Below are 113,902 nucleotides of genomic sequence, written 5' to 3'. Positions count from 1 at the left end.
AATGAGAAAGAGGAGAAGGGGAAGAGATGAGAATGAGAAAGAGAAAAAAAAGAAGAGATGGGAATGAGAAAGAGGAGAAGGGGAAGAGATGAGAATGAGAAAGAGGAGAAGGGGAAGAGATGAGAATGAGAAAGAGGAGAAGGGGAAGAGATGAGAATGAGAAAGAGGAGAAGGGGAAGAGATGAGAATGAGATAGAGAAGAAAAAGAAGAGATGGGAATGAGAAAGAGGAGAAGGGGATGAGATGAGAATGAGAAAGAGAAGAAAAAGAAGAGATGAGAATGAGAAAGAGGAGAAGGGGAAGAGATGAGAATGAGAAAGAGGAGAAGGGGAAGAGATGATAATGAGAAAGAGAAGACAAAGAAGAGATGGGAATGAGAAAAAGGAGAAGGGGAAGAGATGAGAATGAGAAAGAGAAGAAAAAGAAGAGATGGAAATGAGAAAGAGGAGAAGGGGAAGAGATGAGAATGAGAAAGAGAAGAAAAAGAAGAGATGAGAATGAGAAAGAGGAGAAGGGGAAGATATGAGAATGAGAAAGATTGATTGACACGAATCTGTGATCAGGGGCGTCTCCAAAGGGGGGGGGGTGAGGGGGTGCAACCCCCCCCCCCACCTGTCAGGATATTGTCGGTAAAATTGCGCTGCCGTCGGGAAAAAAATGGGGAGGGAAAAAAAGAGAGGAAAGAAAAGAAAAAAGACAAGAAAAAGAAAAGAAAGAAAGGAAAAGAATGGAAAAGAAAGGAAAGAAAAGAAAAGAAAGGAAAAGAAAGGAAAGAAAAGAAAAGAAAGAAAGAGAAAAAAGAAGAAAAAGAAGGAGGAAAGGAAAGAAAGGAAAAGAAAGAAAAGGAAAAAAAGAAGAGAAAATGGAAACACAAGAAACGGGGGTTGATAGAGAGGAGAGAGAGGGGTAAGAGCCTAAGAAAGGAGGAGTGGGAGTAAAAGAAAGGGGGGGGGGGGGGGGGGGTTGTTGGGTGGAGTCGTCTCATCAAGGACGCAAGAAAGACACGGGTAAATATGTTGCTGTGTCGGGTCAGCTGTGTCGGTATTCTTGCTCGACCCTCGTGTACTATATCAATGAAGAAGTTTGAAGTCGGTGAGATGTATATCGTCGGTCGGCCGACAAGTTTTTTTCCCTACGAACTGTGACTTTTTATCCGCTGTGACGACTTCGAGAGTGACTACAACTACAATACTTGTATTTTCTCGAAGTTTCACTTTCCTATAATATTAGCTAAAGAAATCAGAGTTTCAAAATTCGGGGAAACTAAATTCAAACAAGGATTAAGAGTCAACAGACGATTCGTTGGACCGTTTTCGACTCTACATAAGCCCTAATTGTCTGAATTCAGTTCCCCCCTTGAGCACGGTTCAACGAATCGTCTACTTTCTCTAATAATTGAATGAAACGCCAAAACGTCAGCGCTTCGCGCGGGAGGGGGAGAACTGAATTCAGATAAGGATTAACATCGAGAGCGGTACAGCAAATCGTCTACTTTTTATAATAATTTAATGAAACGTCAAAGCTTTCGCGCTTTGCGCGGGAGGGGGTGGGGGGAAGTTCATTCAGACAAGGATTAACAGTCGAGATCGGTACAATAAATTGTCTTCTTTTCCTAATAATTTAAGGAAACGTCTAAGCCTAACACCGACACCCCTAATGAGCGCGCTTTGCGCGCTCTTTAACTGATTCGCTTGCTCACTACCGCCCCTCCCTAAATTAAGATCCTAGCTCGCGCCTGCATTAACATAGCTATGATGTTGACTAAGTTGACGAAATAATTCGTATATTTATGTCGTCGAGGAAAATGATCATTTGCGCATACGCAAGTACTATAGATAGTCCACTCTCTTAATTTCTAGGATTTATTTTTAAGTCCAAAGAATTTATTTTTTAAATCCAAGGGCGACTGTAATCAGTGACAAAACACTTGGATTTAAAATAAGTCTAAGCTAACACTTAAAATTTTAGATCCCTGAAAAGGTTTAAAATTTAAGTCAATTGGATTTGTATTTCAAGTCTTTTAATATTTACTTTAAACCTTTCGTGGATTCATTTCAAAAATAAGTCTAGAAATTAAGAGAGTTACATAAGAAAAACAATTTAGCCTTCGGCCCCGGGTTTGCAGGGTTAAATTTGTAGATATTGGGACATTTAATTTTGTCGGTAATTGGTGGCTAGTTTTGTCGGTAATCGTTGGCCTCTACACCCCCCCCCCCCCCCCCACTGAAAAAGGTCTAACGACGCCCCTGTCTGTGATTAGAATCCCACTGCAATATTGTTGAATCATTTTTTTTGGAAAAAAGTAGTAAGGAATTAGAAACCAGTGGACGGTTCTTTTTCTGTCTTATGGGACATTTGGATATCCTTTGTTGTCTACTGACATTACATAACTAATTAATGTTTTATCATTGATTTTGATTGGTCTAGATGGCACTCTTGTTCATGCAACCAAGATATGTATAAATCTAGGGGTCACTCTTGATGATACCTTCAAGTTTGAATAGTTCGCAAGAAAATGTCGTTCAGCATCATTCGGGATGTACAGAATAGGTAAAATTCTATTTAAAAAATGTACAGGACTACCACTGAACCCATGCTTTTGTTATGTGCCATTTTGATTTATGCAATAGTTCGCTTTTTGGTCTTTTTTCCTTCTCGTCAAATTCTAAGATTACAAGTTATTCAAACACAGCAGCCCGACTCGTAACACGAACAAAGAAACACGAATCAATTTATCCAGACTTAAGAAATTTACATTGGCTACCTATCCAGTCCCGTATTAAGTTTCAAGAACTTTTATTATCAAACTCATCCATGCTGTCATCAGTTGGCTCCATCATATCTCATTGAAATGTTAATACATTATAAACCAGAAAGAATGCCGCGTTTCAGTAAAATAATGTGTAGTTTATGTCCAACAAACCGTGCCAAAGTATTATGGGGTAAGGTCATTTTCATATGCGGCCACTGCTTTATGGAACTTGTTGAAATGCCTAAAGGTAATAGAAACGTATGAAAAGTTCAGAAGTTATTTGAAAATATATGTATTCAGCATTTTGTAAGTCAGATCTTACAATTATGAACACAGTGCACCATTTTCACTCCTTCTGTATTCTGTTCTGTTCTAAAGTACATAGAGATATGCAATTATGCGTAATTTTGTCTTATTGCGTTTAATAACTAGAAGTTGTGGGCGACGCGACATGAAAATTCGGTTTAAACAACAGCCCCGGTAGGAATTATATACTAGGATAAAACCGTATATTTAAGAACACGAATAATGATACCCTATAGGAGAACCCAATCATTTCTAATCCCGCAGTATGGTTGTGTTGTGAAAATTTTCTGCTAAATTAGGACATGAACTATTTTCCGCCACTGTTTTTTTAAATTGTTTTTTAGGTTCAACAAGTCTTGCAAATTCGTGGATTGATCATAGTATTTTACCTGGTTGATATAAAAGCGAATATTATGCTTGTCGATAAGCAAACAATGGGACCTAAGGCTTTTACCTTCTATATCTTGCTGTTTTACTGTTATACATAATGTTATATAATGCAGGGAGGTAATAAGGCCCCCTTACAAGTCTTTGTTCACTGCTGGTCACCCAGGGAACTTTTTGAGTCATGTTAGAGTCACTCTCTCAGAATAGTGGTTGCTTTCCCTGGTCATACAGGTGAGCAGTGGGCAAACATTTGTGAGGGGGGGGGGTCGAAGCTGGCGAGAACGTTGACAGCAAGGCGTGTTTCGAGATTGTATCAAAATCTCAAGCTCTCGTTTCCTATAGTCACTTGGCGCAATTGGGTCCATATTTCGTTCCCTTTTTGAAACAGAACACAACCACATCTTTTGGAGTCACCCATTTCCCGCATCTATGAAATGACCATGACCACGTTACGTAATTATTTAGGTCATGAATTTGATATAAATTATGCATGTTCAGCATAGCGACGTTCAGATAATATCTAAAAGCATTATCAACGGCACATCATACATGGAAGCCGTGATGCTAGTATACTCTAAGACACACTTTCATAAGACCCCCCCCCCCAAACTATGTGGAATTCATATCTGAAAGTATGGCGTTCACGTATATCCGCCTTCCTGAAAAGGGCTAAGATGAAAAAACAGATTTGAGCGGTATGAATCTTTTTGGGGATATTCTTTACTTTGTTTTTCCTCCGAATTGTATAGGCACTGACACACAAAAAAAAATCCCCCATAAAAATATGTTGGGTCATCAATAATTTGATGTGGTTTTTTACCGGGTTTTTCATCATTCTATGCATTTGTTTGGTTAGCAGCTAATAGTGTTATGGTGTATGTAGTAACAAAAAAGAAAAGAAAAAAAGATTTCTTGGAACAAGCCAATACTTAACTCCAACTCTTCACATCCCTCCTCCTCTCCCCCATCATTTTCTCTTTCCTTTCTCTTTATCTCCCTCTCTCTCTCGGAAAACATGTAGGTAATGAATATTGATGTTGACAACAATTCAGACATTTACGTTTACGTTAACTTAATGAGACCCTATTCATACTTCATTTCGTAATGCAAACGATTTTTTGGGGAATATATTTAATTTACGTTTCTCTAGTATTCCAAACAATGCCAATGTGCCAATTAAACTCTTTAGCCATAAAATCGAAGCAAGCATGTTGAAGTGATAATGCGAGTAGTATATCCGTCAAAAACAATGAAATTTGACACCCTCTGTCACTTTAAATTATGAGTTAGGAACACGACATAACTGCGCTGATCAATTTCTACAAAAGAATCAGAAAAACAGACATCTTCATGAAGGTTGTTTCTCTGAATGGCACAAGTAATGAGCCAGACTCCGAAGTATGCGGAATGACGATAATTGACAGAGACGCTCGGGAGTGCTTACGTGTGTATACTTCAATAACTATAGGCTTTTCGAGTCCCCCTTTTTTTAAAAAACAAACACCTACTAGTTTTTATTCATTGCAAATCAATTATTTTGCCAGCACCAATTACCATTAATTAATGAGACGATATACAATGTATACAGAATAACCGTATTGTTATTTCTGCACAAAGAATAAGTAGAACTGTTTAGCCTTCATATTTCAAATATTAATATCACCACAAGTTGATATTTGTATAAAATTAGAGCGATGTGTTTGATACAAACCATTACGTAATTGATCAACCCATACTTTGGGAAAGAATTTCTTCACTTTTGAAAAGTTGAAAGACAACAACAGTTTTGGAAACTTATATTTTTGACACATGAAATCCACATCATTCCAATATCCTTGACTAAAATTATGATTTACTTTAAAAATTCCAACTTTTTCCCATAACTTGAAATGCAATGGCTGGTTATCAAAACAAATATTACTATTATTCCATAGTATTTGATTTTCAGTGTTTGTAACCAGGTGTTTCTACATAGGCCAATCTCAATTCTGACCAAATACAATTACCGGTGGTTTCCTAGACATTCGACATAGTAAGTTCTCCATGTCTCTGTTATTACAATTAAAATGAAACACCAGTGGAATTCCACCCACCTTATTTAACCAATATTTAACCTTATTTCCAAGTAGTTTTTTCAACGTCAAAAAATCTCCTTATCAAAAGTCGCATGCAGAGAACTGACTTTCGCCTGTAGACCAACCATACCTTACCCCCTTGGGTTATTATTCAAACATACATTCCTTTTTATTTGCTCTTTAGACCCCCATAAAAAGAAAACATCATCTTATTTGTTGAACAACAGAATTCGGGATTGGAATAGCAGTCGCCACATAAGTAATTTGCGACACAATTAAACGCTTTAAATATAAAAAAATCAATTATTTTGCCAGTAATTACCAGTGATTAATTTTTTTTTTGTGTTGTAGTAATGGGGGAGATGATATACGGTATCGTTGAATTACGTTAGATCTAGAAAAGTTTGCATTACAAATACAGTTGTAGGGGCAAAAGCTTTGATTTGATTTTTAAAGGAAAAAAAATACATATACACACACATATATATATATATATATCTATATATATATATATATATAAAGAGAAAGAGAGAAGAAGAAAGAAAAGGGGAGTAGGGAGGGGGGCGAGGGATAAGGGAGTTTGCTAATAGTGATTCTGGTGACAGAAATATTCTACTGTGATGACTGAAATGGACAGGAAGCGAAAGAGAGAAAGGAGAAATAGGGAGAGGAGAGACATAAAGAGAGAGAGAGAGAGAGAGAGAGAGATGGAGAGAGAGAGAGAGGGGAGGTGAGCGGAGAGAAGAAGTAGAAGAAGAAGAAGGAAATGGTAGATGATAAGAGTGAAAGAGAAAGAAGAGAAAATAGAGGGCGAGGGGCACAGCATAGAAACATGAAGGAGTGAAGGAGACGAGAATAAAAAATGTCAAACTGGGTTCAGATATGCTCTAAACGTGTCACTCTATCAGTTTCAATATGAAGTAATCACTATACCAGTACTGACAGACAGTAGTTTCTGAATTCTTAAAGTAGATATTCATTGATTTTAAAAACTAACTTTATTTTCATTATTGCAAAGTTGAAACTTTGATTCGACAAGGTTATCAAAATGTAATGCTTGGAAACATTCGAAGTAATGATTATTATAAATTACAAAACGCTTAAATACAGCCCCGGCATAGCACCTGAAGAGCTCTCCGAACGCAGCTGAGATGTGTGAGATCACAGTATGGACATGACTTGCACAAGCAGACGATGTCCCATGACATCTCACACATTGTTAGTGCCTGTGTTTTCATCTTCTCTTGAGTTCTTTCTCCTACTTCACTACCGTCAGGCTGATCTTGTCTTTCTTGCAGGCGTTTTTTCACTGCTTCTCTATTATGACCACGGTTATGGATCCTTACTGGTAGATTCGTCTGGATCTTTCTACCTAGTAGTAGTTCTGCTGGTGACGGTAGATGGAAGTCGATGGGTGTTGCCCTCACGTACTGCAAAGCCTTGTCGACGTCTTGTCTGGCTCGCTTCGCTTTCGTCATCGTCATCTTGATGGTTTGGACCTGATGTTCAATGTATCCGTTTGACTGCGGGTATCTCGGGCTTGAGGTTACATGAGTAAAACTCTACCCGTCAGCAAAGAATTTGAACTGAGAGCTACTGTATTGAGGACCATTGTCACTCAAAACTTTCTCTGGTGTGCCTTATTCGGAGAATACTTCCTTCTGTATGTCGATGGCACAGGCACTTGTTGCTCGTCCTTGTATCTTCTTGACAATTGGGTACTTGGAGTATACATCTGCGTTAAGTAATTACTCCTCACCATCCAGGTGGAACAAATCAGTGGAAATGACCTGCCACGGTTGTGTTGGAATCTCACGTGGTTGAAGTGGTTCAGACGTCTGTGATTTTGACGTCTCTCAAGTCACATAATTCAGCATCTTGGGCAGTTGCATTCCGCACTTGTTGAATCTTTTGCTCTGAGAACATGACATGGTCGAAGCGCACTGGCGGTCTCTATGGTCTTGCCAGGTAGAAGATTTAGGCGAGACATCTCGCGTCCAGGTTTGTACTTAATGACTACATCCTAACCTTGTAGACGTAACATCATCCTCTGCAATCTTGGGGGAGCTGCTCCTAGGTTCTTCAGATGAATCATCTCCAGTGGTTTATGATCAGAGAGAAACTTGAATGGTTTACCATGTACACAAATGTATGAAATTTCTCACAGGCGTATATTACAGCTTGCATTTCTCTCTCGATGTTAGCGTATCTTGTCTCTGTGTCAGTCAGGGATTTTGACGCAAAGGGCAATGGGTCTGCCTTTCTGAGTCAGTGCTGCTCCAAATCCTCTGGATGAGGCGTCAACTTCTAACACTACTTCTTCCTGGATGTTGAAGAATGAGAGTGTAACTTCATCTGTGATGAGTTTCTTGATAGCCTCGAATGCTTGTTGATGCGATGCCGTCCATGCGAAAATCGCACCCTTCTTCATCAAGTCTCGGAGTGGAGCAGTTTGTGTTGCAAGATTGGGAATGAACGGAGACATGTTTGTCACAATCCCGAGGGATTCTTGCAATGCCTTCACACTTGTAGGTGCATTGATAGCATCAATGGCTGCTGTCTTCTGAGAATCTGGATGTACACCATTCTGGTCGAACACAAAACCGAAGAAGCGAACTTGGTCTTGCTTGGATCTGCATTTCTCCAAGTTGAAGATCGGCCCATCTTTCTATGCTCATTACTCAGCCAGTATTCGTTTGACTCTGTGAGAATATTAAAAAAAAAAAAAAAAAAAAAAAAAAAAAAACAGAACTAACCTTTTTCTTTAACACATTTATTAAGCAGAACGGATAGGTAATTGAAAATACAAATCTTAGTGATCGTGATATTAACTATGCAGATGCGGACGATGATGATGAAGATGATGACGATAATGATAATGATTCGAATGAAAGAAGAGATGGCATTATGATGAAGACTGAAGATTTGACACAAAAATGTTACCTTGTATATTCTCCGTTCCGCTTAATAAATGTGTTAATCTATTTCTCTCAAACCTCCTTATTGGTGAAAATGTCATAGCAAAGGTTGATAACATGCAGTTTTTATGTATAATTTTGAATGAATATCTTTCTTGGAAGCCACATCTTACCTCAATTTGTACACAAAATATCAAGATCTATTAGTGTTCTCTCCAAATCAAAACTTGTTGTGCCACAGTGCTTTCTGAATACTCTCTACAATAGCACTATAGTCCCTCATTTCAATTACTGTAATATTGTCTGGCGTCACAACTTTAAAACTCATTTAGATAAATTATGAATTTTACAAAAGAAAGCAATATGATTTATCTTCAATGCTCCTTTCAATAGTCATGCAAATCCTTTATTTTCACAGTAAAATATTTGACCATTAAAGGACTTGATAACCTTGAATTTCCTTGTGTATATAGCTCCGTTTAGTTTCATTTAACAACGGCCCCCATCGTCAGAGTCAGCAGCCTAACATGTTAGCCTATGGAATTTTGCACCAAAAAACAAAAATCGTTCAAAATTCATTTTTTGTTTAAACGAAACACACATCCAACCCGACGCACGTTGACACTAGCTCTTCCATTGAAACCCTCATGTCCCATTGACTTTTGAACGTTCACCCACCGTAATTTGGTCAAAATAGGTCGCTAGCTCGCCATTGCCTATATAACACATGTGAAGCAAGTCGAACTTTGGACGCAATTTGCCACGTGATTGTAAGGTTATAGGTCAAGCACACGAAGGATAACAAGCATGAATTATCATAGATCAGTTCTGATCGGTTAATTATGTCCATTTCACCCAACCCCACCGTAATTTGTCCATTTAGTATAGGCAAGCATTTTGCCGAGGTAAGCAAAAACATGAATATTCATGATTGCCATGGACTATTCGATTATTTACAGAGGGGTGCAATTGTCCATCACATCAAACTCCCCTACTTTCAGTCAAGTATTTCATTGTATTAGGTAGTTTGGTAGGTTTATTTTAATAACTGTTTAATTATCAGATATCGATGATAGTTTCAAGATATTGAAAAAGTTCTTGTATTTTATATTTAGCAAAGCAATCTCACATACATAAAAAAAAAAAAAAATCTTAATGGATGACCTAAAAAAGATGACCTAGCCCCCCCCCCCCCCAACGGAACGGAATGTCGATCGGTCAAAATTTCAAATTTCGGGACCCCCCCCCCCCCAAAAAAAAAAAAAAAATAAATAAATAAAATAATAATAATAATAATAATTCCTCTTACACCCCCCCCCTCCCACTTATTAAGCGGCAGGCTGAGTCGTTGTGAATTTTTTAAGAACCCCCCCCCCAAAAAAAACACAAAATATATACGTCCTTTTACCCCCCCCCCCCCCCCCTCCCCCCCCCCCCCCCGCTTATTCAGCGGCTGGCTGAGTCATTGCGGAATTTTTGGCCCGATTTCAACATTTTAATCCCCCCCCCCCTTGAAAAAATCCTGCGTACGCTACTGCTACAATGTGATTACACCATAATATGTGATGCCATGTTATCATAAAAATACATGTTAATACGATGAATTTGGTTGCCATGCTAGCAACTTTGTTGTATTTGTTAATTTGTTTAACCACTCAATTGGGAAGGTTGGGCAGTTTGAGCGTATAATTCCGAGAGGTGCTAATTTCTCTTTGTGAAAATCCATATGAACAAAAAAATTGAATTCTCCATTTAACATGTGAGTGATCTGCAAATATAGCCCTATCACACATATCAAAATGAAGCTATAGTAGACTAAGGAAAGCGGTCAGCAGTTAATAATTGTTCTACTCAGTGTACGACGTTCAACAATTATACATTAATCAGAAACATTAGAATTTGATTTTGATACTTACATGACACTATACAGGAGAATTGATAACTAACGTAAATAATCAGGTAATATTTTTAAATTTTCCCGATAATATATGCAATTTTGGTAAAGCAAACAGATTTTTAATTTCAATAAATGTAAAAGTATTTCAAATTTGCGTTCCATTTGATTCTACCCAAAAACGTTTTTAGAGAGACAAACTTATTTACTGTATACAAATATACGTGTATGCTCGACTAATCGATCTTTTTCCAATTAACATTAAATATCTAGGTTAAACAATTTATTTTTGTTTGCATCGGGAGAGAAACTGATTAAAATTTGATTAAAAAGCCAACATTTTTCATTGATCGATCAGAAATTAATTTCGGTATTTATCTAAAGTAAATGGTGCTTTCATTAATTTACGTGTCAATCTTTAAAGAGACGATTGATTTGTGGTAAAGTTATGGAATGATTTGTGAGATTTCTCATTAATTTGTTCACATGTGGAAGATTCTCATAGCAGCAATGTCAGTGAAAGGGATTGCTACTGCAGACTCTCACCGTTTTATGTCTGAGAAATATATTTAAACGTTTGTTCAAATTCCTGGCGCTACATTCTTCGTTTAGTTTCAAGCATCAACACCTTTGTGTAGATTTGTTCATTCTTTTGATTTTTTTTCATTAAAAAATGAGATGATTCATGATTTTGACGAACAACCAAAACCTTTTTTTCGCATAATCAACTATTCATAAGAACTCTTTTTCTTCCAGATGTAATTGTATACCCGTCTATTTTGTGTGTATAGCGCTTAGAGACTTCGGTGGTAAGCGCTTTATAAGTAACGTTTTTATTATTATTATTATTATCGCACTGTTCCACGTCATATTTAACGAGGACATATTAACCCCCCCCCCCCCCACCCCCAAATTACTTCTTTCTCTGAATCTTTGGAATGTTTTGCAAGTATACAATATTCAAAATAAGAGCCTCTAACATTTATTCTCTAATACAAAAATTGTTTTTTTTCCAATACTCTCTAAATTCAAATGAATTAAAACAAAATGCAAACATCTTCAAAAAGAGAGGACAGCAATGGGGAACTCTGATTTAAGCTGCGCGACCATTATTCTCTCATTTCCTTTCACATATTTGTATTTCATAACCATGAGCTATCACTATGAACATGACTGACAAAGAAAGCGGACAAAATATACAGTTCCTCAGGTAGACAAAGGAACATCCCTTCACTGATATTATGTAAAAATGTGTAGAACAGGTGTCACATGCATATTCACCTGTTCTACACATTTTACATAATAGCAGTGAAGGGATGTTCCTTTGTCTACCTGAGGAACTGAATATTTTGTCCGCTTTCTTTGTCAGTCATGTTCATAGTGTATAGCCAAAGCTATTGTATACGTTATTTCGTTACACGCACGCACACACCACGACACACACACACACCACCGCGCGCACACACACACGCGCACACACACACACACACAAGATCATAACCTGCACGAGTCTACAAGGTGTGAGAAAACTGTGATTCAGGAAAGAATGCAAGGGTGAAACTAAAAGCGACTTGTAAGAGGACACTCCCACATGGCTTCCATGCATGCCGTCTTTGTTCTCTGTTTGCCTTCTTCTTACTCCTTCCTCGACCGTTCGCGAATATTTTTGTTTACACAACTATTTAGCCATTTTTACGAAGAAATTCCAGCAGCAATATAGTACATGTGCAAGCACGTACACAAAGGGAAGATAATAGAAAAGGGAAAACAAAGAAATACATAAGGAGAGTAGAGAGGATATGGAGAAGGAAAAACAAAGAAATAAATAACGGAAGAGAAGAGGATAAATTTATATGGAAAAACGAAGAAATACATGACCAAAAAGAGGAGGATAGATTGAAGGAGAAACAAAGACATACATAACGAAAGAGAAGAGGATAGATTGAAGGAAAAACAAGGAAATACATGACGAAAGAGAAGAGGATATAGATTTAGGAAAAACAAATTAGGACATAATTACGAAAGAGAAGAGGATAGATTGAAGGAAAAACAGAGAAATACATGACGAAAGAGAAGAGGATAGATTTAAAGTAGCTGGCTCTTCAATTAATTAGGGCTTCAAACACCTACAATCAGGGACGGTGACTTATTTTCATGACCGGGGGACGAAATGCGAGGGACGAGGGAACATATTGAGCAAGAGGGGTCAGTGGCGTAATGAGCAAAAACGTTGGGAAGGGGGAGAGTGTGGGGGCTAAAGTATTTACGATCAGGTAGAGCAAAGCGAGCGAAGCAAGTGGAGCGTAAATTGGAGTGGGGTCCAGTGGCAAAGCCCCGGCGGGAGTAAAGGGCGGAGCTCCATGAAGCTCAGAAGTTTTAGGCCTTTAATTACAGTTAGATGAGCAGTCCGGATTACAACTGTTTAAACAATCGAGGATATTGGATGTTTTTGGTTTGCATTAACTGGCAGTTTTAACATTTGAATATGATTTGTATGATAGAAATTTGCCATACACATTATCAGATTATTGTAGGATTGTACTTATGAAACAAGAGGGGAATAAAATGCAATGCTACCCTTGCCAATTTGTAGGACGACACAAGGTAAATTCACTATTTCTTTTGTTGGACCGAAGCTTTGGAATAGCTTGATCGGAAGATTAGAGAACAAAAAACAAGATATTCATTTCGTAATACCCTCACAATTTATTTGATGAACAAATAAATGTTATGTTATGTTAGCAGTTAGAAATTTTTGTATTTTTAATGTATACAATATAATTGTTAGAACTAGTATAATACTATATTAATGAAGAGATACACTATCGATATATAGTGAAAACCGATGTCGACTAGCACTTGCGCTAACTTTTGGTTTTCTTTTAGCAACAACTTGAACTTTTGTATAAACGTGTTTCATGTAAGCGCTTTTGCAGTAATTCATTGTTTTGTACATTATGTACAGTTTGTATTTTATTGTTTTGCCTTGCACAATTTGTTTTATGATGTACATACATTTTGTTGTTGTTAATAAACTTCAAACTTCATACATGCAACACAATGACACCAACGAATTTTTTTAATTTTTTAATTCTGGACTTTCAGGTTGAAATGGAACAGTTTACCTTTAATTGTAATACATTATGATGAAAACCACATCACTAACCATGACCGTAACGTGAACCTTTATATTTGATAAAACAGTAATTCTTTAATTAAACGAATTGAACCGACTTTAATTATCAAACATGTTACCTGCGTGCATACTTTATTTACCCAGACGTCTATGTTTGCAGGTGTTGTGCATCATTTCTGAACACCATGCAGAAGCCAGGGAGAGAATCAAACGTACAAAAAGGAGAATGTCGGGAGAAACTGGTATTCGGAGGAGCAGACGGCGTTGTGGAGGAACAAGAATACGACGGCGAAGTCGACGCTGACTTCGATAAAGATGTTGAAGACACATAATACGATGATTATAATTGCTGTACTCCTGATCGTTTCTTTTCTGAGCTCGTCCGTGAACGGTAGACCATTATCAGATGACGTGAGTAGGCCTACCCATTTTATTAGAAGTGTCATTCACATTTGGGGGTTTGATCTCGACCCGTTCATATTCATTGTCTTTATGAATAGAATAAATTGGATATATAAAAGAAAATCAACCTTAACAGCAAATTACTATAAAAGGAAGCGGGAAAATTAAAGAAGCAAACAAGTTAAAATTAAGAAAGTCAAGAATTTAGGAAAGTTGTGAACAAGAATTTCTAATTGGCTGAATCGGTAATGTCACTGTGATGCAGTGCCGTCATTTTTTCCCAACACACAAAATGACTAAAATATCATTGTTTTCTTCGAAAGGCATGACTCAGTAAGATATTTTTGTTAGAGGACTCCAAAAATTATATCTTGATTAGTGCTCCGAAGTATAATGCACTTTTTTGTTTAGGATTAAGTTTTTTTTCTAACGCTTGATCGCCTTGCTCTCTGTTAGTGGTACCAGATGCTATTTTCTGGTCCCATTTATCCTTTCAATGTCAAACATTCACATTTGATTGTTATATTGATGTACTTTTTGTTTGGATAATAACACTTCTAACTCAAACTCAAACTCAATTCATAATAATAATAATAATAATAATAATAATAATAGTGGCTACTTGTATAGCGCACAGGTCCACCTTTCGGTGCTCATGGCGCTTAGAGAAAAGGACATGTAACAGACATAAGAAAGAAAAACAACAATAAACCGAAAAACAAAATTGGCTCCTAGACATGGTAAAATAAAATATTACAATATTTACAACGAAAGAAACAAATAAGTTTTCAGTTTTAATTTGAATGTTTCTGTTGACGACAGTTGGCGTATTTGTAGAGGGAGCTTATTCCAGAGTATCTAACGATTTCGCGCCCAAATACAGGATGGAGTTTAAGGCTTTTAAGGGGTTGTTGTTGTTTTTATTTCCGTATAATAAAATCAGATACAAATACATATAAAATAATCATACAGAGAAAAAGGGACCGTATACGGCTGGTAGCCCATATTCAGCTGCAACATAATTGTTGCTGCTGGTCCTCCATGGGGCCAGTTTACAATATGCAAAATATACATAATATTACAAATTAACAAAATAAATAATTACAAAGTATCAGTCGAAAACATAATACAAATACTTAAAGGAAAAGAAGAAAAGAAAAAACAAACAAACAAACAAACAAACAAATCAATCAGGGATTTTCTTTTGAAAAATTATTTAACGTTGCCATGTGAATCATATTGAATTCAGTTTCATTAGCTTTTATTTGAATATTGCGCCCCAAATACAGGACATAGCGTATAAAATAGAATTTAATTGGTTGCCTGTCTAACTGCATCGACACCATTTTTTGTTTTGTTATATGTTTATTCCTCCTTTGAGGGAGAAAAAGGAAAGCGCTTATCAATTTTTAGAATGCGAAACTCTACCGCTTGATTGCTCATTTCCATTGTCAAGAGGAGGCACGATAGTTTAGTCGGTAGAGCAGTGGTCTCGTAATCCGGTGAGCGGCCCGGGTTCGAAACCAAGTCGATGCGCTAGTGCCCTTTGGTAAGGCATTAGTCCTCATTTCCAGGTCCCTCGGAGACGACCTAAAGCCGTCGACCGTCTGGTTGCTTACTTACAAGCATTTATGCTTTCTTAGCAGTCAGGTAAAAAATAACCACCACCACCAAAATGCATTAATTGCGGTCTTAGGGTTAAATTTGCTCCCTCTCCCTAAAGAAGGATTTATTTATTTATTTATTTATTATTTTTTTTTTTTTTATTTTTTTTTTATTTATTTTTTTTTTATTTTTTAATTTAATTTTTTTTTTTTGGGGGGGGAGGGGGGGGGGGGGGAGAGGAGCACAATTGTGTTTATTTTCCCGTGCGCCATAATCCCTAGATAAGCAACTGCAAATGGGTGTGTAGTTTCGTAGATCTATACCTAATTATGTGCAGTGATGTTCAGTGCAATATGATTTCGCTCATGACTTGGTCAACTGGTAAGATTGTTCAACTGATGATAATACACAACAAAAATTTATCAAATTCAAAATGTTAATCCATTTCGAAAATAGAATACCTCGGGGCAGTTCCAGTCCCAGCGCAATTGCTTTACCACTACTCAATAGCATCTATAAGATATGAATCAAATGTATTCAGATGTTCAGGTTGTAGGCCTTCGTTTCCATTCGGCCTTAGGTTAAAGACTTGGATCCGATGGCACCCGGTGGGATTGCCGACGATCATGGGTCGTTGGTCAAGCGGAAAGCCAGAAATACGATTCTGAAGGGACCACACTATGACCTGATCTTGATCCCGGCTCAGGTTAGAATCGTGGATCCGATGTTACCAGGTGCTAATCCTGATGAGGAACCATCCACAGACGAGCTCCAAGGTGACATGAAGCTTACCCCTCTACAACGGGAAAATCTACTTGGGAAACCAGCGCCCGACGATCACCAAGGACCAAGGCGAGTGAAGAGAAAAGCCACAGCTGACCTGGCGAAAAGATGGCTCCAAAACACAGTCCCATACGTAATTGAAGAATCAGCCAGTAAGTGATTTGAAGAATGTTTTACTTTGACAGAATCACATTAAAACATTTGTTGCATTTGTAGTAGAAAAAAGTTTTGAATTCTATAAGGAAATCCAGACAATTCCGAGCCACTGCACTTTAATAAAGGGATCGTTTAACAATGTTAAATCTGAGATACACGGCCCTACATGTTATCAGTGTCTGTGATATGGTGTAATATTGAAGCCCTAAACAAAAATGCGCTTCAAAATGATCAAGAAGTGCCTCAAAAAAGTAAAAAAATCTTTGAGTGACCGGTTTTACCATACTCATTTTCCCCAAAAGATTGTAGTGTTATGAAAACCGTTCGGCGAACGGTTTTCAAAATTTGTAATTCCAATCATTAATGTCTTGATAATCAGACAGGCAATCGGCTTGTAAAAGTCGTGGAGTTCCTGACTGACCTAAAGGTTTATAATTACCATTGCAGCATGAGCTAAATCAAGGATTATTTCTAACGGATCTAAGACAAATTTACCGGATCCCTTTAATGGTTATTTGGATATTGATGCATTAGTTTAGCCTTGAATCTTTGCCATAACAAAGTATTTTTTCTTCTTCAAACAGACTGAATGTCTTTGAAACCTACATGCCACAGTGATACATACTCTTTAAAACAATTGCACATGAAATCTCGTTTGATCAACTAACTCAACCACTGGTGATTACTGTGTTCATAGCTATGCAAGTACAAGGTGGAAAAGAACTTCCTGAATACGGACAATAAAATCTCCAAACGAGGACTGAGGAATAAACTTAATTATCGTTATAAGATCGTGATATTTAATGAGCAAACAAATTGTTCCCATTATACCCAAGCATGTCCTTCCCAAGGTTGTATGAGAATAATGTCAAAGTAATAGGCCAAGATGAATAAATATAAAAAATGTTAGTATGTCACAAACAAAAGTAGTGAAGCTGTGCAATTAAACCATAAATGGTCCGCATCCAATCCCTTTAGCCATGAAACTGGTGCATGTGGCCAAGGGACTGATTCGTGTTTAACGAAGTGAACACTTAGACCACGGATAAAGCTCTATTGTTAAACCATGGACCTACTTCTTAGAAGGTCCACGGTTAAACTCGGCTTTACACCAGGTAAAAACCCAGCGTCGGGTTTATATTTATACGGGCACGAGGGGCCTTCCATCGCTATTAACTTTGAAAGGTCGACTTTAAGTTGTTAATGCCACTGGTTGCTCTGGTTGCTTTCACCATTGGTCTCTCAATTATGATATTTACATTATATTTTTTCCTCAAATAATAATAATAATTACAGTGCTTATATAGCGCCTAACACTAATTATGTTGTCAGAAGTCTCTAAGCGCTCTACAATAATGCAGCATAATTACTATCAACGAATGTAAATTCTGTAGATTTGTGACCACGATGTATACGTCCCTTGAGAAACTAATGCCAGGAATGGTTAGAGGCAAGGCTCAAAATACACGGGGGCGGTGGGCGATTCGCCCCCGTGAGCTACATAATCGCCCTCGTGGAATCATATATAGATGAGGATTAATAATATTTATGCCACCGCTTGTGAAATAGAGCAAACCGGTTGAAAAAGACCAAACCGACCGATTCTTGGCAATCTCGGATAATGTAAATTTCTAATCGGGTCGTTGTCGGTCTCGCCTCTATAAATGAGGATTAATATAGTATTAATGACTGCTTTGAGAGAAATAGTTGTTTTTATACGCTCAAGGGAAGGTTAGAATTGTGCTTTTACCCGAGGCGTGCCGAGGGCAATAGCCCAATTGTAACCTTCCCGAGAGCGTATAAAAACAACTATTTCTCGAATATTAAAGCAGTCATTAATACTTTTATATGCCGAAAAAAAAACACTAAAAAATAAAAAAAATAAAAAATAAAAAAACTTTTGTCGAAGATGGGATTCGATCTCTTGCGTACAAAAGGTGATGTAACTAAAATCACCGCCTTAAACCGCTCGGTTATAGCGCTCTGTTACCATACATAGCAGTTTTTTTTCTTATATATACATTCAAATGGATTGAAAACGGCTTCGCGTGGTGGATGCTTCGCGGCTGCTCTATTAAACAGGCCCTTCTTTTACTTTTGCATTGCATATTGGCACGAATTTAGATCAAGATGTATCGGCAGATGTTGTTTTTTTGTTTTTGGAAGTTTATTTTCGTCTTCATGTCAACAATGCAAGATAAAATTGTCGGTAAGATCGATCGAGATTCAATTGTATTGAAATTACCGACCAATTCTTCGCACACGTACGGTATCCTCGATCGCTCAGACCATTTTTTAACATGTAAACCTATGGGGTAACCATGGAGACTGAACTATTTTCCCAATAACCATGGTTAATGGGATTATAGAACTGTTTTAACCATGGTTACTGGGAATTTTACAGAAATAGTTGAAGTTTATGAATGCAATTTCGACCAATCAGATGGCTGGATTTCTTAAGTGAGGTATATAATACTATTTATGCCACCGCTTGTGGGATATTATCGAGCAAACCGGTAGAAAAAGAAGACCGCGCCAGGATGCATGATTTTGCAAGCGCTGAGTTCATCCCATACAAAAACACTTACGTTGTATCTTACTGATAGCATATGAAAAAACGCTTTTTTATCTATTTAGAGGAGCGATGTAATTTGTATACTACAAGACATTTAAAACTTTTTTAATATCTAAGATGGCTGCAAAATAGCAACTTTTTAATCCAAGGTGTGACGATTTCGCCATGGGAAGTAGATTAACTTTCATCAATTTGATGTGTCATGCTTTGCAAAATAACCTTAAGTTAGAACATCCGGAGTGTAACCAAACCTCTCTTCTTACTAACCTTGATCATCTTTGACCCCTCCGTGAAGAAGAAAAAATGTCGCGGTTCCGCCACTCTGCTTTTAATATTAAATTCTGAAATCAATATATATAACGAAGATAAACCAATAACAATCTATAGTCATTTGGAACGTCAGAATCAATCAATCTGATTTTTTTTACATTGCAAAACTGTTGTGTACATATTTGATTTATCTTACACGACATTTTTATAATTAAATACAATTTACACGAGACAATTTTGTTAGATAAACATAGATCGATTTGACAAATCGATTTTAGTTGTAAAAGAGAAATATACTATAAATTCATAACAGCTGCAAAGTGTGTTATATTTTAATTTAATTTAACCTAACAGCACCTGACCGGATTGCGACTTTTGTTTAACCTAACCCAGCTATCCTATATATAGCGCTGCATTTGATTGGCTCAAAAGAAACCAATTATCATGCGCCAGTCATAAATATTCATAACATGCACGCGAACAGAATCTGATGCGATAATTGATCAAATAATGAGATATCATACATCAATTACAAGTGCAAAGCTATGTTTGCTTAAAATGAATGACATCGCGAGAAAATTGGGAGGCTTGCCATAAACGAATGACTATACCCAGGTCGAAAATTGTCCATAATCATTGAGACATAGTTTTTACTGGATAGTCCCGAATCTGGCCAATTTAATTTTGATCTCCACCACTCCGTACCAATGCAAATATTCATATGTAAACAAATAATAGGTTAGGTTTAAAAAAGTAGCGACCTGGGCTGCGTCTCACGAAACCGTCATAAGAACAAGTTCAGCGACATCCCATTGAAATGCGTGTATTAAGTTTAACATGCGTTTCAATGGGATGTGGCTGAACTTGTACTTCTGACGGTTTCTTGAGACGCAGCCCGGGTTACTAAATTTCCCTTAAGTTTTAGGGCTCCTAAAAATGTGCACGATATTGGTCTTAAGTAAACGCCTTCTAGCTATGTTAGTTGTCTACAGGCGCGTACGTATTTTTTATGTGTGTATTTTGGAGGAACCCCCCCCCCCCCCCTTTTTGGTAATTTGTTTTTGTTTTTGTTGTTTTTAAATAATTTTTTTTTTTTTTTTTTAATACTTATGGCTGACCTAAAAAAGTTGACCTTACCCCCCCCCCCTCCTCCAATAGAGCAAAATGTCAAATTTTTAAAATTTCGAGACAAAAAAAAGAGAAAAAAAATGTCCTCTTACCCCCCCCCCCCCCCCCCTTGAAAAAAATCCTGCGTACGCGCCTGGTTGTCTGTCTGTCCTAATTCCTTTGAAAGCAGGCGTCTAAGTTTACAGTGTAAAGAAATATTACAACCAATATGAAGAGTATGCACATGATGATGAAATTATTGATAAGAATTACAATAATAATGGTTGTTTGCGCAAACAGCACGATTCTCAGCTGAAAATAACGAAACGCGCAGCAAACACAAAAGTTCCATCTTTATTATAGCTATACGCATTCAGGGAAAACCCGAGGCAAATAAGAGAAATTTAAATTAAACAATTCTTGAAATGCTATCATTCACTTTAAAAAAAATATCTAAATCTACTTTTAAAATGAAATGCGCGCACACATGGGAATCTTTGTCATTGCAACGTCATAATGACATGAACGTCTTTCTTTGGGAACATGACATTGTTCTTTTCTATTTATTCCTGGAATTTCGGGCATACGTACTCTTTACAACTTGAGGAAAAATATCGGATCAAGCTTTAGAAGAACATGTTAGGTGCGCAGATATTAGGCTCCCCTTCATACTTTTAAGGCCGGCAAAACTGCAGCGTTTTTTTGTACAAATGAAGACTTTAAGTTAATAAATGCCCATCACATTTCTGTATCTTATAACGGAGCTCAGTTAATACGCGCGAGACCTATGCTGAACGCAGTTGCCATTCATTTACACGCACAAATAGAACCGTGGCGGTTTACCGTGTCATATCTAAACGATCCTTAATGATTCATTATCACAGGTAACTCCTCCTCTGTAATTCTTCAAGCGATGGAACACTGGGAAGAACAAACCTGCGTGAAGTTCGTACCATACACACAGACAGTGGCCGAAGAGCTTCAAGATGACCAGTATCTATCTTTCTTCCTAGGCTCTAGGTAAGTATTGTATCTGTGGGTCATGCACCGGTCGAGTCCCGCCACGGCACTAGCACTACTGTCCTTTGGCAAGACAGACTGCAATCCCTCCAAAATTCCAGTGAAAGCCTTCCTAGTATACTTTCACACCGAGAATGTCCTCTATTACGCCTATATTACGCTCTATTCACCTCACCTAGCATTATTTTTAAGTGAACCCTTTTATGGACAGGTAGCCGTCCAGAAAAGGGTCCACTTCAAAATTATGCTACTTGTTTAGCGGGCCCTCCATGGAATTTCGCCACAATATATTGAAGACTCACTACACCCTTACAATTCAAATCGTACCTTAAGATCTGGAAGTGATAATTTGCTGCAAATTCCCCGTACCCATCATTCATGTGGACAATGCTTTTTCGCATGCAGCAGCCAAATTATGGAATAAGCTTCCCCCATCACATCGCTGTATTGCAACACGCTCTACCCTTAAAGATCGTCTTAAGACTTACCTATTTAAGTGCTTAGAAAATAGTATTTAGCGCTATACAAATGTGAATATTATTATTATTATCATCATTATTATCTTGACAATAACCAATGTGCATTGTTAGTTATCTTGGATTTAAAACCATGATGAGAATTCAATAAAAGTCTCTGAGGAATGACATTTTAAAGTGTTCCAAACGCCACGGCACTTGCGTTACCCCGCCCCCCCCTTAGTTTGAAGGTCGTTAACAAAGCCAACACCACTTGCAGGGAATCTATGTTTCGCTGAGGTAGTGTATAGGTTCATTTCATCATAATATCCCCACCTTACTGCTCGAATATCGTCACACTTTATATAAAATGAAAATATGTAATTCAAGTACTTTACCATCATAACAACTTCTGTCTTTTATTTCTTCAATAGCTGTTGGTCGTATATTGGCAAAGTAACGACAGTACCCCAGAAACTTAGTATTGGACCTAAATGCAGCACTGTAAGTCTTATAAATTGTATTTTTTTTCTCCATTTTTTGCATCATGGTTTATCGCGATCGCAAAAACTTTCGAGAAATCAACTCAATGAAAATGTCCGTTTCTTCTTGTATATCCGGCAGCAATCATATTCGGATCGTATAGTGTAGTGTTTGGAAATTTAAATGGGTATTGGACAAGGCTATTGAAACTACTTTAGTTTGATTTTTCCAAAGTCTTGGCGATCCTGATAAATATTTAATTGTATGACTGATGTTGCATGTGCATCCAAAATTTACAACAAAGGGTATTTAAAAATTATCATTAAAACAAATCTGGTGCTTCAAAAAGTCAAAAGCAAGCTTGTCCTGATGTCTGAAACCTGAAAATGGTGAAAATAGGATGAACAAGATTGAGAGTACGGCTCATCTAACCTCACTCTAAGTCTCCCCTACTTGTAAAGGTAGTAACTGAAAGACTTTATCAAAAGTCAAATTTCTGTCTTGGTATAGTTGTTCATTCACTTGAGTCTCAATCCGAGAGTTAAAAGTTCGAATCCCAGCCCGAAACTAATGTGTTTTGGCAAGACACTAATCCGGTATTGCAACTCTCCATCCACGTGTAAATTGGTACCTGGCAAGTGCTGGGGTGATAGTTATTGCAGGCCCTCGGGAAGAACAGCATTAATGCTGATGAGGCTTCCCTGGGTAAAATATTATTACTACTATTATAACTCTAAAATTATTTTTGCTGTGTCATTCCTAAACAAAAAAAAGTTTGGTACAATAACCCACGAGATTGGGCACGCCATCGGGTTTTTCCATGAGCAAACGCGACCTGACCGAGATGAATACGTGGTCGTTCACGAGGAGAACATCCTAAGTGAAGAACTGGGGAACTACATCAAGCGAACCTATGATGATGTCATAACAGATGTTCCTTATGACGTGAAATCCATCATGCATTACCGCGCTTACGTAAGTACCTATGAATTTGAATATCTTCATTTCGGGGGCAGTGGAGCGTCTGATGGAGGGGGGGGGGGGGGAGGGGCTCCAACAATAAAGAGCAAGATGTAATAAATTTGGCACCTACTTTTCCGAAACAAACAAGGGCACTTCTGCGGGTACTTGAAAAAAGTGTGTGGGTAGCACGTACTGCGCCCCAGCCAACCACCCCCTCCCGGGCCGGAGAGCGGCCTCTGTTTACATCTAGAAATTACCCTTTCAGATACTTTTAAAGCATGATACAGAGAAGGTTAAATTCTTTGAAAGATGAAAAATAATTTATAAGCATCCTCTTTTTATTTTCATAATTATGTCATGTATTGGAGAATAACTTGATCGGAATGCATTCCCAAAAGGTTTGTTTTCAAATTTCCTCTCGACTTGTGCTCACATTTCAAATGAAATTAACAGTTTGATAATTAGTGTTATATTCCACATACTAAGAATCTTGCTCTACGATTGGTCAAAAGTAAATCACGTGATGAAAGATAGTTCGCCCATTATTGATGGGAGAAGCAAAAAGTTCGTTACACTGTGTAGATAGTACTACTATCTACACAGTGCAACGCACTTTCACTGAAGATAGAGGTACTATCTACACAGGGCAACGCACTTTCACTGAAGATTATCCGAAAGCGCACTAAAAACAGGCGTAATTAAAGGCGCATTACCAATGAGCGCAATTAAAACAAGCACATGCGCGCACCGTACCCTCAATGGGGTTGGGTTAAACTGATTAACTTTTTGGTGTGAATTTGGGCATGATGTCTTTTATGTAGATGCATACACGTCCTTTTCTTTTTGTAGTTATATTGTATTAGATGTGGAATATAAAGCAAATAATCACCTTATGGTTTCAGGCGATGGCAAACTATCACCTCGTCGATCAGAATGTATACGCTACCTTTCCTCAGCTTCGCTTCGGAAAGATAGCTACATCCAGATCGCCTCGGAAGTGATAGTTTGTCCCATCACCTTCACCAACGGTAATTATTTGCTTACTATTAATTAAACTTGGAATGGTGACCTTTTGTTCTTTGTTAGGTATCTATAGACCTACATGTCTGAAAGTATAATGTATATCTTTGGAAGTTGATTAAAGAAAACGATTAATAAATATATATCTCATCTCTCTAAATTATTGAATAAACATGTTGATGAACCTTGATAATAATTAAAATGTACAAATATATATCTCTTTTTTCTCATCACCACATCCCTGCCCTATGGACAGAGTTATGCTAATGACACGTCCAAACCAACGATAACAACGGTCAACCCACTGGACATCAAGTATATAGGGCAGCGAACAGCTATCAGTTTTCGCGATGTCAAAACCGCCAATATGATATACAATTGTAGCTCAGGTTGCCCGTCTCTAGATTGTTCTAATGAGGGCTATGTGGGACCTAACTGCACATGTGTGTGCACCGAAGAGTTCACAGGCGCACAGTGCCTGGACACCAACCCAGATTACGAACCACGTAAGTTTATAATCCATGTCTGCCACTATGCCTTTGACTAGACATAATATTCAAATAAAAAATAAAAAAATGGCAGGGGCGGAGTAGAATCAGAGAAGGAAGAGAAAGATTAGGAAGGGAGGGGCAAAGAGAGACAAATGTAACAGATAATTTGAGACGAGATAAACCATTACAGAGAGTAAGAGACAAAGAGGTAGGGAGGGGGCCTTGAAGGCCTGAAGGAAAAAAAAACCCTTCGTTCATCTCAATGTCCTTTCTTGATCACTGACATTCTGGTATTGTGTAAATAGTTTCATATATGTGTTGTGTAGGTACCGTTACATTCCAAACAGATTGAATTTGAATTTGAATTTTAATTTATTAACAACAACACATCACAATAATGACAGTACATATGAACAATGATACAATGCAAAGAATAATACTGATACATGTATACATAACATAAGAGTAATGTCGATTGAACAGTAATGGTTTTAAAACGATATTTTTTAGACATACATCTGCATACTATTAAATGTACAACAGATATATACGTAAATATGTATATTACTATGTTTAGGTGAAGTTGTTAATGTGAACTAGAAGTTTACAAGTGCTAGTCGAGCCTAGTTCCATTCTTTGGCAAGATTTTTTTCTGTTAATTTGTTTTTACATATGAATGCAAAACTTGTTTGTTTTGTATTTACATATATACAACAAAATAATACAATATCATGTAACTTTTTTTTCTTTACTAAAATGAAAAAATAAAAATAAAAAAGCTTAAGCATTAAAGCATTATAATGAAAGAAGACAAATCTTTGAAGAAATAAAATCATCAATGTGTTCATAAAAATGAAAAGGATGTATTAATAAAAAATAATCATACACATGTACGTACATGCACAAATCCTGTAAAAGCTTAAGGCCGCTATAATCGTTAACAAGGAAGTGTATACGTATATAAAAGGAAGACAAGTAATATAAAAGTAAAAACGAAGGGGGTGGGATTGAGCCCAAGTCATTTACATAGAAGGTAGGTGGAAAGATGTCTCCGAAAAGATAACCTTGATGTTTTTAATATTAAATTTCATCTGGCAGATCATTCCACAGCTTTGTTCCTACAAACGAAATACAAAATTGCCCCTGCGTTGTCTTACATTTTGGTTGATAAAGTAAACCACTTTCTTTTCTCCTAGTTGCATATCTGTGCTGTAACATCTGACAATAATCCACTAAAGAGTGTGGTAAAAAACCTTTTACCAAATCATACATAAATGTTGATACAAGAAGTTCATGAAGTTGAAAAATATTTAAAATGTTTAGACTTTGAAAAAGAGCTTTGGAGTCTGTTCTAAGTGGACTGAATGTAATTGCTCTCATTGCCATTTTTTGACTTAAATATATACAATTTAGATTACTTTTGTAAGTGCTCCCCCATACTTCTACTCCATAAGAGAGGTGAGGCTGTATAAAAGCCTTATATAATAACACAAGTATATTCTTGGGAACAAAATGTCTCAGTTTAAACAGAATACCTACTTTCTTTCTTATGCATTTGTTTATTGTCTGAATATGTTCTTTCCATGAAAGGTGACAATCAATTTCAATTCCTACAAATGATGCAACAGATACCTCTTTAATATCTGATCTTGATATTCTTACAGATCCCTTTTTGTCTATTGATCTACCTTTGGATTTCATAATCATATAGTTTGTTTTCTGTACGTTAATTGTGACTTCATTTGCATTACACCATTCCTGCACCTTCATTAAATTTTCACTTACAATTTCTAAATCAATTTCTTTTTGTCTAGGATTAAAAGTATGAAAAAGATTTGAGTCATCAGCAAATAATCTGAAATTAACCATTATCATCAAAGGGAATATAACTACTGTTTGAAGACAGAAGGGAGTTAACTCATATTAATTTGCACAGAATTAACGCTCTCTGGCTCAAAATAGACGATAATATATACGCTTTTGAACAACATTTTAGGATTTTTTCTTTTCTTTTCGTTCTTCTTTTCTCTTTACATGTCTTGTAATCTTACCATGTAGGGTATTGTACTGTCAATAATCCGCGTTTTTTCATTTTCCTCTTTGAAAGACCTAGCTCTACATTTCATTTATTTTTTTATGCCAGAGAACCCCATGTTTATGTTTTACAGCATGCGAGTACGTGCTGACAACAGCTTCCGGATCGATCGAATCACCCAACTTCGGAAACGGAGACTACCCCTTAACTACTTTCTGCATGTATCATATCAAGGTATGAAGTTGCATCCTATAAATGGTATCATGCCTTTGCTCCTATCTTTATTGTTGTAGACTTTAAAGGCCCACTGCACTACTTGTAGCTACTTGCGCCCTCTATATAACAAACAATGACTAATCGGTGACCATTGGTCCCCCATGATCCTCTTTTTCTTATGTTAACTGAGAGCTGAGTTGATGAGATAACCACCTGTCCAGTGACCTTGCAGGGCAGTCTAATCCCTCCTATAAACTACGGCAGATAAGCTTTAAAGAAAAAAGTCTACGAATCGAGTACTATCCGCACATCGGCGTAACAGCGCGCCTTTCCGATTGAGTAAAACGCTACATGTATTTATCAAATAATTCAAATTTTTAAATGAGAGCAATGAAATGATTTTCTTTAAATAGAATATAATAATATAAGTTTAATCATAAAACTGTGCCTCATGTCTATTTTCTCCTTTTATAGCCCGATGTTATTTTGCCGAACATGAGAATCACTCTCACATTTGACGCATTCTCGCTCGAAGTGTCCGATAGCTGCGAGTGGGATTACGTCCGTGTCTTCAACGACCAACTCACCTACGGAGGACAAACATTTTGTGGATCCACCGTACCATCACCTATAACATCTGTTGGTTCAGAAATGGTGGTCTGGTTTCGATCAGACTCTTACAATAACATGCCAGGATTCAGAGCCAACTACAGTATAGAACTTGAGTCATCATCAACAAACGGACCTTCTACGAATCTTCCAGCCACAACACTAAGTACAGGATCTATTGTAACAACAATGCCTGTGACCACTTCCAAAGCCCCAATCACGTCTCCTGCCACTGTAACTACAACCACTCGTATCACCAGTGAACCTACAACAAAACCAGCTGTCACCACAACTGCTCGTGTCACCACTAAACCTACAACAAAACCAGCTGTCGCCACAACTGCTCGTGTCACCACTGAACCTACAACAGAAGCAGTTGTCACCACAACTGCTCGTGTCACCACTGAACCTACAACAGAACCAGTTGTCACCACAACTGCTCGTGTCAGCACTGAACCTACAACAGAACCAGCTGTCACCACAACCGCTCGTGTCACCACTGAACCTACAATAGAACCAGTTGTCACTACAACCACTCGTGTCACCACTGAACCTACAACAGAACCAGCTGTCACCACAACTGCTCGTGTCACCACTGAACCTACAACAGAACCAGTTGTTACTACAACCGCTCGTGTCACCACTGAACCTACAATAGAACCAGTTGTCACCACTGAACCTACAACCGAACCAGTTGTCACTACAACCGCTCGTGTCACCACTGAACCTACAACACAACCAGCTGTCACCACAACTGCTCGTGTCACCACTGAACCTACAACAGAACCAGTTGTCACTACAACCGCTCGTGTCACCACTGAACCTACACCCAGTCTCCCTCCGAACGAATGCTTGGCCACCTACACCAGACTCTCAGGCCATTTCAACTCACCAAACTATCCAGGAAGGTATCCTAACAATCAGAAATGTACCTACACCATCAATGTTCCCGTTGGAAAAAGGATCGTGTTGGAGTTCGAAGACTTCGAGATTGAAAGCGATGAAAACGATTTCTATAATATACCCACCTGTTGCAATTACGATTACGTTGCTGTCCATCTCGGAAATGACATTCGCATGCCGATGAAGTAAGTGAAGTTCTTTAAACAGATATCCCTTTCCTTTTTAAATTTGTTCAGATGTGTACGCTGTGCATGAAAAAATAGCCATATATTGCCTTTTCAACCATGTGCAGACTTCAAAACTCAAATTTCTATCATTCCCCTTTTTAGTTACATTTGGTTATTGGGTACATGCCAATATAACATTCAGAGAATTTTATTGTGGAAAGTGGCAAACAAAAAAATAGTAATATTTAGAGACTGTTACTGTTTCGTCCATCTGTAATCACAGGTTGTGTTCACATTGTGTCTTTTCGGATACTTTCAAATCCATATTAGTATTTGATAACAAATCCCATGCATTAATTTCAACAGCTAAGGTATTCTATCTTTACGCTGCTATACCATTCCGAAATGGGATTATACAGAGCGTATCAGGACAATTGCCCCCGGAAAACTACCCCCGGAAAATTACCCCACGAGGAATTATTAGTTTTCCGGAGGTGATTGCCCAAAGGGTAATTGTCCTAGAACCATACAGAGTTTGCTGATATTAATTAAATGAGATTAGCTTTCAAACGGGCAGATATTTGATGTAGCTATTTTTTATATATCAAATCCATCAGTAATGAACCCTTGATGATTGCACTTTCCTTCACAGACTGTGTGGTAACAAACAGCCAGAAAACTCGCTGGTATCTCTTGCCAACACCATGACACTGGAGTTCATCACCGATAGTACCGTAAAAGAACGTGGTTTCTCTGCTTCCTACTACACTGTAGATGACCCCCAATCAGCCGAAGGGGAGGTCCAAGTTATTACCTCCCCTAATTGGCCCGATGTATGTCCAGGAATGCTACATGATACCTTTTCCCTAGAGGTGGAGGAAAACTACAGAATAGAGCTTACCTTCCAGGCTTTCGACTTGATAGATGATGTCACCTGTTCGAAGGACTCCCTCAAGGTTGATATTGGCAAAGGAATCGCTGTCCCTCTCGTGTAAGTATACTGATACATCGTTTAATTACAAAAGGGAATCTGTAAATACATTTGAAATGAATTAATCATTATTTTCTTTCATCAGAATTGCATTTCGAAATTGATAGAATACAATGTTATTCTAACACAAAGAATTATTCACCAATTATCATTTAAGAAACGTATTATATTCACATCTCATTATGCTCTAAAAATAATAATTTAAGAGCAACATTTACTTTTAAGACAGATTAGATGCTTGTTTTATGAGAATGGCATTTTCATGAGATCACACAGACCTTTAGATTAGTGTGTTAATTTGATTATGTTAATGAATACCAGTAAATTATTTTAACTGTTAAAAATATATTTCTCGTCACATTGACGGGCCTTCGTTCCTTCATATTGATAATTTTTTATTTCCTTTTAATTTTCAGTCTGTGTGGCAATAGTTTGCCTGCGGGTACAGTCGTTTCCCTAGATAATACTATGGACTTGACGTTGGTCACTGACACTTATTCCAGATGGACCAGGCTGGGGTTCTCAGCTTCATATCGAGCTGTACCAGAGGAAACTTTTGAATCACCAGACACAGACGTAGGAGTAGAACGGGTCGATGAAGATAGCAGCGATGAAGATAGCAGCGATGGTGACAATGGAAATAGCAACGTGAATGGCAATGGAAATGGCAATGTTAATGGCAACGGTAATGGCAACGGTAATGGCAACGGTAATGGCAACGGTAATGGCAACGGTAATGGCAACGGCAATGGCAACGGTAATGGCAACGGTAATGGTAGAGGTAATGGCAACGGTAATGGCAATGGTAATGGTAATGGCAATGGTAATGGCAGAGTGAATGGCAATGGAAATTGGAATGGAAACGGGAATGAGTATTGGAACGGGAATGACTATTGGAACGGGAATGAGAATGGGAATGGGAATGGAAATTGGTATGATAATTGGAATGGAGAAGGATACGGGCAAGAAAACGGAAATGGAAACGGGGATGGATACGGAAATGGAAACGACAATGGATACGGAAACTGGAACGGCAATGGATATGGTAATGGCAACGGTAATGGCAATGGCAACGGGAATGGATATGGCAACGGGAATGGATATGGAAACGTCGGATGGTCAAGCGAACATGGTCGACAATGGAAATAGCATTGTGGACTTCACTGGATCAACTATCGGGAACGGAAGGCATGGAAATGGGAATAGAAAGTTGGGAATGGCCATCAACGATAAAAGGAATAGATGGAAACGACAAATGAACATAATTAGCATGGCACAGTGAGAATTTTAATCTTTAGTCCTTCATAGTCCAGCAAGTAACTTCTATGTCTGTCATATAGTTTTCTCCTCCATTAAAGTACATTATGGCAGAACGAAATATCTATTACAGCTAAAATGTATTGATTATGTAATAATCAGATCATAACAACAACTTAATACGCAATGTAAAAGCAGTTTTAACCAAGGGAACTAATCTTTTAAACATAATCTTGAGTAGTTGAGTTCTGGAAATGACGGTACAATCCTCTTTACAGAATCAAACGATAATTTTAAACACTAAATATCCGCTGCTTTGTCACTTACTTTATCTTTCTATGTTTGCTTATGGTACTAACTGAGGCATTATCGTGCATGGAAGATGTAAACTAATTTACAAATTTTATGTGTTATGTATGTACCTTGTATTGGACTTACTTCTATTAAAGATTCACGACAATCATAAAACTAAGTATACCTTTAGCTTTTTGTTTTTTCATTTTAAGTACATTTTCACGGTTTATTACAATCATATTCATGGGATGACATCTTGAGTTTACTTTAATAATTATGAAGGTTTAAGAGCCTGTCCCGAAATATCACGTTGGCCAATTACTTAAGTCGTCTAACACTCCACGTCCCGAGGTTTGTTTTAGCCAATCTACCCCTGCACCAACTATTCGAAAAGGAATATGAATGACAATTGCGAAAACGAAAAAAAATTGACCAAAAATTCCGTTGGAAAAGGGGTTGGGTCAGTTTGTTCTCATTCAAGCCCATATATCAAATCAAGTTCGAGGAAACAAGTGCAGAGGGGCCGAGTAGTAAGGACTTGGGCACTTTGGTTTGATACAGAATTGGGAATCTAATTCATTTTATAGTCGAACAAAGCTACAAGAAGACAGAGAAAAGCTTTACAAATCGGAAGTTGTCGACCTAAAAAATTGCTATCGACTTGATGACATGATCTGTACGCATATTCACAATGATGTTGCATTCATTTAGCAAGGCTCATCGCCTAAGCTATATAAGTGAACCGGTCGGGTTCACATGTTATGTCATCACCGTATAAAATTCGACAAATTTGACCTCTGTTGACCCGTAATATAGAGGGGTGTGGAAAATGAGGTTTTAATTTGCTTTAGTGCAATAATGAAAGGGTAAATACTTTTTATTTGTAATCTACATACATTCGGTTTTCCATTTATATCGAGCTTTACTTTCATCGGATAGGGTCTTTAACAATAACCTGAATTTTGTTGAAGGGGAAATTTTGCATAGGCCGGGACCAATCATATTCGAGGGATGAACTTGTGAACTTCCTACTCTCATACCCCTTTCACATACACGGATTTTCGTTACGAGTCTTTACGGATCGCCAACTCGTAGTCAATCGCAAGCATCCGTATTACTCGCTGGTATCCGTAAATAGCTCGTCACAACTCGCAACAACTCGCAGATACGCGTAAGGATCCGTGAAAGGAGAGGCGAATGTTATGACATGTCAAAAATCTTTTTACGATTGTCCACGGATTTATTTTTTCGTAAATAGCTCGTAGCGATCCGTAAGTATCATACACAGCTCGCAACAACACGTAACCATCCGTAAACTGCTCGCAGGAATCCGTAAAGGACTCGTAACAATTTTTTAAACGATATTCTACGGTTAGTTTACGATTTGTTTACGGATTGTTTAAGCCCCAGTCCCATATAAAGCCGGACCAGCACGGACGAGCACGGACCACTCCGGACCATCCCGGACCATGGTCTGGGGTGATCCGGGATGGTCCGGGATGTTTTGTTCAAAAAAGTGTGATGCTTTTAAGCTACAGTCCCATATACGTCCCGGACCGTCCCGGACCATCCCGGACCCCATCCGGGGTGATCCGGGATTCGGTCCGTGTTGACACCGTGTTGGCACCGGGGTGGTCCTGGGTGGTCCTGGATGGTCCTGGATGGTCCTGGATGGTCCTGAGCGGTCAATAACTCACTCCCGGACTGCCACGGATCAACACGGACCGCCCCGGCGCCACTACGGATGACCCCGGACCCAGCACGGTGTCTACACGGATCACCCCGGATCAAACTATTGTCCCGGACCGTCCCGGACCACCCCGGCAGTTTTTGACAGTCAAAAACATCCGGGGTCGACTCCCGGACCGCCCAGGACCATCCAGGACCATCCAGGACCATCCAGGACCATCCAGGACCACCCCGGTGCCAACACGGTGTCAACACGGACCGAATCCCGGATCACCCCGGATGGGGTCCGGGATGGTCCGGGACGGTCCGGGACGTATATGGGACTGTAGCTTTACGGACTATTACGAGCACTTTACGTGTAGTTATGAGTGTTTTGTAGAGCGCTTAGAGACTTCTGATAAAGTAAGTGTTAGGCGCTATATAAGCACTGTAATTATTATTATTATATACGAATACTTTACGTATTCTTACGTATTGTTTACGATTTGGGAAAAAGTATAAAAGCTGCAAACCCTAAAGCCCCAGTCCCATATAAAGCCGGACCAGCACGGACGAGCACGGACCACTCCGGACCATCCCGGACCATGGTCTGGGGTGATCCGGGATGGTCCGGGATGTTTTGTTCAAAAAAGTGTGATGCTTTTAAGCTACAGTCCCATATACGTCCCGGACCGTCCCGGACCATCCCGGACCCCATCCGGGGTGATCCGGGATTCGGTCCGTGTTGACACCGTGTTGGCACCGGGGTGGTCCTGGATGGTCCTGGATGGTCCTGGGCGATCAATAACTCACTCCCGGACTGCCACGGATCAACACGGACCGCCCCGGCGCCACTACGGATGACCCCGGACCCAGCACGGTGGCTACACGGATCACCCCGGATCAAACTATTGTCCCGGACCGTCCCGGACCACCCCGGCAGTTTTTGACCGTCAAAAACATCCGGGGTCGACTCCCGGACCGCCCAGGACCATCCAGGACCATCCAGAACCATCCAGGACCACCCAGGACCACCCCGGTGCCAACACGGTGTCAACACGGACCGAATCCCGGATCACCCCGGATGGGGTCCGGGATGGTCCGGGACGGTCCGGGACGTATATGGGACTGTAGCTTAAGGACTCATAACTAAACTCGTAACTATTCGTAACAACACGTAAACAGGTCGTAAATTGCCCGTAATTTGACCGTAATTATCTGTGACAACTTGTAACAACTCATGGAATTTTGCTGTAAATACATCGTAATAAATCGTAATAATCCGTAATATACCGTAAACAGCTCGTAATAACTTGTAACAACTCTTAAATAGGTCATAAAAGTGGCCAAATCGTAAGGATCCGTGAAAGATCCGTGAATTTGCAGGATCCATATGGACGCGTTAGAAAAATCCGTGTATGTGAAGGGGGTATTAAGCAGGGCTCCCACTTAGCTGAGTTGGAACTTCGAGTTGTGGCGAGCTGGCGCGATCTTATGGCAAGCCGTTTTATTATTAATTGATATCAATAAATCAATTCTTGTTATCAAGAAAGAATTTTATGTTGTAAAGCAATGGTAATTCTTGATATCAAGAATTCGATTTCGTGATATAAGGAATTCGATTTCCTGATATCAAGAATTGAATTCTTGATATCAAGAAATATGTTTTAATGATAAAACGGCTTGCCATACGATCGCGCCAGCTCGCAACAACTCGAGGATCCAATTCGGCTAAGTGGGAGCCCTGCTTTAGTCGCTCAAGGGGCACGTATTCTTGAAGAACTAGAAAAACAACACAGTGAATCATTATTTATTCTCATCCGAATGATTTTATTCCTCCGTGACGAGTCAAACTGCTATTTGCAAATGCTGCTTAGTTGCGTAGTGTGAGCCCATCCATTGAGGGGCACTGGATGATTGGGAGGGGCATCTTTCTTCCTTGGAAAATATAATGCGAATTTATAAGGCTACCAATAAGTGCAAGGGTGGGGAGGTGGTCCAGGCGTTTAAAATCTTTTCTCATCCTTTTTCCGTTATCCCTTTCTCTCTTTAATAAGCGCCTTTTCTTTATTTTTTATTTTATTTTTCAACACTGGATTGGGGAGGGGGGACCACATGTCTCCTTGCCCACCGCTACACCACCAGAACGGCTCATCTATGTGAGGCATTTGGCAGGTTAAGTTACAAAGAGCAAACATTGAGCTGCACAGAAGAACAAAATATATTGAAGATGTTTGTGAATATCAAATAGATCCATATAGATCAAACATAATTATCCTAGGACATGTGCGTTCAGACTTTTATGGGCGTCATATCTCGTTCAGACATCAACTCTTCAGTTTCTGATAATATAATAATGAAGATGGGAAAAAAACATTCATATAGCTACTACAGCGCCTGGGGTACACGGTAAAGTTTTAGTGTCATTTCGGCCCATTTACATGACAGTAATATATGCAAATAGAAAATGATCATTTTTTTCCCCGAATAATTCTTACCTAATTATTTGGCGTTCCCAAAAATCTCTGGTGGCTGCAACAGAGGCGGCGGAGCGACTTCCAAAGTGGGGGGGGGGGGCATCAACAAAAAGGGCATTTTCTGAAAAAAGGGCACCTTCAAAGGGAAATCTCAAAGCGAAAAAAATACATTTTTTTTAGACATTGGTATATACCCCTATTGTGATTACAGATCTCTTGGGGCTAGCAAAAAAATAAGTGCATAGATATTTTCCTTACGTCTAGCCCGACATAAGCTTATCAGGGATGGTTTCAATATTTGTTTCTTTTTCTTTTTACACATCATAACAAATATTGCTTCAGTATCATACTTTGCAGTTGGGTGTGATGGTCTGAAAATTATAAAGATTTGTCAGGTCGCGGTGCGAAAAATTACATCTTATAAAGAGGAAAAACCTAATCCTGAAGGGGTTACAAGCACATTCTCATAACGGAAGACTGACAAGACCTTTGATAAGTTACAAAATTAAAACATCTATAACTACGAGCGAACTTTGGGGGGGGGGGGTTGCTCTTAGTCGGTTCCATATTAGAAAGGAAAAAGGGCACATATCATTGATAAAAAGGTAATTATCAGAGGTGAAGAGGGGCACTTATCGCATCTGAAAAGGGGCAATGACCATACATGAAAAGAGGCACTTATGAGAATTAAAAAGGGGCACTAATGATAAAGGGAAATGTGCATTTGTTGAAAGAAAAGGGGTATCGATCAGATTTTAATAGGAGGTGAAAGGGGGCTTTTATAAGAAGGGGGAAGACGCTCTCATTGAAAAGAAAAAGAGGCAATGTTAAAATAAACGGGGCACTAGTCAAAGATGAAAAGGGGTAATTATAAAAAGGGGAAGGGGCACTTATAAGAAGGAAAAGAGCATTAATAAGAAAAAAAAAGGGGAAGTTTCAAAATAAAAGGGGCATTTATAAGAGATGTGAAGAGCACTTATCAGGAGGGGAATGGGCCCTTGTCAAAGTAAAACGAATTGAATAGGGTCATTTACAAGAGATGAAAAGGGGCATTTATGAGAAGGGAAAGGGGCTCTTATTAAAAAAGAAAGGAGGAACATGTGAAAATAAAAGGTGCGCTTATCCGAGATAAAAAAGGGGGAGTTTTAAAAGGGGAGGGGCCATTTTTTACAAAGGAAAAAGGGAACTTTTCAAAGCAAAAAATCAAACCTCTCATATTTTAATAGGAGAATTATCAGAGGTGAGAGGGGCGCTTATCAAAAGTGAAAAGGGGCGCTCCTCTTACCTCAAAAGGTGAACTTACTAGAGATTTAAAAAAAGGCACTTATTGCAAAGGAAAATGGGAACTTGTCAAAGGAAAAGGGGTACGTGTCTAAAAAAAGGGGCACTTATCAGAGGTGGAAAGGGGAAGGGACAATTAAAAAAAATAATAGAAGCACTTGTCAAAGTAAAGGGAGAACTTTTTCTATGTAAAAAGGGGCACTTACAAAGTTAAAATGGCATTTTCCTATGTATAAAAGGGGCACTTTTGGGGTACTTTATCAAGGGGAAAATCGTATCGGGCTATTTTGCCCCTTCCCGAAAATAACGGGATTCAGATGCTACAGGGGTACGTACGTGTGTATTTATTCGCTCATTTGAATCATGAACTGTAGGCTGCTAAGGACCAGTGTATGAAAGTCAATACGTTTGCTCCACAAAACCCACACAATCTCATGGGCAAAGAATCCTACCATTGTTTACATGATCAAATCCATCATATTAATTCTATTTGCACTATCAGTCTATTGTCAGTTTTTCGGAGATAATAATGCTGTCGAAAATTTACTTTTTCTGTTTTAATTGTATTTCTTTTATTTAAACATAATGCAATATAATATAGTCTATGGTATACCAAAGATAAAAGGGCAGGGGTAAATTTTGCTTCACATATCAGGATAATTATATACAGCGCATCGTTGACTTTATGTTGACAGACTGATCCTAATCTTTTCTGTCCCCCATTTTCTTTCATCTCTTCTATTCTCCAATATTATCATAGTTTTGACGTGAAGGAGTGTACACAGGATATGTTTTGTAGAACTCACGCTTTATTTGCTCCATGCCCATTACGTCATACGTGCACTAACTGGGTTATGTCTCGATTGTCTTTGGTTCACATAGTCTGTGTTAAAAAAAGCGAGTCATACCGTATGCGGAAGTGTGCGACATAGAAGTGAATGCCTTAAGAAAATACAGGAGGCTGGAATGGTCTAAAAAATTACTTACCACACAATTTATTGGCGGTTGTGTGTTGGTCTACTCTTTGATGTGCCATTCAATCGTCTAGAGTCGTATCATGTGTCGCGTTTTCGGGTGATTTGTTATTGCTCCCCAGAGTCCAGAGTCCAGACGGAGTGAGATAGTTGACAACACATATCAGAAAACTAATTTCAACCAACCCCCGCCCCCGCCCTTAATACACACACACCACAAGCGCGGGGCGCACACAAATATAGGTATCGGACGCGCCATAACATAGGTGTGGCACAATATTGCCGCGTTCACAGCCATCGTAGGGCCTTCTACACGGGAAGCAGAATATATTTACATATCAGAGAATTGTTTGACATGAATGGGTTCATTAATAAGGGACTCTCACATTCACTAACTTAATACAAAGTATAAAATGAACTTAGTTCATAAGAAGAATGGGGTTGAACCAGAGGTGTCGACCCGTAGAATGAATGGAGGCCCATATTTATGTAACATTGACCCACATTCACTGTCAACGTCATCTCTAAATCTATAACAAAGTTGATAGAAACAACACTCTCGTTCTGTACATATTTACCCAGACGGCTGTATGAATGCGTTTTGCACCACCGCAGTTTTCAAGTTTGTCTATGTTTCTTCTTTATCAATAAGCTTACAGCGTCTTTAAATACTCATGTTCCCCTCACCACCCACCGGAGATCAAACTATAAAAAGATCCCAATTCATCCTTGGATTACAAAATCGCTTTTAAGATCTATCAACCGCAAGAATAACTTGTATTATAAATATATTACAAAACCAAGTGACGAATCTCGCTCTAAGTACACATTATATAAAAACACCCTTACCACTTTATTACGTATTTCAAAAAAAGAATACTATACTTCACAACTCAATTTGTACAAAAATGATATGAAGAATACATGGAAAATCATTAATGGTGTATTAAATAAGAAGAAAAAAGGATCAGCAATAACAAAAATCAAAACCAATAATACTATCACCGATGATGCTGATACAATCGCTGAAAATTTTAACTCGTACTTTTCACAAGTGGGTAACAAACTGGCACAACAAGTGCCACAGAGTACCAAATCATTTAACGATTTTCTTGTCAACCCTAACCAAAATTCCATCTTTTTTAATCCTACAAACACTCGAGAAATTATAAACATTGTTAACAATCTTCTGATTAAGAAGAGCGCCGGGTTTGACTGTATTCCCAACTTCTTATTAAAGAAAATTATCAGAGCTGTTGTTCATCCCTTGGTGCATATCTTTAATATTTCACTTCATACAGGTCGGGTACCTAATCAAATGAAAATCGCCAAGGTCATACCCCTCTTTAAGAAAGGTGATAATCAACTCGTTACTAACTATCGTCCCATATCCTTACTTACCTCGTTATCTAAAGTTCTTGAGAAACTTGTTTTTACAAGAACAACCACGTTTTTTAAAAAATACAATATTTTCTCACACTTCCAATTTGGTTTCCGTGAAAATCATAGCACCTCGCATGCAATTTTGTCTTTTATGAAAACAGTTACCACTTCCACTGATAAAGGTTTGCATACTGTAGGTATATTCCTGGACTTCTCCAAGGCCTTCGACACTATAAACCATGAAATTCTTCTTCACAAACTTTCTCACTATGGTATTAGAGGGAAGGCCTTGGAGTGGTTCAGGAGTTACCTTACAGATAGGACTCAATTTGTATCGGTTAACAACTGTAATTCTTCTACACTTCCTATTACCTGTGGTGTACCGCAGGGTAGCCTACTCGGCCCCCTTCTTTTTATTACCTATATTAATGACATTCAAAAATCTTCAAATTTATTATCATTTATACTTTTTGCAGATGACTCCAACATTTTCTTTTCTCATGAGAATGCGAACCAACTACTTAGAACTGTAAACTCTGAACTAAAAAATGTAACTGACTGGATCAAGGCTAATAAACTATCACTTAATCTGCAGAAGACCAATTACATGCTATTTAGCAACAAAATCAATAGTTTGCCAGGTGAAATTATTTTTGATAACGCTGCTCTTGTTAATGTTTCTACAACCAAATTCTTAGGAGTGTTTATTGATGAAAAATTATCATGGAAAACTCACATCGATAATATATGCAAAACCATTTCACGAAACATCGGTATTATCAATAAACTCAAATACTTTCTTCCTTCTCGAACTCTTCTTACATTATATCATACCTTAATATTACCATACATTAATTATGGGATTATAGCATGGGGATGTGCAATACAAACACAATTAAATAGGATCCTACTGCTGCAGAAAAAAGCACTCAGGATAATATTTCAAACACAATTCAGATCTCATACAGATATTTTATTTTTCGAAAATAATATTCTCAAAGTGAAAGATATCTATGTGTTCCAACTCGGCCAATTTATGTTCAAACTAAGTAAAGACGACCTCCCCGCAATTTTTTCCGATATGTTCTGCAAAAATGCCTCTGTACACAATTACCCGACTAGACAACGGAACTGTTATCACTTACCCTTAACACGAACATTATTTGCACAGAATTCATTTGTCTTCGCTGGATGTGCCTATTGGAATTCTCTTCCCAACGATATAAAAGAAGCCCCTAGTCTTAGCAATTTTAAACGTAAACTTAGGAAAACATTAATCAGCCAATACTCCCCACCAACAAGCCAAGCTCAAAAATCTAAACCTACGGAAAGATAAAACAAATCTTTCCTTTTGTTATTCCTCCTTTCCTCCTTTTTGTTTCTTTTTTAAGAATAATCTAAACAAGCCTAACGACCTGGTGGTGTACCTGCCTCCTGTCCCCATCTCCTTCTTCCTGCCTTTCTCTCGCTCTCTATTTCTCTCTTGCTCTCTCCCCTTTCTCTCTCTCTCTCTCTCTGTTACTATATTTATCTTACTTTTATTTTTACTTTTACTTTTTCTTTTTTTTTGTATTCCCTTTTAGTGTGTTTTACTGGTATTAGCTTTCGACCATAATTATTTAAGCGTATCCATGTAACTAAGTCAGGGGCTTGCCTCATACAAGCTCTGCTTTTTTAGCAAGCCCCTCCGTTTTGAATTACTTCATCAAGGTCATTTTTTTTCTATTGTTCAGTACTGTTTTTTCCCAATATTTCTTATCAACTAAATTTTGTTCTACATAATACTGAATTTACTTTGTTTATATTATATTTGACTGTATTATATTATGTCTGTTTATATTTTGTTTGTTTTGAAACGGAAATAAAATCTGAATCTGAATCTGAATCTGAAATATGTCTTGAGAGGCTGAAACATAAGATGATCGAAAACAAATGCAATTGTATAGGCAAGAAATCAGGTGTTTAAGAGAGAACTATAGGCTTTGGAAATCTGGCATTCGCAAAAGACGTTGATGTGAATGAACATCGAGACGACATAGAGCATGGTACCGAAAGTGACGACTACGATGAAGAAGTCAGGGAGACAATACAAACTGAGGGTCGTTGCTGTACTCATGGTCTTTTCCATCCTGGTAATGTCCGTCCATGGTAGACCTTCGGACAACCCTACAGAGGCGGTAAATAAGTTACAAATCTTCTCTTATCGTAGAACTGTACGGCATGGATTTTAGTTGTCACCGAGTGATATAACGTTAAATAGTAAGATCGTTTTATGTGGTAACTGCTTTCAAATCAAAAACAAATAGATATCGGTAGAACAGTAATATTAGAAGATGTTCGCATGCCGTGATGCCCCTTGCTATTCAAAAAACAAAAAGGGAAGGAACTACACAATGTAATATTCATTTAATCATACCAAATGCTAAAGAAAGATGAGCCAAATTATTTTATTTACAAAGACGTTCCTACATGCAGCTTTAGAAAGTTTCGGCACATCGCATTCCTTGTTTTATAAGCCTACACACGTATAACTTACGTCCTAAACTGCCTATAGATGAACGGTGATTTTATAGATCTTTTGTGTTTGTCTATCTCCTGAAAATTGACTCACGGAAGAATAGAACCTTCATACAGATTAACATATAAAGTGCTATAATATTCAGCTAGAAATCTCCATTCCACTCTTTCAGGATGATAACTACGATCCTTTGAAACCTGATGTGCCTCCCGACGAGCAAACATCGGCTGCAGGCGCCTACGGTGGCGATATGATGCTCAGTCCCGATCAGATGGCTGCTTTCCTGGGCAGCCAAGTGCCCGACGACGTCTACGGATCGCGACGCGTGAAGAGAAAAGCCACCACTAACCTGGTAAAGCGATGGCCCCAAAACACAATCCCATACGTGATAGAAGAAACATCGAGTGAGTCAAAGAAATGTTATCATAAAAAGGGCGTATTTTTGACTATTTCGATGGGACGGGGGAAAAGGCGGGGGGGGGGGGGAAGACACTTTTTCTGACAAATTTGCTGGAAAATTCTAACAAGCATAAATTTAAAGTGAGTAGATGAATGCAAGGTGTTTTCAACAAGTATAACAGTGTGTTTAACAATTTTTAAACAATTTCTCTTTAAACTAGCCCCTCATCCCAACCCCCCCCCCCCGAAAAAAAAAATCAGAACAAGAATCGAATTACATTAGGTTGACGTATATGTTTTGTAATAAACGGAGGATTTTGGGGGTTTGGTGTTTTCAAAGTTACCAAACTTCGCTAAATGTCAGAATAAAGCTGATTCATAGTATGCAGATTTGTGTAAATCCACTATTCAATCACCGTCTTTGCCCCGATCGGCTCCAATTCAAAGGTATAGAGACTCGATTTTCACTTCAAAGTAGTTGGGGCTCCGATCTGTCTAATTCATCTACATGTGCTTTGGTAAACGAACCATAATTATAATTATATGACAAACGACGACAGTAAGAAGAATTCTGAAATCATTCTTCGACAATGGTTTGGGGGAAATGCAATCGCATGAAGTTCATTTTAGATTTCCATTCCTAAATCCAAAATCTATGGCACAGATTTGTCCCCTAATACCCTTCTCAGTGGGCGCTCACGCCTCCAAAAATAATGTATATTCTGTTGCTTGTGACTATACATTTAGGCACTGGCGTACTGGTGGGGGAGCTAGGGGGGGCGCCAGCCCCCCCAAATAAAATTGAACCATGACTTATTTTCAATTCCATATAGATCTACAAGTCATGTATAAATGTTGGTGATATCACATGATTTTCAACAAAATGCGCGTTTCTCCATTTCGGTTGCAAACTGACACATTCCCAAATGGCCAGGAAAAGCACATGTTTTTTTATAGTCACTAAGGGGCCGTGGCCACTAACAGTAACACTAGTAAAACAAAAATCCTTTACAGAAGCAACTGTGACAAGCACTGCCGGGCGTTCCATACTGACATCATGTAACACTGCATTATGTACCGTTAATAGGGCCCAGTGGGGAAATTGAATTCAGACAAGATTATGAGTAGTGAACGGTACAACGAATCGTCTTCTTTCTCTAATAATATAATGAAACGGCAAAGCTTCCGTGCTTCGGGAGGGGGGGGGGAGGGAGCAACTGAATTCAGACTAGGATTAAGAGTCGAGAACGGTACAACGAATCGTCTTCCTTCTTTAATAATTTAATGAAGTGTCAAAGCTTCTGCACTTTGCGCGTGAGAGGGGGGGGGGGGGGTGGGAAACTGAATTCAGACAAGAACACGATACAACGAATTGTCTTCTTTCTCTGATAATTTAATGCAACGCGAAAGCTACCGCGCTTTGCGCGGAATGAGAGAATATGAATGCAGACAAGGATTAAGAGTAATAGTTTAATGAAACGTCAGAGTTTTCGCGCTTTACGCGAGATGGGCGAAAATGAATTCAGACAAGGATTAATAGTGGAAAACGGTAGAATGAATCGTCTTCTTTCTCTAATAATTTAATGAAGTGTCAAAGCTTCCGCGCTGCGCGCGGGAGGGGGGGGGGAGGAATTAATTCAGACAAGAACACGATACAACGAATCGTCTTCTTTCTCTAACAATTTAATGAAACGTGAAAGCTTCCGCGCTTCGCGCGGGATGGGCGAAAACGAATTCAGACAAGGATTGAGAGTATTAATTTATTGAAACGTCAAAGCTTCCACGCTTTGCGCGGGATGGGCGAAAATGATTTCAGACAAGGATTACCGCGCTTCGGGTGGGAGGGGGGTGGGGGAACTGGATCCAAACAAGAATTCAGAGTCGAGAACGGTACAACAGGTCGTCTTCTTTCTCTAATAATTTAATGAAGTGTCAAAGCTTCCGCGCTTTGCGCGGGAGGGGGGGGGGAAACTAAATTCAGACAAACATTAAGAGTCGAGAACGGTACAACGAATCGTTTTCTTTCTTTAATAGTTTAATGAAACGTCAAAAGGATTTAACAAGGATTAAGATTCGAGAACGGTACAACGAATCGTCTTCTTTCTCTTATAATTTAATGAAACGTCAAAGCTTCCGCGCTTCGCGCGGGAGGGGGGGGGGGGAACTGAATTCAGACAAAGATTAAGAGGCGAAAACGGTACAACGAATCGTATTCTTTTTCTAATAATTTAATGAAACGTCAAAGCTTCCGCGCTTCGCGCGGGAGGGGGGGGGGGAAAACTGAATTCAGACAAAGATTAAGAGTCGAGAACGGTACAACGAATCGTCTTCTTTCTCAAATAATTTAATGAAACATCAAAGCTTTCCCCTTCCCTGCACCCACCGCCCTAGGGAGCGCGCTTCGCGTGCTCACTACCGCCCCCTAAACTAAAATCCTGGATACGCGCTTGAGAGGATAATAACCCAGGTAGCAAGCCCATGTGGGATCCACATGGCTCCCATATTTTCTGAAATGTTATCTTTATTGAGGGTGACTTGAAAAAGTTAATAACTTGGAAGGGAGGGGTGCAACCTGCCACACGCTTCTACCTCTTGGTTGCTTTGATCCATTGCCGAAAATATTTTGGCACCTTTCATCCCCCCCCCCCCAACCACGGATACAAATCGACACCCCTGGTTCTGTCGCTTCATCGTTTTACATAATATTTAACGCCATGCCATTTTGTGCCCCCCCCCCCGGTAAGAAATTCCTGGATCCGCCACTGATGCCCATACCCCTTGAGCTTTGGGGGCTCCACTCCTTGACCCCCGCCGGGGCTATGCCCCTAGACCCCACTTTGCGAAACGTTCAGCGGGGCCTGCATGTTAGAGTAGGGTGCTGCGGATTTTTTTTGTCAGCACCCCCAAACGTTTTTGCTCATTACGCCACTGCATGTAGGTAATGATTCAGATGTCATCCGCAATGCACTGCTACATTGGGAAGAGGAGACCTGCCTGCAGTTTGTTCCATATACTTTGAATGTAAGCAACCAGCTCGGACATCATCAACACATCTCCTTCTTCAAAGGCTCAGAGTAAGTATGCACTTTGTGTATGATGCGTTATTTGCTGACGCTCCATGCAAGAATGACGTCGCAAAGATTAAATTTGCGTCATTGAGTTGTGTGATCTTTGACGCTCCATGCGAGAATGACGTCGCAAAGATTAAATTTGCGTCATTGAGTTGTGTGGTCTTTAACGCTCCATGCAAGAATGACGTCGCAAAGATTAAATTTGCGTTATTGAGTTGTGTGGTCTTTCACGCTCCATGCGATAATGAAGTCGCGAAATTAAAATGAAAACAATTATTGGGACATTAATAGTGCAGTTATTCAGCTGAATTGTTTTGACAAAGGACACATTTCCTGAACGCAGGCAACAACGCAGTCAAATATTTCCTTCTTCCTCTACTGGTTGGATTATGTTGTTCGATTTTTTTGTCATTCTTTGTCTTGTTTTAAAACATAGGCTTAAATGCATGTCTAAATGGCAAAACAATTACATGTACCGTCAGCCCCATTCTAAAACGATCTATATACTATGTTCAAGAAGCGCCTCACCAAATACAATCTACCTCATTGAAGACCTATAGTTGCTGATCCCCTGTCGTATGCCGTTTGAAAGAAATTGGTTAACACAAGTTACTGTTACACATTAGGCGGTGTTACACAGAAGCCGAAAATCCGGATTTTAGTTATCCTCTTAATTGCTGTCTGTCATCAATTATCCCTTCATAAATCATCTAACGAAGCAAGAAAATTCTCCTTTGAAAGGATTTTTCAAGGGATTTTTTAAGGGATTTTTCTGTGTGACACCGCCTATTGTGTCTACAACGAAACTATAGATTCCTTACTCATCAAGTCTTTGCTCAATTTGCTTACGTCACCTAGTGGACTTTGTGCCCTTCTTTTACCATCAAATGCCCATACGCCCCTCAAAAGATATGCCATCACTCTCAAATCTCAACTTCTTGTTGGAGTCTACCCAACAAACAACCCCGTTCAAATCGCTAAGGTTGTTAAGAACCCAAGTTGCTTTTTGTGGATACTCGCAAGAGACAGTCACGCACATGATTGGGGAATGCCCTCTCTTCTTCACCGCGAGGTCATCGTTTATGACCAGCATTCAACTACCCATCCAGGATATAGGCTTCTCCCTCTGAAACCTGATTTGATGTCTGCCTCTCTCGCAGGTCTTATCCTTCTATAGGGAAGACGACTGATTCTGACATTGGCCGAGCCAATTTGCACTTATATGACAAGAATCCATTTACATATTTCCGTATTTCATTCTTCTCGTGAAGAAAGACTATCTCTAACAGTGCTACTGTTTTTCGATGCTCACGCACAGTTCTTCGTCAAGCGGAGGAATTCAATAAGAAGAAAAGAAGAAGAAGAAGTACAAGTATTTGTCTCCATTTTATGCAGTACGAATACAAGTGGCATTTATCGTTTGGAGTGAATTAATTGGCACAGAGTAACAACAACTCGTACGCATGAACCACAATACCCGTTGCACTGGAGACTTTATTTCGACGGGACAAATTTTAGACATGAATGACTAAGGTCGAAAATGTCAACGAGCAAAGTATCGATACATAACTATCTTGAAACTAAATGGAAAAGTGCAAAATAAATTTGAAAAACTGTAGCGCTGCGAGTATATACTATCATCAATCCATCATTAAAAGTGGGACCCTGACTGTAAATTCCATTGAAATGTTCACTAATGCAATAATTGTGTGGTATTTGTCAAGGTAATGAATACAAAATAGTATAAGACAAGAAAAAATTGGTAACGTAAACTTTATGCATCTTTTTCTACTTCACAGTTGCTGGTCTTTTGTTGGCAAGACGGGTAACAACGGGGCCCAGAAAATATCCATTGGACCAAAATGCGCCAGAGTAAGTCTAGTATAATTTTGGTTTGCATTATGATATTGCCCTGTTGTTCTGGGTTATACACGCATGTCTTTAAATGGTTCATTATGAACAACTATTTTATTGTAAGCTTTTTTACGATAATACCGTATAAGACTTGTTTGGTATATAATTGGTGTTCAATAAAGCTGAAATGTTAAATCCTTATGACTTTGTTTACGTATGCAAAACTGAGACTTCGACAGATATAGATAGCCCGTAACAAAACAATACAGAACTCAATATGTATGTTTATATCTGTCTATTAAACATGCATATTTAGGTATTCTCTCTCTCTCTATCTATCTATCCATCTCTTCGTCCGTCTCTTCATCTCCTCCCTTCCCCCCCTCTCTCTCTCCTCTATCCCATGCACTCCATCTCTCTCTCTCTCTGTGTCTCTATCTACCTCCCTCTCTCCCTCCATTTCTCCCTTGTCCCATCTACCCCCTTCTCTTATCTTTCTCACATACTAAGTTTTTTTTCTTCTGTTTTTTCTCTTCAGAAGAAACCCTTATTGTTTCGCTTGCAAAATACACCCACGCAATCTACCAATATTCTTTAAAAATTATTGTTTGTATATTCAGTTTTAAGTATTAAATGGTAGACTCCTACATGTAGTAATGCTTGTTTTTCTTGTCTCTGTTTACATACTCTTTATTTCCTTGTACATGTTTCTAATCGCTTTATTTGTGATAAACTGCACTACTTGTAGCTACTTGCGCCCTCTATATATAGCAAACGATGCTTAAGCGGTGACCGTTAGTCCGCATGGTCCCCTTTTTTCTTTTGTTAATTGAGAGCTGATTTGAAGAGATAACCACCTGTCAGTGACCATGCAGGGAGGTATAATCACTCCTGGCCAAACTAGTGCAGATAGGCTTTAAGACAGATTCATCTTACAGTATCTTTTTGTAATATTTACTAATATTTGTATTAGAATGTTTACATAATAAACCTTTTATTGAATTGAATTGAAAAAGCGCGACTTCCGGTGACGGAACTATCTCTATTCTACTTGCTATAATAATAATAATAATAATAATATATGCATGATTATTTCTTTGAAGCTTGGGACTATAGCACATGAGATCGGACATTCTATCGGGTTCTTTCACGAGCAATCGAGGCCTGATCGAGATGACTACGTGGTGGTGAACGGGGATAACGTCCAGCCAGACGTGTTGGGCAATTACAAGAAACGGACCCCGGACCTGGTCTTTTCAAACGTTTCCTACGACTTGAAATCTATCATGCATTATGGCGCTTACGTAAGCACTAACTCCTTGGTAATACCACATAATCTCTGTATTCGAATAAAATTCTAACCAGTTGCCGAGCTTTAGCTCGGTCTAAAGTCGAGTTTAACAATGGCTGTTAAACCGAGGTTTGAATATGTCTAAACCCCACCGTCCCACCTTCGTTTAACATAACATTAGTCCTTGTGTCCTTGGTTGGAGTCGGGCAGAAAAGGAGGGTTAGGGGCTCCAGACTTTCAAAGATTTACCAATATTTGGAATATTAGGCCATGCGCCATTTATGACTCACATTAAAGCAACGAGTCGGAATCTTTTAAATTGTTTTAATACATTGCGCTTCTGTTTCAAAATCACTGAAAAGTAATATAGCTCAATAGTGTCTATCATCATTAAAAAGTGTCAGAAATGTTGCTCGCTCGCAAAATCTCATATCTTGCAAATAAACCTTTTTGTGAATTCGTAATTTTCTCCCGATTTTACATCCCCCTTCCCTTTGGACAGAGTTTTGCCGTTAACAAGTCCCTGCCAACCATGATGACGGTGAACCCACTGTTTATGAGGTACATCGGGCAACGAAAGGGTCTTAGTTTCCTCGACGCCAAAACAGCTAATACGATTTACGATTGTAGCTCAGGCTGTCCGTCTCTAGATTGTTCTAATGAAGGCTATGTGGGACCCAACTGTACCTGTGTGTGCCCCGAAGAGTTCACAGGCCCACAGTGCCTGGACACCAACCCAGATTACGAACCACGTAAGTTTGAATCCCAAAATGCCCTGTAGTGGAGTGAGTAAAGTTAAATGATCAACAGAGTTGTCATAGCAACATTCTGAACGAGGAAGGAGGAGGGGGTGTCTCGAATCTTAAGATTTGTATCATCGCCTGTTCCGAGTAGAGTTGAGGAAAACAATTCAGATGAAAACTCTTCGGAATGTATTTCTGCTGACAAGCTCAAGTGTAAAATGAAAGGTTATCAGTTCTACAGTTTTGCCGAAAAGTATAAATATGTTGACAGACATTAAGTGGGATGTTACCCGACCCAAGAGCCCAAACCCAGCCCATGATTTTAGTTTTTATTTAATATGTGTATATATTTGTGTGTTGTTTTAATAGGAATACATAAAGGAATAGAATGTTCTACCGTCAATGTCCATCGCAATTACCTCTACCCTTCTTCCACCATTTACACTGTGATCAGAATCCATTAATTCCGACTGTTTTAATGTGTCTTACAGCTTGCGAGTTTGTGCTGACATCACCTTCTGGCTATATCGAATCACCCAACTTCGGAAACGGAAACTACCCCGCAAACATTATATGCGTGTATCACATTAAGGTATTAATTAAGCCTTTTACAAAATATAGCCATGTCATAAAGTAATAAATGGACGCTACATTTGGTTTCAATTCTTAAATTCTTCTATATATAAAACGTTTATACGTAATTAATGAGGTAGAAGGCGCCACCTAATTAATGAAGATATACCCAACACGCCTACGCGGGATAGACGGGATCCGGGCTATTCGGCAATAGAGACAACTCGGACTTAGCGGGAAATGGAGGCCGTGTTAGCCAAGAGAACTGTATCGATCGAACATACTTGCATGATTAAAACAAAACATTAATTATGTCTTTTAGTTTTAGAACACCCACAGTCAAGTTTATAGCGATGAGTAAAGTAAGATTGCCAAATGAAAAGTAAAAGTTGGAAACCTTATGTTAGCTGAAATTGTAGAAGGGAGATATCTTTTTAAGGGCTATATCTTTGCCATCGTACAGAATACCTATTATGTCGACGCATATGCTGTTCTTCAGCCTCGCAATCGAAATGGTTATTAATTTCAGCTCCCTGTCTTCTACCTAGTTGGAGTAGATTCGAGTCAATCTCAGCTTAATAATTTGAGACCGATATCAATCAATAGTTTACGATTGATTAGAGGACTAAACATGTATTTGTATAAACGGCAACTCTGTAGCCTAGGTTCTAAATGGACTTATCTCAAAAGTATTGAATCAAACCCATTTTATTTGTCTTGTCTAATAAACATAGTTACGAGTCACTAATAAAATATGAGAATTCTAAGAGACAGAGAGAGAGAGTTTTGCATACAAGACCTATTAAAAGTATTATTGCATTTTGGCTGCAGAATAATAGGTAGCTTTATAATTATAAAAAGTATATTGGAATATTTCTAATTTCTGTTGTACTCTTTCCTTTTTATCCAATTATCGTCAGCCTACTGTGACTAAGCCGAACGTCAGAATTACTCTCACATTTGACGCATTCTCGCTCGAAGTGTCCAATGACTGCGGATGGGATTACGTTCGTGTCCTCAACAAACATTTAACCTATGGCGGACAGGTATTTTGTGGATCCACCTTACCAGAACCTATAACCTCTATTGGTCCAGAGATGGTAATCTGGTTTCGATCAGACATAATCAAGACCATGCCAGGATTCAGAGCCAACTACAGAATAGAAGTCGTGCCACCAACAACCACGCGTCATTCCACCGAACCAACCGTAACTCCTAAACTTCCCACGGAAACAGCTATCGCTACCAAACCTGTTACCGAACCGGTTGTCACTATCAAACCTATTACGGAACCAGCTATCACCACCAAACCTCCTACCGAACCGGTTGTCACTACCAAACCACTTACCGAACCGGTTGTCACTACCAAACCTTTTACCGAGCTGGCTGTCACTACCAAACCTCTTACCGAACCGGTTGTCACTACCATACCTCTTACCGAACCGGCTGTCACTACCAACCCTCTTACGAAACCGGATGTCACTACCAAACCTCTTACCGAACCGGCTGTCACTACCAAACCTCTTACCGGACCTGTTGTCACTACCAAACCTCTTACCGAACCGGCTGTCACTAACAAATCTCTTACCGAACCGGTTGTCACTACCAAACCTCTTACCGAACCGGCTGTCACTACCAAACCTCTTACCGAACCCGTTGTCACTACCAAACCACTTACCGAACCGGTTGTCACTACCAAACCTTTTACCGAGCTGGCTGTCACTACCAAACCTCTTACCGAACCGGTTGTCACTACCATACCTCTTACCGAACCGGCTGTCACTACCAACCCTCTTACGAAACCGGATGTCACTACCAAACCTCTTACCGAACCGGCTGTCACTACCAAACCTCTTACCGGACCTGTTGTCACTACCAAACCTCTTACCGAACCGGCTGTCACTAACAAATCTCTTACCGAACCGGTTGTCACTACCAAACCTCTTACCGAACCGGCTGTCACTACCAAACCTCTTACCGAACCCGTTGTCACTACCAAACCTCTTACCGAACCAGTTGTCACTACCAAACCTCTTACCGAACCGGCTGTCACTACCAAACCTCTAACCGAACCGGTTGTCACTACCAAACTTCTTACCGAACCGGCTGTCACTACCAAACCTCTTACGAAACCGGCTGTCACTACCAAACCTCTTACGAAACCGGCTGTCACTACCAAACCTCTTACCGAACCAGCTGTCACTACTAAACCTACGGAACCGGCTGCCACTACCAAACCGACTCCGTTACCACCCACAACTGCCAAACCTTCTACGGAACCAGCTGTCACTACCAAATCAACAACAGTACCACCTGCAACTACCAAACTAACAACAGATCCACCGATATCTACGTTACCACCTGTATCTACCAAAAACAATACGGAACCAGGTGTCACTACTAAACCGACTACGGTACCACCTGCAACAACTAAACCTACAACGGAACCAGCTGTCACTTCTAAAACGACCACTGTACCAACCGTAACTACTAAATCTACTACGGAACCACATGTCACTACCAAAGCTACCACGGAACCAACCGTTACTACCAAACCTACCACGGACCCAGTCATCACTACTACACCTACAACGGAACCAGCTGTCACTACTAAAACGACCACTGCACCACCCGTAACTACTAAATCTACTACGGAACCACCTGTCACTACCAAAACTACCACGGAGCCAGCCGTTACTAGTAAAACGACCACGGTACCAGCTGACACTTCTAAACCTACCACGGAACCAGCTGTAACTACAGCTGCGTCCAGTGAATTCCTGGAAACTTTCACCGGTAGTTCTGGTGTTCTAAAATCACCCAACTATCCAAATAAATATCCGAAAAATTGCAAACGTACCTACACCATCGTTGTTCCTGCAGGACAGAGGATTGTGTTGGAATTCAAAGATTTTCAGATTGAAAGTGACGACGGAGATTTTAGTGACAGCACGACCTGTTCGTTCGATTACGTTGAATTTTACCTTGGTCATGACATCCGAAGGCCAATGAGGTGAGCACTGTTTTTTGATTGGATGCTTTCCTTTCTCAGCGCGTTTGTAGATATTTAACGCAAAATCCTTGAAAAAAAAAGTTTTATTAGGAAGAGATTTACTTTAAGTACCGTCGCGGCATTCCAATGTATTGTGAAATGTTTCTCTTTTTAACAATGAGTGCACTGGATTTACCAGAATTAGATGTTCATGGATGTTATTCTATTAAAAAATCAATGGCTTATTATAAGAGCAGATATCTGAGTGAATGGAGGGGGAGGGGGAGAGGGGGTGTATAGTTCGTCAGTTTCCGGTGCTTTAAAACAGGAGGAGGGTGTACCTGGTTCCACTTTAACATGAACAAGCCTTTGTCAATGAGATTCTTCATCAATCAGGAAGTTAGCAGATAATGAATGCAATGTGAATGTCTTTTCCTTCACAGACTCTGCGGCAACAGGGCACCCGAAGCCTCGCTGGTATCTCTTGCCAACACCATGACATTGGAGTTCGTCAGCGATGGTTCTGTCGAAAAACGCGGCTTCTCTGCTTCGTACCACACGATCGACGACTCTCTGCCGGGAGTTTGGGTCCTAGATGTCGGAAACCACACCAACTCCGCTTCAGCAACCGGACGATATTTTGTTAGCATGTGTTTAGTAACTACAAATCTCGCTATCAGAAATTTGCTGGAAATTATTTGATTTGATTTGATAGGTACCTTTTGTTAAATTGAGATTAGAGCTTGACTTATATTTTGAAAAATGAATATAAAAAAAAGGATACCGATGGTTGTTTCATTAGTATGACAGGGTCAATGGAATTATTACATACTCTGCAAAAAAGGAAAGTAAACAAAAAATGAAGGCTCACCCAATAAACAAAATCACGTCAATATCAAGGTATCGACTTGAGGAGAGTTACGTGCTTCAAACACCTGACATTTACGTAAATGTGTATACGTTTATTGCACTAGGTCACATAAAACACAAGTACACTAAATCACGCAATTGTCACTGAAATATCACCATTATAATAACGTGATTATCCCTACCTTGGAGACCATGGTTTGTAAACATAATAATCGCATTTTTGTTTGGTTATGAATTAACATTTTCATAAACGAAATTATCATATTCTTTAGAAGTTTTAGAATCGCGTCACAGAAACACGTGAAGCGTTAGTGATAGTTTTAGTCAAAATATCTGCGTGAAATTCACGTGAATATTACGAGGCTGACTTGAGATGAATCATGTTCTTTATTCACGTGAAATTTACGTCGAAGAGGAAATATGTTACTGTAACCCGCGTTCAACCCAATAATTACGTAAATGTTACACAATAAATAAATCAAAATAATGACGTTCTCATCCCGTTTCTGAACATCGTGTTTTGGATCTTCCACAATTACGTCCAGGCGCGCCAGAAGCAGTTTGGGATTAGAGGGGATGGGGGGGGGGGGGGTGCAAACATCCCAGAAGAGAAAGCTAGTTGCAACTAGTCCAGTTGATGAACCAGTTAATGCCAACTAGTAACCCCGGAAATTGAAATGGGTTAAATGATCCAGTTGATCCAAGCCAGTTAGAATTCAACTGGTCTAGCTGAGCCATTAGAACCATTTGATAAAACTTCCAACCAGTTGAACGGCAACAACACTTCAATACTGGTACGCCTGTATTTCCAATGTAAGGGCATTGGTAATAAGTAGACTTACATAATTTAATTAATTGAAAAATGTTCATATTCTTGTATTTTACTGAAATTATTTTAGTTCATAGTTAATGTTTCCCTTATTCATGTTTAATTAAATGTAATTTATACGAAGTATTGAAATGTCCTAATAACTAGTAATTTATATTTGTAGTATTTTCAAAATGAATTGCATATAACTAAATCATCAGTAATTAAGAAATATGCTGTAAATTCAGATACATTGTTAAAAACATAGATCTGCACGCATCAGCTGGTTCAACTGGAAATATGCCAACAGTCAGACATCAACTGTAGCAACTGGAAATATGCACACAGACCAGTTATTAACTGGTGCAATGAAAATATGCCAACAGTCAATTATCAACTGGTGCAAATAGAAATATGCCAACAGTCACGGGATTATCACCAGGGAACTTAAATGGTAACTGTGAAACCATCAGGACACACAAGAATAACTCATTGTTCACACCTAAAAAATCACAGATTCACACCTAAGAATCAGTTTGAGTCACGAGATCATCGCCACGGAACTTATGGTAACTTTGACCACCATTAAAAAAAGTGTTTTCAGACACTAAGAATTACTAATTTTACACATCTAAATATCACGGATTCACAGCTTAGATTAGTAATCAGTTTTAGCCACGTGATCATCACCAAGAAAGTTATGGTAACTTTGAAACCATTTAAAAAGGTGTTTTAAGACACCTAATAATGACTAATTTTTTTTTTAAAGTGATTATTACCATCAACCTTGGATAACCTGTGAAACCAATCGATAAAGGTGCTTAAAAGACCAAATAATTCGTCGCTGTTTTCACGAAGTGACGGTAGTGAAAAAAAAATTGCATTCACTTTGCGTTACGATTTTCCTCACTACCGTCACTTCGTGAAAACAAGGACGAATTACTTACTTATCACCACCATCGGTTAACGGATAAAAAAACTCGTTGCTTGGTCAAGTGGTTATTTGGTCATAAACACTTGATTTACAGAGGTAAGTTGAATCACGATACTCCAGTCGCGTGATAAATTGGTGGTTTTTAGGTTAGATGAAATCGTAAACAGGAGTACATTTTTTGTTTACATGAAGACACGTGTCGATAACGTTTAAATCTAGTTCAAAAGGCACCATACTTTAAAATCACTTAAAGTACACTCCCAAAAGAGGTTATTTTTTAGTATTCTATTTATTAGGCACAAATAATTATATCTTGCCGTTGAACATCCAAATCATGCACTTTGGGGGTAATGTTTATCTTCTGTCAAAATTATCTTTCTTTGTATCTGTTATTTTTTTAATTAATTCAAACAAGGTAAATTAGTTCAAATAAATTCTGCATATTAAATTAATTGTCGAGTTTGGGTTATTTGTTGACTGTTGCTCATGGGTGTCGATCTGTAATTGATACCTATTGTTCAGGGGGGGGGGGGGGAACGATCTATTCATTCACCCCCCCCCCTGAACAATAGGTATTACGTAAGGATCGACACCCATGCTGTTGCTCGTTTTAGGGGTTCTTGTTGTTGATGTATGTAACAATAATTATATTAAGTTTTGATAAAATTGTGGTATTTTAGGATACGAACGAAAGCGGAACGGAAAATTAACACTAGTCGCATTCATTGGACTCTCAACTTGTGTCATGATACTGGAAACCACTTATTAGGGAATTTAATAAGACGGGTGATAAACTTTTTTATCATACTTCCCCGACCTAAATACCGTGATAACTACCATCATAGAATTAGTATGATAATTGGGGTTAGAGGGATAAACGCTGAATCACATGGATCCGAAAGATATGTTTAATTGGCAGTCAGCGGTCACGGTTTCGTTCTCACATCTCATCAACACTCCGTAACACTCCATCATAACTGATTTTTTCCTCCTCATATTTTGGTGACATTAAGCAGTGAAAATACGACAAAATCCGATAACTAGGATTAATTGTTTGATTTTGTATTTCTTACTTAATCTACTTTATTTGTCAAACCTCCATGTTTGCCATAGTCATAGAACATATTTGTACTTTTGACATACACACCAAAATTACACTTTTTATTCAAAATGTAGCCTTTCGGTATACAGGCATAGTTTTCCAAAAGACAGTCGCCTTCTATTTTTTCTGATGCCTACTAAACAGTTAAAACGCCAAAGAATTACGCAGATGGTGTCTCTTTTAGAACGTATTTCATCTTTTCTTGTTATTTGTGGTTATGACGCAACACATTGTGGATTTAATGTAAACATTATGATTGAGAGTTAGATATTGCATATGCTATTTACTTTTCTGTGATGCTAAGCCCCTTGAATGTGGGATGTGGGATGTGAAAAGTCGTGAAAAGTAAAGAATTGCCCCCAAAACTTTAATCGCGGGGTAAAGAATTGTTCATACAAAAATGCATATGCATCAAAATTACAAAGCAGTCAAAATGAATTCCTCTAGAGTGGCATTATTGCGTCATTAATAGTCATTAAGCTCTGTGATTGGCTGTTTCAACAACGCTTTGACATTCAGTCTGACCAATCAGAAGACGCCGCCGTACTTATCGTTCTTTGATTGGCTAACTCGGTAGCTTGCTATCCGGCCATTCACGTCTTCCCTTCGTGCCTTAACGTCATCTGGTTGGCTGACCAGTGACTTCTGAGCATATTGCAAGAGTTTCTGTGAAGTCTGCAGTCTCTGTTGTAAATTTTGTTTCTCTTTTGAAAGATCCCGTAACTGAAAAAGCATAATGGGAAAAGGATTTGAAACCCTTTCATCTTACTTTATTATCTCCATAGTCATGATAGTAGTATACATTTTTACATGCAGGGGCCTATAGGCTATCAAAGACATGTTTCTTACTGTGTGTCTTTCCCAAATTTACACATCATGTACATGGCGATTTTTTTTTTTTTGCTTCAGCTAACAGTATTGGTAACTCGTTTTTCAACAAATTTGTTCATTTATTTGCTTATGCTGTTGTTTAGTTATTCTTAATTTTTGTAGGCCTATTTTACAATTTTCTAGACTTCAACATTATATTTTAGTATGAAAGGATAGCTTCCCAGTCAGGAAGAGAAATATCTTGCATTTTTTAACACTTTAATTTACCAATCACACTTTAAATTCACAAAATATAAACAGGGTTTAATAATAAAACTATACAACTCAACAACGTAAAGACAAAACTGAATATTTGAATTAAACTAATATATGTTAGAGAACACGGTTAGTCATAATTACACACGATAATATTGAAATATGCACAGTACGATGAAATTAACTAGCGGATGAAATGAGGTGCTAACCTAAAAATGTGATCGTCAAAATGGCAAGCTAAAAATAGTCGAAAAACTAATGTACATTGTAGCCTCAGCCTGGTATATGACTTCTCTCATAAATTCTGAACTATAATAGGATGTAAAAAATATAATAAATTCATTTGTATTTACAATGGTACTTAAGTATATGTCTTAGAGATATATTACAGAAATGAACCGATTGAGGTAAAACCATAAAAAGGAGACAGCTTACCCGATCTTGATGTTTAGCGGAGTTTATTTCGGCAATGCTTAGTCTGCTCGTCAGGCGTTTGTTCTGATCGTTGATTGTGCCACATTCGACCTTCAGTTCATGGAGGACTTTTATATTCTTCTTCTGGCTATCACTAAGGTCATGTAGTCCTTTCCTGGAAAAAGATACATATATGGAATTACTGAAATATTGGCTCATAAATGTTTCTGATCGTCAAGCACGCTATAGTGGCTGTGATCAGGCGCGTACTCAGGGGGGGGGGGGTTGGGGGTTGAACTCCCCCTTTGGTATTTTTTATGTGTGTATTTTGCAGGAAACCCCCCCCCCCCCCCCCCCTTTGGTTTTTTTTTTTTTTTTTTTTTTTTTAAATAATCAAAACAAAAAATTATACCAATGGCTAACCCAAAAAAGTTGACCTTACACCCCCCCCCCCCCAACGGAGCAAAATGTAAAATTTTCAAATTTCGAGACCAAAAAAAAAAAAAAAAAAGTGTCCTCTTAACCCCCCCCCCCCCCCCTGAAAAAATCCTGCGTACGCGCCTGGCTGTGATGATAACAAGAGTCGCAGGACTTTCATTAATGCAGAGATTCTCTTGATTGGACTGATTGTGGGAAACTAAATATACATTGTGATAATTTTACTTCATTGAAATTAGTGCCATTATAAGTTTCTGCGATTTTCCACATTCCAAAATCGTATTCTCTGTAAGACTTACCAGTTCTGATTATGTGCTAGGAAGGCATTAAACCAGCTTGCTGCAGGGTCTTTTTCGTATCTACCGACAATTCCTTCTTCCCCATCGTTGATAGAGTCACCTAATGATGAAGACTCTGCAATTTCTCTTGTGTTTTTTGGTGAACTTTGACATGCCGTTGGGTTGACTTGGCCCGATTCGACGGTGCACGTCTCTCCAACCTTATCCGCAAGCTCTTGTAGCCGTTCCACCAATCTCTCATTGGTGGACATTTCTTGGACTTGACCTTCAAGCTCTTGTACCCGTCCAATCAGTCTCTGATTGGTAGACTCCATCTCTTGATATTTTGCTTCGTTTTCATTTCTCTTCTTTTGTAGCCATGCTAATGTCTTGACTAGATTATAGTACTGTGACACAACGTGAGCCTCTTCTTTCTCTAAAGAAAGCGCTCCCGTGCAAGAGGCTTCTACCGTCTTCGCCAGTGCCCAGTTGCTTCCCTCTGCCTCGCAGATCGTCTTCCGCATGGTGCTGTAACTCTTGGACAGTTGGTGACTCACGTGCTCCATATCCCGAACGACCGAATGCACGTCGTGCATGGCTCGAAGCACGAAATCATCATCCCTGCCGATAGCCTGTTCGTTTTCTAAGAGAGAACCAGTGTGACGACGATGACGAAGAGAGTGAATGCAGTTGCAACAGGTGGATGTCATGGATCGTCCAGGTGGTTCTGATGACTTTGGCGTTACAACTTGCATCGAAGCCTCAACTGTTGATTCTAGGTTATTCATCTTTGAAGAGAGGCAATTTACTAGATGCTTCATTTCCTTGGGAAGCCGCCTTTTCTCTCTGTGGAAAAGTAAGAGAGATGTACGAAGGTAAAATGGGCATTTAATACTTCAAGGGATCCGGTAACTTCGTCTTGGATCCTTAAAAAAATCCTTGATTTAGCTAATGCTGCAATGATAATTATAAACATTTGGTTCAGTCAGGAACCCCATGACTTTAACAAGCCGATCGCCTGTCTAATTATCAAGATATTTATGATTTAAAATCGAAATCAAATTTTGCGTTTGCCAAACGGTTTTCATAACACGACAGTCTATTGGGGAAAAGGAGTATGGTAAAACCGGTCACTCAAAGGTTTTCACTTTTTTGAGGCACTTCTTGATCATTTTGAAGCGCATTTTTTTTAGGGCTTCAATATGACACCAACACGTAGGGCCATGCATCTCAGATTTAACATTGTTTAACGATCCCTTTAAGAAGACAGTGCAGTGGAGATAAGGCTTGTGTGTCAAAATGCTATGACATTATTGATATTGGCGAAAGTTTCATTGATATGATTGATCCATTTAAGACGAACATATTAATGTCCACAACTAGTCCTTTCTGTAGATCAATTTACATGACCGCAACATATTTAACCAAGCCTCCAACAAAGATAACAATATCAACATCCGACTTATGTTGCCAGTGTATGGATTAATTCTAATATGGAATTTTCAAAGGTCATTTATCTCTATATCGATAATTGAAGTAAAAGAAAAGGGACAAAAATAATATTGACCGTAACAAAAAACTGTGGGAATAGGCATACGTAAAGAAAAATATGGGATTTACAACTTTAAATGAAAAGAGAAGAACCGTCAGATTCGGTGCGTATATAGCGCTGGGCATAAGGGAATCAAAGTGATGCGCTCAGTTTGTACATACACTGTACCAACCACTAATCACCCATGGCACATACATTGTACGTGCATTTTTGTTTGTTTTTTGGTGTTTGTTTAGAATAAAAATTAAAGAAGGCACGCCCTACCGAGAGAGCTTGAATTGCGGCAACAAGCCGATTTCTGGTCCTGGCACCCAGGCTGGTCGTCGAGGGGGTCGTAGTTGTAACTCCTTCTCGCTCGAAACATCCATCATCTTAGCCATCTCAGCTACCATCTTGTTCATTCTCTCGACCGAGGCCTGGCGGTAGAAGTCTTGGTACTTGATGGGTAGGAGCGACCCGTCACGACCAGTGACGAACCCTTTGTCGTCCACGGCGACCGGGACGCCGTTGATTGAGGTGTGACCATTTCTGACCACCATGGTTATCTATGAAGTGGGTGAAATTAAGATGCACATATTTAGAACAGTCTTCATAATATTTTCAATTGTCAATGCATTTATTGACAAGCAAATTTAAATGTCCACCCTGCATCCTCATTTGAATATCATCGTCATCTACCTGCTGCCAACATTGTATGTTAATCCTTATTTAACGAAGGGTTACGCCTATATAATAGCTAGGTAACTTGAATAAAGTAAACATAATATTTGTTTACCGCTTAATCATGCACAATGTCTAAATATACCTCTTCCAAACAGCGTTCGTCTTATCTGATTCATCTATTTCGAATGTCAACATCGGTTCCTCATCGTATATGTATAGTACTTAGTAGATTAAAAGTTGAGATGGCGCTCTCCCAAATGCATTAGCGATCAAGGTACGTGTCTGCCTGGTTTCCGTAGGTTTATTATGATGTATGTTGCCTTGTCGGGTAAGCACACGTCATGTAGAAACAATGCCTTTGCTACAAATACACTCACATTTATGTCTAGCTCATTTACAAACTGTTTCTGCTACACACTAGCTGATGACAAAATATAGCCATAATCGAAAAGCGAAAAGTCTATTATAGACGACACATAAACGTATTTTAAAACGGACCGGTGTATCACTATCAGAGCCCAACACTAAACAATATAGACCGGTTTACTAATATATTCAAATTGTATTGGACAACCTTGAAAGCTTGCTGGAGGCTTGCCTGCCATAGCAACAAGTATTGTATGCAGACTGGATTCCCAGCTAGTATTGTAGTTTATTCATTTATAACAGGTTAATGGAATAACTCGTCACTATATAATTTCCCCGGGAACTGAAGAAATATCCATGAATTTGAATATGTTAGTAAACCGATCTATTAATTATTATTATTATCATTATTATTTATTCGACCATTCATATATAAAAAGCACAAATACAATACAGCATAGCAAGGGACAATTGCATATTAAGGATTTACAAACAAAGAGATAAGGGAGCAGCAAGTGGGTCAGGGTGCACAAAAGTGAAGTTCATCACTGTTGCCTTCAACGAATGTTGCTTTCAAGCATTCTTGAATAGGGACTTTTAGATCTGCACGTCGACATAGTGGAATGCTACGTGTGACGTCCATTTGAGGCACTCCTGTTAAGGCACTGCCAGCGCGTTATTAGGACGTCACACGTAGCAGTCCACTATGTCGACGTGCAAATTTAAATCTAAAAGTCCCTACTGAGAGTTTACGAATGGCGTTCCTGATGGTGCACTTCTTCCATTCTAACATTATGTTAAAACTGTATAGAAAGACACTATGAACATGACTGACAAAGAAAGCGGACAAAATATACAGTTTCTCAGGTAGACAAAGGAACACCCCCTTCACTGCTATTATGTTAAAATGCGTAGAACAGGTGTACATGCATATTCACCTGTTCTAAACATTTTTACATAATAGCAGTCCGTAATGTCCGTGATGTTCATAGTGAGACCTGTCGATAAGTCGATAACTTTAGAATGAGGCCTAAACATTGAAAGAGAGGGGCGGGAGAGAAGAGAGATTGCAATTTGGCGGGCAATTTGGATAATAATATTATTATACCGTCATGTTAATAGAGAAATCATGGGTGTCGATCTGTAACTGATACCTATTCATCAGGGGGGATGATCTATTCATTCATCCCCCCTGATGAATAGGTATTACGTAAGGATCGACACCCATGAGAGAAATAATTGACTAAAAGTGTGTGAAAAGACAGAAAGTAAGATAGAGGGAAAAAAACGAAATAGAAAGGCACGACAGAGAGAGAGAGAGAGAGGGGGAAAGAGAGGGGGGGGGGGAGGCACAGAGAAGAGAATAAACTAGTATAAATACCCGAGAGCCGTCATTTGCAGTACATCTTGTCACGTCGATACTGCCCGTCTCGCCCAATCCCATTTTAAATTCCTTTGGGATTCGATTCGAGTTATCCATCTCGATAATGATGCGTTGTCACGATTACTCTCTGTTTAAAAATTTACAGTTCCTATTTATTTATTTTTATTTCTTTAAAATTATCCTCGCTCTGTTTTAATTCGTAACGTTTTGCTCAGTTGTCAAGGTTCATGTATATGAGAAGAAAAATCATTTGTTTGGAAGGCGTTCGAGTGTTGTCAATATATTTGCGCATGCGCAAAAAGTGCGGGGCGCGCCTGTGATCACTAATGCATTATGACGCAATAATAAAATAAAACTTGTTTTCCATTATGACTCATCAGAAGTTTGGGCCGCCAATAGACCATTTTCGTTGAATGTAATCAAATGTATACATAAGTGACTCGATACGAATTATTTCATCCACCTGATACGAATAATTTTTTCGATGATCAGAATGCAAACTGCATATATTACGTGTTGCTAGGTAGGACAAGCTAAATTGTTTTTTCCTACCTAGCTACTACTAATGTATGCATTCGCATTCTATTGAGATACATTCATTCGTAACAGGTGAATGAAATAATTCGTTTCGAGGCGCTTCACAAAGGCATATGCATAAATCTGGTTACATTTTCTATTTCTACCATTAAATTAGAGTGAATAGGGACTTTTAGATTCTGCACGACGAGAACGCGGACTGTCACATTGCCTTAACAGGGTAGTCCACGTTCTCGTCGTGCAGAATCTAAAAGTCCCTAATACCAGCCCTAACAGACGCACTATTACATACATGTATATGTTCTGTAGATTAAATATTGCAGTGCGTCTAACCCGCAATATTTGTCTTTATATAGGGACACATCTGTCCCTTTTCTTTCAAATAAAGTTTTGTCACTTAATCAGGCTACATAATAACTTGAAAACCTTTCAGGTTACCTTTCCTTTATTTTAGATACATAGAACAAGGGATTTACCAGACATGGGAGGGGGTGTCAAGTTGGCGGATTGGTGGGGCCACAACCGGCCCATGCCCCTTCTAAATACCCGACACAACAGAAAGTGTTCCCACCCCTTATAATGTCCTTCTTTTAATCTTAAAGGTAATACAAAGTTTTGGGAAATTTTGAAAATTGGTCGGATAGTGATTCTTTACAATTTTGATATATTTGGATGCCCCTGTAGATGTATTATAAACACAAGCAAAATTGGCCCCTGAAACTCTTCTGCTTTCGAGAAATATCGAATATAAAAATCTACCGGTGCTCCCGGTAAACTTTGATAAATTTCAATTAGCGCCTATTGCGGTACAATGGTAGCTGCGACCATGAAAATCTCAGAATAAGTAGACGTGATATATAATTTCCAAACGGGAATAGCTAATCGGTCGTTTTTAGTCAAGAAACATCGTTGTATAGCTTAATTAATATCTTGACCTTGAGAGGGAGCTATACAACATAACGAGTGTATTATTTACAATTTCATAACTTCGATTTCAACTGCGACAACGATCAGTGAATATTGTAGGATCGCATATGCTTCCAATATGTACATTTGAACCAAATTCATGACCCCATACCAAAACTTTGTATTACCTTTGATCCAAAAGGCACCCGAGAATTGTACTAGCTTTATCACTTGTTGGGAAATTGCAGAATTTACAGGATCCTAGATCCGCCCCTGGGGAATTAGACCATGTTTAGTTAAAATTGCCGAAAGAGAAAAAAGCAAACCCACAAAATATAGATATAATTTTAACAAAAAAATTTAACATACAAAATAAACCCATATCAAATAACACAGGTTCTCGGAATCAATTTATAGTTGCCGAAAAGAAAGATAAATGTCCTCTTATTTTTTTCTTAGTTTTCATTTCTCTTTCTTTCTCTCTCTCTCTCTCTCTCTCTCTCTCTCTCTCTCTCTCTTTCTTTCTCTATCTCTCTTCTCTCTCTCTCTCTCTCTCTCTCTCTTTTCTTTCTTTCTATCGTTCGTTCTTTTTTTTCTTTCTCATTTGCTCTCATTATAGGCTGCAAAAAGTACAAATTGAGATTTGCTGACATCTGCAATCAGGAAAATGGACTTTTGTATAGGAAATCAATGAAATAACAATAAACACGAAAGTCCGATTCTGACATAAACCAATAAGGCAAGCAGTAGCATGTTTAATCAAATCAAGTTAACAAATATCATCGGAGAAATATCCTTTAAAATTTATAAATGAAGTAAGAGAAAGATCAAATTTAGGCCTAGAAGAAAAATTACGCCTTACACAAGTAAACGACAAATGTTTTGGACGGAATGCATACACAAGTAAACAACAATTGTTTAATTTTCAAATCGTATTTTGGACGGACGGCATACACTGAATACAACAATATCTCTGCATAATATACAAAACCAAGGAAATTACTACGTTGGTTATAAGAATACTAAAGGTAATATTGTTATACATTCAGCAAGAAAATAAATTGCTCACACGTACAAGTGGTTTTGTAAGGCAATTTTGTCTCACATGAAGAAATATTTAGTTTTGCTGTTAATACTTATCTTGAATCACAAGCCTGACCCAATCCCTTTGCTGTAAAATGGAAGACTGTACTATGAGAACGTGCATTTTTTCCTTTGGTACTTTCAAAGTTTTGGGTTATCTGCACGTCCAAAACGGATGCACTTCTTGCGATGGAAGATAGAATTTTAAATAGCGCCATCTTTCGTTATACTATGCTTAGTAGATTGCTCAAGTCACTTTGATCTATTCTCGTCCATCAAAATATGGTATATATTATATACTTTACCGGCTGTACTTACTCTGTGATATATTATATATTTGCATCTAGAAACGAGATATGATACAGATTGTACTAATATAAATAATACTCACGTAACAGACACACACTTTCATAAAAACCTGTGTCACTCATATGAACAATTTCGTACATAAAAACAATTTAAATAGATATACCAGGGCTTAAAGTCTCACCTCCCTGGATATACATGTATTTAATAAACAGGAAGGCCAAGAGCATGGGAAAGATATTGTTATATAAAAATAGAACTATTATGATGCATATCAGTTCATGATTCTAAAGTCACATGACTGGCGATAGGTCATGTGTTTTCCTGCGTTTTGGGTTTGATCTGTTTGATGCCCTTCCAGTAGTAGAACTTATCAAAGACGTCCTTGTATTTCTTGACGAAGAGCGCCCTCAGCTCATGGTTTTCGGTGATGGTTTGAGTTAGGGGTGTCTGGTTGGTCGCTACAGCTGACATATCAAACACAGGAAAGAGACTGCGGGGAGGATGGAAAAAAAAAAAACAAAATAAAAGAAATGAGGGAGGGGGATAGAGAGTGAGGGGGAAAGAGAGAGAGAAAGAGAACGAGAGAGAGGGAAGAGAGAAAGAAAGAGAGAGAGAGAGAGAGAGGGGGGAGAGAGGGAGAGAGAGAGAGAGAGAGAGGGAGGGGAGTAGTGAAAAGAGTATAAGTGATTAGAGAGAGGTGGTAAATACATTCAAAGGGGTTGAACGGAGGGAGGGAAGGGGTAGGGAAGGGTAGGGAATGGCGAAGAGATAAAGAGAAATATACAAGAAAGTAGAATGAGGTGAGGGGATGAGAGAAAGAAGACGGTAGAAGTGGGGAAGAGTGGGGAAGAGAGGACAGAAGATATGGGAAGAAAAAAGGTATAATGTGAGGGAGAGGCAGATAGATAACAAGAACAAGGAGAGAAAGTTAATTATCTATAGCCTCGATATTCAATTTATTTGATCCATCATGAATGACCAAAAACAAGGTGTAGGCATTATGATATGAACATGTACGAATAGTCGAACTCGAATACATTATGATATGAACATTTAAAATAGATTTTGATAGCATTATTGCAAAATTTGTAAAACATTAAAATGAAAGGTCGTTTAGAAAAATCCAGCTTTAAATACATTCACCTACTAGACCGGGAATAATCTGAAAACATTTTGGTTGGCATCAGATTTATTTCCTTAAACTCACATTTGAAATTCAATCTCTTTATGTAATTTGGCCATACGAAATCAAATCATGCTGGCCTGCTGATCGTCACAACAATAACACTTAATAATACAAGGAAGCAAAGATAGAAACAAGTCTCGGAAACGTCCCAATTTCAAAAAATGAAATGGAAGCTCTTTATTACCAATCATGTGAAAGAATATGTTTTGTCTGCCAACTGATATATTTGGTAAATTAGTTTATCTATTGGACTGTAAGAGATAAACGCATGTGTTGCGCACGTGTGCATAGTCCCATATACATCTTTCTGTGTACAGTGCTTGTAACTTCACGAAGACTGGGCCAAATTTCTTATCATTTTGATGATTCCAGAACCTTGCAGAACACACCAAAACTTATATGCTAGATGATCAACCTTTTCTGATCGATTCCACAATGTTTCTTTCACAATATCCAATCGCATAACCATAACTGGTCTTTATCTTTAAAAGATTCCATCTTTAGAATACACATTTGGTTTTGATACCTAGAGGAAATTATAAAGTTTATTATCTGCTTTACCTACCTAAACAGGATTGAGGAATTTACAATATGCATCCGGAAAATAAACTACAATAGTTTATTTTTGGAAGTATAAAACTTTATTTCCTTGAATGTAAAGCTGGAATATGTCAAATGCATTTTGTTAGTGGACATTTGTGATAAATTTCCTGTTCTACAGGTTTAAACAGATATCACTATTACAATACTATCTTATTTTCATTTGTTTTAAGAAAGAAAAGAAAGAAGTAAGAGCGGCTAGAAGCGTTCATCAATATATTTTTCTCAAAAATTTAAACCATGGAAAAAACTGGGCCAATATTAATAAAACATTACTAAGCTAGTTGTCAACTATAGGCTCTATTACATACATGTATAGCTAGTTGACAAGTAGGCTAAGTAAAATGTTATGAATATGAGCCTTGGACTCTACTGAAATATCGTACCATCATGGTAAGAGTACCTGAAACAACAAAACCCTGGATATCAAAGGCCAATACATAATTGGGCCTTTTAAACTATTGGACTATTGAACCTTTGGACTATAAGAATATTCCTTATATATGTGAACAAACAGCATTTGGTGTACCCATAATGTTTTAGATCACACAACTTGGATCAGATGTAGACATACACAATTTAGTCATCAAACTAAAAAAGAAGTGAAAACAGAAAAGGAAACCCACATATTACACATTTCGTTCTGGCTTGCTGCATCCATTTTGAATCATTCTTAAAGGGTGTTAGAGGGATTTCTACGGTGAAAATATTAAAACTTGTAAAAGGGGAGACATGTTTTTAAAAATCATGATTGAACATTTTCCTAAAAGCATAGTGCCAAAATATTCATAATTAGCAAAATTACAGTCATTTTTCTTTTCAAATTTCAAATTTGCAACTGGCAGTGTTTTTTTGTTGTGTACAAAATGAGGGCTTCAATATTAGCTCATAGAGAGAAAACTACCGAGTCTGTTGATCTGAAATTTTGCACATACTTTTCATAAACTCATCTAGCTGCTAAAGATAAATTTTGAGACAAGTTCTTGAGGGCATGCAAATCAACGATAAGGGCTTTAAAGGTATAGTCTTCACATTTTTTATGAGAAAGAGAGAGAGAAAAAGAAAGCACACAAATTTTGCATATAGAGTTCTGACGAATTGCTCATACTGTTACAAATGAATGAAATAAAGATGTCATTTGATTAGAAAAAATATTGTAAGAGCAAAGATATTCATGAACGAAAGCAAGTAATCCAAACCAGTGTATTGTGTAGTCCAATATGTGCATACAAATAGTGTAGAATTGTACAGGTACTGGTATGTGGATTTCAGCACTTTGTTTATATTTTAATTTAGTTACATTTTGCTTGTCCAAGTAGTACAATTCCTGCTTGACAAATGATACAGACATACAGTGACTGTTATCCTACTCCTCTCAAAGTGCAATTCTATCAGAACTCAACATCACCTTTAATAAAAAAAGGATCTCAATCCTGCATATCAGTAGCTATTCTGCAGCTGAATTCAAAAGTTTACACCTGAATGTCATGGACATTCAAGAGTCTAGCTTGTAAAGTGGTAATAGATAGGTGTGAGGTGAATGTCACGTATCTATAATTAGCAGATGAGATATCCATATATTGCAACTATACATTTATAACCATATGACTAATAACATGACAATATGCTAGTCATGGGTTACGAAATGATGTTAAGGAGGGGGGGGGGGGTGTTGCTTGCAGACATTACCAGGTACAAGTGTTTAGGGGCAGATCCAGAGTTCCCCCCCCCCCACCCCCTTTTTTCTGAGGAGGGGGGGGGGGGCTCAATAATTTGTTTTTCCTTTGCTTGTAAAACGTTATTGCACCCTCACCTCCCCATCTTTTACAATATCCTGGAGCTATCCCTTGTGTTAATATGGGGTACACGATCAGATCTACCAGCATAGTTATTGTTCCAACATACCAATTTTCTCTCTAATTCTCAGACCTTCATGGAAAAATAAAACAGAAATGACAAGGGCTGATCAATCACCAACTTACATGTAAAACATGAATATGCAGGTCCTCAATCTCTTGCATTGGAGTGCAGCAACTTTCCTCCTTTACATGAATTTGAAAGAGTAGATCACTTTTTAAGTTTTTATCAAAACAGAGATTTGGTTTAAATCAGGCCTATATTTGTTTGGTCTAAGGTCATTGCATCCTTGATCAGATGTTTAATTGCTTAAGTGTTCCTCTTTTTTTTTAAACCACACAGTAGATAAATGGACTAACATTACATTTGCCATAATAATATTTGTTAATTGAATGATCAAATGTTTGAATGGAACAGACAAAGGATGAAAGGTTTTACAAACTCATCAACCAGGTGTGCAGATTGTGTTTCAATATGAATCAAACAGGAGAACTGGTTCAAACCAGCAACAATGTGCTGCTCATGTTTGAGGTCATGGCCTAGCTTACACCAAAGACCTAGATATATGCCAAATTGCCAACCTTTACATTCAGCTTTCAGGGAGGTTTCTATCAATTGCATACAGCATAATAAGAATAATCTTTCAAAATCAGGGAGGCATTACAATTTGTGTGGAGTAAATCAACAAAACAAATTTAAGAAGGGTTGGCATCTCCGGAGACCACTTCTGGGAAAGCTTCCATTTCTTTTTACTTCTCAAATGGCGATCAATATGTCAGTATTGCGTTTGTCTCAATTGTGCCTACAGAACTATGTTTGACTGCACAATTGTAGAAGTGAAGAGCGCAGGTCCAGCCATCAAGGAGCCCTGGCATGGTGGGAGGGGGGGGGGGGGAGGGGACAAGGCTTAGGCACCCAATTTGGGGAAGGATGTAGGAGGGGGCTCTTTCATGATCTGTTCATGTTACCTTTTCCCTCCTTCCCCTCCCTCTTTTTCTTAGATTTTTTTGTATTCTTCAACTGAGGGGGGGGGGGGGGGGGGGACAAGTGCCCTTAGGCAGAGATTAGATTAGATTGTGTAGTTCTTTCATATATCACAACAAAGAACAAATTTGTCAAAAAATGTGCCAAATAGTATGACCATATACTATACTGACACATACAGATACGTGTATAAAAGGAAATAGAAAGCACAGATACTGCAGATAAGACCATTTTCCACAAGTATCGGAGTGAATTCAAAAAAAAAAATAAGGTACAGATATGACTCTGAAATACTTCAACTGGAAGCCAGTAATAGATCTTGTTCAAACTAGTCTTGATGAAATTTCAGCAACCTCATTCAGGGATTAGACTAGTGTTTCATTCTTTGCCATAACAACATCTGTCTAAGGTGGGCAATTGAATGACCATATGTTATAATAAATATATCTATAAGAATAAATGGTGGTATTGAAGCTTGGGCCTAATTGAAAATACAGTTTAAACGATACTCACCTTTTCAAAAGTCATTGTCTATTTGCCCATGGAGTGCTCATATTAAGGAGCTCATTGTGGTACTAAACTCCTTGAAAATATTTTTATTGATATTAATATTGGAATGAATTCAAAATCATAGACAGGCTGTGCAGATATGAGATTACTCTTTCAATGTACAAGATCTGATTAAAATCAGGCCAAGTGTTGATTGTTTCAGCAATTAACAATTTGATCAGAGACCATACAAGTCATAAGATCTTTTGCTATTTTTTATCAAAATTTGAATAAATTTATACTCATCAAAGTTATTCCATTTAATATTGCACATACTTCATCTAGAAGATTCCATGTCTAACATGCCATTAGTTGCTACCACTAAAAGAATGTACTGGTAGTTTGGATTATGGTCATAGCTTTCACTTTTCCACCTCCATATTAATTCATTAGGAAGGAGTATGTCATGATTCATAAAACCTAAAGATATGATGAAATGAAAAAAGGGGTTTGTCTCGCTCCTGGATAATTTCATAACCTTTCCAATCTTACAGAGCTTGATCAAATTAATCTTTCACATGTCATTTGAAAAACAGGAAAGCTTTTTTTTACAAAACACCGTTATACTTTTGTGATTACCAGTAAGTTCTTGTGTAACTATATTTTATGCAATTTTAAGTTGATGTATTGCCTAATGACCCTAGGTAAGAGTTGAAATCAAACACTCTTTCATGGACAAAGACAGACCTTCTGATAGCAAAGGTCACTCCTATGATCAGGTCAACGAGCATTGATCAGGAAAGAAGGAAATTGAGGGAGGAAGTATTAAGCCAATACACTATCCTGGCTTCCTGCCCATAATGCATCAGCGTGTACTCACATAACAGACAAGGCAGCAGACAAGGCACAGCTGAACGGCAGCTGGCACGAGTTCTAGCCGCGAGGTGATTGTGGCGCAATCACAGACATGACATCATTTTCGAGCCATATGATTGGTTCATTTGTCACCAAGGGCATTGTGGGAAGGTTTCCCAAAGGAAATAAAAATTGTTTAAATGATAACAACCTTGTCTTCCTCTTCCTCTATAGGTAAAATCACATGCAATATATAGGTGTGTTGCTTTTTAGAAATATCATTACACTGTATGTGTGAAACTATTGGAACCTTGGTGGTAGATAAGGACAAAATCATACCAGTGTTTTCATATGACTGACTTTGTTTCAACAAGGTAGAAATAATCATTAAGAACGAGTAGAAAGAAAGGGCATGTAGCCCTAAACAGAGCTGAATGAAAAGCTATTTTGAATTTTTTGAATTTGGTGTATTTAGGAAATACTTTATATACATTAAGATTACTCTCAGTGATACAAACAAACTTATTTCACGCATTCGACAAACCAATTTATAATACAAATGATAAATAGATTTTTAATCGCATCCCTTGCATATTTTTGTTCTTTTATTTTGCTAACTCGGCCAAGGCAACGTTCATCATCAAGCATTTATGCCTACGACATGTGGTCTCCTGCTTTTTCCTTTGTAAGAAACTTGTATTTTAACTAGAAACATATTTTGTCAAACTTACATGCATGTTATTCATTATATTTATTTGCATGATGTTTCTTTATATTAATATGAAAAAGTGGAAATAAAACAAAACAAAACAAACAAGTACAAGGTGGCATGGTCACTCTCAGATATATGACATACAACTGCTGAATTATGAATACAATATAGGTGCACGTCCCAGAGATATTTCTGTAAATAAAACATGCACTCCTGGAAGTCCTCAGCCCTTCTCCTCAGTCTAAGCGTCACTTACTAACATAATCTTTGCTGCTTGCGTAAGGCAGGAAATGATAAATTCATTGTTTTATGAGCTTCAAAAGGCCCATTATTCAATCATCTAAAGATGTTCACCAGCCCATGAAAGATTTGGTTCTAAGCCCTCCTACTATTTATAGGGACCTTTTCCTGCCATCATCTCTATAGACAATGGAAAATTTATTAGGGAGGGCCATCTATCAGACATCTGTTTCCAGCCCAGATACAAGTGCAGCAGTTAAGTTATTGTTTTGCCAAAATAAGCAAGTTTTGCAACCAAAATGGCATTGTTAATTGTCTAATTGAAAGTTCAGAAAGACATGCTGGGCATTGGAAAGAAATATTGATGCATGTGTGTTCTATTTTGCTGTGTTGAAGACCATGCCTGAAGGTACATGTAAACTGAGGGACAATTAGATTGTCAACGTTAAAAATACATGGAGGCTGAGGGGTTTTTTTTTGGTAAAAACTATTACAATACCCCCCCCCCCCCACCCCCCTTGTAGGGCTTTATACAGACCCCAAATGGCCGTTCTTCGTGCATGTATGTTTTGTCAAAAAGAATTGGGCTAACCAATCTTAAGGGCCAAGGCAGCGAAACATGACTCACACCCGGACCTGTCAATGAATATCTATAACCCTCATTTCATGTTATGCATGATTTCACATTTGGAATTTTCATCATTTTTCCCTTTAGTAATGATTTCTTGCATTCTTATGAAATAATCTTTAAAAATAGGCAGGTGCTCATTATCCTGTACTCCGATGTAAAATTTACTCTGAACTAACGGTTGATTCAAGCTCCTCAGTCTCATGGCTACCTTGGGTCAGAGTTCAGATGAACATGAGTAGCCAGGATTGATTGAAATCTTGTTGAAAAGTGCCAGAGGCAGAGAGAAACCATATAACTGTGTATGCTTGCAGCGGCCGGACCATAGAAGAAGAGGATCCATACTGAAGGTAACATTTCACTTACGTTGGACGTCTGGTGAAATCCAGTGCCCTGAACTCTGTCAGGTACTCCTGATTGGGCGACTGCCCCAGGACAACCTCATTGGTGACTGCAATCGTCTGCTCTTTCTCTAGCCCTTCCCTGGTACACATATTGACAAAGGAGTAGAGGATCATCTCGGCCCACTTCTCTTTTGTCTGGACAATTGAAGCTGTGAACAAAATAATGATGATTAAATGAAAATAAAAGATGAATAATCCAAACGTAGAATAAAAGGGATTATCCATAGAAATTTTGAAAAAAATTTGGCATATCTTAAAGTCCTACATTAACCCCCCCCCCTTTTTTTTTTAAAGACATGCTTTGTAAGATTTTATCTTTCAGACTAATAATTTATTTGTAATCATATATGTTTTTAAAGAATGTACTTTTGTATTCTCTTGACCATTTATCAATGAATTTAGCTATAATGGTGCTCTTCAAATGAAGAAACATTGGTCAGCATATATAGACTGTCCAACTCAAACTGTTGTTCATGTGCCCACTGAGAGCAAAGTGTTATCTGTCTCCACTTCTGTCCAATCTCACTTAGTGTATTTCAATCATTCATCCATCTTATTCTTCCAGGTGATTTTATGCATGTGGGTGTCTATATTGTTCCGTAATTATTATACCTACTATGTTTGGATTGAAATAAATTTGCATTTGGTCTGCGAAGGGGTGGAGGGGGTCTCCATTTTAAAATTCGGACTGTCTTCCGCAATACACCCTTTTCATGGTTACAAGAGTGTGCATGCATGTGCCCACATTTTAAATTGCGAGTAACTTTTAATTTATGGAGCATGCAAAGCGCATGTGTCGATATGATGTGAACTTGCAACGCAGGCAGTGACACAACAATACATGCACGTCTGGAAACATTGATGACGCAATATTTACTCGCTAATCAAAATGGCGGCCTTAATCGTGAAGGAGTGTATTTAACACAGACTCACTCTTCATCTCAGCAAGCGGACACGTCATCTCCACCTGCTCCTGGTTCTCCAAGGTGATGCACACATCCTTGGAGCAATCCCACATTTCTTCCTCTCCTCCTCCAAACCGCTCCCAGGTAAACTCCGGCCGGATGATGGCCTGGGCATTCAGCATTCGTCTCAGCCGCAGGATGGGCACCGAGCTGAGGAAGGTGTAGACGGTGCAGTGGGGAGGGATGATGGTGCGGATGTCGTCGGCCACTGTGGCCATCTGGGATGGAAGCACGCAGAGGAACAGGAGGTGCACTGAGGACGCTACCTTCACATTGTCATAGATGCATTCGATCCCCTTCTTCTTTAGTTGAGCTGAGGATATTAATGTGACAATATTATTTAAATGATCAAACATTGATTACAGTGCCTCAGTCAATAAATAATATATAAATTACTTAATCTGTTACCAGGCAGACCTACTTGTACATAAAATCTTTCCAAAGGCGTTGAATATTTCTTTGAAAGTTAGAAGAACACACAATGTGCTTTACCTCCTCACTGGTCTAAATAAATTTCTTTTGTTTTATACTCCAATAATGAAACCAATTCATATTGAATGGATTAGCTCCTTATTTTGTATTTATTCATAAGTTAATTGTTCAAAATTTGTATTTTCCACTGGAATTTACATCACTACATGTTGAGATAATATCCATGCTTTTGATAATATATGTACATTATTTTATTTAAAAAAAGGGAAAATATATCCTATATTACCTATCAATGACTGTAAATCAAGTGTCCAGGTCATAAACCTTTCAAGACTGAAATAGATCCTTTTTAATGAACTTAAATATGTGTTCTATGAAAAATTGTTTTCAACAGGAGCAGAATTGAAGGGATAGTTGAGTTCTGTTTTCAGACCACAAATGCCTTCAAGGTGAATGGTTATTGCTCTTAATGTTATTTATGACATTTCTAGTGCCTTTTATAACCTAAAATTGCTATGAAGGTAATTTTAGACCCCAAAATGTCTGAAATTTAGCCAATATGATCATACCAATTCAGCTCCACTTTAAACAAAAATACAGTGACCGTTCATTAATCATTTAATAAAAAATAACAATACATGGGCGTAATATGTGCGTAATATAACCAACACGAAAATGCCAACAAAAAAGCCCACATTGGCATTGGATGAAATACGACGTCAAAGGCGCTATTTCGTTTTTTCAACGGCTATTTTTAAATAATCTAATATTTGTGGTGGTACACAAGTATTAGAAATGTTTATATTTATGGATATTTCAGCTGTCTCTGAACCAAACAAAGATGATTTTGTCATTTATATTGTATGCTCTTTTAAATTTGACACTCAGTTTTTTCATTATCTCACAAAAAATTATTTTTGTGTAGCACCTTCTGAAACAGAACTCAACTATCCCTTTAATTCCAAAGTGGGTCTGTCATGAGCCTGGTCAGGGTTTGTGTACAAAACCCTACCAAAAGTGGGAGGGTCAAAGCAAATAAGCTCCTCCCTCAGTAGCATAGCACAGCTCAACACATCTGGAGGCACTGGCATCATGGGGGGGGGGGGGGGGGCGTCGGTCTTCCTCAATGGACTAAATTATACAAATTAACAAGACCATCGATGCCAGTTGCCTGCACCTAATTACATACTCACCCAGAGTTTCTGGTCGTCTTGTGGAGATAAGGAGCTCTTGTGGCAGAACATCTGCATATGTGAGAAGACAATTAGCCAGATGGTTGCCGATGCGTCCACATCCAATGATCCCAATCTTCACAGGATCTCTAGGGGGAGCTTTCTGTAGAAATTTGGATGACTTGGATTGCTGCGGAGTCTTCAAGTGAAGAATTTTCTGTCTGTAAGCGGCAAGAAAAATTTCAAGAGATTATTCCATAGACATAGACTCCTATAACATCTCAAATTGTCTTGCTTCATTATCTATAGATCTAGATCTTTATGATAGTGTTAAGCTTACTAGTTTATTTTTTCCAAATACTTGACAAAGTTTGTGTAATTACTGTCATATTGTCTGATAAACTTGCTCTCATTCGTCTCAAGCTAAAATAAAAGGAAATTATACACATTTATAGGTTAACTTTTAAAAATATGAACCAGCCTAACCCTATCTGGCATATCAGACTGAATAAATTTAAATCACTAGCAAACTTTGTCATTTTCCCCCTTTTTATTGAATACATGCTAGATCTGCATTGCTAATGCTAGATCTTGATCTCTACATGTATATCATGCCTTCATGGGCGTGGGCTTAAAGGTAATACAAAGTTTTGGGAAATTTTGAAAATTGGGTGGATAGTGATTCTTTACAACTTATTTGGATGCCCCTGTGAATGTATTACCTGGTATAAGCACTAGAAAATTTAGCCTCTAAAACACTTCTGCTTTCGAGAAAAATTGAATATAAAAATTTACCGGTGCTCCCGGTAAATTTTGATAAATTTCAAATAGCTCCTACGGCCGTACAATGGTAGCTGCAACCATAAAAATCTCAGAATATGTAGTTGTGATCTATAATTTCCCAACGGGAATAGCCAATCGGCCAATTTTAGTCAAGAAACATAGTTTCATAGCTTAATTAATATCTTGACCTTGAGAGGGAGCTATACAACACACAGAGTTAATATTTTACAATTTTGTAACTTTAGACTCGATTTCAACCACGACAACGATCACTGAATATTGTAGGATCGCATATGCTCCCAATATCTTCATTTGAACCAAATTCATGACCCCATACCAAAACTTTGTATTACCTTTAACTTTAGAATATCCCACCAATAGGGTTATTGTACACAAACGTCAAAAACCTTGGGTTAGGATTAGGTTTAGTGTTACTTTAAATACTTATAAACTGAAGTCTCAAGATTTAGTTTCATTGGTGAATTTTTCGGTATCCTTCAAACATTTTGTTAATTTTAGTGGTGGGGTATTTTCCTTGTGAGCTCATAGTTCTCGATATCTAGACCTATATTTCGACCACTAGTTATAACTGGTGTGGTAGAATCTAGACCGAAAACTTCAGTCTCTCTAATCCTCGGTTGTTCCACTGAGACTACGTCTGGCTCCACTAGACCTCCGATTATAGAGACTGAAGTATGGCCTATATCGGGACTGTACGGGACTGTACGGAACAAATGGTTCGGTTCGACCGGACCGCGATGAATGAGATATGCAACGAGATTTTCACTCTTTACATCCTCATAACTGCTGCAATTATAATAAAAATTAAAAATAACATATATATAGCTTATTTGACTTATGATAGCTTGCTCATTTAGATCCTAAATTAATGATTAATCCGAGAAAGTCTCGTCGTCAACATTATCCGTCTTGGTTTTAGTTTTTTTTTTTTGAACGTCCAATAGCTACCGTAGCTACGTACGAGTCAGCCCGGCTTGACCAACGAACTCCCACGAAACGAGTGCTCTGATTGGCCATTGGCTATGTTTTGGTAGGTCGACCCGGAAATATATCGGCCGCCGTACCGGTCATATAGCCTTATGTTCGAGTGCATCTAAGTCCGTAAATTATACATTTAATAGATTCTATTAAGTTATCAAATTTTTATTACTGTAATTAGGACAAATGACATACGAACCTGCTTTACATCTGATTTAGAAATCAGAAAATTAGATCTAAACTAAATAAAGAAAATCGGGGAAGAAAATGTCGCGAACGAAAAGATGTTCATCGCTGTTTCTAGCGATTACCATCTGTATTGGGGAATGCCAACAAATGTCAGTTTTATTAAAGAAATGACCCAAATCAGACGGTTATTTCTGTCTAGGTAGAATCATACATCATACACCATAGCAAGCGTGAACATCAGCCCGGTTCGCGTTATTTTTTTATGCGGCACAGATTGGGGCATGGCGCGTGTTAAACCTATGGGAAGTGTCTGCACTTACGTGAGACTAGTCATGTTAGCTAGCGCATTAGCGCTGCGAAGAAGTTTGTATATCCATCGCGAACTATGTGTTCAGATAACATTCCTCTTCGTTTAAGTTAGTAGGTTTTATTGACTAATTATTGTGAGGTTCTCCTTATTGACGTGCTGCCTCCTCTTCAGTTTTCCAATTTGATTTTAATTGTTGATGTAGATCTAGACCTAATGATTTTCCATGCGGTAGTGGATTAAATGTAACACTATTAAAAACAGACCTCTACTACTTATACTGTCTAGTACGCACACGACCAGTATTAGTCTGTAAATCAAGACCCCTTTAAAAAAAAAGCCCCAATCTGTGCCGCATAAAAAAATAACGCGCCCGGTTCTAGCCCGGTTTTGCTAGCGGAAGCGCAAGCGCGAGCGTGAGTGAGGCCTTTCGCTGACAAAGAGTAACACACATGAACATCTACATATGGGACCGAAATACTCACCGGGCTTCATTCAATACTGCTACAAAGTACGTCGCTTGAGCACATGCTGAAACGGTGATTGCATGAGATCTCTTCCTCAGAATGAGATATGGTCCCTTCTCATCTTCTGACAACGCATTTTCAAATTGCAAAGAAGGCAAATCTTTGGTAATATCGTTCAAATTTCCTAGGGAATTTGCAGTCACAACAGACGCCATTTCGGTTTCTAAGGGGAAATCGTGTATGCGCATGCGCTTGGTCTTTCATTTTTATATTCCCAAATCGCATAGGTAATTGCACAGACCTATGCACAGACCAACTAATAGATATCCCTTATTTACGTTGTAAAAGAAGCACTCATTTAAGTGGGAAATTTGAAGCTCGCAACAACAAATCAATACAATTGCTTGCTAACCAAGCAATTATGTTGCCAAATTCAACATATTCATAATTATTTTCCTCCTCTTCTTTTTCGTTTTCTTCTTCTACCTTTTCTTCTTCTAGGCTTCTTCTTCTTTTCTTTATCTACTTATTCTTCTTGTACTTATTATCATTTCTATCATGTTCAGTTTGATTTGTTGTTATTACTGTATTATCATCATTATTATCTTTAATAAGTTTGTTTTTGTCTGTCTGTACATGGAGTTACTAGACTATTAACGCCATGATCCGACGAACAACAACTTAAGAATAACAGATCAAAATAGTAAGTCAGCTTGAACAAGATAACCCTCGAAAGCTCGAGAGCTTATTTCCAGTGGGGTCCCCGACATAGCAATCGTATTATTACAGACCATGGAGTTACTAGCCTATATGGTCGGAGGCTTGGCGAATGAAAATCAATCAATTATCAATCAATCAATAAGTAAACGCAAGTTGAGGGAAAGGGGTGGGTGGGTGGGCACGTGTCCCCTTCCCACAACAATACGAATCCCCCTCCCTCCTTCTACACGAAGAATATTGGAAAGGGAATATTTCATGCTTAGTGATGCTAAATTCTCAAATGCATTACATTGCAAAGCTTCAATATTTTACTCGGGAAACTTGTTAATTATAAGCAAGTCATGATGTGATATGCAACCCATACATCGAGACGATAATGAGAATGAAATAAACTATGATATACAAAATTAGCTATGTATACAAAATTAACCTATGTAGACTTACCTCGCTTATTTGCAATGATTATTTAATGAATCAAGTAAGCGGGTGGTTTAAGGCATCTTTCCTCGAGTTATGTATATCATTAGATGTCGATCATGACAATGATAACCTTGAGAGAGAGAAAAAAAGTTAAAGCAATAAATATTAACGGTAATAATGATTATAGAATTGTAAATACGACAGTGTTAATAATGCTGATAGGAAGGGCGTATGTTGAATATTGAAACTGTAATGAAAGCAATGGGCAAGTCCGATAACATTCGTATACTCTTCAGGCCGACACACGGGGCCTACATCGCTCTTCAAGCAAGATAAAGGGAGTTTCCCAAAGCATCATAAATCCCAGATATGGCGTACCCCCAAACAGTTGCCCCCACCCAAAAAATAATTAAACTCATCAAACCATACCCCTGAGCTTTCAACGCTCAATACTGACCGGGATATGCAACGATGATGCTCGCCCGTCTTTTTTCTTTCTTTCAATGAGTGATCGTATAATGCCTGGACGCCCTAGATATCACCATGGGCGTATCCGTAAGATCATAAGCGCCCCGTCTATTAATAATCACTCCCGGAGCGTACGGAGAAACACCCTGCTAAGGATTGTGATATCCGTGGTAGCTAATTCGGGGGGCATCACCACTATATTGACCGTTTCCGCTGAAAGTCTGGTCTGCGTTCCGATGAGTTTAGCCTCATACCTTCAAAGGAAGCGAAAAGGGAGTTGTGATTTTGTAATGGGGCATTACAGCATAATATAAGATGTCTATTTTTGTACATTAATATACAGATAAATACAATTTGAAACTTTAAAGATATAGGCCTATTCAAGGAACTTGGTAACATTGTTCAGATGAGAGAAAATGGTGCTAAGGTAGTGACTTTAATGCTAGATGTATTAACGATAATCTGAAGGTTTGAATGAAAACGGACCATTATTAACGATAATAATTGGGAAAAACTGATCCGATCGATTGCTTGATTCTCCCAACTATATTATTACAATTTAAATACATTTTTAGGTGAATGTAAATCGTCAGAAAGCAATGAATTGGCTTTTTTTGTTTTTTGTTACCATTCTAGACATCTAAATATTGAAAGATCTCATGTTCAACGAAAAACGGTTGGGAAAATTAAAAAAATTAATGTTTGAGGGAACTTCCTTTTAATCACCGTTTTTAGAGGGTACTGCACAGTGACACCTTCAAAGAAAACCATAAATATCTTTGGGTTTGAAGATTTTTTGCCTGTTAGAGGGTAAGTACAATAGGAACCTACTCAAGGAGGAAACAGTTATGTCTACCTCCAGTGCAGTCTTCAAGCAGAAACTTCAAATGTGAATCACCTCTCCTTCCATAGCACAACCACGACCATACTAATCAAAACGTTGGTGAAGTACAGTTAACCCTGAGTATACCGACGCAACCGAAACAGAAACAGAAATAGAAGGAATATATTAAGTAACATTTCATACAAAAATTACACAGTTTTTTGTATCAACCTTCAACAATGTAACCGACTCACTTTAATGGAGACGGCATTAATTCATTATTTTCTTCGGGTCAGGCTGAAGGTAAAATTGACCCCAAATGATATTCGAGAGACCACCGACTAATATTTATTGTTTCATGAAACGTCCCCTGAATGAGGGAAGTTACTAGAGGGAATTTCTATTTTCGCATAGACTTGCAATGTTTTCATGAAATTTCGATCTGAACATCTTCTGGAAGAAAACAAATCAAAGTCTACCAATAATATGAATTTGTTATTCTTTAAAGAAATGATGACAATAAAATCGTTTATACAATCGCAAAAACTTTATTTAAAAAAAGCAATTTTAGTTTTAGAAGGCAATTTCAAAAGCATTGTCCATCACCTTTGAATGCTGGCACATTCATTATAATTACGAAATTATTCGTAATATGAAGATAATTTCTAAAACAAAAGTGGCATCTTGTAATGGCCCTCTGGTTGATTTATGCAATCATGTTCTTTCAAGAAATCCCTTTCTCTTTTATCCTTATTTAATGTTAACCATTCTACCATCGAGCGCTATAGAATGATTTTTTAATTGTAATCAACTTTGAAAGGTTTACAACTATGACAAATTGGCAATCGAGTTGATATCTTGGGCGTGTTATAAGCCAAACTTGGCTTAGAGCGATAAGCCACACGCGTGTCAAGAGCAATCTGTAAAGCCCAATCTTAATCCCGTGATTTCATAAACGCGTTAAAGAATCAGATCACACCCAAGGCGTGCCTTTAATTCTATTTGACACCCAGTCAAGTATTGCCTTGCCCTGCCTGGTGACTTATAGCCTTCATCAAGCATTTTAGGCACAGTCAACTCGAAATTGTTACGAAAATGGTTGCCAGATAATTTTAACTCTTCCCTATAATTATGTTCGTCTCAATAATGTTCTGTAAAATCATAGCTTCGTGATCATTAGTAGTTATAATTTACAAGATCATAATTACTTTTATAATTTTACTTTTGGTATAGCATGATAAACATATAAAAATGAGTGTCTGTTAACTTGTTATAGAAGTCAGATAATGATTGTATTCAATGATATGGCAAACACGCCTTCTTGAGTGCCGATCGTATTTATTGGTCGTAGTTTGGGGACTCTTAGGGCGTTTTAAACATATCGAATCAACAGCTTTAAGTCGGGAGTACCTAATTATTTGCGATTATAGTACTCCATCCGTCCATCAAACACATACACACACACACACACTCTCTCTCTCTCTCTCTCTCTCTCTCTCTCTCTCTTTCTCTCTCTCGTTCTCTCTATCTCTCTCTCTCTCTCTCTCGTTTATTTCCTTTGAAATAATCGCGTATACTTTTCAGGTGAATGGAAAGAATTCAGGACTTGTATAGTCATAGAAAGACGTATCATTACATAGTTTAAATATCATCATTCATGCATGATATAAGGATGATAATTAATATCATCATTAATTTACAATTAGTAGTAGCAGAAGTAGATGTCATTATACGTAAACTAGCGAGGATCCAGTACTATGTAAGAAGGAAGGGGGCACTACTGAAAACTTACACAATTATAACTGAGGGGCAGTATTTTTCACTGTGTATGTTCAATCTATGACACACTATCTCCATCCTCAAAAACATTGGAGGAAAAGAATGGTCATTGCATTGAACAAAGGAAAATTATGACCGAATGAAATATTGGCCTATATTGTTTTTTGGTAATCTTTTCTACCGCTTTTTCATAGCTTTTTTTTTCCTTCTGTAATTTATTTTCAATGACTCATGAAAGGGACCCTGCCCAGTAAGCATTATAAATTATTAACATCGTTATTGCCCCAACCTTTTATAATGATTAAATTTGAAAATCAGAAACAAAGCCCCCGGAGTAAATAACCCGTTCCAAAATGAACCGTTGACATGACCATAGATCCATGACATGACTCTGACTCTGACCTGACTCTGTCTCTCCCACCCGCTCTGGTAAAAGTGTACAAGCGCCATCTTGCGTCAGATCTATATTTAACTCATGATGCGGGCAGCGCCTTCCATGCACAATAGAGAGATGTATGAGAGCAGAATGTATCATGCTGACTGCATTATGACGAAGAGTTAATTTTCTCGCCTGACTAAGAACACTGAAGAGTCATCAGCAAAATAGATAATCAAGCAATGTCCTCTTTAAATGACTAGACAACCCCATTTCAATTATTTGATTAGTGACAATTTTTATTTCTTATTAACCGACAACCCACTTAGTGCTGCGGTGTATCACTCATGACAATGAAGTCTAAACGTGATGAATATGTAATATTCTATTTTTAGAAAATTATGTATAGTATAGAATTATTGAGATAACAATGATGAATATTAAGATGAAGACATTAAATATGATTAATACAAACGGAACGTTCATTAACTTCATTTATAAGTACAAAATATGCACTTTTTGCCAGGTTTGGTGTTCATGTCGAAATCGAATATGTGCAGATTACATGTATTCAGGTCTCTCGATAAACTTCACTGCTCAAACTTTCACCCGATTGAAAAGGAGATACAAATGCAGTTATACCGATTTCTTCCAAACGATCTTTCTAAATTTTCCCTTTGTGTACATTCCTACATTCTAATCATGCTTCATCTTTTAGTCCTTCTCTTCTTCTTTTCAATCTCCTTTTCTTTTTGCTCTTGCTCGAACAGTTTCGTAATCTTCGCATTCTCCTTTTCACCCTTTGTTATGCTATATCTCATCTTCTAAGTGAATAAAACTACATTTGTGTTTGACTATATATATATATATATATATATATATAATATATGTATTCTTATCATTAATATCACTTCTTTCTCTCTCTCTCTCTCTCTCTCTCTCTCTCTCTGTTCGTGTTCCCCTCTTATTTCACTATCTTCTACTCTCATTCATCCTCTATATTCACATCTCACTCTCTCTCTGTCTGTCATTCATGTATCAACATTGCGATGTCAACAATACGTTCATGTCTTTTTGTTTTTATTTCATCTTTTAAAACGTGTATACAGACTTTGAAGTATGAAATACATGTACAGCGGCAAGAGTAACGTTTTCCCCGAGGTTGATAAAAAGGGGGACAAAATTAATGACGACAAATCAAAAGATGTTATTTGGAAGAGAACATATTAAATATTCAAGGAAATCCACTTTTAAAATAATTAAAATAAAGATAACCGAGAATTGTCGAATCAAATGAAAATACTAATAAGATTTCACGAAGTTAAAAAAAAAGCATTATCACCAGGAAAACCACGCAAAAGTAAATAATTACCACTTTGCCATCACAGATATTATTGCCATAATAGTGATTAAAGTATAATGCTCATAATATGAATTTTCTGAAATTGTTGATAAAAATTGGAAAACGTTATGAGCTTTGAAACGCATTCGCTTTATACCTGTTGTAGTTTTTGCTATGGGAACAAAAGAGTTTTTGAAATAATGTACGTCACGACGAGTCAAACACTATGATGATTCGTCTTAGTCGACAAATATCAAGGAAAAATAAGAAATTAGTCAATAACAAATCGGCCATGACGACCCACTTCAAGTTTTTTAACTTAAAAAGTGATGTGTTTATGAATATTGATAAAAAAACACAAGCATTTCAAAACAAACGGCACAACACAACTCCATGGAAAAATAAACAAAAGAAAGAAAAATAAAAAAAAACTTAAAGACCTTACATTGAAGTAACACCAAGAGCATGTGCCTTAAGACCACAAAAGTGTGAGCACCAACAAGTAAGAACAATTACCAATCATAACTGAAAATCAAGATGATATCTTAGCTAACGAGCTGCTAAGTTAAGATCGAAGTACGAACTTAATTTCTTAAGATTTAAATCAATCATTCTGCATTTAAGTTAATAATTGACAATTTACGGAAACAAGCTACCCTTTCACGCAAAAATGTGGTGTTCCTAATGATTTATCTTACATAACAATGTAAGTTATCTTCGAGCGCTTTGTCAATGTCGTTTTCTGTATTATTATTTTGTTAAAATTCCTTCGTCTATCTTACCGATTGCACATACACAAATACAAAAAATTAATAATTAAAAACCAGTTACTATCTAGATTCTAGATCATGATGTCATGAATAAATATCATAACCGGTGACATTTATAATAGTACTTCTTTATAAAGTGTCAAAATAGCGCCCAGCGCATGTTTAGTGATTTATAAAAGAAAATGGAAGCCGATACAGTTTAACCCTATAGTGCTACTACTTAGAAAAATTATTCGTTTGGATTGAAGAACTCTACTGATATTGCTTACCTGAAAATTGTGAGTTACATGTATCAATTTTATTGAAAAAATTGTATCTAGAAAGATCTTAGAGACTGAAAATGGAAGTTCTGTTGTCTACATTCTTCTACTGTACTTCAGGGTCATAGAAGCTAGAGTGCTAGGAGATAGTCCTTTGTAGGTAAGGAGAATATTCGGCAAGAATCAGTCGAAAAATGTTAATGTCTGTTTGTCTCCATCATCAGCGTTCTGTAGCCTGCCTTCCCAAAGTTTCCAGACAGAGCAGAAAAATGTACACGCGAAAGTCTGGTGTGGAGTTGAACCTATGCCTCCATAACGGCTGTGTCTAAGTCTAGGCTTGGAGTACCTGGTCTGCTGTGATGCAACTGCTTGGCGCATGTCGTAGGCGAGTCGGTGAGCCGACAGCCGGCCGAACGCGGAGCGTTCATCTTGTTCAAGATCTGTTCGAACTCCATGAGCTGACCGACGAAACCGAGGTTGGGGGCGATGATGGGGCGTTTGTTCTTGACGAACTGATAAGCTTGGCTCATGGCCTGGTTCATGTGCTTCATCACGTAAGCGATGACCACGGTGGAAGACCTGGAGATACCCGCGTGGCAGTGGACGAGTACACGGGCATTGCGACGTCGAGCCTCCTCTGTTTCAAGAACAATGTAGTATGAACAAATGGTCAGTTTTTATAACAAAGAATAATGACAAAAAGGCACAATGTGATTGATTTTACTGTACCTCAAAATTATGTGTATCCTTCAAGATATTTAATTGACAGCAGACAGCTAATATAATGCATCTGTATCTCCAGAAATAGCCCAAAATATGTCACAAAGGAACGACCATTCATCTTTAATTATCATTTTACTTTTTACTTTTTTAGAAATAATTACAGATGAAATGATTTTTAGTTTTCTAACAAGCCTAAATTTCCGAATATCAACAACACATTATATCTTATTACATCGTATGCCGTCGCAGAACGCCAACTCACCGATAAACTCGAGGGCGGCTTGGAAGTGCATCCGGAGGTTGATGAGTCCGTTATCGCGTACTGGTATTCTCATGTAGCGCATGGCACTTTCGCCTTCGTGGAAACAAGGCACTGAGTTGGTGACGTTGAGGACGTGGCTGATGCCGTGCAGCCGAAGTGCGTCGATGTTGGCAGCGTCGACTTCGTTGCCGACGTAGAGATGAGGCAAAATCTGAGTCATGGGGATGCCTTCAGAAGGGCAGATGCCGGAGCCGCCGCGGAGGATGTGCTCGCTGTCGGTGGTGGGGCTGGGAGGCTCTTCGCCATCATTGATCACGGTTGATGAGGTAGATGAGGTGTTCGTGAGTTCGCTGACGAACAGATCTTCGCCGTGGTTCGCAAATTCTTTGATTCCACCTGAAGGAAGAATAAAAAATAAAATTTCTTGGTCAGAAAAGGAGAAAGCAAATCAATTGTGATACAATATGAAAATAACAATGGCACTTATAATATTTACAGACATGACAGCGTCGCTTTATTTTACATTACTACGAAATGTAGTAAAATAAATCATCATAAAAATAATCCCATATTTTGTGAATCCCATACATCAAAATTACTTTGGAAATTAATGCTAGAACTTTGTCAGCGTCTTCCTTAACAAAAAATCATAAACTCATCATTATCCTCAAGTTCCTTATTTTTTCTAAGAGCCACCTCAATCTTCACTGTGCATCATCCCATCAGAAGACAGGATAATACACCGGTTTGGTCATCACCAGTGGTGTGAAACGCACACTGGTTCGCCACAGCCGAAGTGGAGACCCATAGCCAGAGAGATTCACTCAGCCTGCAAAATAGCGGGAGGCCTGAAGTTCTCTGGCATGCGGGCAGCACAGGTCAACCAGGCGCGGCCAGTATGCGATGATGAGGATGATGAGGATGATGATAGAGATGACTTGCGGTAAAACCAGTCATCTGCAAAAAGCATTGCCACATAGACACATGTTGAAATGTCTCGCATTTGTAACTAGCCACAGCACAGCTTGTGGTCAACTCCCACGCACCCAGTCATGCAATTGAAAGTTTCGCAATCATTCCAAGAAGTACAGAAAATGATGGTATTAGCTTTCCTAAATCTGAATAGTATCCTTATCATCATTTCATCACCCATACGCAACTGGCCAAATGACGAGGAATAAAGATAATATTGAATTGAATATTGAATAATAAAGACAATATTAGATGTCAACATTAATTTTTTACCTCCCATTCTCAATAAAAATTCCTAGTTTTGTTTAAAAACAATTAACCTGATCTTACCTTTTAATAGTCTGACGTTGACGCCTTCCTTCTTCAGAGCACTAACAACAAGAGAAGTCGGATGGTTGACGGGTAAGTTATCAATTCCTTGAGACTCCTCATCATAAACCACAACCTCCTTATCTTGATCCAACCTCCCCTGGAACTCCTTCTTGCCTTCCTCCGACGTGACCAGGTCGACGAGTGCTACCTTGCCTTCACGCAGCCTCCTGCACGAGAATCGAGTGGCGCAGTTGACGTTGAGAGCTCCTGAGATGTGTCGTCTGCTGAATGCCAGGAACGGCCGAATGTCCACAAGAATCACGGAGCCAGACCGAGGACGGCAAAGACGGGACTGCGTGCATTGCGAGAGCAGAGATGAACGGTTGTCAAGTCGCTGGCTGAGTTCTTGCGGGAGCACAAGAGGTGAGGTAGTGGAGGAGGGAGATGAGGGAGAACAGCTCATAGGTGTGACATCTTGGTTATTCTGGTTCTGCTTACAGTCCGATTTCCCAAGCTTTCGGAAAATCCTGGGCGAACACTGCTGCAATTGCTCGCAAGCACGGTTGAGCAAGCATTGGTTAGCCACTCTCATGTTTGTGTTCAGCTCGGGTGTCCTGCTCCCGTTGCCCGACGATGATTTGAGCGCACTGGCGCACAGCGGTGATTTGCCTGAAAGCGCGAATGTGAACGAGGAAGCGGCCATATTGCACTGATCCGAGTCTACGCTGTTTATGTGGCACTGCCTATGAGGGTTTGGTGTTGCAGATAAATCCAACTCGGAGCCACAGAAATCGGGTAGACTTGTCTTCTCACTCTTAGTTGCAGGGAAGGAAAATGCGCCTTTCTGGGTACTGGCTGTAGTGGGAGTTGCGTTTGGAGACATGGACAGAACAATCCGACAATAAATATAAAAACAAGTTATTCCACAGCGGTGGTATACAAAAATATACCAGTCCTTTTGAAATATATCCAAGTACACAAGGTGACAATATATATCCACGAAATGACGTTCGATGTAACAAATTTATCGATCAGCGATAATATAACTCGTTCCTCTGGTCGAAGGTATAAAAAATATATAGTTTCCCCGTTTATTTCAGACGTTATATGTACAACAAAATAGTCAATCCCCCGATATAATGGCGAAGAATATACACAACACAGAGAGACGTACGCTACACGGGGAGAAGAGGGGACGAGTGAATAAAAACGCTGCCCAGCCGAGGAAGATTATATCCTCAGAACGCATTCTCATTCGCCAGCTCAAAATGACGTAACCGGTTTGATGCTATTTTTGGATCGCTCAGTGTGCAATAACCTTTTCGCCCGGACGGTCTGCGCATGGGCGTGTAAACAAGATAAAACGGTAAACAGGCAACTCGCGCATGCATTATTCACATGTTGACAAACACTCACGCGGAGCATGAATATTCAGCAGGTTTACGAAACGAGTTCGTCTCATTATGACATCACGTTATTTGTTATGCTTGGCAGAACACAGAGAGTCATTATGTATTCTATTCTGGTAATATTTCAACATAACTGATGTTCGTTGCGTACAGCTTTTTTTTTATTATTGTGAGCACTTATTTCCTACTTCTATACTGACCAATAAGACATTTATTTAAATGTTATGACTAAAGGTCAGAACATATTCATGCACTGACTTGATTTACTCGTTGTGTAATGCAAATTACACCACCAGAAAGAAAAAAAGGACTGACATGTCTCAACGAAAATAGACTGTAACGACACAAGAACGATTTAGTGGACGCAGTTTGTTTTTTTCCAAGATAAAAATTACAGATTGGCCATCCAAAAATATTTCTTATAACGTAATGCAAGTTACACCTCCGAGAAGAAAAAAAAACTTACATATCTCAACGAAAATTGACTGTAACGACACACGAACGATGTAGTGGACGCAGTTTGTTTTTTACAAGTGAAAAATTACAGATTGGCCATCCAAAAATATTTCTTATAACGTAATGCAAGTTACACCTCCGAGAAGAAAAAAAAACTTACATATCTCAACGAAAATTGACTGTAACGACACACGAACGATGTAGTGGACGCAGTTTGTTTTTAACAAGTGAAAAATTACAGATTGGCCATCAAAAAATAACTTATATTTTAAAAACAAAATTATTTTACATATTACATTACATTACATATCTAATGATACAATTTCACAAACTTATTACCATTTTCTAATATTTTAAATGTTATGACTAAAAGTCAGAATATATTCATGCACTGACTTGATTTACTTGTTGTGTAACGCAAATTACACCACAAGGAAGAAAAAAAAGGACTTACATAATCTCAACGAAAATTGACTGTAACGACACAGGAACGATTTAGTGGACGCAGTTTGTTTTTTACAAGTGAAAAATTACAGATTGGCCATAAAAAAATAACATATATTTTTAATCCAAAATTAGTTTACATAACTTAGGAGTATGATATCTAATGATCAAATTTGATGAAGTTATTACCATTTTCGAATATTCTAGAGTGATATGAATCATGTTTCTCTCGCATTACATGCATGAGATCATCTTTAATTTCTTGATTACTATATTCGTTGCCATTTGATGTCGAAAAGTTAATTACTCCTCGAGTAGCAATGCAAAAGAGGGTGTGGTGTACTCATGCTTCTTCCTGTTTGATGTTTTGCCCGTCAGGAAATTTACAAACATGAATATGTATGTAATCCCTTTTTTTTAACTTGCTGGTTAGAATATTATTGGAATTTTTTTTTAGACGTAAAGCATTCAGCTCTTTTAAAAAGGGTCCAAGGTCGCGCCCAGGGGGGGGGGGGGGGTACTCACATATTAGGACATACGGGGTGTGCAGCTCTCATGGATCACTTTTTTACAAAAAATTCCCTAAATATGGGTCCCACATTTTATCAAATTAAAAATGGGTCCTTTTTTCAAAATCCCCCAAAATTGCAAAATTTCCGGGGGTCACCCCTGGGCCTTTGCTTCCCTTATTACCCCCCCCCCCCCCCCATGAACTATTAGTTTATCCTTTTTCTCCTCCTCCTATCCCCCTCTTCCTACTTCTACTACTACTGTACCTACCTACTGCTGCTACCTATACTACTATACTGCTACGACTGCTACTACTACTACTACTACTACTACTACTACTACTTCTACTACTACTACTACTATTTCTGCTGCTGTTGCTACTACTCCTACTACTATTACTATAAATGTACTACTACTACTTCTACTTCTACTACTACTACCAGTACTACTACTCCTACTACCTACCTATCTACCTACCTACATGTACCTTCTACTACTACTACTACTACTGCTGCTGCTGCTGCTGCTGATGTTGCTACTGCCACTACTACTATTACTGGTGCTGTTGCTACTACCACTTCTACTATCCTTACCGCTTTTTTTAATATTCTACTGCCACTGCTGCTGCTGCTGCTGCTACTACTACTACTACTGATACTACCATTACTACTATTACGACCACTACTACATGTACTTCCACTATCTCCCGCCTCACATGAACATTACGTTAATACCCCCCCCCCCCCCTCCCTCGCCACCCCCTATTTCCATTCAATATCTCGTTATAGGAAGCGCCGGTGATCTCCCATATTCCAACATCATTGCAAACAGATTGAAAAATCAACCATGCCATTGCTGTAGTATTTTTCAATACCGAAATGTGCGAACATTATAAAAACGTATGACGTAGATCTGAACGTGATTTCTATTTTACAAAAGTCTTTGTGATCGTTCCTTCTTTTTTTCTTTTTTGTTCTTCTTTTTATCACTAATTATGATCATAACATTGTAGTCCAGGGATCATCCTATCTCCATGGTAACCACGTTCCGATTCCTTTCAGTCAAAAATCAAAACCATGTTACCCGGATCAGGGTGGCACTGATTTTTATTATCACCATGGAAATGAATGCACCAACACAATGAAGTTACTGTTGATATTTACACGCAGTTCTCAGTTCAATTGAAAGATCGGAATTTAGGGACAAGGGGTTTTACCATTTTTCACAGCTAAATGATAAATAAAATGCTTCTTGATTATCGTTTTCCTCTTTCACTTTAGACTTAGGGGCACATGCGTAAGGGTATAAAATCCCCTGATGAGATATTTTATCAGAAACTGGTTAGTTGTTGTTCCTGATTGTTTGACGTATAATGTATGACTCGAATTTACGGAAACACACGAATGTTCAGCAAAATCTAAGCCAACAGTAGATTTAGGTTACCACAATAAATTGGGCATTGATTCATTTTCAGGAAGGGGAGGGGGAGGGGTACGCTCTAGGACACATTTTGAATTCTAAAAGTAGTATGAGGAAGCACAATTTGAGGGATATTACACCTCCATAACGACACTCCTTTTCTTTGAATAATTTTAAATTTGATGGGTTCAAGTTGGAGCCAACCTAGCAGCATCGATTTGATATAGTTTGTGAAGCATTCACAGCCTCAAAAGAAAAAGGGAAGAAAACGCAAGCTCGCTCTCTTTTTACTACATTTGAGTTTCCATAGGAACCTAGAAACAAATTAGAATGCCCCGTTTGATACTTCTTGACTATCGTTTTCCTCTTTCACTTTAGACTTGGGGGCACAAGCGTAAGGGCATAAAATCCCCTGATGAGATAATAACATCAGAAACTTGTTTTTGTTTTTCCTGATTGTTTGACGTAATGTATGACTCGAATTTACGGAAACACACGAATGTTCAGCAAATCTAAGCCTACAGTGGATTTAGGTTACCAATTAAGTATAATACCCGCAATCAAAGCTACAATTATTAATGTACAATATTTGTTGATAATATAATGTTTATATGGGACATCGAGTCAGTTCTGGTGAAAGAGGCTATGGGGAGACGCTCTAAGGTACACATAAAATTCTATTAGTATGAGGAAGCAAATGCTGAGGGATATTACACCTCCATAAAGACACTCCTTTGTTTTGAATAATTTTCTATCAATTGATTGGTTCTTGTTGGGGCTAACCTAGCACTGTTAGCATCGATTTGATACAGTTTGTGAAGTATTTAAAAGCCTCAAAAGAAGAAGGGAATAAGACACAAGCTCGCTCTCTTTTAAAAAAAAATGTAGTAAATTACTACATTTTAGTTACCATAGGAACCTAGAAAACAAATTAGAATGCCCCGTTTGGTTTCATTGCTAGAATCAAGAATGAACGATTTCCATAATGATAAATCTCTCTGTGTGACAGAAAGGTCGTGTCGCGAACTGAGACTACGGATGCAAGGTCGCATGTAGTGACGTCATCCGTGGTAGAGCGCAATGTGGAAATTTCGAGTATTTTCCAAGGCTTTTCTCACCGGGCTGGCCCTTCTACACACGTAGACCTTTTTAACGTTGACCTTGCCTAACCTATCACTCGACAGACCGATCCTCTTCCGAGCGAAAGTCAATTGTCAGGAGGAAAATATAAGTTGTGTTATTTATTTAGAACATTTTGGTTGACGGTTAGATTTCAAGTCAATGCATTACGTTAGAGGAAACCAGTGAAGGCTAGAAAAGACGCGTGTGGACCGTGTATGGGCATCGGATGCCATGGAAATCATGCTCCGGAATTAATTGTATTATGATTTATTTTGAATAAGAGATAATATTGATATTGCTAGAGCGACGATGTACTAATGTAATATAATAATGAAATATCACATTAAAAGTTATAAAGAAATAGGCTTATGAATTCGTTACATTTTATTTATTTATTTATTTATTCACTTTTGTCTGTATCTAAATTTCCATCTCCTCCTTCCCTTTTGCCTTGTCTGCCCCTCCCCCTCTCCCGTTCCCTCTACGTCTGTCTTCAGTATAAATTTCCCTTCTTTCCAAAGGATCAGAGAACGTCGATTGTGGGAAAATCATATTAAATCTATATGCGTAGATAGCATAGTGAAAAACTGGCATAACTGGATTTTTTCATACATATATTATTTGAATTATGAAGGGTGAGTGGCCAACTAAAAATGATGAAATCTGTCATGTACCATCATATATTTCTGAACAGATGTGTAAATGAACAATAGCAATACTCGATACTGACTATAATATTACAAATGACGTACATCAAAAAAGGGCTTGAGAGGAAAAGTGACTCAGTGAGAATTTACATTTATATAAAAAAAAACAGAAACAAAACAAAAACACTGTAGGAGTGTAAATATATAATAGGTCTATATGATATGAAAGTGAAGTGTGACCAACGTCATCAAAGCTATGGCAATAACATAAGGAAATCAAAACATTGTACTCGGGGAAATAACGAGTCAAGTGTGCTTCACCTGCCTCACCCGTGCAAAAAGACCACTTGTCTAATAAAGAGCACGTTCTGTGTTTTATAATGATCAGTATTTCGAGCTCAAACGAAAGTATTTCATATGTTTTAGGAACCATTATGTTGAAATAAGTTCAAACACATTAAAACTATTCAAGGAACAATAATGTCATTATTTCCCGTCAACGAAGATTAAAGGTTTTGTCTCCTTTGAGCGGGCTTTATACACAGGTTTAGTTGTTCAGTTTCCTTTCCAATTATTACATTTTGTTAATGGTCAATTCTCGTTTATTGTCGCCAATTTCTCATTGTTCCTTATTCTCATTAAACAAACTTGAATATTGGCTTGTGATCATTTTTTTTTAATGATCCCTCCAAACACTAATGAAACTGTTAAGTAACAAAACATATTCTCCTTGCGTAAGACAAAAATAGCCTGGATCATGTTATATAATACTAGCTTGGAAATGGTTATTTGAATAAGCCATTGCATCCGAATGAACTGTTGAGTAATGAATTACATGCATATGTCCTTATGTAATAAACGGGTTTTGTAACTTCAGGAGTTCTACTGATGCAATAAAGAGAGCTGAAATTGAAACGCGGTGTGTCAAGGATTTTGAAGATCAAAATCGTGGTGGAAATGAATGAAATACCGTAGAAACAAAGAGAGACATGCACTAAGTGTGTATTACCGACATAATCTGTGAAAGAAATGCCGTTTTCATTGCAATTATTATTCAAATACATTAATAAAACATAAAACACAAATATAATTTAGAATGTTCTAGACCATGAGGAGTTGATATAATATAAGGAGTAGCAATCGCTACAACATGACACGCTAATACTGACGGTATGTTTAAAAGTACCGACAAAATTATTTTTAAAAAAAGCTTTCTAAACCTTATAACCTGTATAGCAAGACCACCTGTATATAAAGACCAAATGTTTCTGTTTTCTTTTAAAAGTGTGTCACATTGTACTGTAGGAGCATAAAGGTCAACTGCCTATATAAAGATCGTTTTCCTTGTCTCCCTTGGTCCGGTCTTTATATACAGGTTTTACTGACACAAATATGTATTTGTGGTACTGCATGTACCATGATTACATAAGGAATGTCACATTGATGCTATATATACGGATGAGTATTAAATAACGGGCGTGAAAGGAGCTCTCAAGCATGAATTTGCAAGCCCACTCTTTTGAGGGGGCTTATGACAGGTCAATGGGTGCACCCCATTGTATAATACCAATAGAGTGGGGAACACAATTGAATAAAAGAGTTGGTCCCCCACAAAGAATTTCGGACTTCTGATCAAAGTGGACTAAGATGATACAATTGAGAATAATAGCCTAACGGGGAGTGTCACACTTTGCTTCGTGGAAAATTGAGACATGGATTAAAAAGCATCATTATTACGTATTTGCGATTCTTTTCTATTTTACTTTGAATTTCAATGTTTGATTGCCATGACAAGAACAGAAAATGCATTTACAGACATAATAGAGTTATAGTTTGCAAAACCAAAAATGAAAGCACTTTTATCTAACTATTATAGATCATATACATGGAATTTGATTGAAGTATTGGGAAATTTTAAACGTTTAGCCTGCATGACTTATTTCATTATTATACTTCAATCTAATGACTAATAATCAGCCGAAAATGTATAAAATAGTCATGATTCAGCCATATCATTAACTCCCTAATTCAACTACAAATCAAGGGCGTCGACCTATACTTTGGGAGAGGGCGGCAACTACATGTACATGTAAATGGATCATAAACTGGATTTTTTTTTCCATAATAATAATAATGATAATTATGATTATTATTATCATTTGGGGGGGGGGGTGCTTCTTCTACTTATTCTCAACCTATAGCATATGTCCAATACTGGGACGTGCGAGAGTTAGATGAAAGTTTTTATTTCTATATTTATCCAATTTTGGGATTAAAAGAAAGAACTATGGCTAATGATTAGAATCACACCCCTTTAAAATAATTCCCACTCTCCTCTATCAGGAAACGGTGCGGTGTAAAGCCCGGAAGTTTCAGAAATTCACACATGATAATTATGATGCAGCTGGCACGCCTAAACATACTTCATAAAAAACGATATTGACCAATCCCGCGATGCCCCCTGATTCACAGGAACTTACGATTGATTCCAAATATCATGCGAACTAAAACATAAGGTCTCAAACCATTCAGACGTTCGTTAAAATCGGAGACGTGCGATTGATAATAGGTCGATTATAGCCGATCGTAATAATTGTACAACCGCCGCCTTTCCAGCAATTTCGATCATTGATTCATATCATATTTTGTTTGGCGCTCAGCCAAGTGGGAAATAACCATTCACTGCTATGACAACTCAAATGAAATACACACCACGAACCAATGCCGACTTTATACATGCCCAGTCTGTCGCGTAGAGTTCATTCAACATGTATAGACAAACATGATGAATTTTCTTCTCGAACTTCCTTTTTCGCTTTTGAAACCACGATATATTCCGTGACAACGCTGGTACAACACATTTTGTTCTCATGAAATCGTTTTGAGATGACGTAATATTTATAGGTCGGGGTGGGTCATAATAATGTTTCCCCGGTAACAGACAATTATCATGATTATTTACCAGTGTATATACGGATGTTATCATTAAGTCGGATGCGGAACTGTTCCTTTTACAGATGTGATACCTATGGGGGGGGGGGGCTACACTGTTTTATTATTGAATAAGTAATGAAATAAATGAATAAATACAAACATTGTTTCAAAGTACGCGTCTTTCCAAAGCCCTCATCTGCTCAAAAGAAGTATACTTTACACCTCTCACACCAATGCAAACCGATATCTCGTTAAAGAGGAAAAATATTGTAGGTAGGGTCTCAAACAAATTTTAAACCCATTACTACTTGAATCATGATTTTTTTTTTTTAATAACTATTCGTTATACATATACGCGTTAGTATTATAACAAATAACGCTGGCCTATCTTTTTGCTTAACTGATTTACTTGATCACGTTTATTATTAAGCCTACCTTTCTAAATTATGATGAGTAATTGTTGAGTGCAATGATATTTAACTATGAATATGTTGCTTATAACATGTACTTAAAAAATAAAATAACTACAAATTGGCAAGGTAAGGAATGTTTCTCAAAAAATATCATGGTACCCTCTTATTATGGTTACAGGAACTTGCTCATAATAAAACCAAGGAGACATTATAGTGTATAGCCGTCAATGTTGAGACAAAACATTGTTGAAATTTTTGTTGAATGTTGATTTTTGCGTTCACTTTCTACAAATTCTAGCCTCATATTGTTGCGGAATGCACAAACTTATATTGCTCTGCGTTCGTACCTTTTTTCGCTTAAGTATCTCTTGATATAAAGGAGTGAAAATCCAAGGCTTTGAGGAGTTATAAGGGATCAGATTTGTTGAGAATAAAATTCATGCTCTCAAAGAGTAATTCAAACCGCTAGTTTGGAGTAAATCCTTATTCATCTGCATATACCTAGAGCATTGGATGTCAAATCAAGTATCACTTTTAAATCAGCATGATTCAACATAGTAAACAAGTTCCTGATATTGGCAATCATGATATTATACACAAAGAGCGGTAATCACAAAAAAAAACCAAACTCAACTGAATTTGTGTGGGCGCCAGAAAAAGAGTAACGCCCTTTTGCTTACTACGCCTTCTTTTGACTGTACTCTTCTTCTATAATCATGGTAATGCAGAAAGGGTTTTATTATTTGGTTATGACTTGTCTGAATAAACACACACAAACCATACAGACAGATTATTCTACTGTGAAGAATCAGTCATCATACATGATTTTAAAGAAACAATATCCCATTGCACGCAACATGGCACCAACGTGGCAAATTTGCTCTCAGCCAATCAGATGCCACGATTTCAGTAGCTTATAACAGTTATTGTAACTTGTTATTGATAACAAGTTTGATGAAACAGGTGGAAACTAATACTATTTGTGAGCTTTTTTTTTTCAATCTCTTCATGTTAGCTTGGAGGTATATTTTAGAAGAAATCTCTCCTGAAAAATGTTGCTGCTAAAGTGCCCATATATTCAAAATATGGCAAGATATATAGCTTTAATGTTTGGACCAATCTTTAATGCTAAATGTATGTGTAGTCCCATAAACACATATCTGTGTGCAGTGCATGCAAATTCCTAAATAGTTGAGTCAGTTCCTTATATCACTTTGATGATCCTATTAAATACATAATCAACCTTTCACAATTGCTTCCAGACAGCTTTTTCACAGTATTTTCGCAATATCTTTCAATCTTACGACTGAGATGTACTTTGATCTAGAAAATTGTACCAGCACTTTCCTTTCCACTGTAAAATGATATCGTGAAATGATTGTGAGGGTATCATTGAAGTAGCTGAATCCGGCTGAATACAGCTTCCAACATAAATCAATCAGTAACAAAATATTACAGGTTAGCTGTACATTCGTAATGTTTACGTTGGCGTATAGCTTCAAACTGATCACGATTTCATGATTCAGGCGTGATAAATAATATTGTACGTTTGCTGTCTTTTGTCAGGGAATTAAACTCCCTGATTTCATGATGTTTTGTGAAGTGAGTAGGTGGTAGCCCGTGAATAGGTATTTATCACAGAACTGCTGATGTGGAGCGATTGCATTCATGTGACAGGAATAGGTTGAAAAAATCTATCAGGCAGAAATATGTATATAGAGGAGTATACTCCAGGAAAAAGGGTTAATAACTCGTTGTAAAAGCTGGTAAAAATCCCCATCAGATGGCACATTTTCTGAATGATTTGCAATGAGAAAGAAAGAAGGGAAAACGCCACACTAATGTATACCATGAACATTTGGGGTCGTATACATGACTACAATAATTATGTGGCCTTTTTGTGACAAGTCAATCATGGTAGGGCCTAAAACCCGGCATAATATGTATACCATGTTTTTGGTGGAAAATTGATATTTTCTTAGCATATTTGGGTCGATATACATTGATATAAAACTGATCAACAATCTAATTTTCGAATATTTTGGAGACAAAATAGTTGAGGTGAGCAGGGCTATATGTCCTGCCGGGCATTTTACTTCGTGCAGTTATAGTTATTTTTCTTTCTAAATTCCCAAATATTCTTCAGTTTAACATAAAATATATGTGGAAATGATATTCATTTTAAGCGATTTAGCCGTATTAATTGAGTAACCTGGTAGCATGCTGATGGTAAATCAACAGGGTCTTATATGGCTTGAGGTCTAACCAGAAACGTTGTTCTTTTACATTTTTTTTTTTTTTTTTTTTTTTTTTTGGGGGGGGGGGATATAACCTCCTTCAATACTAATTGACTATTGACTACTACAATTAACCGCATCCGTTTAGCCCCTCCCCCCCCCCCCCCCCCCGAATAGTGAAATTGTCAATAATTCATCATTATTGTATTCATTTATTTTTGATACTCAAAACGTTCATGAATGTATATTTAGGTCTATCGACTTGGCCCGAATAAACCTTATACATCACCACTCAAAATAGTTTCTTTCCGAAGTACAGAAAATAACCATGATCGGGCACAAAGTCCGGACTCACATGGACGTGCTCGTGGAACGAAGAACGAAATTATTTCCTAATCTGACAGCCAGTCGTATACAAATAGAACTTCAAATCCATTTTTGTCGATCAAAAGTGAAAAAGAATATATTTCATCGTATATCGGACGTGATTGTTAAAAGCTTGTTTTTTTTTTTACTCCTGTCCTCTTTCTATTTTGACAGTTTTTTTAAGATCCGTCATGTACTTTAATTCATTTCGAGTTTATTTGAACACTGTCTTGTTTCAGCAAGTTGCTGTTGTTCAGCACCGTTAGCGTCTGCAAAAATGGCGCCTGGCTTGAATGCTCCCCAGGGAGTGGAGAATGTGCATATATCGTGTATGGGCAAGCCTGAATCCGATATCATTGTTGTAAAAAGATGTAAAAACTTAGGGAAAACCTGCATCAGTTTAGTATTATATTTGTTTTTACTGGTTAAATTGATTTTAAAATGTCATTTCGTCACAACCCTCAATAACGCTATGTCGAGTCTGATCATGTTACGTCAGAAAAGTAAAGAGATCATTACTGATCAAATAAACGAATGACATCTATATGCAACTTCACAAAACATACACCGTTTCATTCATTCGCGTAAAGTCATCGCTGATTATATTGAAAATGTTAAATAAATCTGACGTCTTCTCGATCGGGTGCCATAGGTGAAGTGGCACGCAAAATGGACCTAGACCATGATAGAATGTCACTGCTGATTAGGTCTATAGGTTCTTATCAAGGCATAAGCAAATATATTTTGTTTACTCTCAGGGCACTGGAATAGGTTTAAGCACGCATTATGTTTGCCTTTTATCAGAGTGGTACAACAAAACACTACCTACGGGTATTTAAAAATAGAAATAACGTATGGTCAACTCACTGGGATAACATGCCGGGTCATTCATACAGTCACGTAACTCACTTATTTTGCTTTAGAATCATGTTCGCTTATTTACCATTTTGAAATACACACAAATGTAAATTGATGTTATAAAATATCCTTCCTTGATGCATACCTTTGCCAAATTACTTACGGATCATTATAATAAATGATCATCATAGAATTTGATCTCTATAATTTCATTTTTTAATAACAAATTAAAGATTCTATTAATTTCAGGCTTGCAGTATAAACAAAAACAGTTGGGTTCTAAGATACCTGCTTCGGCACTAGCAGTTACTCTGCGGTCACAAAACGAATTCCTGGACAAAACTAGACCTAGTCCTAACCCTAACCATCTGAACCTAAAACCAAACCTATAACACAACTGCGACCTCTTCCTTAACCAAAGTCACTGAATATCTTAGGAAATCGTCCCAAAATTTCACTGGAGTAAATGTTGGATCTTCAACAGTAGATATATCATCGTTTATTTTTGTCTTCCTTTTTTCTTTAAAAGACATTTTACCGAACAAGCAGGTTATGATGGGAGCAGCGCATTTGAATACACAAGAAAATTGAATCCAATTTGTCATTGTTTCAGCTAATACTTTTATGAAACTTTAGTTCGACTTTTCCGATGAAAAAAGTTCTAGCGACGCCATTTAGCCATTTATGTTGGATGCATCCCGATTTAGATTTGACAGAATGATCATTGGCTAAAGTGCAATAACAGTAGATAACACCAGTACACCAACCATGTGTTGGTTATGCAAAAAGTTCAGCATTCAGATATTCGTATGCAAATACAAAGAAACCCTAGGGAGAAAAATAGAAATATAAGTATGCACATAACCTTGCCATTTTGGTTTTTCATTTTCGTTCAGCGAATATTCTTTTTTTTCTAAAAGACGGGACACGGCTGTCAACCGTTGGTGTTCTGCCCAAATATATACGAGGATATTAAGTTATCGTAAATTGATTAATTATAATGGACATATTCGAATTGATATATGAGCTGATTTTATGACATTGATAGTTAGTGAACATTACAATGTGACATGGTCGAATTCGATATGCTTCTTTGATATTAGCCTGTAATTGAAAGGCTAACACATATCCACCATCAGACACGAGATGAAATACGCAATATTCTCACTACCAAAAAAGTGGATATCATAGAAATGGGCATTAGAAACATGGTCATGGCTAGAAATTCTAATCATGGGGATCTCAAAAACAAATTTACAGACAAACAATGTCAGATTCAGTGTCAACAAAAACAAAATCCAAATTGAATGGAGGGGGCATCCCCTCATCACAGCCCTTCTTGCGAATCTCGTTCCAACCAAAGACCAACACGGCGATGGAGCACACACACAAATTTTTTTCCTTCTATTTTCCTAATTTTTAAAGAATTTTTCACACGGACCATAAAAGGGAGCCTCGTGGGAAATCAATACTTATGCTATGAATTTCCAATTCAGGATATTTCGGGTTTCCTGAGGACAAAGGAAACTTAAAATTTAAAAAATCCCCTAGGAAATACAATGAGTATACTTATATCCTGTCAGTTTATGATGTATAATGTTTGAGTGATCAATGAAAAGCTTGATTTCCCTCACGCCAAAACAGACAGGAAAGTGGGAGGAAATATGGGTCCGTATTCGCAGTGAAATGATATTGTAAATGAATGGTCATGTGCAATGTAACAGTAAATATATATTTTTGGAACTTTATGAAACACATGGATTCTAGTTGGAAAAGTGCATGAAACCACTTTTAATTCAATACTTACTATAATTTTGCTGCGGTAAAGTCTCTTAATGTCAAATTTTCAATACGCATCGTCTTCAGAACTTTTGACAAAATCTTATTTTAGATGACAATAATAACAAAACATTTTCCTCACTTATCACTTTTTTCAAGAGGGGGGGGGGGGGCTGGGAGGGGATGGTGGTGGTGGCATGATGAAATCGAACTTTACTAATGTACAAACTCTGAAGAAGAAAAAAAACAGGCATCATCAGTAGTGACTATTATTGTTACCATTTCTTTTGTCAACAGTGAGAGCAGCAATATCAATTGTATTTTCGGAAGAAGTGCCCCTTTTTTAACCGCCACAGTTGCTGTCATCCGTGCCTACCCATTTTTGGTTTATCTTCAGAGCCAACCCTACAGATTCCTGTCGTTTTATGTAATCAATCAGTGAGTGTGTTATAAGGTCACAGGAAAAGACATTCAAGTGTATACCCTTGGTTTTTTGATAATCAAGCTATCCATGATTATTATTACTACACGATTGATTCATTGCGTTTAAGATAAATTTAAAGCCCGGATAAATCATCTGTTTCGACTGCTTTGATATTCATTTGACGAATAGCAACATTCTATAACTACACTTTTCTAAAGTTGCGCCTACTGACCTGCATACTGTACTACCAGAGAAATAAGATCAACATGCTCTTTATTACTATATATTGTATTCTGCATCACCCACGGCTTTGTATGAAAATAACTAAATAAAAAATGCATTGGATAATAATAATATATTTTAAAAAATATTGATAATACAAATAATAACATTGAAAATAATGATAATAATCGTACTATTTCTAGTAAAAGATTTACTCTAATACTATAATAAGGATTCCATCTTTTAATTGTCATCGTTCCTTTTAGGGAAGTGAACCAACGTTCTTTCTTTCTTTTTTTATCTCAATCGCGTGATGTAGATTCCGATACTACTGCCACATTTCAGCGAGGCAGTTTCACCAAACCATTGCATGAGAATGGTTGGTTAAGTGTTTCTTAGAAGCCATAGTTCATAAATGATCTGTGTATTGTGTAAATGAACGTTTATGATTACATCGGCACGAAAGATTAATATCTGACATCCTTCATCATGTTTATAATGTCCGTTTACAAGCATGTCCGTGGTCAGTATTGTGGTGATTGTGTAGATACATGTGATAGGACGTTACAAACGAACTGATTGTGTCAACCATAAGAGGACTTCATTATAATTTGCAATATTGTATACAACAATGTTGTATAATCATTATAATTGGCAATGGCGAGCAAAGGCCACTGCAGTTTCGGTTCTAGAGGGGAGCTTGGGGGCTGACCCCCCCATCCCCCAGTTTGTCTTCATTATAAATGAATTTAAGAGAAGCACATGATTGTATACAATTTAACGCAAGAAGCGCTAAGCCCGCTAAATCCCCCCCCCCCAAAAAAATGAAATAAATAAATAAATAAATAAATAAATAAATAAATAAATAAATAAATAAATAAATAAAAATAAAAAAATAAAATAAATAAATAAAATAAATAAATACATAAATAAAATAAAATAAAAATAAATAAATAAATACAAAAAAAAATAAAAATAATAAATAAATAAATATTTTTTTTTTTTTTTTTTAATCTGGAACCGCCTTCGGACCACTGGTGTCAAATGTTTTACAGTGTTACATTATGTTATAGTGTTTAAAAGTAAAAATTCATATGCACTTTCATTTTGTGTTAAAGAACTTTTCTACGAAATATCGATTAATAGGTGTCAAAAGTACCTTCCCTAATGGGACAATCCGATCTTTTAAATTTCTTACCCATCTAAGGAAATACGTTTGCCGAATTCTTGGTAAAAATGTATAAGTTATTGGACAAAATATCACCCACTTGGGCATAAAATTGCCCCAAATGGTAAGCTACAATAATATCCCGATGGGCCCTTTTAACTATTATTTCTTTAAACCATTTTAATACAGTTGCAACATTACTGTCAATCAAACTTATTAATCAAACATATTGATAATATTGTTTACAACACAAGTTTATTTACGAATTGCAAATTCATCTAGACGATTACCTATTTTTATGAATTAATGTCATTGCACTTTGAGCAACCACTGTTTTGTGGTGTCTTTTTTTTGTTATTGTTGATGTTGATGTTTCGTTTTTGTTTTCTTTTTACATATCCATGTGTATTACGAGATGGTATTACTTTGTGGTTTCCTTGTATTTTTTTTTAAATCCTGTATCATTTTAAGCGTTGTACTTTGTATTCTGTTCCAAGAATTACTCAAAATAGATATAAAAACAGAGGATTTTAGTGATAATTATGAGGACTGTATATGGGAGCTTACACAAACGTGATTTTAAAACAACGGAGTTCTAAATGTGTAATTTTCAACTTCATCATGTTAAAGCACAGAATGTACTCCCATAGAGGCCTTCAAGAAAAGCATGTCACATCGTACGGCAAGTAATCATCATCAAAGTTACTGGAATGGTGTTTAGTAAATTCTTTATATACTAACGTTCACAAAAATAAGATTGTTTATTTTGTGTTTATCAATTGCCAAATGCTCATCCCGATCATTAGGAAAGGGGTTATCCTACCATAAAGGTTATCGAATCTTAAAAACATCTTCACAACATAAATGTAGCAATAAAAGATGTTGTAGTGCGTACCTCAAAATATGGAAGAGGTAAAGAAATACGAGTTGATAACTCTGAATACATCAGTGTACGAGATCTATTGAAACTGTTTCCTGTAACCCACACGCACACACACACACACACACACGCACACACATACACACACACTCTCTCTCTCTCTCTCTGTTTTTTTTTTCTCTCTCTCTCTCTCTCTCCCTCCCTCCCCATCCCTTCCTACATGAATGTCTCCTATCAATTTTGACTTTGAAGAAATCTCGAAAATGCTACTCATGTACCTGCAAGAATGAAATATGACTTCACAGAATCGGTGACAAACTATGAACACAACGTCTTTATGACAGCGTTCCACCTTTTTTTGTCCTGTTTGGGAACAAAAATAGTTCAATTTGGTAAGCTAGAAATACCTAATAGCCTATATGTCAACATGCAGTTTGCCAAATCTGTCATAAAAATTCCTAACAAATAGTCTCTGTTCAAAACGAAATATTTCTATAATATATCTAACATGATCTTAATTTATGCCCGACAAATTTACGAAACATTGTGTTACACCATTGTTAACGTGTCAACATGCAGACTCACTATCGGCAATTACACATTTTTTTTCTCACTATTTTACGCTCGCAAAATTAGCATTTCCATTCTTTCAGTTCAGTTCAGTTCAGTTCAGTTTATTTTATTTTTGCACGGCACCAACTTCAGCCAAAGGCTGTTCTTCTGTTGGTCCTTTATGATTTTGATAGCGATACAAATATCCAAATATATTTTAAATTAAAAAAAGTAGGCGTCCATAAACCTTCGCCTCTTCCTTGAATTTACATGAGATATCATAATTAGTTTAAATGTTATGCTTATGTGTTCCTCATACAACATTAACCTAAGTTTTCATATAATATAGGGTTTATTTCTACGAATACCGACATCTAATTCATCCTCTTGGGACGAAGCGGTGACATGCCCATTATCATCTTCCGGGTCAAACGGATTTACGTGGGATTATTTTATGTTCCCATCCGTCTTGAACGGATACCGAATAGAAATATGATCTGTTTCCCATTATTTCCTATAATTGTAAACATTGTCTGTGAACTCGTCACAAAGTTGAATGATGATCAATACAAAACTGGAATATTGTTCATAATCATTGTCAGCAAAGATTTTACAGTAATAACCCATGAAGATTGGCAACTATTCATTGATTCTCTTTTTTTTCCAGAGCACATATCAAAACAAAATTTCACTCAGTCGTTTAAAATATAAAACAAACTCAGACAACAACAAAATCACTACCGTATAAGAAATACAATATAATAATAATGTTGAAAGTACACTTAAGTTACTTAAAAACCAAGATGGTGATTATGCTCTTTCTTAAAAACTTTCTTTCTTCTACTCAATCTAAATTCAACTTTCTTATAAGACCTAGGTATATGCTAATAATTATGATGAGGCGAATTTCATCATAATGAATTGTGTGAGATAGACAAGTGTTATCACAGGAAAAGTTTGAAATAAATTAGATAGTTGCTGTACGACCAGTGTGATGTTTATTCATGTGAAAGAATAAGTCTCGATTTAACTGTTTGGTAATTTCATTTCGTTCTCAGTACATAAGCTTTTTCAAAGTACAAACAAATCCTCAAATAGTAGACATAAATAAAATCATGGAAAGAAAGTTTAATTATATCGCTTGTTTTAAGCCCTCGCCCCCTGCATCACATTATAGCATCTACTCCTTTTTCCGTTTTCTCCTTCCTTCATTACTATTTATAAACATGGACTTCCCTTCCGATATCATTTCGCATAATCTTGTTTACCAAAATAACCCAAACAAAAACATTGACATTAACTAAAAATATACAGTGGCAGGCAGACGAGTTAAGCCGGCGCGGTTCGCCTCCTGCACCATCGGCCGTCATCCTCGTTGCTAGGCAACAGTGAGTGTGCGCGGTTTCCCTCATAGCATCAGACGTACAAATATGGGATATGTCCCTCGGCTGATGGGAGGAGCAAGTTAGTCTTTGCCAATAAGCTTTGTATGAAATTGTTTATCTTCTCCTCTTTCTCGTATGAGCCCACCCCCCCCCCCCCCACCACCACCACTTTTTTTTCTTTTCTGCTAAGTTCCTAATCCTCAGTATCTTCACCATTATCATGATGGGTATGGTTCATTTTATTATTATCATCATCATTATAGTTGTCATCGTCACCATCCTCATCATTATCAACGCTATCTTCACCAACATCATCATTGTTCTCACCTGTTGTTTTTTGTTTTCTATTATCATCTTGATCTTGTTGTACTTATTTTGTTGGTCTTTATCGACTCAATCTCCATCTCTTAAATCCTCAATATTATTCCTTCTCTTCTTTCATTTACATCAGGATGATAGTTGAGTGATTAATTTGACTAATTTGCTATAGACAAGCAAAACCATGTTCAAAACCACACGGGGTCGTATAGTATGTGAGAAAAGGTTGAGGAAATGAGAAAGTAAAACCGCTACCTTAATTCTATTCTTTTCTTCTATAATCCAGATTAGGGTATCTCGTCAACCATCAGGAAAACTTAAATTAAAAGCAATGTTCTGACCTTTAAAAACAAGCTCGAGAATTTGATATTATCAGTGGGACATGAACCAACATCCACGGTTTTGAAAATCACGCCTTCCAGCTGCTGCTGGGAAATAACGTCATTGTTATAAAAGTAAATTATCCATCAACTATGGCGCAATCGGGAGGATGGAACACCGGAGGTATTGGTATAAACTCAAATGAAGGAGAGACGGAGTGATGTAGAAAGGTCACAACTTCTCGAGGGGGTTGTGCCCCTCCCCCTCACTACACCCCCTGTCAGCATGTTCGTAAATGTCGGCAAATTTGTATTATCATTGGTACCGTTGGCGGCGGGGCATACCTGATTCCATTGAGAGACTATAATCTCTTTAATATATCTAAACTTCAGGCTCAATTGTCCATAATTTCGTTGAACTATCTTCTTTCAAATCGGTGTTCCGGTTATAGCAAGGCACTGATCGAACTAATTCAATTTTTTTCATCCAGTTTCTCCCTGACCAAAAATAGATTTACAAGAGTTAAACTGAAGGCCACAACATTTTGCATTTTGATTTCTGGAATTAGTGTCTCTTGAAATCTCACTATTTAGTTATTTAGCTAGTCAGTAAAAATAAAACCAAACGAAAACACGTGATTTTTTGTTTTTATTATTATTTTTTTATTTTTATTTTTTTAAGAGAGAGGAGAAAGACAACGTGAAAAAAAAATCCTACAAACCCAAACCTCATTCATTTTTTGGCCCTGACCTTTCAGGTTAAGTAGGCGACGATCTCATTAAGCCATTATACAGGCGTAGCGTGGGTCACGTCGGAGGGGGGGGGGGTATAATTCAAGAGAGCAATTATTATTAGCATAGTAGTAGTAGTAGAAGTAGTAGTAGTAGTAGTAGTAGTAGTAGTAGTAGTAGTAGTAGTAGAACTAGCAGTAGTAGTTGTAGTAGTACTAGTAGTAGTAGTAGTAGTAGTAGTAGTAGTACTAGAAGTAGTAGTTGTAGTAGTAGTAGTAGTAGTAGTAGTACTAATAGTAGTAGTAGTAGTAGTAGTAGTAGTAGTAGTAGTAGTAGTAGTAGAACTAGCAGTAGTAGTAGTAGTAGTAGTAGTAGTAGTAGTAGTAGTAGTAGTACTACTACTACTACTAGTAGTAGTAGTAGTAGTAGTAGTAGTAGTAGTAGTAGTAGTAGTAGTAGTAGTACTAATAGTAGTAGTAGTAGTAGTAGTAGTAGTAGTAGTAGTAGTAGTAGTATTGTTGTTGTTATAATTATTATCATTTGTCTTTTCTCTTCCCCATGCTGTTCTTTCTCTCCTTCCTCATTTTTTTTTTTTTTTTTTTTTTTTTTTGTGGGGGGGAGAGGGGTCATTTCATAGGGGAACTTGCCCCTCTAGAAACAGCACTGTCTAGGAAAATCTTGACAATATTTTGTGTTTGCCATCAATCGGTTGATGAGAATATCTTAACATCTTTCGCGTCTCAACGATATCAACCGCCTACGCGAGTCTGAGATAGCGAGACTAGACTCCTAATGATGACACTGATGATGCGCTACTTTCCTGTTGACTCTAGACATGCCTTCTGATGCAGTCACAAGCACTGTGACGTCATACCTCTCCATCTTCCCTCCTCCTCTTCCTCCTGCTCATAGCCATCCTTCAGCTTCTACACGCGCCTAATACCGCTGGCTTTCGACGTTACTAATTGGGGAAAGATGCGACTTCGTTATAAAGCTATTATGCAGATGATGTATCCATATTTATATAAATATATATAAAATCCAGATTTAAACTATGATTTTGGAATAATAGTTGTAGGGGGTATAATTATAGATTGAGACAGATCAATGTCAGTGGTTGTGGATTAAGGGCGAGCCCCCAATTTGTTAACAATGGGAACATGTCTTTTTATAGATTTCTTTTTTACTTGAATGGAGTTTTGTTTTTCGCCATGTAAAATAATTGTTTACAGATAATAAAATTCAGTGGGTTACATCGAGATATAGTCATTTAAACACTTTTTCATTTAAGATTTACCTTAAGATTTTTTTGTTTTGAGGTCGCCATCCTAGTCAAGCATCGCTTATGATTGATTGTTGTCTCCCGCACTTTCAACAGATAGTTTGGATAATAATAATCCATAGTAGGAGCAGTGCATAAACAAAAAACATTTGAAGCGCAATGTGCCTAAGAAAACATAGCTGATAATTATTAGGTTGAGGTAGAACATGGCTTAAATTAAACATTCTGTCGTTACAAAAATAAAAACAAAATACAAAATAATTGTTGAAATCAAAATCAAGTCATTAACGTATTTTAATAACAAGCAAAACAAGGGAATACACAGTCATCATTACCTCTTCTTGACAAAAAGTACTATTGTAGTTTATGTGTATTCCGATATTTCAGTAACGGAGAGAACATTACAATAAGAAAACATTATGAACGTCTTCAATTAAATGACTTAGATATTCAGTTGATATGCGTATTGAAATATAAATAAAAACATTGGAACAAGTAGATGTAAGTAATGGCACTTATTTCAAGACAGTGAGTGGTGGAACCCATACGTAAATAGGACTTTGATTCTATATTTTAGATGTCAAATAATAGATTTAAATCATGATCAATTCTATGTTTTAAAAAACATGAGAAAAGTCCAGGAAATTTGTGTAGGTCATTATGGTCATGTACATGTAGGGCATCCAATGTCTAAAGATCTCAGACAAATTTGTGAGGATAAATCTTTTGAAGTGAGTTCATGTTCACTATCCGTAACGTACCCTTAGCATCTGAAGTGCGAGATTTTTGCAGACATAACATGCACGATGAAACAAAGATAATTTTCAATTTTGAAGAATTGCTTTCCCCAATAGCTGAAATGTTATGTCATGATTTTTAATAGAGCACATTAATTTCTAAAAATCATGATCGTCAATCTGCATGATTGTACTAAACATCCGTAGTCATATACGATTCCGCATCTTGACAGAGAAGTGTTCATAATAGAATGAGTAGGTTATACATATAAGAATATCTATACCAGCAGTGGTCTAGCGTAAGACCAGCAAATTCAGGGTGGCACTCTTTTCATTGGGGGCGGTCTTGCCCGGTGGATGAAAATTCAAAATTAGCAAGGGTATCGATTTGTGGAGGTTGTGGGAAGGGATCCCATCATCTTCTTTTCTCACCCAGACTCCCTCTCCGCTTTTCTGTTCACCCCCCCCCCCCCCCCGCCCCACCTTTGATCCATTTTCTCTTTGTCTCTCTCTTTCTGTTTGTCTCTGTCTCTCTCTTCTCTCTCTCTTTCTCTCTCTCTCTCTCTCCCTCTTTCTCTCTCTCTCTTTCTCTCTCTGTCTCTCCCTCGTTCTCTCTCTCTCTCTCTCTCCCTCTCTCTCTCTCTCTCTCCCCCTCTCTCCCTATCCCTCTCTCTCTCCCTCTCTATCTCTCTCTCTCTCTCTAAGTATGTATCATCTCTCTTACGCTATTTAATTGAGGGGCACATGCCCCCGTATATCATTGTAGGCTACTACCTACCAGCACAACAAGGGCACTAACCCTTCATGTGGATATCTCTATACGGATGCGGTTACCCCCTCCAAGAACCATTAGATATATATTTTCTGAATTACCACCGGCCATGCCTTGCAACCTGAAACAAACTTGGTGCTAATACCAACATTAGCCGATCTGGGGCACATGGGCACCAGTAGCTTGTGGTTTAGGTTAAGGTTGACTTGCTTGGTTTAGTAACAGATAAACAGAAGAAGTACCAGCACATTACAGATCACCTGCAATCGATCGATCCAAATGGATAGGCCAGCTTCGATCGGCAATATTAGTAAATTAACAGGAAAAGATCGTAAGCCCTGAATCATATGAGGAACTGAAATTAACTAAAGAATTAAGAGAATCGTGACATCCGCAACATGACTCTGCACGATGAATCAAAATTAATTTTATATTATTGCTAAGTCCATTGCGAAATATACCATTTAACCACTATGACAAGACGTGCACAATGGCACTGCAAAGCTCAGCGAAAAGGAACATAATGATAAGCATCGCACGATGTGAGCGAAGTATAGGACAATGAGGTCCAAAGTCCACAACTCTCTGTAAATTTCCAATCACGGTGTAGTGGGCGTTTCTTCTTTGTAATCATAGTAATAGTTTACAGGCATAGGCGTAGCCAGGGGGGTTAGGATGCCCCCCCCCCCCCCCACCGTAAATCCCCAAAAGTTGTTCACTCCACCTAGGGGTCAAAACCTTAACTATGCCCCTATGCAACGTGTTTGGATGGAAATGTGTGCTGGGGGGGGGGGGGGACTCTGTGATTTTGTGTGTCACCCCTGTCTGTGCCCCCCCCCCCCCATTCAACAAATCCGGATACACAAGTGTTTGCAGTAGGAAAGCTCTCGCATGTATCACATACATAAGTATACTAAGAATCGTACATGTACCTGTAAGTTTTAGAGCGATGTGCGGTAATTTCATAAATATAGACATTGCTTTTGACACTTGATAATGTCTCAGTGGAAAATTCTAGTTAGGTCAGCACTTCTTTTAAAAGAAGTTGCAGTAACATTTGTTCCTTGGAACACTGTTGACATGGTAATGTCTATAGCATTATAGTTCCTATGACAACAATATTTTGAATGCAGCTAAAATGTTAAACTGCAGGGGCGTTGCTAAACAGGTGGTAAAGATTTGAGCCGCCCCTCAATGCTTCCTTTTTGCAAAGCCATAAGCATTTGGAAAATTTCGGAAAACTTGTCTGCAAATTTGATCAGAACCCCCCCCCCCCCCCTACTAATACTATTTTGTCTTACGACGCAATGGGTACTATAGTAGGCCTAAATGTACAGCGATGCTTAGGCCTTTCGCATTTGTGCCTGGATAATGCTTTAGAGACTCAAATAAATCAAAGTTCGCCGTTTTATCTCCCAAGTGTTTGACTTTCTACTATTTTAGGATATGGACTTCATATTGCACTGATTTTTATCAATAGTTATTTGGTCCGCTTTCTGCGAAGCTGACCAATGTCGTATATACCAAAAGACGTTAAAAGACGGGAGTTGCTGCTACCTTGTTTGGCGTTCAACAATAAGGGGATAGAGCAACGTCGACCTGGCGCTGCTCAGTGGCTGCCAGGCTCACGATCAATTGGGCATAAAAAATTCCATTTTCATTTTAATGAAATTGGAGTGCCTTTAAAAGATTATTATTATTATTATTATTATTATTATTATTATTATATTGAATCCGGACTTCTAGTTTGAATGCATTCAGCTCTTGCATTCTGGATACACTACTAGAGGTATTCTTGTGTTTAAAAACTCGAATCCACAGGCCGAGGCAAGATTTAACAATGCACCAGATTGAAAAATAAACTGATTGACCCAGAAGCCTATTGATTATCAAATTGAATACGATGAAAAACACAAACAATTTTGCAGTGATCGCAACAGTTAAATCAATATGCACATTGTAACTACAATATCCATGACCCCTCCCCCATAAACAAACAAGCAAGCGCATTTTAAGTTTATATTAGTTTTTCAAAAATAATTTACAAAAAAGGAACGCACGTAAAAAGATAAATATTTTGGCCGTATATTCCCGTTGTAGTCAGGATGAACGAAACATACACCTGGTAAAAATGCATTTCAGATGTTATTAGAATTCCTGTTGAGACGTTGTTCATGCAGATCTCGCTCGTAACGTAGTATGCTTCTTGTTTATATAATTTTCAAACCGTCTACTCGTTATTTTAGAAATAATATTGGTATTACCTCTTATATCTATTACTCCTTCCAAATTAACTGTTGGAGATTGAAAGTTTTTTAAATCATATGTTGTAACCTGCTACACGCATGTGCACAGTTAGTGGTAGAGGTTATTAACTGTACCACCCCTTACCACTTAAATTCAGACAAACTTACATAGTAAAAGCAGCATATTTGGTTTTCTTCTTTTTTCCTAGACATAATTATGCCATATTGTTAGATAAATAGCAGCAAGGTTCATTTTAAAGTATGGCTACATCAAAAATAATATTCTTGCTTTGTCATTAGAAAATTCTTGTATGTGGTGTCACGAATCCCTCCCTGATCACTATGACTTCGAGGCTATCGTTTAAAGGTAAAGACCAGTATTGGAAACGCCCCAATTTCAAAAAATGAAATGGAAGCTCTCATTACCAATCATGTGAAAGAATATGTTTTGACTAATACATGATGATAAAAAATTTGCCGGGAAACCGCCTACTAATTCATATATTTGGTAAATTTGTTTCTCTCATGGTCTGTGAGAGATATAGGGTAG

At 37.8% G+C, this 113,902-nt stretch overlaps 6 protein-coding genes across 6 annotated transcripts; 3 read left to right on the top strand and 3 right to left on the bottom strand.

Annotated features, from left to right (window-relative positions):
* Positions 1-13,706: 13,706 nt before the first annotated feature.
* Positions 13,707-27,796, top strand: LOC592068 (protein SpAN; the record flags this gene model as incomplete). The annotated part of the gene is made up of 8 exons (XM_030998515.1): positions 13,707-13,879; positions 16,056-16,410; positions 21,251-21,386; positions 22,276-22,345; positions 23,099-23,299; positions 24,564-24,813; positions 26,967-27,067; positions 27,524-27,796. Coding segments are annotated over exons 1-8 (1,482 nt in total), but the record flags the coding sequence as incomplete, so codon positions are not given.
* A 5-nt stretch (positions 27,797-27,801) lies between these two features.
* LOC753218 (cell wall protein IFF6) lies at positions 27,802-31,421 on the top strand. The gene is made up of 3 exons (XM_030999767.1): positions 27,802-28,746; positions 29,381-29,719; positions 30,136-31,421. Exons 1-3 carry the CDS (start codon positions 27,848-27,850, stop codon positions 30,866-30,868), a joined length of 1,971 nt encoding a protein of 656 aa, XP_030855627.1. The 5' UTR covers positions 27,802-27,847; the 3' UTR covers positions 30,869-31,421.
* Positions 31,422-40,949: 9,528 nt separating this feature from the next.
* Positions 40,950-53,389, top strand: LOC105443910. The gene is made up of 9 exons (XM_011677588.2): positions 40,950-41,230; positions 41,744-41,975; positions 44,909-45,044; positions 46,841-46,913; positions 47,999-48,199; positions 48,689-48,938; positions 49,421-49,521; positions 50,423-52,515; positions 52,938-53,389. The coding sequence occupies exons 1-9, from the start codon at positions 41,096-41,098 to the stop codon at positions 53,194-53,196; spliced, it is 3,480 nt and encodes a 1,159-aa protein (XP_011675890.2). The 5' UTR covers positions 40,950-41,095; the 3' UTR covers positions 53,197-53,389.
* A 3,347-nt stretch (positions 53,390-56,736) lies between these two features.
* On the bottom strand, positions 56,737-60,515 carry LOC105443912 (paramyosin-like). The gene is made up of 4 exons (XM_030998514.1): positions 60,241-60,515; positions 58,446-59,270; positions 57,730-57,883; positions 56,737-56,931 (listed from the first exon to the last, which is right to left on the bottom strand). Exons 1-4 carry the CDS (start codon positions 60,513-60,515, stop codon positions 56,737-56,739), a joined length of 1,449 nt encoding a protein of 482 aa, XP_030854374.1.
* A 4,904-nt stretch (positions 60,516-65,419) lies between these two features.
* Positions 65,420-78,763, bottom strand: LOC584475 (NADP-dependent oxidoreductase domain-containing protein 1). Its single transcript, XM_011677589.2, has 5 exons — positions 78,512-78,763; positions 75,770-75,969; positions 74,113-74,457; positions 73,142-73,328; positions 65,420-65,714 (listed from the first exon to the last, which is right to left on the bottom strand). Exons 1-5 carry the CDS (start codon positions 78,739-78,741, stop codon positions 65,534-65,536), a joined length of 1,143 nt encoding a protein of 380 aa, XP_011675891.2. The 5' UTR covers positions 78,742-78,763; the 3' UTR covers positions 65,420-65,533.
* A 5,375-nt stretch (positions 78,764-84,138) lies between these two features.
* LOC584461 (dual specificity protein phosphatase 10) lies at positions 84,139-88,948 on the bottom strand. The gene is made up of 3 exons (XM_784320.5): positions 87,739-88,948; positions 86,437-86,832; positions 84,139-86,088 (listed from the first exon to the last, which is right to left on the bottom strand). The coding sequence occupies exons 1-3, from the start codon at positions 88,601-88,603 to the stop codon at positions 85,754-85,756; spliced, it is 1,596 nt and encodes a 531-aa protein (XP_789413.2). The 5' UTR covers positions 88,604-88,948; the 3' UTR covers positions 84,139-85,753.
* Positions 88,949-113,902: the final 24,954 nt, after the last annotated feature.

Source organism: Strongylocentrotus purpuratus, unplaced genomic scaffold (assembly GCF_000002235.5).
Source record: "Strongylocentrotus purpuratus isolate Spur 01 unplaced genomic scaffold, Spur_5.0 spur5_scaffold_5, whole genome shotgun sequence".
In the NCBI taxonomy this organism is placed as follows: Eukaryota; Metazoa; Echinodermata; class Echinoidea; order Camarodonta; family Strongylocentrotidae; genus Strongylocentrotus; species Strongylocentrotus purpuratus.
Note: the sequence above shows the minus strand (reverse complement) of the source record. Positions and strands in the feature narration are given on the sequence as shown.

What these genes read in the sequence shown, in the direction of transcription:
- LOC105443912 (XM_030998514.1), bottom strand. Translation starts at nt 60,515, where the DNA reads ATGGTGGTCAGAAATGGTCACACCTCAATCAACGGCGTCCCGGTCGCC. An exon ending in CCGCAATTCAAGCTCTCTCG is followed by an intron (nt 59,271 to 60,240) that starts GTAGGGCGTGCC and finishes ACTTTTCCACAG; the next exon opens with AGAGAAAAGGCGGCTTCCCA. An exon ending in CTAGCACATAATCAGAACTG is followed by an intron (nt 57,884 to 58,445) that starts GTAAGTCTTACA and finishes ATCTTTTTCCAG; the next exon opens with GAAAGGACTACATGACCTTA.
- LOC584475 (XM_011677589.2), bottom strand. Translation starts at nt 78,741, where the DNA reads ATGCGCATACACGATTTCCCCTTAGAAACCGAAATGGCGTCTGTTGTG. An exon ending in AAGACGACCAGAAACTCTGG is followed by an intron (nt 74,458 to 75,769) that starts GTGAGTATGTAA and finishes TAATATCCTCAG; the next exon opens with CTCAACTAAAGAAGAAGGGG. An exon ending in TCCGCTTGCTGAGATGAAGA is followed by an intron (nt 73,329 to 74,112) that starts GTGAGTCTGTGT and finishes TTTTGTTCACAG; the next exon opens with CTTCAATTGTCCAGACAAAA.
- LOC584461 (XM_784320.5), bottom strand. Translation starts at nt 88,603, where the DNA reads ATGTCTCCAAACGCAACTCCCACTACAGCCAGTACCCAGAAAGGCGCA. An exon ending in CAACGTCAGACTATTAAAAG is followed by an intron (nt 86,833 to 87,738) that starts GTAAGATCAGGT and finishes TTCTTCCTTCAG; the next exon opens with GTGGAATCAAAGAATTTGCG. An exon ending in AGCCGCCCTCGAGTTTATCG is followed by an intron (nt 86,089 to 86,436) that starts GTGAGTTGGCGT and finishes TTCTTGAAACAG; the next exon opens with AGGAGGCTCGACGTCGCAAT.
- LOC753218 (XM_030999767.1), top strand. Translation starts at nt 27,848, where the DNA reads ATGCCTGTGACCACTTCCAAAGCCCCAATCACGTCTCCTGCCACTGTA. An exon ending in GACATTCGCATGCCGATGAA is followed by an intron (nt 28,747 to 29,380) that starts GTAAGTGAAGTT and finishes TTTCCTTCACAG; the next exon opens with ACTGTGTGGTAACAAACAGC. An exon ending in GGAATCGCTGTCCCTCTCGT is followed by an intron (nt 29,720 to 30,135) that starts GTAAGTATACTG and finishes TTTAATTTTCAG; the next exon opens with TCTGTGTGGCAATAGTTTGC.
- LOC105443910 (XM_011677588.2), top strand. Translation starts at nt 41,096, where the DNA reads ATGGTACCGAAAGTGACGACTACGATGAAGAAGTCAGGGAGACAATAC. An exon ending in CGGACAACCCTACAGAGGCG is followed by an intron (nt 41,231 to 41,743) that starts GTAAATAAGTTA and finishes CCACTCTTTCAG; the next exon opens with GATGATAACTACGATCCTTT. An exon ending in TATGCGTGTATCACATTAAG is followed by an intron (nt 49,522 to 50,422) that starts GTATTAATTAAG and finishes AATTATCGTCAG; the next exon opens with CCTACTGTGACTAAGCCGAA.